The sequence below is a fragment of the Heloderma suspectum genome, chromosome 4 (assembly GCF_057233095.1).
Source record: "Heloderma suspectum isolate Gila_16-S chromosome 4, 16-S_ref, whole genome shotgun sequence".
Classification (NCBI taxonomy): domain Eukaryota; kingdom Metazoa; phylum Chordata; class Lepidosauria; order Squamata; family Helodermatidae; genus Heloderma; species Heloderma suspectum.
Window position 1 is genome coordinate 97335802 of NC_139461.1, and position 144179 is coordinate 97479980.

The following is a 144179-nucleotide window of genomic DNA, read 5'->3' on the forward strand; positions in this document are numbered from 1 at the left end:
AAAATTGAACAGCCAAAAGTGATATAATTAATGAATAAAATATACAACTGGTCACATCTCGGAAGGTGGAATAAAAAAAAATCCAATAGACGAAAAGAATGTCCCTTCTTCTTTTTTAAGAGCACATCTCAGTCAGACAGTCAGTAATCACTGTCTCTAAACCTAAATGGCTCTTTCGCTGCACAGTCACTCTTAATTTTCAGAACAGTCCTTCTGCTATGGCCGGTTGAGCCACTGAGGTGGATTTTCTCCTACAGCACATGGTCTGCTTGCTATCCCAAGCTTTTCTCCTGATATCCTCTGTGACCTTGAACAAATGATTCATTCACTTTGTGTGAAAGCAGATTTGACAGCAGGACCAGCCATGGAAGACAAAATCTACAGACATGACCATGAATGATCAGAGGGTACCATCTTGTGCTCCTGCAGCCAATCAACCCCTGGAAGCTTGAAACAACAAGACTTCAATGCTCCACAAAAAGCTGGCATAATTTCTCCAAATTATCTGAAAGTATCTATTCCTAGGAAGAATGTGATGCTAAATGAAACAGTTGAACAATTGTTCAATAGACAATTGAAGTGTATTATTCTATAAAGCCCTATACAGCTTGGGACCAACCTACCTGAAAGACTGCCTTCTCCCATCCAAGCCTGCCTAGATCTCAAGAACTTTGGCAAAGGCCCTTCTTTTGAGTCTGCCCTCTTCACAGGTGCGTTTAGTGGTGATGAGAAAGAGGGTCTTCTCAGCTGCTGCTCCCAGGCTGTGGAATTTCCTGCCAAGGGAGGCTAGATTGGTTTCCTCTCTGTTGTCGTCTGGTGGCAGGCGAAGACCTTTTTATTCAAGAAGGCCTTTGGTGTGGAAGCTGGTCTGTTGGATTGGATGCTATTGATAATCGATTATTTGAATAAAACGATATGTAGATGATGCAATGCACATGACACAGCACTCCAAAAACGAAACAAATCACCAATGATAGCACATCCAGTTTATACATTTATAGATTTTAAAAAATATAAAATCTATAAATGTTTCACATTTTTTTTAAATGTGAAACATTTCAACATAAAACACTGTAATGTTACTGAGGCTGGCATTTGATGTCAAAATATTTCACATTTTAAAAATCTGTTTATTATATATATATATATATATATATATATATATATATAAATCTATAAATGTATAAACTTGATGTGCTATCATTGTTTGTTTGTTTTGGGTATTCTGTTATTGTTGTGTTTTTAATTGAGTTTTAATGCATTTGTTTTATTATTGTTATAATCATGTTTTATTTGTGATAAAACATGATGGTGCTCCCTTGAGTGCCATTTTCTTGGTAGAAAGGCAACATACAAATCAAATAATAAATAAATAGACACAGTTACGTGGAAGTAAGCCCCTTGTACTCAGTCAGATTTCTGAGTAGATATGCATAGGATTATGCTGTACATTTTTATATTTCTGTTTTGTGCAATTCAGACATACTTAGGCTTATGCGGAAAAAAAAAGCTGGGATTTTTATTGTGTCTTTCATAGTTGTTTGACAAAAAAAAAAGGAGGTGATGTGGTATGGAGTTGCCCGCCAAAATTTATCTCGTTAAATGCTTATTAAAGGCAAAAGGAGAGAGAGAGAGACAGACAGACAGACAGACAGAGAGACAGAGACAGAGAGAAGAGGGGGTTATCAGATTCGTGGATAAAATTATCAATGTCTACTAGTCATGATGGTTATATGCTACCTCCAGAATCATAGGCAGCATGCCTCTGAATACCAGTTGCTGAGGAACAACAGCAAGAGTGGGCTATTTCCCTCATGTTTTGCTTGCGGGCTTCCCAGAAGCATCCAGTTGTCTACAGTGGGAAACAGAATGCTGAACTAGATAGGCCTTTGGTCTGATCCATCAGCGCTGTTCTTAGGGTTCTTCTATTATCAACCTAGGCTAGCTGTAGGAATGCCATGCTAATGATGGATTCATTGATCATAGGGCTGTTAGGTCACAATGTGGGTAATCAGGAATCCCTATTGAACAGCCCTGCAGCCGAGATACCCAACAGAAGGTGGGAATGGATGGTGGGCTGTATCCTGCTTTTGGCTGTGTGGCTCTTGAAGAAACAAGAGAGTCCACCAGCTGGTAATTCTAACTGCAAACAGTGCATTTCCCAAGACTAGAAGCAAAGGGCTTCACTTTTCTTTCAAGGACCTTTAACTTGAATGAAATCAGACATAACAAAACAGTCTTAACATTTAAAAGAGAATCAGGTCCAGTATGTCTAAGAGCTTTCCACGTGCTCAGAGAGAATGAACCATATAAAGCAGAAATTAATACCAAAAGTCATTGGTCAAAAACCAGGAGCTAGGACAAAACCAAGCCTATATTAATAATTCATAACATAATTTTAAATAAATAACATTGATTTCCTCTTTGGTTTTATAATTGTATAGCCTAATTTACAAAGTTCGTAATGAAATCTAGATCCAAATCGCTAAAGATGTCCTTGCCAGATCCACCTGCATACGTCCTCCCAAATTTTTCTAAAATATTTAAACTCCCATTGTTACTATTGATGAACTGTAGAAAGGAACTTTGATTTTGGGCATTTCCTCATTTCTCCAAATTTAAGTTCATTCCATTCCATTTCTGTATAAGTTTGCTTCTTTTTTTTAAGTCCACATGAAAATTCATATATATTTTTCTGTGCATTTCTCAAAATGCATGCATTTTAATGCATTTTCTATGCACTTTTGTATTCATTTTTCAAATTAAACACATTTTGGCTGACAATTTCCCCTATGACAGCATTATTGTGTGCACTTTGCTGTAAAGTATGTGTTTGTGTACACTTTTCTACCCTATACATATTTTTGTAGGCATTTTTTATCGGCAAACTTTGAAAAAGTGTGGATATCAATGTTTAACTGCATTTTGGTTTATGTACAAGTTCAGGTAGTGTGAAGTCTGCATAACAATAAAAATGAATTTCTAAACCATTTCTACTCTAGACAACTTTTGCAGTTCAGTGTGGGAACAGCACCAGCCAAAGACATTTTGCTGCCTGAGCTGAAGAATAAAATGGCATCCCCCTCATACAGAAGTCAACTAGAGAGATAGTTGAATATGACTTCAACACTGGCAATGGGACATGGTCCTCCATCACACCTGTCAACAGCTTGGTAGCTTAGGAAGTGCAGGTCAGGCTGCCTTCCTTCCATCATCTCACTGCTAGTCCCCCAGCATCCATCACTTGAGCCATCTGCCTCATTGTGCCTAATGGTAGGGCCAGCCCTGTATGGGAAATGAAAAGAGAAGAAAACATTTCAGGTACAATTGTCACTGACCTCTCTAAATCCTAATTTGAATGTAGTACTTTTGCAGCTATATATCTCGGTACTGGCGTGTGTGTGTGTGTATTTTAAAGCAGAGATAATAGACCATATTATTTAAAATCAAAATGACAGATATAATAATATATGGCCAATGGCAACACTGCTTGACACAACAGCTTTATGTGTAGGATATATGCTCACACAGTATGTCCTGAATAAACATTTCTTCAAATTATTTACATGCAAGTAAGGGTAAGTTAATGATTTCTGATACATATCATAATTCTTTTGCCCTTTGCCACCTGCTGACTCTTTGTGCAATGTATCTAACGACCAAAATTATTTGGATAGATGTTACAGCCATAAATGAAGAATAACATTATGTATACTGTTGCCATTGTCAAAACGCCAAAATCAAGCAGTGATGTGGGGACTCATAGAATTACCCAGTTTGAGTCTAGGTCCAAACTTCAAGCTTCTGGCTCACCTTTCTTAGGCCTGAGTAAGGGTTCAGTTTGGCTCAAAAGACTATTCCACTAGGGACATTGAAATGGACCACTTCACTGGAATCCTCTTGTCCATCTTTCAATAACTGTCTAGGTAAATACTTTGACAGTTGTTGCCTTCATCTGTGATCCTCAAAGCAATTTACACCCTATGATTAAATCTCACAGACCATGTTACCAAAGTACCAAAGAGGCACTAGGACATATCCTAAGGCAAAGTATGTAGAAAAAATAATTAAAACAGGGATGGGTGTGTGGAAGTTCTTTCTTGCGATCTTCTCCCTTAACTAGTAGCATAAATTAAAAGCCCTGTCAAGGTTTAAACCCATCATATGGATGGCGAATGATAAAATAAGGCAAGAAAAAAAATCTATCTGAATGTAGCTCAGTGGTATTCACAACTGCATGACTACATATGAAAATTAAGGATGTTGCTTGACTTTTCTTTTCCTGCATTTTCTTACAGCTGGAGCTGTGAATACTTCAAAAATAAATTTCTTCCCCATGTCCTGGAACAGTCTTGAAGGCTGCAATCTTATACCCACTTACCTGGGAGTAAGCCCAATTGAACTCAATGGGACTTATGTCTGAGTAGACATGTATAAGATTACACCGTAGGAGGGATTATGAACACTCAGCTAACTGTTACTTTCAATGAGGTAATTACTTTCATGACTAATGTTAGTTGGATTGGCATCAATAGCACTATGTATTCTGTACACAGATAACCTAGGCTAAATCTAGTGCTTTTTATTGGTATTGAAGTTCACTGATAACTGTTGGGGCACATTACGCATTCTGTATACTGCTTTCCTAGCGTTATTTCCCACTTTTTATTCCATATTATCTAAAATACTGCAAGAGATGTCATTCTGTGTGCTACAAGGTATACATGCACAAGGGCGATAGAGCGTCATCATGCTGGGATTGCATCAGTATGACATGGGGTGTAGATCTGGCCTTGTGTCTGCGCATCTTCTAGAACCCTTTTAAGCCATTTCTGTTTGGCCAGTCTTTTTGAAACTGTAAATAAGCCTTTACCAAGTTGGTTCAATTCATTGATACTTTCATTTTGCTGCAACATTGTGGTAGTGGTAGTGGCAGGAGAGTATCCTTAGGTCTGATATGGTTGTTCATTGTTCTCTTTTGCTTATTTTTGAGCCTGCCTTGAGCCTTTCACAACCCTCTCCAGCCACCCTGATAAATGAATGAATGAATGAATAAATAAATAAATAAATGGTGCATTTGAGCCATTGATTGTAGCTGGAAGTGTGTGAGCATGCTCAGTTTTATTCTGAGATGCCTTGTGCCATCTGCTGGCTTTCAAGTGTAATTGGTTGCTGCAGAAGCCTGAATTACTGCCCAGCTTGATTGTGACTTGAGGCGTTTCCTCATACTTATATTGCCAGTCTAAGTATGGGTTCCCTACTGTGTCAAGCAATTGTACTGCACTAGACCCATAATAAAGATTTTTTAAATGTGAAAATTAGTCTTTGGTGAATAGGAATTATTTTCCTAGCTGCTGGAGACACTCAGGTAAAAGGCAGTGACATTCACATGAGTGGGTCATTGTGTTATTGTTAACACTCAGCTATTATTGCTGCCTACCCCGCAGTCAGCACAGATGTTACCCACTTTTTATCATTTAAGAACAAAGAGGTAATTATATTTAACCTTTTTCTCCCCAAGAAGTCTAAACAATAAAATGTCACAATAAAGTGTTCAACAGTTAGCGACATAAATATTTATTTAAGCAGCAGTAATAATTCACTGGATACAAAAAGGGGCCCTAACTAATTCAGAAGCTGACTTGAGCCACCGTTAAACAATCTGATTTGAGAGGCTGTTCACTTTCACAGATTGGGACTGAAGTGAGGCAAGGGGAACGTAAGGACATTCCCTACGCCATAGAGCCTACAGCCTACTTCTCACGCCATTTGGAAAGATATGGATATATTCTGAAAATCACACCAGTATTTGTAGATAAACACAAGTTTAATGCATCCATCTGTCTTGGAGATAAAGTGTAGATAATTCTGAAATTGTTATATCTTCAAGATATCTCTATCTCTATCTATCTATCTATCTATCTATCTATCTATCTATCTATCTATCTATCACTGATCCAATATCATCTTTTCAGGGTGCACTGCAATCCTATGCATGTTTAGACTGAAAAAAAGTCTTACAACTCCCAGCATTCCCCAGCCAGCCATTCATGTAGGGCTTTTTTTTCTGTCTAAATGTGCATGGAATTGTGCCCCGAATATATTTTAAGACATAGATGGGCCTTCTAAGACTACACCTGCTCTTTCAAGATTTATGAAAGGTCCACTCTGACAACCTTTGACAAATATGCACATGCTGGCTCTGTGCCTGCTGAGGCTTTTTGGCACTGATGGCCACAGAATGTCAAGAGTTCTTGCCCCAATGTTCCTCTCCACTTTTCAAGCTGGGGTCACATCCTGAGCTGCCACTTCCTCTATATGGGATACCATTCAGCAAGAATTGTGGTAGGAATGCTAGGCAGAGTGCTCAAGGTCCTCAGTGTTCTGATTTGTGCAATTCAGCACCCACCAGGGAGTCAAAAAGGGAGGTGGGACTAGATGTGAACCTTAAAAATGGAGGTGTGAGAGTGGTGGGGAGTGTGGGAGGTAACAATAGGATGTGCGTGAAACATGGCAATCCCATTGCATAACACTGTTCTAAGTGACTTCCTAAAACTGCCCCACTGAAAAACCAAAGTTGTGGTGTAGCTATATTTGGAAAAGCCATTCTTGGAGGATTAACTTCATGGTTGCACTTGAGGGCTTCTCTCTTCTGTCCATTGCTCCAGTCCTGAAAAACAATTTGACCTTCCATATGAAAAATCTCAATGTCGAGTTTAGGTTATCCATGTCTACCTCCTAAATTCTATCCTAAGATTAAAATGTCTTCACACTATTTACACCCCCACAACACTGCCTCACCCAAGAAAAGAGAAGATTAATGACTAAGACAAATAGTACATACTTAGGGACATCGGAGATGTCTATATACCATATGAGACAATTGGTGCATCTAGCTCAGTATTGTCTAAACTGGAGGTGAGAACTTGTGGCCCTCCAGATATTTTAGCCTGCCACTCCCATCATCCCTCACCACTGGCTATGCTGGCTAGGGCTGATGGGAGTTGTGGCCCTCCAGTTGTTTTGACTTACAAATTGCCCACCCTGGTTTAAACCAACCTTGCCCAACCTGGTGCCCCCCAGATGCTTTACCCAGCATTCCTGACTATTGGCCATTTTGGCAGAGGCTGATGGGAGTTCGTCCAAAACACCTGAAGGGCACCAGGTTGAGGAAGGCTGGTCTAAACTGATGGGTAGAGTATCTCCAGGCTTCCAAGCAGTGGTTGTTCCCAGCCTTACCTGAACATGCTAGGGACCTTTTGCATCCAAAACATGAGCTACTACCCTCCCCATTTGATTCTTTATCAGAGCATTCTTGTTGTTTTAGTACACCGTACACAGGGTACACCATTTTGGGTGAATAGAGATATGAAGATGTGGCACATAATTGAGAGATGGGAGAAAAGGCTAAGTTTTAGGTTTCACTGCCTGGTACCTCCAGTTATTTGAGGTCTTAGAGAGCAGAGCTATTTGGGAATTGGGAGAGGTCCTGCCAGTTAAAACAGATGCCACTGAGCTTGGAATTATTGGTCTGACTAAGGACTAGATGCGACATGTGAGTTCTGTGACTGGAATTCTCCAGTAACTTTTTATTGCCCCTGGAGGGGGATTTTCATTGGGGAGGACATAGTGGTATGACAAGCACTTTTACCCTTTGCCCTGTGCTGGTTCATTGATACAAGCACTCTCCACCCTATCAAAGCTGCTCTTAGCCACATAGGGAGAATACAGACACAATACAGACACAATATGGCTCCCTGAATATTTCCTCTTCTGTAGCTAATAGCTTGGGGCAGGATATATTTGCATTGTAGAATCAGTGCAGGGTCAAAGAATTAAAAGCCTCCTCCACCTCCCTGTGGCAATGATCCAAGCCTTCCATGTGGCTGCTTTTGGTGGGGGGAGGGAGAAAATAAGCCCCCTTCATGCATTATTCATGCAAAGAGGGCTGCATGCATTGAAGGGGTTACAGGGTGGTGCTACTGGCCTTGCTCCCAAAGTCCCATGGCTTCCCCACTCCTGCTGTCCACACATTGAGCATTGGCAGGAAGCTACATCTATAGATGTCTACACATGTAGGCTTCGCAAGACTGGGAATCCCAATTGTGCAGGGTGCCAATTCCTGTTGAAGTCTATACATGTAGAGGTCTATACATGCAAGCATCTTCCTTGAAGATGTTCATTCTCAACATGTCTATGTTGGGGTCAAGGAAACCATGCAACATTGGGGATAAGGTCAGTGCTATGGTCCTGGAACCACTTCAATAGGTGGCACCTCCTTCACATGAGTAACTCGTGAAGCAGGCTAAAGATGTTGCAAGTTCCAGTTATGGAACTCTCGCGTCCCGTCTACTTTGTCCTTCAGTGAAACAAAGCTAAGGAATGTGAAGAACTTTCTAAAATGATCACATCATGGCTATTGTAAAAGGCCATTTACACAAAATATAAGCAATTCGTTCTGGAACATACATACAATATATCTTCAAATAGGTCTTGCAAGTGCTCTGTATATAGTCAACATCTCTGCCTCTGAGGGCACTGTGAGGGCATTGTGACTGAATAATTTTGTAAGCAGCCTGTGGAAAATCTACAAGAGTGCTGTGTTCCACTATGAATGGTGAATCACTATGAATGGCCAATGAGTAGGATATTAAAAGACACCACCACCTCATTCACGGAGGCAAATTTTCATTCATTTTGTTATAATATTGTCCATAAGCTTTGTTCATTAAGACTATATTTTTATATCTTGCAGCATTTTGAACTGCTCAGTGTCCCACTCTTTGTTTCCCAGAAGCCTGTACTTGTACTGAGGGCAAAGAGTTCAATGGAGCTGATACCACCCTTACAGTGATAAGTCTTGCTTAGTGCTGAAATTAAAAAACAAAAAACACCTTTGGGCCCCAGGAGCAGAGCTCTGTTCATCCATGGTGGAGTTGTTGCACCTGCACATATTATCAGGTTGCCACAGGTCACAGTACAATTGAGAAAACAGCCCACATGCAGAGCAGATAACTTAAGAAAGTGAGCCAAGCCACATACACAATTTGAGTAGCGCTCAAGGATTAAGCATATAGGGAATACTTCCCCAGTTTACAGATGGACATCAATGAGGCTGCACTGAATTCATGGTAGAGAACTCAAAACAAATGCAGAGCAGGTAAAACAGTGTCCAAGACACTGTCCAAGACAGTGAACTGAGCCAGTTACTTAGGTTGAATCTCATATATACTTTATGTGAGTCCCTCTCATATGTTATATTCTTGAAGAAGGGGGCTTCACATGACAAAGGAGCTGCATCACCAGGGCTGCACCACCAGCACCAACTCTGATATTGCACATAGGGGAAGCCTATGCACATAGGGATCTATGCATGTAGGCTTCCCTGCTCCATGTCTATCATCATGTGGACTTTGGGAGGATGGGGAGCAATGCAACATCAGGGGCAGGGGCAGCAGTGTGGCCCCTCTGCCCTTTGTATGTGTGGATCCTTCATGTCTATAACGCATGCAAGGGGCTCTAGTCAATGAGTTAAGCATGTAGGTCATAAAACATAAAAAATATTTTTTCTCACACTCAGTCTCTCCTCATGCACATACACCAGCCAGGTAAGATACAAGCCAGATGCCCAGGAGATCCTGCCTATATACTGCCCTTCCTAGCTGCACTTTTCCAGGACCAGTGGTGCTGGTCTTGGCACCATTGTTGAAGTCACCACCACCCAAAGCAGAAGCCAGTCAAGCAGGTCCCCACAGTTGCAACAGAGAGGCCCAAGGAGACAAAGGCCCAAGAGAGTGGCCATTTATATTTCACAAACGCAGACCAGTGCCACAGGCAAACTATCTGTGAGCATCTTTCTGCCCAGTACCAGATGGTGGACAAAATAAATAACATATCTGAAAATTAAGTATTAAAATGATGAACAATTGATAGGAACGGGAAACCTGGGTGGAAATGCAGCCCCAGACCAAGAAGAACCAGCCGGGCCAGTTATTATCTGGTTACTTGGCAACCCTGTTATGATCTTGTTGCATGTCACTGGTTCAACCTCCCTAAAAAGATGATGGTAAGACTGTTCTGGGAGTGTCAGGGCAGCTCTTTGAAATGAACTCTATGATTAGCACAGGAACTCTATGGCTGAATCCATTCTTTTATATGGCAATGCAGGGGTCTCCAAACGTTTTGGGCCTGGCCCTGTGCACATATTTGAGATTTTGAAAAAGTGTCCTGGGCTCCAGCCCAGGAGCAGTAAAACAGCATTTGTCATGGGAGGCGTGGCCATTAAGAAAATGTTGCCACCACCTTCCTTCTCTGTGTGTGTAGGTGTACCTCTGTCCATCCATATGTATGAGAGAGAGAGAGAGAGAGAGCAAGAGCATGATGTATGGGGTGCTCTCAATGTCTCTCTGGCTGCTTTCTCTGTCTTCTCTCGCACTCTCATGCTCTCCAGCTCTAGCTCTCTCTCTGGCTTTTCTTGCTCTCCTTCCCCCGTCTCTCTCTTTCTTGCTCTTTTCTCTGGCTTTTCCCTCTCTCCCTCCCCCATCTCTCTCTTTCTCTCCCACTCTTGCTTTTCTTTCTGATTTTTAATTTTTTTTCCTTTGGTTTTTTCTCTCTCCACCCCCCATGCTGTCTTCCCCAACTCCTGCACTGTCTTCTCCAAACTCTGTACACCTCCCCCAAGCCACTCCACACTGCCTTCCACAACCCTGCTGCCATGATTCTCCTGTGCTGCTTTCCCCAGTCCTCCTGGGATTCCTCCCAGGAAGGCAGCACACTGCCTTCTCCAACGCTGCTGGGATTCCCCAACCTCATGCTGCCTTCCCCAACCACTCATGCTTTCCCTAGTCTCCCCTGCCCACCTGCCTGCCAGGATTACTAAACTTACCAGGTGCTGAGGGCCCATTTTCCTTTCCCTGCTCCTTTCTGGGTGGCTTATCATGCTGCACAGTGAATCGCTGCCTTGCAGCCACCCACCATCTTGTTTTCCTTAGAATACCTCAGGGCTCATAGGGGACCCAGAAGCACAACAGAACATTTTCTTCATACTGTTGATCTCAGGTAGAATATCTGAATTCATTTTATAAAAACCAGGCTTGAGACAGAAGACATCAAAACATATGCCATCATTTACATGTAAAAGATGTACCTTCAGTTCTCGGATTGATTTTTTAAAAAGAAAAAGATGGAGCTAAGGACACAGGGCTGGCTCTACCTTTACACAGAGTTAGACAGCTTCCTCAGGAAGCTGATTCAGTATATCATGAAAGAGCAGGAAATTGTTAGCTACTGTCGGGATGTATGAAAATTTCATTCCTGTTCGCGAATCATTAAGGATGTATGAAACTCACTTACCTTTTTGCGGAATCTTTCATGGTGGGGGGGCATGGGGGGGAGGCAATCTGGTCCTCCCCCCCAGAATCCTCGACGGCCGGCTCCACTCCACGGCCAAGTCATGGAGCAGCCAGCCAGGGCCGTCCGCAGCCAGATTTCCGGCCACGGACGGGCTGCTGCGGACGCAAATGGTGGCCACCATAGCGGCCGCCATTTGCATCCAGCCAGGCAGCCATGATAGGCTACATACAAATTTACGTAGCCTATCACAGCTAACCCCCCCAAAAAACCCAGCATACGCAAATGGCGACGGCTACGGTGGCCGCCATTTGCATTCCCTATTTTTCGCTGATTTATCTTACATAAATATTTACGTAAGATAAAACGGCGAAGAAAAGTGGAATGCAAATAGCGTAGTGGGCACTATTTGCGTTCCTTTATTTTTTGCCGTTTTAGCTAGGGATGTCAGAGAATTCCACCACGGATCTTGGTGAGGCTGAATGCCAGTGCATTCGGCCCCCCGAAATCTGTGGCGGAACGGCCTGCCACCCCCCCGCGGATCCCCCCCGGGACAAGACTTACCTGGGGCGGATGTTCCAGGCGGCGGCGGCTTCGGCTGCGGCGGCAGCTGGTCTTCCGACCAGCTGCCACCGCCGCCAATTGCAGTCTGGTCATTAGGGGTTGTTGTTTTTTTTACATAGATGTGATAGGCTACATAAAGACTTACATAGCCTATCACATCCCGGTTAAAACAAACAAACAATGCATACGCAAATGGTGGCGGCTACGGCAGCTGCCATTTGCATTCCTTATTTTTCGTGCATTTTTCCAATTCAACAAACAAAAAAGACACATTTGGGAACGTGAACAAGGTGAACCAACCTTCAAGGAGGAATTTGGAGAACCTGAATGAGCTTGAACATGCATGTTTGCCTATCCCTAAGTTATTGAGACTGCAATACTAAATACACTAAGAGAGTAAGCCCCATTGAACCCAGTGTAATGTGCTTTTGAGCAAATATGCATAGGGTTGTACTCTTTATTAATTATTATTATTGTATTTTTACTTCCTGCAAGAGTGCTTTTCTGTCTGAAGCACCAAAATGATAGACCTTGGGTACTGTGCAAAATCAAAATAGTGAGCAAAATCAAGTGTGTTTCAGAGAAATTCCCACCTGTATACCTTCATACTGCTGCCACAGAATTAGCTTTGATAACACCCTTATGAGGACCTTTTTAAAGCTACAGTGGGCGTATCTTCTTTTCTAAGCAAAGTACCTTGAAACCCAATCCTAAATATATGTACTCAGAAGTCAGGATGGACATTTCTGTCTATTTCTTTTCCATATCACTTTAGCATGTATTTACCCATAAGTCTGTTCCATCCTGTTTCAGCATTAATCTATGATTTTTAAAAATCCACATAAAATATATATAAAAAGTATCTTCTCTCAAAACAAGCATTTCTAAACTTGGGATGTACAAAAGTCACTTACCTTCTCACGAAATTGATTTGAGGTGGGGGGGAGGCGCTCCGTCCCTCCCCCCCAAATCCTTGCCGGCCGTTTGCGTCCCTGCAGTCAGCCATGATAGGCTATGTAAATGTTTACATAGCCTATCACGGCTGAGTAAAAAAAAAAACCCGCGCGTATGCAAATGGCAGCGCCCATGGTTATGTGTAGTCTACGTAAACATTTACGTAGACTATGGCGAAAATAAGGGGAACGCAAATAGCGTAGACGCTACATTATTTGCGTTCCCCTTATTTTCACCGTAGTCCATGTAAATGTTTACGTAGACTAAAAAGGTAAAGGTGTCCCCAACCAGTCGTGTCCGACTCTAGGGTGCGGTGCTCATCCGCGTTTCTAAGCCGAAGAGCCAGAGCTGTCCGAAGACGCTTCCGTGGTCATGTGGCCGGCATGACTGAACACCGAGGTGCACGGAATGCTGTTACCTTTCCCGCCGAGGCGGTACCTATTTATCTACTTGCAATTTCTTTCTTTCGAACTACTAGGTTGGCAGAAGCTGGGACTGAAGACGGGAGCTCACTCCGTCATGCAGCACTCGGGTCTCGAACTGCTGACCTGCCGACCTTCCGGTCTGCAGTTCAGCGTCTTAACCACTAAGCCACCGCGGCCCCTAACTAGACGTGCCAAAATAAGGAATGCAAATGGCGGCGCCCATAGGTGCCGCCATTTGCGTACGCGCATTTTTTTGTTTTTTGTTTTACTCAGCCTTGATAGGCTACATAAACATTTACGTAGCCTATCACGGTATTTTTTAAAAATCTAGCCATGATAGGCTATGTAAATCTTTACGTAGCCTATCACTTTTTTTTTTTACTGGAAATAGCGGCGGCGGCATGGCCGAACTGCTGCCGAACCGCCGCCGGAGCCGCCGCCGCCAGGAGGATTCACCCAAGGTAAGTCCCATCTCGGGGGGGGGGGCGGGGGGGCAGACCGTTTCGCCACCGATTTCGAGGGGCCGAATGCGCTGGCATTCGGCCTACCTGAGATTCGTGGCGAAATTCTCTGACATCTCTATTCTAAACACATTCTCTCTCCCTGCTCCCTCCCCCACTGCCTACCACCTGCCACCCCCTGGTCAAAATGTATTTCAATCCTGTTTTTGAGCCAAGAATGGTCTCAAAACATTTTAAAAGTGCAGAAGCTGATGGATAACTACATTACCTTTGCACGTTAGTCTGAGAGGTGCAACATCAGGCCAGAATTCTCTATGATTCCTCATACATTCCTACTTAAAAGTAAGTGTGAGGAATTTATGTTGAAATGTGTAAGTATAGGAACATAACCCTATTAATGTTTAGCTGGAAGTTAAGTCTACCAGAAAAGAGTTCATAGAATTACCACCTTAATCAAACATTGTATGATTGGAACCATTTTGACCATTAGAGTTCATCCTCCCATAAACTGGTTCAGTATTAGAAATCTGTAGTGGGAGCAATGAAAAAATGCCTGGGGTTGGAATCTTCCACAAGAGGAAGGGCTTTGCTCATGGAAGGTCCCTCCACCTGATTTTGGCAGGTCCCTCCCTGTCCCCCACAGCACAGCTCACTTCATTTAGCAGGGTCTCCTGGCTCTCTGTGTAGCATTTTCAGGAGACTGATGGGGTTGCTGTGGGAAGGAGGGGAAGGGAAGTCCACTTCTGTCAGTGCAGTCAATCCTGAGTAAATTGGCATCCAAACCCAGATGTTCCAGCCATTTGAGGTGGGGTGATGGCTGTGAATATGGCCATTGTCATCTTAATGTCCACCAAGATGGCTACACCTTCAGGCATTAGATGGCAACCACCTTCTATGAGCATTATTTGGTACAATGTTCTTAATGCATTTTGAACTTTGACTAGTCAAACTTTTCTGAATTAACATGTTCATAAACTTGCTTCATACTGAATAGCTTTTCCCCTGAAGAACAACTCATCTGTGTTCAAAACATAATGGAAATGTTGTACCAAATAAATTGTGTAGACCTGAAGAAGGTGATTGCTATTTGTTAGTCTTTAGTCTCTCTTTTCAGATTCCATGAATGTGAAACATACAGGGCAACAATTAAATGTTTTACTTACTTACTTACTTACTTACTTACTCTATACCACCCAATAGCCAGTATAGAACTACTCTTTGGGCAGTTCACAAAAATTAAAACTAGAAGGTACAGCATAAAACAATATAAAATATAAAAGCTTAAAACTGCATATAAAAGTACAACAAGAATAAAACCCTGCAGCAATGCAGAGATTTAAAACAGAGATTTAAAACAGCAGAGCTAAAAGACTAGAATGCTAAAATGCTGGGAAAATAAAAAGGTTGTCACCTGGCTCTGTAAAGAGTACAACGTAGGTGCCAGGGAACCAATCTAGGAGCTCATTCCGCAGCTGGGGTGCCACAGCAGAAAAGGCCCTCTTCCTGATAGCCACCCACCTCACTTCCTTTGGCAGGGGCTCCCAGACAAGGACCCCTGAAGATGATCTTAGGGTCTGGGCAAGTACATATGGGAGGAGGTGATCCTTCAGGTAACCTGGCCCCAAGCCATTTAGGGCTTTGAATGTTAATACCAGCACTTTGAATCGGGCCCGGACATGGACTGGCAGCCAGTGTAGCTGGAAAAGTACTGGCCTCTTTATAGACTAAAGTCCTCCTTTCAGATAAGGCAGTACAAGTTTCATTAGATAACACCTTCCCATTCCTTGATCCCATTCCCTGTAAGGAACTGGGGGGGGGGTAAAGTTTATGGGCTCTTGTAGTCTCCTGGGTACCTTGCGCTCAAGTGCATTTTACAAAACGAAAGGAGAGCTTGCGTCGCTCCACATATCCGATGGAGTCACTCACAATTCAATGCGAAACTGCTCTTGCCAATCAGACTCCCCCGGGGTTTATCAAAGTGCTTCTGAAGAGCAATACGTTTTTGTCCTTTGCTGGAAACAGAATGACAGCACCAAAGAGTAGTTATTTTGAAAAGATTGCGAAATGCCTGGCCATACGGTACTTCTAATCTTTCATATACATCCCAGTCCCAATTTCCACTCAATATTTTACTACGCTGTCAATAAACACAGCGACATAGGAAGATTATCCAAAAATGCCACCTTACCGACAAGTTGTTTGCCAAGCAATGGAAATGTGAGAAAGCAATATTATTTAAATCAGGGGTGAGTAACGTATAGCCCAAAGGCCATTTTTGTGTCCTCCCCTCCCTCCCACCCACCCCACAACTGCCACTCCTGTATTTGTCGCTGCAGTAGCAGCAGCCCCAAATGTGGTGATTTTGCTTTAGAACAGGATGCACAGAGAGCGCATGCTTGTTCTAAAGCAAAGTCACTCCCCTGAAAGCCTTTTGTTTTAAACCAAAATTGCTGCTTTTTTGCCATGGTGTCACTGAATTTTGGTAGCACGTTCATTGGCGTGGCAGCAGGGGCCAGGGGCTTCAGGGGTTGGGAAACTGACCCCCAGAAGATCCCAGGCCCTCATTAAATAATACATCGAATGACAAGATTCCACAGCATATTTGCTTTGTCTTAGAAAATGTATTTTGTTTGCAGGTGTCAGGAGCACCCTTGCTGCCTTCTGAAATCCTCAAGTAATCAGCACGCAGACGATAGGGCTCTTTTCCAAGGCTTTATTTCCATTCAACCTAATGAGGCTTACAGATGCTAATTGCATGAGCCTAATGAGGGAAACTTAAGAGACTTACCTACTAGGGGTTTGTAGCCTTAGGGAATCAGTTGATCTCTGTTTGGAGGGTAAAGGCGGGAAGCCTCTGAACGTAAGGGCTAGGTGGTGAAAGTCCACCCCTTTCTCGTGGGGCATCGGGGCGCAGCTGTTGACATCATGCCAAGCGGGCTGAGCACCGCCTCTCAGCGCCCTCCATCTCCCACTTGTCCCTGCGCTGTCACCTAGTCTCCCGAAGCTCCAGTTGTCCCTCCCCCTGCCTGCCAGGGTCGCTACCACTCTCAGGAATGTGAGCAGGGAGGGGATCTCCCTCCGGCGGCACCTCTAAACAGCGCACGGGTTTCTCTCCCACAGTTACTATCTCTTTCTCAGAATCAGAACTGCTTTGGGGCTCTATGGGCTCCGATCCAGCCCTGACAGCAGGAACACAGAAAGCTGCCTTGTACCGAGGCAGACCATTGGTCCATTTAGTCCAGTATTGTCAGCACTGACTGGCAGCGCTCTCCAAGGCAGGATTCTTTCATAGCCAAGTCAGGGATTGAACCTGTGACCTTCCGCATGTAAAGCAACTGCTCTACCACTGAGCTACAGACCCTTCCTGACATATTCGGAAGGTATTGGAGTATATATGTATGTAGCTTCCTAATAAAATATGGGGAGGTTATAACTTCTTATCGAGGTGTATTTTAAGTACTTAGTTCTACCAAATGCATTCTTACTAAGGATGTACAGATTGTGTAAAATCTGTTCCGTCTGTGTTTCGTGGGTTGTCAGGCGCCTTTCATTCCATTGTCCACCCATCGACAGAATTGGATTTTTTTTAGTTTCTGAATTTGCACAAATTTGCGTTTGCAAATTCTCCTAAATGCACATTTTCACACTTTAGCCTATGAGGGAAGTGCACATTTTTGGCGGGTATTTTTTAATTTTTGCATATTTTTCTATGCTGAAATTTGCACAAAATTCCTGAAGGTTAGAGAAATGGTCCACAAGTCCTCAGAATCCACCCAACAGGGGAAAAGCTGGTCCACCGCAGAATCCACAGGCTGCATTCAGAAAAATCTGAACTCATTTGCTTCCAGCTCAGGTTAGCTTGAACCTGTGTGCCTATTTTCTTTGCACAGTTACATGTTCTTCCTTAGTGTCACTTAGCACAACAGGTCTGATGATTCAGCAAAGTGTGTTTGGTATACATATTCCCCACATGTTCCATCGTGCCCCCTTCTTCTGGCTTCTGCTCCTCTGACATTCAAATACTCCGGTAAGTTCCTTGGCTTAATTAAGCAAATCAGAATAATCAATTATGCCTTATCAATATTATTTTTTTGGTCTATGACCTCTCGTATATGTGTTGCTGGCTATTAGCTAATGCCACACAATCAATTTCTTCTAGGTATATCCCTCCTAGGCTCAGCAAGATGTCCTAGCTGTGGCTACCCATCTTTTCAATGTAAACCTTCCCACTTTAACATGAAATGATATCACTACAGATCTATTATTTCTCGGAACAAGATATTTCAATTTGCATAAAATATTCTGCATTTGACAGGGTGCCAAGACAGAACACCTAATGACCATTCTTCACAATGATCTTGCTACAGCATTAAGAATATTAGGGACCTTGGTGCTAGGCTTAAGGAGATGCTTTCCACTATCTTTTCTTCATACACCTCAGACCAGCTAATTTACAGCCCTGTGACTCTTTCTGAGCCCTGTCATGGCACTGACCAAGATAATGCAGCAAAGGACATTTCTTACATGATGTAATTTCACTCACATTAAGCAGCATGGTTCATAGGTTGTGATATAAGGTCAACTGCAGATATTATAACCCCTAAAATGTTGAGGGGTGGGAGGAGAAATGATGATTTGAGTCAAAATTTAAATCCGGATTTCTATAAGTCAACCTCAGGGACTAAGGATAGAGCACCCCTTTGATCTAAATGACATGCCGTTATATGTATGGAAGAAAACATATTCTTGTGACTGACTGTTTAATAGGAGGTTAACACACTAGTGCAATTAGCAAATACACAGAACTTCGATTTAATTGTAAAAGAAATGGCCCCATTTCTTTCTTTCTTTTTCTTTCTTTCTTTTTTGGTAAAACAAAAGTGACTATAAAGTTCTTCATCCCATGGGGAAATGGGGAAATGTACATTTTGGACACAGATCAACCCACTACAGAATAACACTAAGAAGAAATTAATTAAGTGAATGGTTTCATGAGCCTGCCATTTGTGATTAATAAAGGTTATGGAAAAAAATGTTGGTAAGGCAAGTTCATTCCCCTGATGTAGTATAACAAACATTTGCAAAGTAAGATATCCAAGGCCCCAGAAACAAGGCCCTCAAAATACTTTTTTTGCCCTGGGGTTAAATTCTGCATTAAAAACCCATGTGAAATCCTCTGTTGGGACATAAATTTTAAGACTTGGATAGCAAAACTGAAAATGAACAAAATCTTTATCAGAGACATCCTGAATAGAGTTGCTCTCCCAGATTTTGCTTCCTCTCATACCAGCCTGCCTGCTCCCTAGACTTGGAGTGCAATACCAAAGGATAACTACATTCCAGTTCACATATGGATTCAGGAAGTATGAATTTAGGTAAGTTCTTGTCAAACTGCAAACTGAATGAAATTCTCCCCTATTGACTGATGTAATAATTCATTTTCATTCGTTTATTATATTTCTTTACCACCCCGTAACTGAAGCTTTCTGAGCGGTTCACAAAAATAAAAAAAATAAAATATATTATTAAAGTATAAAACCATTCACATAATGACATAGAAGAAATAGCACAACAATGACATATATCTAGAACAATTAAAACAATCAGCCAGAGACAATAAAAGAGATGCCGTTATATGCTGCCAACGTCATACGAACTGCAAATCATAGTAACAAAAATATGTGAAAACATTTTATTTCTGAAGACATTTCTTTAAATAAAGTGAAGCAAAGATATTTCCATCCGTCCTATCAAGCTATTAGTGCTGTATCTTATGTAACTTTGTTGAACCTTTATTTTTCCTTTGAATAATATTAATTACTGCTGTGCAGAAAACTTCTCCCACATTTTTTTTCAACCATTCTCATTCAACTTGATAAAAGAGAAATTGCTTTTGAAAAGAAATTCAATGGTAAAGAAATTTCGGGGAATTCTCCTGAGTTGTGTTTGGGTTCCTTGGGCTTACCTTACTTAGGAGGTGGCTGAGGAGTGAGCACAAGTGAACTGTTTTTCATTGTACAATCATCTCTCTGGCCACCTGCAGCCTCCTCAGCTTCCTACACTTCAATTAAAGCCCACTTTAAAGTACCATGAAGTAATTCCTCCCATAGGACTTTTTCAGATCAGGATGCGCAGGCAGATTAGATAAGCTCAAAAACCCTACCAAAACAAAAAACAAACAAAAAAACATCCTGAATGAGGCAGAACAATGGAAGCCCCTTTCGTGGGGGGAGAAAATTTTCATGGGGGGATAAAACAGGAAACTGGAGGACAGATTTTGGCAGAGCACTAACTCCACCTTGTCCCTGGAGTTACACAACACTGCCCTCACTTGCATTGCGGTGGATGCAAACTGGAGGCCAGCCTGGGGGCCAAGACAGTTGAGGCTGTTGCAGCACAAAATTGCCCACAAGTAAGGTGGAGAATTTCAAGAGGCCAGTTCTGCACAGATCTAATATTACTGTCCTTGCAGTGCAATCCTATACGTGTCTACTCAGAAGTAAGCCCCACTGAATTCAATGGGACTTACTCCCATGTAAGTGTGCAGAGGAATGCAGCCTTAATAGCCCACTTTTACCATCACTTTTTACAAACCTCAGAGGTAACTCAAACCAGGTTTTAGCATTGTTTCCCCATTTCTGTGCTTCAGAGAGAACTTGGAAGAGCATCTCCTTGTATTATACAAATATATATGTGAGAGTATGTGTTATGTTTTATTTTTATTGATAGGAATGCCTTGTGGCAGTGAAAATCTGGTTGATATGTCTCTTCTCTCCAAAGTTTCCATCTGAGAAAGTCTTAATGCTAATCACTACTTTTTTTAGCTTTGTATTATTATAGTATTTATAGCATCTTGCTTGCATTCTTTTTCATTAGTGCTAACAAAATGTATTTAACTTGGTTGATTTTAACCAGTGTACAAACACAGTCAAGGTCTACCACACTGCATCTGGAATGTCCATTGTACTGAGATGAGAGTTACATTGTTTCGTTCAAACAGCTTTTAAAAATGCTTTAATTATGGGAGTTTCTAATGGCGTAATCACAAGTCTGTTTGCATCAGAAGATACATATTTAAGATTTAAAATTGCCATTACCCCACCCACCGACCCACACACACATACATCAGTGTGTGTGTGGGGGGGGGGGGAGAGAGAATCTGCACCACCCCTTAGATGAAAAGGAACATAGGTGATTCTATATTGGGGGCAAGTGGGGCAGTGACCCTCTACTTGTCTCCCACCCACTTCTGGCAGAGAGATCCCCCCACAACCAGGTACATATGTAGCTGCCCAATGCAACACATACTCTTCTCCTGTCCTCCTCTGGCAATCTCCATAGAATTAACGTCTGCCCTTTCCTCCACCCTACCAGCCCCAATGGGTACCAGCTGCCACTGAGAAGGCATGGGGTGAGAAGGAGCAGTGCCACACCATGAGTGGTGTGGCTAGCTGACTGTTGGGGTAGGAAGAGTAAAGGCATGTCAAATGGCTGCTCCTGTTTCCATAAGCCTAAGCATAAGGCAAGCCTGCCCACGCACCTGTGGATAGCTTGAGTTTGATGCTGCAGCCTGCAGCTCTCACAGCACCTTGAGAGGGTGCATGTGAGGAGCAGGAACCAGAGAATAGCAGATAGCAGAGTATGACTCAGGGTGGAGTGGCCCAACAGGGGCAATGACAGGAAGTACCCATCGTAGCCACCATAATCTTAAAGCAGGGATGCAAAAATCCAGCCCACCTAGGGTCCCAACCTGGATCTCTGGGGTTCCACAGATGGTCACGCTGCCTTCCCCTGGTCCCACCCCCTTTTCTCCAGGCACTGATCATTTGGTGGCTTCCTGGCTTTTGTGCAGTTTTCCCCCACCCCCATTCTAAAAGGTTGAATTGCCTCTCCTAAGGCTTAGTTACTGGCAGGAAGGGCTCTAAGCTAAAATATGCTGGCATTTGTTTGTTGTTCTTTTGTGTTTTTAGCCCTGTCCCTTTTGCCTTTGGCTTCACCCACCACTGGAATGCAGCCACCGAGAACTATTCCAGAATTAGGGATGGCGGAGAATTTCTCCACGAATCTCGGGGAGGCCGAATGCCAGCGCATTCGGCCCCCCGAAATTGGCGGTGAAATTCTCCGCCACCCCCCGCCACCCCCCAGGATGGGACTTACCTCCTTCGAATGTCCCTCTCGGCGGCGGGTCCCAGCGGCGTTTCGGCGGCATTTCGGCGGGGGCGGGGGCCAGTCTTCCGACCGGCTGCCTCCGCCGCCATTACAAAGTATTTTTTTTTTTAAGTGATAGGCTACATAATGATTTACGTAGCCTATCACGGCTAGATTTTCAAGTCAGCTGTGATAGGCTACGTAAATCTTTACGTAGCCTATCACGGGTGACTTTGGAAAAAAAAAGCGCGTACGCAAATGGCAGTGCCCACGGGCGCTCCCATTTGCGTTCCTTATTTGGGCAGGGGTAGTCTACATAAAGATTTACGTAGACTACCCCTGACCAAATAAGGAGCGCAAATGCGTACGTGCTTTTGCGTACGTGCTTTTTTTTTTTTTCAAAGTCACCCGTGATAGGCTACATAAATCGTTACGTAGCCTATCGCGTCTTTTTTTTTTAATTTACTTTTTTTATTTCACGGCCGGGGAGACGGGGCGCTCCCCCCCGGCCTGAATTTCGGCGGCGAGGGACAGGGTGCCTCCCCCCCACCAAGAACTTCGGGGGGAGAACCGAAGCGCCTCCCCCCCGCCGTGAAGCAAGCTGCGGGACCAGGTAAGGGACTTTCGTCCATCCTTATCCAGAATGGAATTTGGTCCTCAGGCTGAAAGAATATGAACTTGAGCACACTCCGGGAGACAGCGGAGGACAGGATGGCCTGGCGTGCTATGGTCTATGTGGTCATGAAGAGTTGGACACGACTTAACGACTGAACAACAACAACATCTGCACTGGGAGGTAGGGGGTTAGTCTCAGTACAGATAAGTTGAATTAATAAAGTTGTGACTCCGTCTCAGGTCTTCAACTGGATCTGGGGGCAAGTATCATCAAATAGTGCTGTAGGTCAGTTCCAAGATGTTTGATGCCCCCTAAGCTAATGCTGCAACTGGCTCAGTGTTTCTTCGTTTGTTACCATTCCTAAGCTTTCAGTAAAGTACAGCAGAATGTAGACTCTGCATAATAACCACAGGCACCTCTCCTGTTGACTCCTATCAACTCCTCTCTTGTGGGGAGGGTGTTTAGAGGTGCCCAGCACAGGTAGGGGTTGTGTAAGAATGGATGAATCTGTCAGTTTTGATTTATCTTAGTTTCTCATATTTCCAATTTTAGGTTCATTTCATCTGAACTCTCAGAATTTTGTTTAAGTTTACAGGAAAACTCTTAAGCATTTTTGTGCACATTTTTCCTAATATGTGCATTTTGTAGACGTTATTGCCTATTACTAACATTTTTTGTAAGCAATTTTTCTAATTTAACATTTTTAACATTATTTTCCCTAACATACACATTTTTGTATGAAGTTTTGATTGGAAAACTTCATTGCAAAGTTTGTAGAAGTGTGAATTTCAAAGAATAACTGGGTTTCAGTTCACATAGCAGTTTGAAGGTGGCTTTAATGATGGGGTGAAATTAATTTGCTTCCCATTTTAATATGTGTAACCTAATTCACACTTCCTGAACTAATGCCCGAACCAGAATTCAATTACCCTCTTTTTAAAAATTTTGTGTTGCAGTTCTCCAGTTAAAAAATGAGTATAAGAATGAGTTGTATATTAGGGAAAATTGCTTGCAAAAAATGCATAGAAAATGCCTATCAATTTTCATGGTTATGAAAATGTGAAAAAGTCTGCATATGAATTTTCATGTGGACTTAAAAAAAAAGTTGTAAACTGATAGGAAAACAGGACATAACAAATGTGTGCTTGAAAAAGATGTGAATGTTACAGAAAGCAAAATATGCAGATTTGTCGATCCCTGGGCACAGGTAAATGCCAACAATAACTACTAAGCTGAAAACTCTTAAGAAATCCCTAAGTGCCAATTAGCACAAATCTGCCTTTTCACATTATTGTTATTATTAGTAGTATTAGTAGTAGGGATGGAAGAACTCACCCTAGTTCAGGTTCTCCAGGCACTTGCCGAAGCAGCGCCCCTGCTCGCATCCCCCTGATCCTGCACTCGACGAGTTCGCTGAATTCCCCAGTGCTCACCACGAACCCGTTCGGTGAGCATCACCATTCTTGCACCTTGGATTTCTGCATAAAACAAGAAGTTAAAAAAATGCGCATATTCAAATATGCACAGTTTGGAGCTGGGAAAGCTAAATAAGTGCAATATTAGAGGGATTACACCTCTCATATTGTGCATATTTAGCTTTCCCAGCTCCAAACTGCGCATATTTGAATATGTGCATTTTTTTACTTCCTGTTTTACGCAGAAATAAAGGCACAAAAATGGCGGCGCTCACCGAATGGGTTCACGGTGAGCACTGGGGAGCGTGAGCGGGCACGAGAGGGGGATGAACAAGGACAGCATCTCAGTGGGTGTAGTTTAGGCGTCGCAGGCGGGGGTTGCTCGACAAATTCCCAAACCCCGAACTGCACTTGTGACATCCCTAAATAGTAGTAATAAGATTTATATACCACTTCTTTTTGCTAAAATGCCATCAAGGCGGTGCACACAAGCTTAAAAGCATAAAACACAAGGATGGAGAAATCCCCTGGCCACTAGACAGTGTCTAGATGGCCATAGGAATTTTTGGTTTCTGGAAACTGAGCTTGGAGCCAGGGCTTTGAGCTTGGTTCCCAGAAACCTCATTCCCCGCCACCTCCACCTCCCCCTTGTAGGTATTGCAGTTTGGCCCCATCTCTGCACTCATGTGTGCAGCATGGAGTGGGTAAAAAAGGGACATTCCTGGGGGTGGGGAGGGGAGGAGACCGTGGAAGCATCTTTACTATGCTTCTTATGTGCCGCCCAGCCTCCCCCCACCCCACTGCGATGTCCCCAGCTAGACAGCTAAAATAATCTGTCTAGCTGCAAATGCAGGGCAGCCAGAGCATGGAGAAGAGGATCCCCTCCGCACCCAGCCCGCCCTGCATTGGATAGTTGGCCACCTCCGAGTTCAGAGGCAGACGACTATCCCAATAGGATTGTGCCCTTAAACATTAAAATAATTACATAATTTAAAAGGCTAAATCAGAGAGATGTGCCTTCATGCTCTTTCTGAAAGCAAGAGACTTTGGGGCCAATTGTAATTCTTGAAGGAGTGCATTCCACAGTTTGAGGGCAACACAAGAGAAAGTCCTTTCACATGTGCCTGACAAAGGGCCTCTGTGGGTAATGGTGCTGTCAGAGGGGCATCTCCTGTAGATCTTAATAACCAAACAGGTCATAATGAGACAGATTATCCCTTAGGGTATGATTTACATTTTTACTTTCATTTGGGGACAAATGTATTAAGCCTTCTAGAACCTGGCCAGTATTGTCCAACAGTTTTGCAGTACATGCCCACTACAGCTTGCCGTATGAGTTGGGCAGGTTCCTGCAAACTAAAAAAGGAATCTTAGTACCCATCAACATCCCCTCCCCACTTTGCATCTGTAACTTCTTTGTTTTTGTGGACCTTTGGTTTCATGCCAATCTCTTCAACATTGACAGACGATCAGGGGAGACTTTTGATTTGGAAATTGTGTTTGCTAGTTGACATTTGTGGGAGAAATTATAGGAGTTTGATAGGGTGCTCCTACAAAAATAAATGTCTGCTGTTTTCTTTCATCTATGTATTCAACCAAAGGAAAGACAGGAACAAGGAAAGAACATGGAGAGAATGAGAACTTCTAACAGAAGGGAGGGAGGGTCATTGCCTCTAAAAAATCTGGACTGGCTGGTCATAATTGCCAGGCAATACATTGGTATTATCCCATGGACAGGATCACTTCCAATGCTACATCATATCCACTCCTGCTGCCTGCCAGTGTGTTAGCAGTAAAGATGAAGAGCCAGAAATATAAGTGGAGCTTGTCTGTCGACAATGAGGTTTTGGCCTCTATTCTGCAGCAGCAAATGCCCTTCTCACCAAATTAAATTATCTGCTAAATATCTAAAATACTCTGGTGAGAGTAAAGGCTTCCCCTTAATTTTCTAGTGGTAGATGGTTGGAGAATACTTAGGCTTGTTGAGAGAATATAAATAAAGCAGTGGAAAACTCTTGGAAAGAAAATGCATGACTGGCAATGTGCCAGCTTCTCAGCAGAACTTGGTATAAGCCATGACAGTAACTCTGTTTATGCTCCTTTCAGACTCTTATCTCCTTCCCAGGAATGTGGCATTGTCTTATTTCTATGGTCACCAAGGATCTTTTAAGAACAATGCCAAGGAGAGCTGTTTTGTTTTAGAACAAGGGGGGGGGGAGTCCTAATTTCTATGGAACCCAATCACTGGCTTTACTATGGCGAAATTCTCCAGATGTTCAGAGATTACTGTTCAGGAATCTTCAGCACTTACACATTAGTGACACCTAGGAGCAGCCATTCCACCAGGTTGCAGCAGAGGGGGGAGAGATGGGACTGCTCTGCTGAGAGACCAGCTCCATCAGACTCCTCCTTTTCCTCAGCTGTTTCTATTCAAGCTGGTCATTATAAGAACTTTGTAACTTTCAGAACTGTTGGTGCCTGACTTCCCTCTTCTGTCACTATTCCTTTCTTTTGTGGTGTGTCTATTAGATTATAAGTAGGGATGTCATGGGAGTCTGAGGAGGGGGTGGTGTCCAGTGGACTCCCCCCCCTCGGACTCCCGGACCCCTTTGTCAAGCCACCGCCACTTATTGGACCCACTCACCAAGTGCTTGTGCAGTCTGCAAGTGCCTAGTGGCCACCCGTCCCTTTATGGAGCTGCCATTTTGCATAGAAATGGCAGCTCAGGGTTTTCCAGATATGCAAAGTTATGTAAATGGTGGCTGTAGGGGATAATTCATGCCTGTAATGTTGCATAAATGGCCCCTTTATGGCTTCTATTTATGTAACATTACATACCCGGAAAACCCCAAGCTGCCATTTTTACACAAAATGGCAGCTCCCTAAGAGGATGAGCAGCCCCACAGTGCTTGCCAGGGGCTCTTCAAGCACTTCAGTGGCTTGTGCAGTAAGCAAGGGCAGGCAGTGGCAGCTCGGTGAGCGCCCAGCAAAACTGGATGGAGGCAAGTCCACCCATTTCTAATTATAAGCCTGCAGGCAGGGTATCATATGCCCACTGAATTAATCCTTCTCAGAGGAGGAGCTAGAGCTCCCAGAGATGAAGAACACCATAGAACAGCCCACATCAGAAGACCAGGAGGAGCCTGGGCCCTTGGGGCCAGAGGTCCATCCCTGCAAGAGGCAGGGGTCTCCACCTCCGAGGTAGAGGCTGAGTGACCCCATAGCACCTGAGAGCATTGTCATCTCAAGAGGCAAGAGGAGTGCCTGTGAGAAGGAGTGCCTATTTTCAAAGGAGGGTTCTTCATGAGTAAAGGTCCTTGTCACAAGTAGGATTTTGCCAGGGGACCTGTGCTAAACTGCATCTTAACCCCGGGTGGGGCTCTGGGAGTTCAGACTACATATGCCTTTAGTTCTAGTCTAGCCACTGCTGGAACAATGTTGTCCTACCAGTTCCAGTGCCATGTATCCTTGTTTGCCTGGCCTTGCTTCATGACTAATCCTCTGTGCTGCTGAGTTTTGGACCCCTGCTTGACTCTGCTCTTGGGACTGCATTTGTGTTGCACTGCTTACCTGTGCTTTGGTCTTGGCCACGCCTCAGACCCTTCTCTTGGAACTCTCCTTGACTGGTAACACTGTGCCCTTGACCCTTGCCTGTTCATTGACTACTCTTGCTTGAACTGCACTCTTGCTGGACTGATTCAAGTGTGCTTGACTTTTCCCGGTTTACTGCCTTGATATCGAACTCGCCCCTCAGTTTGCCCTAACGCTGAGCCTGATCTAGTCATACCAGGACTGTGGAAAAGGGAGTGCAGAAAAGGAATTTATATATGTTTTTTAATTGCTTTGCAAGATCCTGCCACCTCCCACACCTCATGCAGTGCAGTTGTATCCATGTTTATGACTCCCATGTAAGTCCAATCGAGTTAAATGGGTTGCAATTCTATACACACTTATCTTGGAATAAGGGTCATTGAACTCAATTGGAATTACTTATGAATAGATATAGGGTTGTGCTGTAAGTGTTTTAAATACCTGGTAGGCATGAGGGACTTAAGCACCTGTAAAATACTATTGGCTATGATGGGGAGAGAACCCCACAGAAGCACTGTGCTGTTTTAACTAAACACTTATTCAGCCCTGCCACCTATCCTGGGATTTCTTTACACACAAAGCCTCTGAGACATGGCTTATCGTCCCAGCATTCCAGCTTTAGTTTGTGCTGCTGCTTCGTGATCATGCCAAGCATATTGGACTGACGTTGTCTTAATCCACTAACTCGTTATAAAGGAAATAACATACAGATTGGCACCCGCTTACAATAGCAATCATGCCAGCATAAGGAAACTTTAACTTGTCAGTTATTTTTAATTTGTCAACTTTAACTTGTCATTTTAATCAAAGCTGGAGAAGAATTTTGGGACTTGTAAAGCTCACTTCTCCTTTAAGGTGGGCTTTTATGAGTCTTCAAAATTATTTCATGAGCCTATTCTTCTGGCTTGGGAGAACTTGGCTGGCAAGTTCTCTATTCAGGAGAGGTGCACCATATTTTGGACACTTATTGAAAACCAAAGGATGTATTTTGGCAATATGCAGGAGAAAGGTGCACAAAAAGGATAGGGACAGGTCACTATGGTAAGTTTATATGGTAAGTTTTAACACATCTGACATTTAACCTAAGAAGTATGAGAGCAAGCATTAGACTGATGTTTTCTTTTCTTTTTTCATGCAAGGAAAAAGTTCAACATTAGCATGGTGGCTGAGAACGCATTTCTTTCCTCTCTGTTTTTGGTACTTCTTATATAACAAAGCATTTAAAACTTGACTTTGTTTATACTTATGATGGACTTGATGGAACTTCATAAGTCATAAGTGCTGGAACTCATACCAATTTAATGAATTTTGAGGTTGACTGGTTTACAGTTAGCAAAAGAGCTTCCCTCACCACCTGACATATACTAGTCACTGTGTCTAATGCGTTTTTCTAATGCCTGGGGTTTAAGAGTATGTACTAGCCATATGCCACATCAGATTTTTGTGCTACTTAGGTAAATATGCTGTAGTACTTACGCCAGGTTTCATAAAAACAACCCATGAATGGTATCAAAGGTTTAAGAGGTGCAAATAATAATCCAGGTCACAATTAGCATTTAGAGAAAGGCAAAGCAAATTTCAAGGGAAGGATCAACGAACAGTGATTTAAGTAGCCTTTAAAATGCATTCACTGCCTTTCTCCATGTTATTGGAATTCATATTAGTTATTTCAGTTTTTTTTTAAAAAAAAAGAAAAGAAAGATTTTCAAGGCAAAAAGAGGAACACATTTTTAAAAGCCTAGAAAACATAAAATGGGATTGGCTCCTTCTCCGATTTGTAGAAATATGAAGGCTTAATGTCTGATTTATCTAGTATAGTTATTCAAATATTGTATGGTGTCCATTCAGAATTCACCAAAAACAAAAACTGGTGATTGATGATAAAGATAACATTTTCCAAATTACTTGTGCAGCTTAGGTCAGTGCCATACTTTATGTGGCAATCACTATGTTGATATTACCTGCAGCAAATGTATGAAGTATGAATGAGTGATGTGTTGTTAAACACCAATGTACACATGCCTCGAATGGAAGCCCCAGCTAGATCAAGGCTACAAGGTATGTGTTCATGGATGTTTAGAAGTGCAGATGTGACATCCACACTTTACCTGTTTGCTGCAGATCGTCAAGGAAGTGATGAGGATGGCCTGTAATACAGCTATGTCATCTGTGTAATGTCATGGCTGATATGGTTTCCAATAAACCTGGGATATTAAAGCAGTGCGGCAGGATGTGTCTGTATTGCCAAAGCTAGGAACAACAGCAATTGCTGGATCTAGCATTGGGCAATGGTTTCTTGGTGGGCAGGCAGAGAAAAAAATGGAGGAACGAATAGCTCACCAATGGCTTTTAATTTCTGTGCTGCTTGCTGCATTGTTGCAAATTTTTGTTCTGAATCAGCTCCAACACACACACACACACACACACACACTGTACCCAAAAATCCAAATGACATGATCTAAATTATGCAAGTTAAACATAAAGTGTGTAAGCAATTGCAGCCTAAACTATAAAAGCACCTTTACACCCTAACAGAATTACTTGTTTGAATCCTCCCTCTACCACAAAGTCATGCACTGTCAGTCATTCTACATCAGATGGCAGTTTACCAATATGGACGCATTATTAGACTGTTACGGCAAAATTAGAAAAACTTACATTAGAGTGCCATCCAGTTACATGATCTGAGGTTTTTACAAGCTGTACAACAAGCCACCTTGTCAAGAGTCCAGCAACAAAACAAAACCTTGCAGGACGTTATTGATTACCTGCCCACACTAAAATGAGACCCCATCCTTTATAAGGATGCTTCCTTTTATCAGTAGCTTGGAACCAGTAGAAACTTTGCAACTTTGTTGATTTTTAGAATGCTGTTGTGGGAATTGTATACACCAGGTAGTGCATTCATTGACTAAGAAGGCTAGACATGGATGTTAAAAGGTAGTTCATTGATGGTGTCTTAAATGGTCTAACCTAGAATATTCAGGAATGCCTCAAAATAGAAACATTATCTGTTTCATTGATTATTGAATTTTACTTATACAGCCACCAATGCTCCAATACTTTGGGCTCGAGGTAATAGATGACTAAAGCTGCCATCCTATAACATTTACTTGGGAGTAAATCTCATAGAACTCAATAGGTCTTCTAGTGCATAGGATTCCACTGTTCCACATAAAGTATAGAACACAACTTAGTAGGGGCTTCTTTAGTAGGGACAATCCTAGACATGCTTACTAGAGTGAGAGCCCCACTGAATATAGTGGGACTTACTTCAGAGTAATCATGCATAGGTTTGAACTGTAAGTCATATAGATTTCAATGTGATTTTAAAACACAACTATATTTTGCTGCTTCGTACCACCCAGTGTCTCCAAGTTGACCCTAAATGTTTGCAGTACCCTCTGTAGTCCCTAGATTATTACTTCCAATCAATAGCTGTGGGCTGATAATGTAATGATGGAATGGATTTCTAAATTTGTCTGGAGTCGTTCAAGATTGGTATAGACTCACTAGTGTATTCTCTTGCACTCTTACGCTAGCATAGATTCTCCCATGCTGTGTATAACAGAAACAATGCTTATTCAACAAGAGATTACTATTGGTTGGGACCCTTCCAGGAGCAAACATTTTGCTTTAAAAAATATCTCCTGTTTACTTGCAAAGATAATGAGGTCAGGTATTGTGAGCAACACAGCATTATTCTGTTATCATGATCAGTGCCTTTTGTGACAATAGAAATCACACAAGTAACTATTTCTTGGCAAATTGTTGAGATAAATAATAAGTGTTATCATCTTTGGACTTCACAGACCTTGAAAAGAATAACAATTTTATATGGGGGCTGGATAGCTCAGGGAATTGGTTAGAGAAAAATAGAAATTCACATCAGTTCAAACCTTGCTGAAACTAGCAACAAATGTTTGGAATGTTCATTGCTTCCTCCAAAGAGAAGAGTCTTTCTTCCCAACATTAAAAAAAAAAAATCAAATATTTCAGGAACTTCTTGTGTGTCATTCTTCACTGAATGGTACTTGTTTTTTCCAGAGCTGTCAATATTGATTCTGTCACAGTGAGTTTATTGTGTCGACTCATGTCAATAAACACATATTTGAAGCTTTCTTTTTCTTTATCGTCTCACAGTTCTCTTGGCACTATTTAAATCATCTTTGCATCCAATACCTGCAAAAGGAAAATAAAACTTCAGAATTGTTGCCACTGCTATTGTGATACAGTCAGAAAACCAACACTGTGGTGCATATTTTACAGAAAATAAAATGATACTGTATGTATACAGTAAACATTTCATGGACAATAGGTAAGACACATACTTTGGTATCCTGTAGCCATGCTTTTCTCTTATTTGAGGAGAGGAAACAGGGTGAATGGCACTATTTCCGATGAAATTCAGCTTCTGATTGCAGATTAACATCAAGATATGTATTCAGCACCTCAAAAGTATATAATTTAAGAAGTGATCACAGTTTTCACCTTTCCTATAAGCTCTATAGGGCTTTCTGCTAAACAGGAGGAAAACTAGGGAGCTTTGGGAGAATGTCAGAGATTATTCCAGGAGGGACTGAAGGATAAGGAGATTCTACTGCTTCCCAGGTCTCCTTAAAATAACTGATGTTTAATTTCAATACCCAAAAGACTAGGGCAGTCCAGGTTCTTGCGCCTGATATTTAACTAATTCGCTACTAACAGAGCAATCCTAAGAATTCCCAGATACACTGGTTGGTGGAGCTAGGATGCAATGGAGGTGCTCTTCTGCCAGCAAAGAGTAGCTCCACTGGCAGGGGGGCACTTCCACCCTGGTGACCCCAGTTATGCACCCAGAAAAGTCAGTGGGTGTAAATCTATTGCTGGTCTTCCTGCTGGCAGTAGGGCCCAAAACAGGGTGTTCTGAGGTTGGGGCAGAGGTCCCTCTGTTCCCCTGAGGGCACACAGGATCAGGCCCCTCAACTATGCCAGTCTGGAGTGGCATAATTAATTGCCCCTCTTGGTTTCAGTGGGGTGATATGGAAAGAATATATCCCAGAAAAGCCCCCACACTGGCCAGCATGAGCCAATAAGGCTTTGGACATGCCATACAATCTGCCACTTTGTCTCTCCCTGCCCGCCCCCCAACCTCCACCTTATGATTTCTCTCTAACATTTTAGCCTTTCTCCCCCCTGATTTTTTTGTCATAACTTATTATTTAATAATGTCTAACTCTCCCTCCTTTGCACATCTTCCTTCAAGGGCTCAGTGCACTGCTTATGGTCCCACATCTTTATCCTCAAAAACTCTGAGGTAAGGTATTCTTACAGATGGTGACTGGCTCAAGTGGGGATTCAACCTCCTGGTCTAAGAACAGTATTCTACTACCCAGTACAAAAGACTGAAGGAGCAATCCTCTTCCAATTATTTGTCTAAAGTAGTAAACATAATCTTCATACCCTAAGTATAGTTTACAATTAATTTAAATGACAAAAGTGAAGCCAAGGTAACTAGCTCTGTTTAGTCACATAGGACTTAGGGAGGGCTACTATATTAGAAATTAATAACTCAGAGGTTATTTACATGGACATTTTACTGGAGACTGGCTGGGTAATTTGTACTAAGATACAAACTTGGTTTTTGTGTATGCCTAACAGAGTTTGGTGTTCTATTCTCTTATGAAACCCCAGTGGAAAACAGGCTTTTACTGTGAACGTAATCCAACTAGATATCTTCACAATCTTAACAGGCAAAGTGGATTGACCTCAGTTCATCTTCATGGAGCTTAGAACAAATTGATCAATTTACTTTCTAAATAATTACCATTTGAATGTTGATTTTCCTTTCCCTCAGATTAGCACTTTAAAAAGCTTCTATCTAGGAATTTTAATTCAGTGTAGTTTCACTGCAGACACATGCATGTGTGGGCACACACACACACAGCAAAAGAGAATGCATAGTATTAGACAAGATTCAACTGATTCTGGGTAATGAAGATATATTTAACCTTTTGTTAAAGAATGGGAAAAGAAATAAAAACCTAGAAATAGATATGCCTATATCAGTAGGGGTGAAAGGATTTCATACCTGTTTTCTTAAAATTCAACTGTTCAATAGCCAGATATTAGGTCTCTATAGATGGAATAAAATGAACAGTTTTTTTAAACTCAATCTACTCCAAAGCAAGCTTATGAAATTCAAAGCTAAAGTGAATCAAATGGGAAGGAGAAAATTGAAACCTAAAAAGATCGGTAACCAACATTGGAAGCTTATTTTTGATTGAGTTATATACCAGCATCCAACATATATTGTGTGTGTGGAGGGGTGGGCGTGGGGATGGAGGAGAGAGAGATTGAACATGAACAGCAAATATTTGGTCTCTGCTAAGAATGAACCAAAAGCCCTCTCATTCCTATTATTCCTTAGTGTTGATAGTAAATTCTTGTTCAGGACTGTTCTAATACATTACAGATTGATACAGACCCCAAATAATGACACCAGCTCTGCTACTGTCAACCATTTTAAAAAGTCTTGCCACACTATTCACACACCAATTCCTGCTGTCACCTGTCACCTCTCATGGTGCTTCCTGAAACAGACTCCATGGCTCGAGTAAAGTTACATTTGTTTATGCAGTGCTGCTTTGAGATTATGATCTGGTTCACATGACATGACAATGCGCAGTGGGTTGTTCGCCTTTTTTTGTTTCTGAGTGGCTTGTCATGGTGTCTGAAACCAGCATGGTGGCTTCCATTTGGTTTGTTAACCATACACAAGCCAGCCTAAGAACCCATGGTTTGTTGTTGGGTTGTTTGGAATGGCTTGTTTTTCAGAGTGGCTTGTCATGATGTGTGAACCTGGCATGATGGATTGTGTGTGGCTTGTGCCAAAAGGCTACAAAGTTGCTTGGCAAGAGCGGCAGAAACCCTAACCACTCTGCTTGCTGCCTTGTGCTTTCACTAGCTGTAAGTCAGACTGGCAACACCTGCGTGACCAATTCCCATTTGTGGTTGCGATCAATTTGTGCAATTCTTTCATTCATGCAGAGTGAGCAGAGATTGCAAATGTGAATGGGAATTGGTCATGCAGGTGTTGTCAGTCTGACATATAGCTAGTGAGAGCACGAGGCAGCAAAAGGACCAAACTAAAATGGATCCTTTGCTTTGCTTTACTCAGTGCTTAAATTAAATTACAATTAAATATTGGCCCCAATATTTTGTGATGGGATCCTTAGTTTCTCTTAAAGAAAGCTACAGGGGAAGCATGATTTGGGTAGGGTAAAGTTGGGAGGTGTCAGGAGCTATGCTTTCAGTTTTCACATAGGGCTCTTGTACATTCCTGAAGAACTCGGTCTACTCCCATTTTCCAGGGTTCTTAGAAATCAATAGCTTCATATTATATAGACTAAAGGGAGTTAGAAATTTAAATGCTAATAATTAGAATTTTGGACACATTCATAAGTCAAGATGAATGTGTCCCAAACACTTTTTTTTTTTCTTGAAAACATTTGACCTGCTGGGTTGAGTGGTTTGAATAGGATAACTCTCAGTGTTTAAAGTTTTTGATTCTTTTCCTCTGGTTATTAAGGTTTATGGGATTATTAATTCATATGGGGTTTTGCAGATTTTTTAAATTGTAACACACCCTAACTGTTGCACTGCAAAGGAAAGTTATACATTTTCTAAAGTAATAGATAAAACACCTAAGCAATTAAGCAATTAGGTCCATATGCGATTTGCCTGATGGTTGTGAACAATTTGTAACTTGATCTGTACCCTTCAAAATGATACACATAATACAGGTTATTAGAATTGCTCCACTGAATAGTCAAAATCCAATGTGGCATTTGTTTTCATCTCCCTACTCTTATATTGAACTTTTTAAAGACAGCTTTTCCTAGATGTTATTTTAAAAAGGGTTACAGAACTTTTGACCTTTTCTTGTCCACTGCTATCCTGTGCGGTATATTTCTTTCTGTAAAAAATCTCAAGCATTTATGTAATAGACACATGTCATCAGACATAAATCAAAATATATAATCCAAAATGTAGATCCCGTACAAATAAAGATGACTTGTCGCTCTGAGTATATTATTTTTTGACATGTTGTTCATAGTTGATAGTGTCAGTTCTACATACTGCCTTCAGCTATACTAAGATTCTTTGCTTATGGACAAAAAGAGGTTCACTCATGATATGATATATATACTGCTGTAACCCCATTTCCGTTATGTGTATATCCAGGATATACACAGAAGCACAATTCAAGTGTTTGGGTGAACATATGTTGGCTTAAAGTAAGGAGGGAGGGCATGCATCCAAGTCCCGCCCCAATACCCCATATGTGCTGGTTCTACTTCTGACGATTGCGCATTCAGCTGAACGTGCCTAGAAGCCTCCCCACAACTGTGAACCCTATGGCACCTGTGTCTGTTCCTGTTAGTATCACATCTGGCCATGGTCCTACATGTGTTAGTTACATCTCAACTGGACTACACATAACAAACTCTACAGAGAGCTGCCCCTGAAAACCACTCAGCAACTTCAGTTGATGCAGAATGCTGCTCCTAACACTTGATTGGGCCCAAGTATTGGGATCATGTGACACCTCTGTTGTATCAGCAGCACTGGCTGCCAGTTTGTTTCTGAATACAATTTAGGGTGCTGCTTATTACCTTGAAAGCATTAAACAGCTTGGTACCAACCTATTGGAAGAACCATCTCTGCCCATCCTTTGAGCTGATGTGGCCCTCTTCCATATGCCATTTCCTTCTGAGGCATGGTTGGTGACATTATGGGAGAGAGCTTTTTCTGTGGCAGTACCATATATGTGGAACTCCCTGTACCAAGAGGTTAGATCATCTTCCTCTTTATCTATCTTCTGCCCACATTCGAAGACCTTTCTTTTTTAAACAAGCCTTTGATTCTGTTTCTGTTTAATTTTCTTAATTATTAGCCCTGGCGCTCTGAGTCCACATTTTAATGTTGCTTTTAGTCTTGGATTGTGTTGGCATTCATCTAGCTGTTTTAATGATGGAATTATTGTTAACTTTATTGTTGCCTTTGTTTTTATGCTTTGTTAGCCACTTTGAGCATCTCCTCTGAAGGGGAAAAGTAAGATAGAAATTTTTCTACTAAAAAATAAAAAGAATACTCCAAGACATTACAACATACAAAACTACCCCAAAACCACTTTGGAACAATATCGCCATGGTTCCTACACCCAGCAATGAAAGTTCTTGAATATACAAAATAAATGTAATCTAATGCTGGTCTATCACATCCATTGCAGCCATTTTCATCACACTTCTTGGGACTATTTTCAGCTTCAAGTTAAAATTGCCTTCAGCACTGCACAGTGTCCATTCTGATCCAGTGCTAGTTCCTGAAAGCTATGTGGAACAGTGGTAGAGGAAAACATGTAATTTGGAATGCACAGGTTTTGGAATGGTCCTAGCTCCTACAATTAAGCCACCTCAACGTACAAAGAAGGACTTCTTCACACAGCGCATAGTTAAACTATGTAATTTGCTACCACAGGATGTAGTGATGGCCACCAATTTGGATGGGTTTAAAAGGGGGTTGGACAAATTCCTGGAGGAAAAGACTATCAATGGCTACTAGTCTTGATGGCTATGCTACCTCCAGTACCAGAACCAGAGGCAGTGAGCCTAGGTACACCAGCTGCTGGGGAACATGGGTGGGAGGGTGCTGTTGCACTCATGCCCTGCTTGTGGGTTCCTGGTCGACAGCTGGTTGGCCACTGTGTAAACAGAAGGCTGGACTAGATGGACCCTTGGTCTGATCCAGCAGGGCTCTTCTTATGTTCTTATGTACCCTTGGCTAAAATGTAAAACATTATGGATCCGTTTGTTTTCAAGAAATCAAAGACAGAAAATGTCACAGATAGCACATCAACAAATCTGGGCAATGCAGCAAATATTCAGATACATCTTAAGAAAACAGCTTTCTTCAAGGCTTAGTAGGAGAAATGACTCGAACTAGCGCGAAAGCAACATGGGACAAAAATGTTCCTGCTATGTCAAAGAGGTCAGGGCTCAAAGGTGAAAAGAATTCATAGAGTCGTTATGATTAAGGGTAGGTTTTTAAATGGTTTTGATAAAGGCTTGTAAAACAGCCAAGAGAGATCCTGCAATTTTAATGTTAAGTGGCTTCTGTATTGGAAAAATGCCCAAGGGCCATGTCTAGCACGGTCACTTACAAATGACTGATGGGAGATCAATACAGACAGAGTGGGAATGCAGCTTTGTCACTGGGATATGTAGTTAGTATGTGATTAGCTTTAAGTAGCACTGACTTAGATGTAGATGGGCAGTAAAGTGCTTAGCAGCCAGTCAGCATGATGCCTGCACGTACACAGCAGTTAATGGAGCAAGAGTACTGTATTATCATTTGGCATCCAGGAGGGCACACGGAACCCATTTTGGAATTTTAAGAGCAGGTCAGTGGGAGCTTGTGCTCTTAACTAAATGCATCTGTCGTAGGCAGGAGTTTAGCTTTTTCTCTCTGGGAAGAGCATCTCTAGGATTTGGAAAGATCCAGCACCTATTCAAACTGCATGCGGAATGTTGTTAAAAGAGGAGGAAACACATCTCTCGATCTTTCTCAGAAGAAATAACTCCTCTAAAATAACTGTTGTTTTTTAAAGCCTTATGATTGGAGAAACAGATGTGAAGACACTTTGCTGAGGTTTCAATGGACCAAGGAATTCATAAGAGTAAAGTTTTTAAAGTTGTGGTAGTCAACAGAGATTCCATTTTTTTCCTGTTAAATTTGAAACTTGTTTGGGTTTTTTAAATGACATTTAAAAAAGAAGTTCCTGTTTGTTTTACTGCTTGTTTTAGATGGCATATTTTTGTAGTGTTTATGCTGATTTTGTATTTTATAAAGATATAATGATATAATGATTTATACTTTTTTATTTTATAATGAAACATATAATGATATGTTTATGATTTTATTATAAATATGTTGCGTGTGAGCTACCTTGAGAAGGATATGTGGCTCTTTAAAGAAGAAGATCAATATATAAAATCTAGAAATAAATCAATAAATCAATATCCCACTCTTCATGGACTTTTGCAATATAGCTTACCATGACATCTTTCTTTTCTAAAAGATGATATTCCTTTAAAAAAAAAAAATTAAGAGCTTTAAGATAGAGACTGACATATTTAGTAAAGAAAAAACAGCAACCTAGTTTCTTGCTTCCAGAAAGCTAGCATTTCTACCTTTTGTTTCTTTTGCAAACAAGACCATGTCAAGGGGGAAATTGGAAGTTGCAAGTTGAATTGGGCCTACTGGGATGGGAGAACGCACAGACTTAACAGTTCCATACTATTCACTGTAAGCAAATGTAAAGTGATGAACATTGGGGCAAAAAATCCCAACTTCAGGTATAACCTGATGGGATCTGAGCTAGCAGTGAGTGAGCAAGAAAGAGATCTGGGGGTTGTGGTGGATACCTCAATGAAAATGTCAGCCCAGTGTGCAGCCACTGTAAATAGGCAAACTCCATGTTAGGCATAATTAAGAAGGAACTGAGAATAAAACTGCCAATATCATACTGTCTGCCTTTATAAAAATCTATGGTGCGACCACACTTAGAATACTGTGTACAGTTCTGGTCACTGCACCTAAAAAAAGATAGTGTAGAGCTGGAAAAAGTGCAGAGGAGGACAATTAAAATGATTAAGGGACTGGAGCAACTCCCCTATGAGGAATTGGGATTGTTTAGCTTGGGAAAAAGGCGAGTAAGGGGAGACAAAATAGAAGTGTACAAAATTATGCATGGTGTGGAGAATGTGGATAGGGGGAGACATTTTTCTCCCTCTCTCATAATACTAGAACCCATGAAGCTGATTAGTGGGAGATTCAGGATGGATACAAGGAAGTACGTCTTCACACAGTGCATAGTTAAACTATGGAATTCGCTAGGGATGTATGAAAGTGACTTACCTTTAACGAAATTTGATTCGAGGTGGGGGGGAGGCGCTCCGACCCTCCCCCCCGAAATTCTGGCCGGGGGGGGAGGCGCTCCGTCCCTCCCCCACTGAATCCTGGCCAGCCGGGTGCGCAAATGGCGGCGGCCGTAGCCGCCGCCATTTGCGTCCCTTCAGTCAGCGGTGATAGGCTACGTAAATGTTTACGTAGCCTATCATGGCTGATTTAAAAGAAAACAAAACGTGCGTATGCAAATGGTGGCGCCCATGGGCGCCGCCATTTATGTTCCTTATTTTGACACATCTTAGTCTACGTAAACATTTACGTAGACTACGGTGAAAATAAGGGGAACGCAAATAGCATAGCGCCGCTGAACCACTGTCGGAGCCGCCGCCGCCAGGAGGATTGTCCCGGGACGGGACAAGGTAAGTCCCATCCCGGGGGGGGGGGGGGAGACCATTTCGCCACCAATTTCGGGGGGACGAATGCGCTGGCATTCAGCCTCCCCGAGATTCATGGCGAAATTCTCTGACATCCCTAGAATTCGCTACAAGAATTAATAGTAGTCACAAAATCTGGATGGCTTGAAAAGGGGGTTAGACAAAGTCATGGAGGAGAAGGCTGTCCGTACTACTAGTCCTGATAGCTATGTGCTACTTCCAGTATCAGAGGCAGTATGCTTATGAGCACCAGTTGCTGGAGAACATGGGCGGGAGGGTGCTGATGCACTCATGTCCTGCTTGTGGGTTCCTGGTCAACAGCTGCTTGGCCACTGTGTGAACAGAATGCTGGACTAGATGGAACCTTGGTCTGATCCAGCAGGGCTCATCTTATGTTCTTTATAATTATTTGTTGTTGTTGTTGTTCAGTCGTTCAGTCGTGTCCGACTTTTCGTGACACACACAATATAGAATATATAAGTTGTTGTGTGTTTGTTTGTTTTTAAAAAAATCTTGATAGCTGCTCAAATAAGCTATATTTAATTTTTTAAAATGCTGTGATGCCTGATGTTACGTTAGAGGTGGAGGAAAAACATATTCAAGTGTCTGATTATTTCCTTTTTCTGAAACATGTATGTAGCTTGGCTTACTTGCCTGAGGCTGCAATCTCATACATATTTATTCATTTCATTACATTTTTATACCACCGAATACCCGGAGCTCTCTGGGCAGTTCACCAGAATTAAAACCATAAGATACAACACAATAAAATACAATATAAAGTTTAAATATACAGTACAAAATAAAAGTAACCAAATAAAACCTAGTAGCAGTGCAAAAATGTAAAATGCAGTAACAGATTGAAAACAATGGAAACAGAAAGACTAAAATCCCTGGGAAAATAAGGTAATAACATGGGCTCAGGCAAGTCTTATTTGGGAATAAGCCTCATTGAACCCAATGGAATGGAATTGACATACATATAATTGTGCTGCAAATCATCTAGAATTATCTGCCCTGCTAACACCAGGTTGGCTGCTGTGCTTTCAGCACATGGTGGTTATTGTTATGGGAATTGTTGTAGAGGTTATTCAAAGAATGCTGCTTTGGGCTCCTGGATGAATTCAAGGGATGTATGAGAAATTCATTACAGTTTGGTTTTGATCAGCATTTACCCAGTACGGACCTTTCAGACCAAACACAGACTCAAACACAATCTGCAGTCAAAGTCCGTACATTTCCGAGCTTTTGATGTGATTCATGGACCACAAAAAATGTGCTCAAGAGCATGTGTACAGTTGAAAAATGTGCATGAAAAATATGTACTTTTGAAAAAAGCACACATATGCTTTAATCAATGGGAGAAGAATGTGTACATTACAAAGGTGTGCCCATCTGATATGTACATTTGGAAAAGTCCTCACAAAAATCTGCATGGATTTTCATGTGGAAAGATAAAAACAGAGCTTGCAATCTGTTTTTATCTGAATCAGATAAAAACAGAGCTTGCAGTCTGAATCAGAATCAGCTTCAAGATGGAATTTGGAGAACTTCAGTGACCTTGGGTTTTGCTGATTCTCAAATCCCTAATCTATCCTTGCTGTCCTTGTTATTCTAAAATAGGGATGTCCATTGCTGGAAAATCCATCCCTTTCTGAGCTTACTGGATTTCTGTGGCACCCCTGACTAGTGAGTGCCTGGCGGGGGGGGGGGGTGGAGTCTGATGGACTCCCCACTGCTTGCTCCCCCCCCCAATCTGGCTCACTGAGCTGCCATGGCTTTCGGGATCCCTCCCACAAATGCAGTGGAGTCCGCAAACATCCAGCAGCTGCCCTCTTCCTTCCTGAGCCACCATTTTGTGTAAAAATGGCTGCTCGGATATTTCTGTAAATCTACTGTTGTGGAAATTATGACCATAAAGGGGCCATTTCTGCAACATTACAGGCAGCGGCAGGGCAGGAGGAGGGTGCTGCTTCTCCTCCTCCCATCCTGGCTACCACAGTGGCAATGACGCTGGTGGGACAGGAGGATGAGGGGCTTCCCTCCCATCCTCCTCCTGTCAAGCTTCTGTTGCCATGGTAGCCAGGATGGGAGGAGGAAAAGGGAGCGGCACTCCCTTCTCCTCCTCCCATCCTGGCTACCATGGTGGCAGCAGCATCAGCAGGGTAGGGAGTGGGCAGATGCTGGACTCACTTATCAGCATGCAGGCAGCAGTACATGGTCCTGGCCGAGCACGGCAGCTCAACAAGCGGGTCAGGGGCATGCGAGCAGGGGTGGCGGCTCATCAAGCACCCAGACAACCTGGACGGAGGTGAGTCCATCCATCCCTACCCCTGACTCGGCTTGCATTTGCGAACTCAGATTTCTTCCCGAAATCTGGGAATTTTTTCAGGGATTTTTTTTTTGGTGTAAATAGCAATTTGCACAAGTCGCAGCTGCAATTTGCATGATTTGCATAAAATTTGGCCGTAACGTGTGCAATTTGCACGAATTTCAGCTGCAATTTGTGCATATTGCGGTGAAAATTTATGCAAATTGTGCAAGTGGCTATTTACGCAAAACAACCCAAAAATTTGTAGACTGGCTGGATTTTATGGCGGGGCTGTGCTGATGAAAGCTTGGTGAGCTCCACCCTCGGGTAGATTCCTCCGACATCCCTATTCTAAAATTCTACAACATCTCATTCATTCATGGGTTCCATTTAGTTAAACCACTTTTTACAATCTCCCGATTAAAGCTATCAAATGTTCCATCTTGTTTAGCTTCCACTGGTCTTTTCTTTCAGAAAATGTGTTCTCACATTTCAGTCTTATGGCATATCTACTGATATTATTTTGCTGGTGTGCTAATCATTCCAAGGCCATGCATATGCCAGTAATCTGCACCCGAGGGATATCACTTGCCATTTTAATGGGCCCTTTGTTGTTGTTCAGTTGTTAAATTGTGTCTGACTCTTCATGACCCCATGGACCATAGCACGCCAGGCCTTCCTGTCCTGCGCTCTCTCCTGGAGTGTGCTCAAGTTCATATTCATTGCATCGGTGATGCTATCTAGCCATCTCATCGTCTGCCGTCCCCTTCTCATTGCCTTCAGTCTTTCCCAGCATCAGGGTCTTTTCCAGAGAGTTTTCTCTTCGCATTAGGTGGCCAAAATATTGGAGCTTCAGCTTCAGTATCTGTCCTTCCAATGAGCACTCAGGGTTGATTTCCTTTAGGATTGACTGAGTTGACCTCCTTGCAGTCCAGGGCACTCGTAAGAGTCTTCTCCAGCACCACAGTTCGAAAGCATCAATTCTTTGGCGCTCAGCCTTCCTTAGAGTCCAGCTCTCACAGCCATACATTACTACTGGGAAAACCATAGCTTTGATTATACAGACCTTTGTCAGCAAGGTGATGTCTCTGCTTCTTACTATGCTGTCTAGGTTTGCCATAGCTTTCCTCCCAAGGAGCAAGCGTCTTTTAATTTCATGGCTACAGCATCTGTGGTGATCTTGGAGCCCAAGAAAATAAAATCTGTCACTGCTTCCATTTCGTCCCCTTCTATATGCCAGGAAGTGATGGGGCCAGATGCCATGATCTTCGTTTTTTTAGTGTTGCATTTCAAACCAGCTTTTGCACTCTCCTCTTTCACCCTCAACAACAGGCTCTTTAGATCCTCTTCGCTTTCTGCCAATAGGGTCATATCATCTGCGTATCTGAGGTTGTTGATAATTCTTCCAGCAGTCTTAACTCCCACCTGTGATTCATCCAACCTGGCGTTTCTCATAATGTACTCTGCATATAAGTTAAATAAGCAGGGTGACAATATGCAGCCTTGTTGTACTCCTTTCCCAATTTTGAACCAATCGGTTGTTCCATGTCTGGTTCTTACTGTTGCTTCTTGACCCTCATACAGGTTTCTCAGGAGACAGGTAAGGTGGTCTGGTATTCCCATCTCTTTCAGAATTTGCCACAGTTTGTTGTGATCCGCACAATCAAAGGCGTTAGCGTAGTTAATGAAGCAGAAATAGACATTTTTCTGGAATTCTCTTGCTTTCTCCATGATCCAGCAAATGTTGGCGATTTGATCTCTAGTTCCTCTGCCTCTTCAGAACCCAGCTTGTACTTCCGGTAGTTCTTGGTTCACATACTGCTGAAGCCTAGCTTGTAGGATTTTGAGCATAACCTTGTGGGCATGTGAAATGAGCGCAATTGTATGGTAGTTTGAACACTCTTTGGCATTGCCCTTCTTTGGAATTGGAATGTAAACTGACCTTTTCCAGTCTTGTGGCCATTGTTGAGTGTTCCAAATTTGTTGGCATATTGAGTGCAGCACTTTAACAGCATCATCTTTTAGGATTTTAAATAGCTCAGCTGGAATACTGTCATCTCCGCTAGCTTTGTTGTCAGTAATGCTTCCTAAGGCCCACTTGACTTCACTCTCGAGGATGTCCGGCTCAAGTTCAGTGATCACACTATCATGGCTATCAGGGACATTAAGATCTTTCCTGTATAGTTCTTCTGTGTATTCTTGCCACCTTTTCTTAATCTCATCTGCTTCTGTTAGTTCTCTGCCTTCTTTGTCCTTTATCATGCCCGTCTTTGCACAAAACGTTCCCTTGACATCTCCGATTTTCTTGAAAAGATCTCTAGTCTTTCCCATTCTGTTGTTTTCCTTGATTTCTTTGCATTGTTCATTTAAGAAGGCCTTCTTGTCTCTCCTTGCTATTCTCTGGAACTCTGCATTCAGTTGGGTATATCTTACCCTTTCTCCCTTGCTTTTTGCTTCCCTTCTTTCCTCAGCTACTTGTAAAGCCTCATCAGACAGCCACTTTGCTTTCTTGCATTTCTTTTTCTTTGGGATGGATTTAGTTGCTGCCTCCTGAACAATGTTACGGACCTCCGTCCATAGTTCCTCAGGCACTCTGTCTATCAGGTCTAATCCCTTAAATCTATGCATCACCTCCACTGTATGGAGGGATATGATTTAGGTCATACCTGAATGGTTTAGTTTAAGCCGAAATGTAGCAGCTCATGATCTGAGCCACAGTCAGCTCCAGGTCTTGTTTTTACTGACTGTATGGAGCTTCTCCATCTTTGGCTGCGAAGTACACAATCAATCTGATTTCAGTATTGACCATCTGGTGATGTCCATGTGTAGAGTCGCCTCTTGTGCTCTTGGGAAAGAGTGTTTGCTATGATCAGCATGTTCTCTTGGCAAAACTCTATTAGCCTTTGTCCTGCTTCATTTTGTACACCAAGGCCATGCTTGCCTGTTATCCCGGTTATTTCTGGACTTCCTACTTTGGCATTCCAATCCCCTATGTTGAAAAGGACATCTTATTTCGGTGTGAGTTCTAGAAGGTGTTGTAGGTCTTCATAGAATCAATCATCTTCAATCTCTTCGGTCTCAGTGGTTGGGGCATAGACTTGAATTACTGTGATGTTGAATGGTTTGCCTTGGATTCTTACTGAGATCATTCTATCATTTTTGAGATTGTACCCCAGTACTGCTTTTCCCACCCTTTTATTGACTATGAGTGCTACTCCATTTCTTCTAAGGGATTCTTGCCCACAGTAGTAGATATAATGGTCACCTGAATTAAATTCACCCATGTTTGTCCATTTTAGTTCGCTGATTCCCAAGATGTCGATGTTCAGTCTTGCCACCTCATGTGTGACCACCTCCAGCTTACCTTGATTCATTGATCTTACATACCAGGTTCCTAAACAATATTGTTCTTTACAGCATCAGATTTCCTTTTCACCACCAGACACATCCACAGCTGAGTGTCCTTTTGGCTAGGGATGTCAGAGAATTCTGCCATGGATCTTGGTGAGGCCAAATGCACTGGCATTTGGCCCCCCGAAATCCATGGCGGAACGAAGCTCCCCCCCCCACGAAAGAGGCGTGAAACGGAACACTTACCTGCTGCCGTCCACGCTGACTTGCGAATGGCGGCCACATCTGCGGCCGCCATTCGCTTCCTCATCATAGCCATGATAATTGCAAATTATCATAGCCGTTATAATTGCAAATGGTGTCCCTGTGTTAGCCGTGATAGGCTACGTAAGTATTTACGTAGCCTATCATGGCAAGCAAAAAAACCCTAAACAGCGAACTCAAATGGCAGTGGCTACAGCGGCCGCCAGTTACGTTCCCTTTTTTTCGCCATTTTAGCCTATGTAAATATTTACGTAGGCTATTACGGCGAAAAAAAGGGGGAACGCAAATGGCGTAGTGGACGCTATTTGCATTCCTTTTTTTCCCCTGCTGTAATAGCCTACGTAAATATTTACGTAGGCTAAAACGGAGAAAAAAGGGGAACGTAAATGGTGGCCTCCGTAGCCGCCGCCATTTGCGTACGCTGTTTTTTTTTTTTTTTGGCTTGCTGCAATAGGCTATGTAAATATTTTCGTAGCCTATCACGGGCTACCATAGGGATGCAAATGGTGTCCCCTACTCAGGATGCCATTTGTGTCTGCAGCAGCCCGGCAGCAGATGGAGGCCCCGCTGCGGGTTGGCCCGGCCGGCGGCTCTGCGGCCTGGCCGCGGAGTGGAGCCGGCCTAGCAGGATTCCAGGGGGGAGGAACGGATCTCCTCCTCCCCCGTCGAGGATTTCAGGGGGAGGGACAGAGCACCTCCCCACCACCACAGATGTCCCTGGACGAAACCAGGTAAGTGTTTTGTACATCCCTAATTTCTGCATTGGCCCAGCAGCTTCACTCTTTCTGGTGCTACTTGGAAATACCCTCTGCTCTTCCCCAGTAGTATATTGGACACCTTCCAACCTCAGGGGCTCATCTTCTGGCATCATCTCTTTTAGCCTTGTGATACTTTCCATGGGGTTTTCTTGGCAAGAATACTGGAGTGGGTTGCCATTTCCTTCTCCAGTGGACCACATTTTGTCAGAACTCTCTGCCATGACCTGTCCATCTTGGGTGGCCCTGCACGGCATAGCCTATGGCTTCACTGAGTTACGCAAGCCCCTTCGCCACAGCAAGGCAGTGATCCATGATGGGGAATGGGCCCTTAGAATACAGTTAATTACAAGGAGAAATTTGGGTATCCATTTGTCAACAAAAAGAAAAAGAAAAGCTGATGCACTATGCCACAATGCTTGGCATGTTCCTGCTACAATGATCTCCTTTTCCAAATTCCATAAACTTTAACAGTTCTACATACTTTCCCATTTAAAAAGGAGGTGACCCAGAAAAGCCCAGGGCTTAATGTAGAACATCGTAAGCATAATATTGGAGGGAGATAGTCAGCAATATCCACATAGTCACCATTACCCCCCTCCCCTTATTCAAGTACTATAATGCACATATCATCACCTTATTAAAACTGGATCAAAGCCACTAATGAAACTGTGACGTGGGTCACTGATTCTTAAAACATTTGTCCTAAAGCTAAAGATGCTGCCTGGTCTCCACTACACTCAATTCAGCTATATATTTATCATTACAAGTAGCAGTGTACTTACTCCTGCTACTACTAGTAGTGATTAGAATCTAATCTTAGGTACTTGCTTAGTACATTGGTTTGATATCTTTTGATAGTAATGACATCCTGATCATGTTCACCTGATCCCTTATAAATAATCCTCTCTCTCTTTTTAAACTATTATTTATTTATGCCTATCAAGACACCCAACACCGTCTGAACAGATGTCCTACTTTAAAGATGGGTTCAGTACAGGTGAGCTCTCTCTTCCCCTTTGTACCAGGGTGGCCGCTTATGAATTGCCAAAAAACGAAATGCACCACCAAAACAAAGGACAAAAGAGGGTGCCAATTTGCATAACATGTGCATATGCTAATTTATATGTATAGATGCAAATTTAGTAATAATTATTATAATTTAAATAGAAATGCAGTACATCTCACCATAGTGTGGAACACTGTGGCCAGGTGACCAGTGTGCCTGCCTGTTTAGTCTGCTATTGTGGTGCCAACTGTTGATGGGCAACAGTTCTTATGGTTCTTTATCTTTAAACCAGAACTTGACAGGTCAGCCCTTCAGACAGAAGACACCTTCAAATAAAGGATAGTTTTTCAGCAGCCATTCAAATAGAGGACTGTGCTCTGTTAAAGAAGACAAATGGCCATACTCCTTTCAGGCCTTTTCCCCAAACTCAGTTACTCTGCTAAGAAGACTTCTTGGCTATGGCCTCCCACGGGGTTCTATTTTGTTCCCTATGTAGATGCTATTAATTTAACATCTACATGAAACCACTGAGTGATGTCATCTAGAGGTTTAGCATGAGGTGTCATCAATATGTGGATGACACCCAACTCTAGTGCTCCTTTTCATCAAATTCAGGTGTGGAAGTGCTAAATCTCTAGTCATGGTCTGGATGAAGGCCAGTAAACTGAAACTTAATCTGGAAAAGATGGAGGTACAGTGGGTATGTAGTTCATCTATCCAGGGGACTGGTGTTCTCATCTTGTGATAGACAAGGATACATTTCCCCTGAAGGAACAAATTCACAGCTTGGGGATGTTCATTGATCCATCTCTGTCATTAGTGGCCCAAGCTGCTTCTACGGCATGGACTAGCTTTTACCAACTTAGGCTGGTATGGTGGCTGTGATCTAACTACACTAGCTCCCAGTCCATTTACGGACCAAATTCAAAGTGCTAGTTTTGACCTTTAAAGTCCTTCATGGCTTAGGGCCAGGGTATTTAAAGGACAATCTGACTCCATATATACATGACCGTCTTCAGTGGAGGGCCTCCTGTGGGTCCAGTTCTTACTGCAACGGGGGGGTAAAGTTACAGAATGTCCTGCCATAATTGTACTTTAATGTAAGATTACTCAGTGGGCCAGTTCATATGATCAAACAAGCCACTGTGGTTTAAATAAGCCACAGAGGCTTGTTTTAATCCCTAGCACATGCTGGTGTGACAGGCACCATTTCTCTAATTACCCACCCAGGCACAGCTTGTCACATTGGCTGAAACTGGGCTTATTTGATGGGGGAACAACCTTCAAATAACCGTTCAACAGGCCATGGGTTATTTGAGTGCTGTTCTCCCTTTAAATAAGCCATGCCACCCAGGTTTAGATGACACAACAAGCCATGCCCAGATGAGTAATTAAGGAAATGATGACCGGCATGTGCCACCATGCGTTGGTGATGAAAACAAGCCACCGTGGTTTGTTTTGATCATGCAAACCAGGTCAATATGTAATTATATGCAAATCATGGCAATCCATCTGAAAGCTGGACAGACACTAGTGCTGGGGCTTAATCTGGCCTGGTGTCTGCCACTTGGCAGTCCCTGGTATAGAGCCAAGTAAACTGCTGCCCATCGAAGTGATTGGTACTAATGCAGATAGAGCAATCATGCGGCAGATTTATATTATTTTGAATTCTGGGCTGAACGTTCTGAATGGAACTTTTTCAGCACATTTGCAGGGGCTGGAATGAAAATGGGGGGCAAAGAAGTCCATAACCTTCAGTGGGATGCTGAATTCTTTTGGGGACACGCAATGTACATTTATAACGGCCAGCAGCAGAAACTTCCCTGTTTTCTGTTGAAAATGCATTTTCCCATGGCAACAAGTGGCAGTGGCACTCCTAGGACACTCTGATTCTGCAATGTAGCATCCTTCCAGGGGCATTGTTGGGGGGAAATGGCTGCCCCCAGCTTGGCAGTGGGGGCAGCCATTTTTCCCCACAATGCACCTGGAAGGATGCTACATCATGATGTAATGTCTTTCCGTAGAGATGCATTATGGGATGACATGGCCCTGGAGAGTCCTAGGAGAGCTTCAGCTATGGGGCCAAACAGAAATATAATAAATTAAATGAAACACTGCTGACCATTACAAACATATATTTTCTCACCCCTGAAGCAGCCTATTCACCCCAAACTGTCAAGATTTTGCAGATATGGACATTTGCAGTTTGGCAATGTAGCTGTGAAGGTGAGGGGGTTGGAACTCAAAACACTGTATATTTTACATTATCCAATTTAATTATTATTAAATAGCCATGGTCCTTATCCCAAAAGCAGTTTAGTATGTGCAATCCCACTGAAGCTGATGGATTTAAGCATATATAAATTGGGTGCAGGACTGCCACCAGCATTTTATGAGACATTATTTCTATATTATTTTTGGTGACGACAATGGCAATGATGATATTGGTATATTGTAAAAACTAAGAAGGTGAGAAGAACTTGTTTAACTGGTATATATCATGGGAAACTTCAGGGACATTTGTGCTCCTGGATTATCGCAGGAGTTCTCTAATATTCAAGGCCTTCCTCTCTTGAAAAAGATCTGTCTTTACTTTCCACCAGAATTACCATAGCTGGTGGCCACATGGTGGAAGTGTGTGCCTTTATGAACTGGAAAAAAGGTCTTGTGAACTTACCCCTGGTCACAACATGTCCTGCATGGTGTTTGGGTGATTCTACATGGGATAGTTCTAATCATTTCAGGTCACATCAGCATGGGGAAAAACTCTGGGCTATTATATTGTCCCAAATTCAAAGGACAGCAAAATAAATGTAAATAAAATCCAGTGATTTGTCCCAGTGCATGCAAACTGAACGTCCCCATGACTGCAGTCATAGGGTGGCCATGTGTCCTACTTTACAGAGGACAACTTTCTATTTGATGGGCTGCCCAGCCCAAGGCTGGTTTAACCTTTTAAAGATAAAGAACCAAAAGACATAAGAGCAGGGATCTTGAAGACACTTACTGTATTTCTATTTAAATTACAGGAATTATTCCTAAGTTTGCATCTATACATATAAATTAGCATATGCAAATCTGTGTCCTCTTGTTTGCTGATGCATTTCCATTGGGAGGGGGCAGTTTGTAAGTGGCCACCCTAGCTGCAAATAAATTCCTGTGTGTGCTGGCAGTCATTGACATGACTGAGGGTTTTTTTTTAACTAAGGTTTCCAAATGACCCTGTGGTTTCAACATTTTGGCATAACGAAGCACAAAATTAATTTAGTCTAAATCCAAACATATTTATAACTTCATTATTGAACTCATGTGTGGTGAGGTAGATTTCCCCCCCGGTCTTATTGAGAGCTACTTTGCAAAAAATGCAGCTACAGCTGCCAAGGAGATGATTCTTATGAACAGGGAAGCTAAGCAATGCTTATTATTGATCAGTAGACTTAGACATTAATGGAAATAGCTAAATTGGAAAAGATCCCCTTTATACACTATGGCAAATTGTATTTATTTGATCAGGTAGGGCAACCTTTTATCGAGCGGTGCAGAAGCTTTGCTGTTAAAGTGGCTTATTTTCCTTTCTATTATGATGCAAATAGTTCTAGATATATAGAAGGTTACCTTTTAACTTTCTCTCACCTACTCTTCTTCTCTGTCTGATTCTGGAACAAACATCGGCTCTTTCAATGTATTACGTTAAAAATAATAACAACAACAACAACAACAACAACCACTGCTCTGGCATATCTTAGTGTGTCCCATACATTGCGAGCAGAGATGGGTCAAAGAAGATGCAGACAACAAGCTTGGATTGAAAATTGGGCCACATTTTATTGAAATTTTTGCAAAGGGGTAACTAGGACGGGCATCTAACTGTGTCAGCGGCTAGCTGACACTTCATGGGCGAAAACACACCCAGCCTGAGGGGTGGCGGTGATCTCGCCATCCCTCCGGACTGCTCCTTCTGGGGGAGGTAGACCTTCTGGTGTCACCCCCAACCCGGTGCCGCACAACACCTGGGTGAGTGAGTAGGGTTGGTCTCCCAGGCAACCCTTATCCCCCCGCCGAGCCGCACAACCCGTTTGGGGGGCCCTCAGGCGTCACCTGTCACCATAAGGTGCCTCTGCGTGCACACCATCCCTACTCCCTTTCCAGTTTTGCCCGTCCTAGCCACCACAGGAGTCACAGGCCTATTGCATGTGAAACTCCCCCCACCTGCGCAGAAGAACTTTCCGCAGGCCCCTTTGCAGATTGGCCAAAAATAAATCATTGCCTATGTCTGACAGGTGGACACCATCCTGCCTGTAAAGCTCCCTCCTAGTCCAATTAATTCCTAGGTGGTTGATGCAACCATCACCATGCTCTGGCAACCCACGTGCCAGTTCTCTATTCACCTTGCGCTGGGCCTTTTCCATGGCCGCATTGCTCTGCGCCCTCCACATGATTCTCAGGAGCATTGAAGACCATAATATGGTCACCCCCGGCCAGCGATGTCAGATCGTCTGCAGATCGGCCAACACCTGCTCAATCAAGTCCTTTCCAGGCTTGTAGCCCAGGTCGTTCCCTCCAAGGTGTAACACCAGGACCTGTGGAGGGAAACTGACCAAACCTCGTTGAAAGAGTATGGGGAGCAGACCATCCCATCGCATACCCCGTCGGCCGAGCCACTGTATCGCCACCTGTTGGGGAAATTGCAGCCGTGATCTGAAGGCCGATGTAGAAGCTCTGCGGGCAGCCCAAAAAACCATACTGTGCCCACAAATGAGCACCCATACCGGCGTTGGTCGAATCCCATCTAAATAAAACATTGGGGAAGGCAAGAAAATCATCAAGAAGCATCAAGAAGCATCAGGCAACTTGCGAATGTAAGAGCGGAAGGCCCTGGAACATCATCTCCCTACCGCTTTCACTTGCCTGGATGAAAAACCTATGGCAGCTGTCGTAGAGGCCGCCCCAATACGAAATGAGTGAGTCCCGAAACGGTAATGCCCCAGACCCAGTGTGGTCAAGGCTAACTTAGTGACTGCCCAAAATTGGAACTTTGTCAGTGGTGAACCATCCGCATGGCAAAATAGGGGACCCTCACTTGCCCCGCGGTGCTCAATGAAAGCCCGCAAGGCCCTGACCAGGCATAACTCGTCGGCCTGGGCCTGGTTAAGGGTAACCAATGCTCCTTTGCCTGCCTGATTGGTTTTTGAACGTCGAATATGGAGGTGAATCAGGCTAAGCTGGATCTGGATATCTGAATACCTCAAGGCCCTCCCGGTGGTGTCGGATTTGGAGGCCCAGACCAGTTCTGAAATCCTGAGGGCCCCAAAAAAGGCTGTTAAAGCTGCAGCGTGAAAGAGGGAGGCTTCGTATGGAGAAGAGCAAAGGGAGGGCCACAATGCCTGAAGCCCTGTGAGAATAACTGGCGACAAAGGGTGCCTGGAGTCTGGCGGGGCAGGAAACATCTCCTAATTCGGAAATCTGAGGTGGAGTCCTCTACCCCTTGCACCTTGGCCCAGAAGGCCAATGAGGCGAGCTTCCCCGAAATGGTCCTAGCAGATAGTCCCTTGTTATGCAGATGTACGCAAAATTGTAACAAGTGGTCCACAGGTAAGGGCCACACATCCTGCAACTGAAGCCCGCACCTGAAGGCGCCAAACTCCCTACCTGCTCTCTCATAGGCAGCTCTAGTGCTGGGGGCTATAGAATTCAGGATCGTGTGTTCGACTTGAGAGCACCAATCTCCCACAGTTCGTCTGGTATGGGGTCTGGCTGCGGACGGGCCCACGGAGCCAACACACGGAACCTGTCGATCTGGTTTCGTGACAAAGCATCGGCTACAGGGTTCCCCAGACCCGGCACATGGCGGGCACGGAAACATATGTTGTGGCGTAGGCATTGGAGGGTAAATGCCCTAACTAACTCCATGACCCTTTGGTTTCTAGAGGATAATGTATTAATGACGTGCACTACAGCCAAGTTGTCGCACCAAAAAAGGACGACAGAGTTGGCCATCAAGTCTGCCCAAATATGTACAGCCACGTAAATGGGGAAGAATTCCAGAAAGGTGAGGTCCCAACAGATACCGCTGGCAACCCAGGTCTCCGGCCACTGGCCCAGGCACCACCGGTCTCGCCAAATTAGCCCAAAAATTTGGTCTATAGGAATTCAATCTCCCTCTCCAGGCTTCCTGCTCATTCGAGTGCGGATCTTGAGTGTCTGTACCTTGTGTTGGGTACCCGGGACAGATTAGGGATTCTGTTGGTGTACCGCCCACCCCGCTGCCCATCGGACTCCCTGCCTGAGCTGACGGAGGTGGTCTCGGACTTGGTGTTGAGGACCCCCAGGATGATGGTCCTGGGGGATCTCAACTTCCATGCCGAGGCCGCTGTATCCGGGGCGGCTCAGGACTTCATGGCCGCCATGACAACCATGGGGCTGTCCCAACATGTCATCGGCCCAACGCATATAAAAGGACACACGCTTGATCTGGTTTTCTCGACTGGGCAGGAGGATGGTGATCTGAAAGTAGAGGAATTAACATCTGTCCCTTTGTCATGGTCAGATCACTTCCTGCTGAGGTTTAGACTTCTGGCGGCCTTTCCCCTCTGCAAGGGTGGGGGACCTATTAAAATGGTCCGCCCCCGGAGATTAATGGATTCCGATGGATTCCAGAGGGCTCTGGGGGATTTTCCTGCTGGTATGGCTGGTGCTCCTGTCGAAGCCCAGGTCGCTCTGTGGAATGCAGAGATGACTCGGGCGGTTGACATGATCGCACCCAAGCGCCCTCTCCCTCTGAGCAGAGCCCGGCCAGCTTCTTGGTATACACCTGAGCTGAGGGCAATGAAGCAAGAGGGGAGACAGCTAGAACGCAGGTGGAGGAAAACTTGTGCTGAGTCTGACCGAACACAGGTAAGAGCCCACTATCGAGCCTACTCTGTGGCGGTGAGGGTGGCAAAGAGGCAGTTCTTTTCCACCAGCATTGCATCTTCTCAGTGTCGTCCGGCGGAGCTTTTCCGAGTGGTTCACGGCCTGTTACATTCTGGGCCAGGGAGAGAGACGGTGGAACCCTCGGTAGCACGCTGTGACAAGTTTGCGCGGCACTTTGAGGATAAAGTCGCTCAGATTCGTCATGAATTGGAGACCACCATTAATGCAGTTCCATTGGTAGAGGCGTTCAGAGCACCGTCTGGTCCAGTTTTATTGGATGAGTTTCAGTTACTGAGGCCTGAGGATGCAGACAAGGTGCTTGGCCAAGTCCGATCGACAACTTGTGTGCTTGACCCTTGCCCTTCATGGCTTATTAAATCAAACAAGGAGGGGTTGTCCGGCTGGGTCCAGGAGGTTGTAAATTCCTCCTTGAGAGAGGGAGTGGTGCCTGCTGCTTTAAAAGAGGCAGTAATTAGACCACTCCTGAAAAAGCCTAACCTGGACCCAGAGGATGTTAACAATTATAGGCCAGTGGCCAACATCCCCTTCCTGGGCAAGATGCTTGAGCGGGTGGTTGTAGGACAGCTCCAGGCACTCTTGAATGAAACGGATTATCTAGATCCATTTCAATCGGGCTTCAGGCCTGGTTTTGGAATGGAAACTGCCTTGGTCGCCCTGTGGGATGACCTCTGCCGGGAGAGGGACAGGGGGAGTGCGACCCTGTTGATTCTCCTGGACCTCTCAGCGGCTTTTGATACCATCGACCATGGTATCCTTCTGGATAGGTTGTCTGGGTTGGGAGTTGGAGGCACTGCACTACAGTGGTTCCGCTCCTACTTGGATGGCCGATTCCAGAAGGTGGTGCTGGGGGACTATTGCTCTGTGCCATGGCAATTGTGCCATGGGGTTCCACAGGGCTCTATTCTATCCCCCATGCTGTTTAACATCTACATGAAACCGCTGGGGGAGGTTATCCAGAGGTGTGGGCTGAGGTGCCATCAATATGTGGATGACACCCAGCTCTACCTCTCTTTCTCATCAAAACCAGGTGAGGCAGTGGCTGTTCTGAACCAGTGCCTGGGCACGGTAATGGACTGGATGAGGCCTAATAAACTGAAACTCAATCCAGACAAGACGGAGGTACTGTTAGTGGGTGGTTTGTCTGCCCGGCTAGGTGATATTCAACCTGTTCTGGAGGGGGTTGCACTCCCCCTAAAGGATCAGGTTCGTAGTTTGGGGGTGCTCTTGGATCCAGAACTGTCACTTGAGGCACAGGTGAACTCAGTGGCACGGAGCACTTTTTATCAGCTTAGGCTGGTATACCAACTACGCCCTTATCTGGACAGAGATAGCCTAGCTACAGTTATCCATGCTCTGATAACTTCTCGTCTGGATTACTGCAATGCGTTATATGTGGGGCTGCCTTTGAAAACGGTCCGGAAACTTCAGCTGGTCCAAAATAGGGCAGCAAGATTGTTAACAGGGACTGGCCTGCGAGCTCATATTACGCCAGTACTTTTCCAGCTGCACTGGCTGCCAGTCCATTTCCGGGCCCGATTCAAAGTGCTGGTGTTAACATTCAAAGCCCTTAACGGCTTGGGGCCAGGTTACCTGAAGGATCGCCTCCTCCCATATGTGCCTGCCCGGACCTTAAGATCATCATCAGCGGCCCTTCTCCATGAGCCCCTGCCAAAGGAAGTGAGGCGGGTGGCTACTAGGAGGAGGGCTTTTTCTGTTGTGGCACCCCGGCTGTGGAATGAGCTCCCTAGTGAGGTTCGCCTGGCGCCTACATTGTACTCCTTTCGGCACCAGGTGAAGACCTTTTTATTTTCCCAGGCGTTTTAGCTTTCTAAATTTTTATCTTTGCTGTTTTAAATCTGTATTTTAAACTCCTGTACTGCTGCTAGGTTTTATTGTGGTTGTATTGTTATATTGTGGTTTTAATGTTCTATATATTTTAAATTGTTTTATTGTGTGTTGTTTGGTTTTAGTTTTTGTGAACCGCCCAGAGAGCTTCGGCTATTGGGCGGTATAGAAATGAAATAAAATAAATAAATAAATAAATAAAAACAAAGGTGCCAGCTGCGTCCGAATGGATCTGCATGTCGGCTCGCAGAAGTAATTCACGTCTCCAAAAGGAGGTGCCATTAAAGTCCCTCAGGAATTTAAGCCATACCCGCAGGTCCATGCGCATAGCAGAGGTGACTCTGGTGCGATGATGCGGGAGTTGAATACCCCGCATTGCCCAGCAGAACCGTCGCAGGAATGCGCAGCCAGGGGCAACCACCCTACAAGCGAAGTTCAAATGGCCAACGACTTCCTGTAGTTCTCTAAGGGAGATTTTACGAAGGAGCAAGATGGACTGGAGCTTATTTTTAAGTATCATCAATTTATCGTGAGGGAGACGAGAACACTGCGCGGGTATCAAGCTCGATCCCCAAGAACGTCAAAGTAACAGCAGGGCCCTCTGTCTTCTCGTGTGCCAAAGGGACACCCAAGTCTGAGGAAAGGGATATGAATGCCCTAATCAGGTCAGAGCATTGACTGCCGTCACCGGTAGGGGTGGACGAAAGTCACTTACCTGTCCTCGAAGCTTGTTCGCTGTGGGGGGGAGGCGCTTCGCTGCTCCCCCCGTGAAGTTCAGGCCAGGGGGGGAGGCTTCCCGCCTCGCCCGGCCAAAATTCAGGCCGGGGGGGAGGCTTCCCACCTCGCCCAGCCGAAATTCAGGCCGGGGAGGAGGCGCCTCGCCTCGCCCGGCCGCGAACTCCAAAGTTAAAAAAAAAAAATAAAATGCCCCCGTGATAGGCTACGTGACGATTAACGTAGCCTATCACGGCTAGATCTGCAAAGTCAGCCGTGATAGGCTACGTTAATCATCACGTAGCCTATCACAGGTGACTTAAAAAAAAAAAAAAGCGCGTACGCAAATGGCAGCCCCCATAGGGAGCCGCCATTCACGTTCCTTATTTGGTCGCTGTAGTCTACGTAAAGATTTACGTAGACTATGGCGAAAATAAGGGCAACGCAAATAGCGTTGCCCTTATTTTCGCCATAGTCTACGTAAATCTTTACGTAGACTACAGCGACCAAATAAGGAACACGAATGGCGGCTCCCTATGGGGGCCGCCATTATCCGTACGCACTTTTTTTTTTTTTTTTAAGTGACCCGTGATAGGCTACGTGACGATTTATGTAGCCTATCAAGGCTGACTTTGCAGATCTAGCCGTGATAGGCTACGTTAATCGTCACGTAGCCTATCACGGGGGCGTTTTTTTTTTTCTTTTATTGGAATGGCGGGGGCGGCAGCTGGTTGAAAGACCGGCTGCTGCTCCCGCCCCGGACGAACACCCGCCGAACCGCCGGCTGGACCCGCCGCCGGGAGGGACATTCGCCAAAGGTAAGTCCCGGCCCGGGGGGGGGTGCGGGGGCAGGGGGGTGTGGAGAATTTCTCCCCGAAACTTGTTTGGGGGGCCGAACATGTTGGTGCTCGGCCCCCCGAAGTTTCGGTGAGAAATTCTCCGCCATCCCTAGACCGGGTCCAGCAAACAGGAAGTCATCCAAATAATGGACCACATCGCCGCAGCCCGTCTTGTCCCATATGGCCCATTCCAAAAAGGTACTAAATGTTTCAAACATGGCGCAAGAGATGGAGCATCCCATATGGAGGGTGCGGTCAATGTAAATTTTGTTCTGGAAGGAAAATCCCAGCAAATCAAAATCCAGAGGATTGATAGGCAAAATGCAAAAAGCGGATTTGATATCACACTTGCCAATCAATGCCCCACAGCCCAGAGCTCTTATCATGGCTACCGCAGTGTCAAAGGATGTATAACGCACCGAACATAGGTAATCTGGAATTTCGTCATTAACCGACTGGCCCTTGGGGAAAGAGAGGTCATGAATTAACCTGAATTCACTGGGCGATTTCTTGGGTATAATTCCCAAAGGGGAAATCCTCGGGTTGGGTAGCGGGGGCGAGGAAAAGGGGCCGATGACCTGACCTGACTGAACTTCTTTGTTAATCTTATCTTGCACCAGGCGCCGCATGCTAAGAACAGACCGGTGGTTACCGGACAAATACAGCCTGCGCAGGCCCATAAAGGGGATCCTGAAGCCCAATGTAAAGCCGCGTTCCAAGTAGATCGCTGCCCGCCGATTTGGATAACGACCTAGAAGTTGAAGGAGTGGAACAATCTTAATTGGGCTGGGGCCCTTTGGGAGGGGGAGGATGCCCACCGCCCTGTTTTCTGCCATCCTGGCCATCCTTTGGGGGACCTCTCCAACCTCTGGCTCTCGGGCAAGAGGGGCAGGAGTGTTGACCGCCACAAAGGGAGCACTCGTGCCGGAAGCGGCATGGGTTATGGGAGCAGGAACCTTTGGAGTTGAACTCCCAGCACAGCCAGCAGTGTTGAACCCCTGGACCCGCAATAGTCTTAGTGGCTATTGCAGGCGACAGCTTGGCCAGGATATGGCCACTGTTGGACCTGTCGCTGAAGCCTGGCCTAGAAGGGGTCATGAATTGGAGCCAAAGGTCCTGGTCCTTCAGATCCCAGCGCATGGAGGGGTCGATGGCAGCCCTCCTTCGGAAGGCCTCGTCGTAAGCCAGCCATGCGCTCCCCTCATAATCGGAGTAAGCCCTGAATATTATGTCGAGGTACTTGGTGAGAACCCAAGCCCTCTCAGGGAACCTCTGCTGGAGGATGCCAGCGTAAATTAAAAAGCCTGGCAACCAGTTCGCCCAGGTGCGAGGCACCTTGAGAGCTTTGCTCCGCTCAGGATCTCGGTCACGGGTCCTATCTTTGTCGCTGGGTTCGGGCTCACGAAAGAGTAGGGCAAAGACATCGATAAATTCACCCCGCAATATCTTTTCTGTAGTAGCAATGGTTAAGTGAAAACAAATAGGTGAGGACGTAGCACCAGTGGGCATAGATCCATGACTCAGGTTGGCGCATAGGTCAATCGAGGACAACTGTGGGGCTAGCAGGGAAGGAGGTAGGGAAGCTAGTGGGTCACTAACTGAACCGGTGGGCCCCTGCCAAACACTGACGGAGGCGACGTTAAGCGGATGAGGCTGGACTAATGGCGGGGCAGGCGCAGTGGCGTTTCTTGCCGGTAGTAGTAAGGGGAATGAAGCTCCAGGCCCCAAAGAACTGGGAGGGCTGGCTGATGAAGCAGCTGAACTAGGAGTTGAGGCCAAGGCAACGGGCTGAGGAGTACTAGCTGCGGGGCCTGAAATAACTGAAGGAAGTGGATGAGGGGGGACTGGGCCGCCTTGAAAGGTAACCCACGGCACCCAACCCAAGGGGTTGATTTGCCCCATACCTGGCCAGGCGAATTGAGGTGCCAAAGCGGTCTCACCTGTACCAATCGTGGGCACGCTCTGATCCCCAGCTGGGAAAACCAAGGTTGTTGCTTGTGCACCCAGGGAAGATGAGGCAGCAGAAGGGAGGAGCTCCGCTGAAGGCGGTGAGCCTTCTGGAAGAGCAGATGAAGAGGAGGTGGATGCCTCAATAGCGTCCAAGCTATCTGAAATAGAAAGGAGCAACGAGCGTTGGGTCTGCTGTCGCGTTCGCTTGTGCTGGACCACTGAGGATTTTTTGTGCCTGGCCTGGGGAGGAGGAGGGATCCCTGAGGAACGCTCAGCAGCTTCCAAATGAGAAAGAATTGATGCCAGTACCGGGTCTGCGTCCTCATCAGAGTCAGAATCAGGCCTAGGCAGCTGTCTTTTGGGGAGGGGGGGTGGGGCCCTCCCCTTCCCTTTCTTACCACCCTGGCCCTTCTTAGGAGGCATGATGCAGGAGGTGAATTAAGGTAGCTATCAAAGAGTTAAGAAAGCCGCTGGGCACCCCAGACAATAGGCAGCCACCCCACAGTCTTAAGATCTGCGGGTACGAGTTCCAGACACGACAGAGAGGCCTGGGGATGAAGATGGGAGCGCTGCTAGGGTTGGCAGAGAATTTCTCCCCGAAACTTTGGGGGGCCAAGCGCCAACATGTTCGGCCCCCCGAACAAGTTTTGGGGAGAAATTCTCCGCACCCCCCCGCACCCCGCACCCCCTCCCCGGGACGGGACTTACCTTTGGCGAATGTCCCTCCCGGCGGTGGGTCCGGCCGGTGGTTCGTCGGGTCTTCGTCCGGGGCGGGAGCGGCAGCTGGTCTTCCAACCGGCTGCCGCCGCCGCCATTCCAATAAAAGAAAGAAAAAAAAACGCCCCCGTGATAGGCTACGTGACGATTAACGTAGCCTATCATGGCTAGATTTGCAAAGTCAGCCGTGATAGGCTACGTAAATCATCAAGTAGCCTATCATGGGTGACTTTAAAAAAAAAAAAAGCGCGTATGGATAATGGCGGCCCCCATAGGGAGCCGCCATTCGCGTTCCTTATTTGGTCGCTGTAGTCTATGTAAATCTTTACGTAGACTACGGTGAAAATAAGGGCAACGCTATTTAAATCACGTAAATCATGGCTGACTTTGCAGATCTAGCCATGATAGGCTACGTTAATTGTCACGTAGCCTATCACGGGGGCGTTTTTTTTTTTTTTTAACTGTTTAGTTCGCAGCCGGGCAAGGCGAGGCGCCTCCTCCCCGGCCTGAATTTCGGCCGGGCGAGGCGGGAAGCCTCCCCCCTGGCCTGAATTTTGGCCGGGCGAGGTGGGAAGCCTCCCCCCCTGGCCTGAACTTCGCGGGGGGAGCAGCGAAGCGCCTCCCCCCCACCGCGAAAAGCTTCGAGGACAGGTAAGGGACTTTCGTGCACCCCTAAGCGCTGCACTACCGATTAGATAGAAAATCAGATTTTCAAGAGGTGCAGCCAGGGGCCAAAGGTGATGGAACTGCGTTTGAGCGCGGGCACCCTCAGCCGAGGGCACCCTGTCTTGGGAGGCACCAAACAGGCAGCCGCCGCTGTTACGCAATTTTATTAATTAAATATTTAATAATCGTGATTTGGGGGGGTGGGGGGGACGTCCCAAGCCCCTGGGAGCCAACCAATTGGGGCTGTGATATACACGCCCCGACTCGACACAGCAGCCAGGCGCCCCTCCCAACAGGCAGACTCGGCTGATGAGTGGGGGGGGCAATCAGACCGCCGCTTGGAGCGCTGCTGCCGGCAAACAACGGCACCGCGCTCACCCGCCCGCCGACGCCCCACGCCAGGAGCAACACCTAAGGGAGGCCGGCAAGGCGAGGAGGAAGAGGCCGGCAAGGCTGATGGCCAGGTAGACAGGCCGGCCTGTAGGCGGGCCGTGAGCCGGCCCGGTGGCCGGCGGGCCGGTCATGCAAGCGGGTGAGCGGGCGGGCGAGGCGAGCAAGCGGGCGGGCGGGTTGAGTGAGCGGGCGGGCGAGCGGGCAGGAGAGTGAGTACACTAGGGGACCGAATGGACGGACGGACAGACAGGCGGGCGGGAAAAGGAGCCTGCGAAGAGGGGAGGGAGGCGAAAGATATCACCAATAACTCCAGAGCCCCGGAGGCAGCAAAGTTGGCTCTCCCGACGGCCAGCTGTAAAGCGAAGATTTTGGCGCACAGAAGCACGCTAGGTCCAGGCGGCTGGAACGAGGACGAAGCCGTTCTCCAGCAGGCCAAAGTCCCTCGTCGTGTCTTTAGCTGCGCTGCGCCAAAGAGCTGAGATAAGGAGGGGATCGAGTTTAAGACAACTCGGTCTGCTCCTCCCCGAATGGTGGTGCGACTGGGGTGCACCAATCAGAGGCCCATACATCTTATCACCCCACCCACCCGCAATGGCCCCCCCCTTTCAGCCAGACAAGCTGGCGCCGGGTAGGGCATAGCTCTTCACTGAACTTGGGAAATCTTTTTTCTTCTACCAAAACTGGGAAATACTTATAATCTATTTTTCCCAGAGCTCACCCATAAATCTAAAGGGAAGACTTATTTACTTTTAGCCCATGGTATCTGAGCACTGGGGCTCTTGCTCACAATCATACTGAGATGTCACTTTAGATTTTTGTATTAGTTAAAAATTATATTCATTTTTATGGTCACTTTAATAAAGGTATTTTAAACGACCTAATAAAAAAAGATGCAGGCTAGGCAATTGCTAGTATTCTTCTTGTTAGGAATGTTTGCCAGATCAAAAAAAAAAAAGTATTATTATTTACAATGCTAGTTACATTTTGGGGTGAAAAAATCCCACAAGCAGAAGGGTTGGCTAATGAGTATTTCATTAAAAGCTTTTGAGGCTACAAGATGTCTTTTTACAAAACCGGTTTCCTGCCATTCAAATTCTAAAGTCTTCAAACTCTACCTTAGAACATGGCTGCTTTGCCCGGGGCTGTCACTCCATCAAAGCAATATACCAAAATGAGGCACTATCTTACTTCCCCAGTCTTTCCATGTTCACCATGACATTCAAGCAGGTCATCAGCTTGCTGCTATGGGCCATAAATACCAAGGTGTCAGTTCAGGATTGCTAGCAAGTACAGCTGCAGGGACCCACCAGCCCAGGAGGGAACCAACCAGAGCACACTTCACTGAGCCGGCTGCCCCCTTTGTCACAGATCACATCTGAGTATTCTTCAAGAACACCCATAACTGATTATTAGGAGATACAGGAAAGAGCATGCTTTTACATGCTCTTAAAAGATCCTTTCTGGATATACTCTCCCCAGATTGTACAAAGCACCAATAAGATTTTACACAGACACAGTTACAAGAAGAAGAAAAAAGTTGTTGCTACAGTATGTGTAGCTTAGTCTCCCACCTTTCCTCAACGTATCTCATTCTGCACAAAGATTAGCCCACATCAATTGTGCGCGGGTAGAATATCGCACTTCTGAAGGTGGATTGCTTTAAACATCATCTGACAAGGCCTTAAAACATGTATTTTGTTTCCATCCTGCACTTCCTGAAAAGCTCCACATGCTAAACTTTTTTCTTCCAAACGTCCAAAATAAGAACAAGTTTTGACAAGAAAGCATTTGATTGAAACAGCATCACACTGGCAAATTGCACACTCCACTCCAATTTGGACTTTGCCCATCTACAAGGTACTGATTATGCTACACACACATTGGCCTGTGCGGGTTTTTAAATACATTAAATATTAGAAACATCCTTTTTGGATTCTTGTACTTAGAAAAGAGGGAGGATTTTACTCACTGGGGATAAATGTGAGAAAGAAAAGAACGAGTTCTGTGGAAATCAATCTCTCCTTTATACGCTCCCAAATTATTCTCCTAAAGGAGAGGCCTCCAGCAGCTCTGTCAGTCATGATAAAGCTATCACTCTGAGATATATTACAGGTTTTCTTTTCATGTTTTCAATGGAAAACATCCCACAGGTGTGTTTGCATTACCGGAAATATATGAAGATTAATTACATGTCTGAGGCCTGAAATTTATCGACAGATTTTCTACCATTTCAGCTGACTTAGAATGAATGGCTTTTAGAACATGCAACCTAAAAAGTTTTGAAGGAAATAAAGCATTTTAAGGGAAAGGAAAAAACACACACAACAAGCCACAATCCAATTATTGTAATGAGTGAGTGGAGGAATTCTATTTTTCTATCTACTGCAAAACATAGATGATGAACAATGGAAGTGGAGGAATTCTATTTTTCTATCTACTGCAAAACATAGACAATGAACAATGGGAGAAAAGGGAGACCATCTAATTTTTTAAAATTAGATTGTTCTCTGAAACAAGCTGAACCTGACTGTCAGAAGCCAAATTATAGAATTCTCACATACCAGAATTAAGCTTTGATGACACCAAGTGGATAATGCCTCTTTAACTGTACCACGGAAGTGCCACCAGCCTAGGTTCCACTGTGGTGGAGGCTCCTGCTGCGCCCAGGTGGGCAGTAAGCTGCTGCTGCCACCGGTTCTCTTATCCAGGCCTGGCCCAAGACGTTTTGCTGTTTGAGGCGAAGAACAAGATGGCACCCTCTCCATTTCATATACAAAAGCTGACTAAATTGTTTCTTCAATACTAAGATGGAACACTATCCTCCATTTAACTGAAGGAAGCAGACTAGCTTAGAGGGCATAGGGCACACTGTGAGGCACACGGCTCTTTTCTCCAGCATCTTGCTGCCACCTCCCAGCATCCGCCACCTGAGGCAACTGCTTCACCCTGCCTAATGGTAGGGCTGGCCCTGCTTCTACCAGTGGTAACAGGTGGGAAGCCCAGAAAAAGTGGCATTCTGTGGGCAGGGCAGGAAAGAGATGGGTTTGGATCTGCTGCATCCAGAGATCCTCTGTTCCCACAGATGGTCAGATTATGGCCTGTTATGCCAGTTTTGGGGCTGTAGAGATAATTTCCCACACAGTGTTGTCAATGAGGGGATTGTAAATACATGGATCTGCCAAGCTGAACAGCCTGGTGAAGCCACCATGCAAGCTGGCAGGAATGGGGATAAGGCGGTAGATCTGCCTCGTTGCTCCCTGCTGGTCCCACCCAGGAGTGCTCTGCCTGCTAATTGTTCTTATAAAACAATGGTGTTACATTTTAAGCAATTGTTCTTCAAATCAATGCTATGAAAATAGAATGTACATGAATATTAAAAGACTGAACCCTTTTTTCTCATTTTTTACCCCGAGAAATCCAGGAATCATTTTACTTGAGGTCGTAGTGCAGGAAGGGCTGTACACAGTGCTGGATCCACGTTTTGGGGGTCCCTGGGCAACACACCCACAGTGGGCCCCCTTCCTCAATGAACCTTCGCACTGTCATTGTCACCAGCTGCCATTGTTCGTCCTCCTCTTTCTCATCATTGCTAATGCTACCACTTGCTTGCTTGGCAGCAAAAGAGAAAGCGAGAGAGCAAGTGAGCAAGCAGCGGCATCCGCAGCTTCATCTTCTCACGACCACCGTTGTCTGGGCAAGAGCAAGAGGCAGCTGAACAAGCAGGTTGCAAGGAAGAGGAGGTGCAACTCCAGGGGGTTGTTGTCAGCGGGCCACTGCTGGGGCGAGGTGCCCAACCATGCCTACCCTTACTGCCAGCCCTGGCTGTGTCTTCACCTAAATTGAGTAGATCTATATATGTGGATCTTCTGGACTCCTTCAGGGCTGGGGTGCAGAGAGCTGTCTTTGCTATTAAATGGCAGTGCTGTGATACGATGAAAAAGATGGGCTGATAGGGGAATATAATAATAAATGAATAGAATAGAATAGAATAGAATAGAATAGAATAGAATAGAAATGTGGGGTGGAGGGGTTATATAGCAGACTTTTCTAACAATAAGTCGAAGGCAAGAACTGAGCGCTCTTAATTTTATTTTTCAGTTTTGAAAATGGTACTGCTGATTAAGGGTGCAATCCTATACATATCTTCCCAGAAGTATGTTCGATTGTTTTAATGGGGCTTGCTCCCACGGAAGGGGGTATAGGACTGCAGCTGGAGTATTGTTCCGATGGTGAAGGCAGATTTTTCTCTCTCTCTACAAGCACTACCTGTTGTGAATGCATCCACTGAAGCCTTGAACTTTCAGCACTTGCTTTCCTACAACTGCCCCTTACTGGTTTTAGAAATGCATAGCAGCAATTTAAAGGTCAGCAGGCTGGGGGAAAAAAACTGGTGCATGATTTAAATAACCATCTTGACAAGCAACATCCAAATAATCTACAGTAGTTCAAATGTATTGGTCTTGTTCTGGGAACTGAGGTTAGCCCAAGAAAGGTTTCTGATTTACTGCTTTTCAAGACCTAGACAAACAAATATATAACTGTACTTATTATTTATATACTTCCAATTGATGCTAGGGTAGCACTTAGGCAATGAATTATGGGCTGCAATCTAAACAAGGAAAAGAAACCTCAATACATTATACGTCTTTGTTAATATACAAAAACTGAACACCTACTCAATAGCACTCAAAATAGCCTGGGCTATAATGAGCAAAGTTCATACTTCACACATTTTGGATAGCTGGCATGCTTACCATTCAGATGAAGAGTGGAGAAAAAGACGGTAATGTTTATTGCTTTGTTTGAGATAGTCATATCTTGTCCTCCTGGGAGGGCTATCTTACTAGTGATATGCAAAATTTTCCAGTTCTATAAAAGAGAACAGGAAACACCCCCTAACTCATTGGCAACAAGCCAGGCCTTTAAAAACCATTGAGGGTGCAATCCTACATATGATTAGACAGAAAAAGTCCTGCAATTCCCAGCGTAGCTAGCTGAGAAATGCTGGGAGTTGCAGGACTTTTATCTGTCTAAACAATGCATAGGATTGCACCCTGAGTAGCTTTAATAACGACAGAGCAGTGCTTGACAAAGTAGCCTTAATAAGCACAGGGCAGTGCTTGAACAAAGCCATCTAAACATTCTGCTAGGAAATATCTGTTTCTACTTGCTACAACATTAAAATGTTCCCTCTTAGGTGTCAAGGGCACAAATGGTCTTTGCAAATAGCTAGAGCCAGTAAGGAGAAGCAGCTGTAGTAAATGCATAGTAGCAGCTAGTCCGAGGCAGTAACTGGGCAGTTTGGTACAGTATCATGAAATGGGTTGAGAAACTGGGAAATCAAGGTGTAACAAGGGCTTCTTCTCATATAACCTCAGGAATATTGAAGCTTCTTTCCTGCTGTGAGCTAGCTGCTATAGTAACTGTCTGTATATTGGAATCATGTGGGCAAAACCAATCATGTTTTTCCCACCTTGTGCCTGGGGAGGAATGCAATGACTGGGAAGGAAGACCAATGTGGTTTGCCCAACTGTTATGGTTCAGCAATACACATGGTTACCGCAGTAGTGTGGGATGTTGACCTGGGGTGCTGCTGGCTCCCACGTCACTGCAAGAAAGTAAGAAATGGACCAAATATCCAGCCAAAGAAGTTAAGGGCTCTGATGCAGGGGGCAGTGAATCTGCTCTGGGTTTCCGTCAGAACCAATCAGAACTCTAAATTTTAGAGTTCTGACTAAAACCCAGAGTGGATTCACTGCCCCACTGACATCAGAGCCACCAGCCTCCACTGGTTAAGGGCGCAATCATAGAATCATAGAATAGTAGGGTTGGAAGGGGCCTACAAGACAATCGAGTCCAACCCCCTGCTCAATGCAGGAATCCTAGTCAGAGCATCCCTGACAAATGGCTGTCCAGCCTCATCTTGAATGCCTCCAGTGTGGGAGAGCCCATTACCTCCCTAGGTAATTGGTTCCATTGTTGTATTGCTCTAACAGTCAGGACATTTTCCTGATGTTCAGCTGGAATCTGGCTTCCTGTAACTTGAGCCCATTATTCCGTGTCCTGCACTCTGGGATGATCAAGAAGAGATCCTGGCCTTCCTCTCTGTGACAGCCTTTCAAGTACTTGAAGAGTGCTATCTTATCTCCCCTCAGTCTTCTCTTCTCAAGGCTAAACATGCCCAGTTCTTTCAGTCTCTCTTCATAGGGCTTTGTTTCCAGTCCCCTGATCATCTTTGTTGCCCTCCTCTGAACGCCCTCCAGTTTGTCTGCATCCTTCTTAAAGTGTGGTGCCCAGAACTGGACACAGTACTCCAGATTAAGCCTAACCAGAGCTGAGTAGAGGGGAACTAGTACTTCCCGGGATTTGGAAGCTATACTTCTATTAATGCAGCCCAAAATTGTTGTTGTTCAGTCATTCAGTCGTGTCCGACTCTTCGTGACCCCATGGACCATAGCACGCCAGGCCTTCCTGTCCTGCGCTCTCTCCCAGAGTGTGCTCAAGTCCATATTCATTGCATCGGTGATGCTATCTAGCCATCTCATCCTCTGCTGTCCCCTTCTCCTTTTGCCTTCAATCTTTCCCAGCATCAGGGTCTTTTCCAGTGACTTTTCTATTCGCATTAGGTGGCCAAAATATTTCAGCTTCAGCTTCAGTATCTGTCCTTCCAATGTGCACTCATGGTTGATTTCCTTTAGGATTGACTGATTTGACCTCCTTGCAGTCCAGGGGACTCGTAAGAGTCTTCTCCAGCACCACAGTTCGAAAGCATCGATTCTTCAGTGCACAGGCTTGCTTATAGTCCAGCTGTCACAGCCATATGTTGCTACTGGGAAAACCATAGCTTTGATTATATGAACCTTTGTCGGCAAGGTGATGTCTCTGCTTCTTACTATGCTGTCTAGGTTTGCCATAGCTTTCCTCCCAAGGAGCAAGTGTCTTTTAATTTCATGGCTACAATCACCGTCTGCGGTGATCTTGGAGCCCAAGAAAATAACATCTGTCACTGCTTCCATTTCTTCCCCTTCTATATGCCAGGAAGTGATGGGGCCAGACGCCATGATCTTAGTTTTTTTAATGTTGAGTTTCAAACCAGCTTTTGTACTTTCCACTTTCACCCTCAACAAGAGGCTCTTTAAATCTTCTTCGCTTTCTGCCATTAAGGTGGTATCGTCTGCGTATCTGAGGTTGCTGATAATTCTCCCGGCAATCTTAATTCCGACCTGTGATTCATCCAACCTGGCATTTCTCATGATGTACTCTGCATATAAGTTAAATAAGCAGGGCGACAATATACAGCCTTGTCATACTCCTTTCCCAATTTTGAACCATTGGTTGTTCCATGTCTGGTTCTTACTGTTGCTTCTTGACCCTCGTACAGGTTTCTCAGGAGACAGGTAAGGTGGTCTGGTACTCCCATCTCTTTAAGAATTTGCCACAGTTTGTTGTGATCCACACAATCAAAGGCTTTAGTGTAGTCAATGAAGCAGAAATAGATGTTTTTCTGGAATTCTCTTGCTTTCTCCATGATCCAGCGAATGTTGGCGATTTGATCTGTAGTTCCTCTGCCTCTTCGAAACCCAGCTTGTACTTCCGGTAGTTCTCGGTTCACATACTGCTGAAGCCTAGCTTGTAGGATTTTGAGCATCACCTTGCTGGCATGTGAAATGAGCGCAATTGTATGGTAGTTTGAACACTCTTTGGCATTGCCCTTCTTTGGAATTGGAATGTAAACTGACCTTTTCCAGTCTTGTGGCCATTGTTGAGTGTTCCAAATTTGTTGGCATATTGAGTGCAGCACTTTAACAGCATCATCTTTTAGGATCTTAAATAGCTCAGCTGGAATAATGTCATCTCCGCTAGCTTTGTTGTTAGTAATGCTTCCTAAGGCCCACTTGACTTCACTCTCTAGAATGTAGGGGTGGACGAAAGTCACTTACCTTTTCTCGCAGCTTGTTCGCGGTGGGGGGGAGCGCTTTGCTGCTCCCCCCGCGAAGTTCAGGCTGGGGGGGGGAGGCTTCCCGCCTCGCCCGGCCGAAATTCAGGCCGGGGGGGGAGGCTTCCCGCCTCGCCCGGCCGAAATTCAGGCCGGGGAGGAGGCTTCCCGCCTCGCCCGGCCGCGAACACGAAAGTAAAAAAAAAAACAAAACAACGTCCCTTGATAGGCTACGTGACGATTCACGTAGCCTATCATGGCTAGATCTGGAAAGTCAGCCATTATAGGCTACGTGAATCGTCACGTAGCCTATCACGGGTGACTTTAAAAAAAAGAAAAAAAGCGCGTACGCGAATGGCGGCCCCCATAGGGAGCCGCCATTCGCGTTCCTTATTTAGTTGCTGTAGTCTACATAAATCTTTACGTAGACTATGGCGAAAATAAGGGCAACGCAAATAGCGTTGCCCTTATTTTCGCCATAGTCTACGTAAAGATTTATGTAGACTACAGCAACTAAATAAGGAACGCGAATGGCGGCTCCCTATGGGGGCCGCCATTCGCGTACGCGCTTTTTTTTTTTAAAGTCACCCGTGATAGGCTACGTGACGATTCACGTAGCCTATCATGGCTGACTTTGCAAATCTAGCCGTGATAGGCTACTTGAATCGTCACGTAGCCTATCAGGGGACGTTTTTGTTTTTTTTTCTTTGATTGCAATGGCGGGGGCGGCAGCCGGTCAAAAGACCGGCTGCCGCTCCCGCCCCGCTCGAACACCGGACGAACCGCCAGCCAGACCCGCCGCCGGGAGGGACATTCAGGGAAGGTAAGTCCTGTCCCGGGGTTGGGCGGGGGGCGGGGGGGCGGAGGATTTCTCCCCGAAACTTGTTCGGGGGGCCCAACACGTTGGCGCTTGGCCCCCCGAAGTTTCGGGGAGAAATTCTCCGCCATCCCTACAATGTCCGGCTCAAGTTCAGTGACCGCACTATCGTGGCTATCAGGGACATTAAGATCTTTCCTGTATAGTACTTCTGTGTATTCTTGCCACCTCTTCTTAATCTCATCTGCTTCTGTTAGGTCCCCGCCTTCTTTGTCCTTTATCATGCAAGTCTTTGCACAAAATGTTCCCTTGAGATCTCTGATTTTCTTGAAGAGATCTCTAGTCTTTCCTAGGGATGTCAGAGAATTTCGCCCCGAATCTCGGGGAGGCCGAATGCGCTGGCATTGAAATCAGTGGCAAAACAGTCTGCCACACCGCTGCCATCCCCCGGGACGGGACTTACCTTCGGCGAATCTTCCTGGCAGCGGCAGCTCCGGCGGCGGCTCCAGCAGTGGTGCGGTGGCAGTGGTGCGGTGTCTTCTGACCGGCTGCCTCCACCATTTCCAAGTTTAAAAAAAAAAAAAAGTTATAAGCTACGTAAAGATTTACGTAGCCTATCTGCTAAATTTTAAAAAACACCGTGATAGGCTACGTAAATGTTTACATAGCCTATCACAGCTGAGTAAAAAAAAAAAAGCGCGTACGCAAATGGCGGCGTCCATGGGCGCCGCCATTTGCGTTCCTTATTTTGGCACGTCTTGGTCTATGTAAAAATTTACGTAGACTAAGACAGCGAAAATAAGGAGAACGCAAATAGCGTAGACGCTACGCTATTTGCATTCCCCTTATTTTTGCAGTCTTAGTCTACATAAATGTTGTTTTTTTAAGTCAGCCGTGATAGACTACATAAACATTTACGTAGCCTATCATGGCTGACTTCAGGGACGCAAACGGTGGCAGCTACAGCTGCCACCGTTTGCGTCCCTGCTAGCCAGCGGCCGGATGTCCAGCTGCTGGCAGAGCCAGCCGGCGGCTCCACAGAATCGCTGTGGAGCACAGCCGGCCGGCCAGGATTCCGGGGGGGGAGGAACGGAGTGCCTCCCCCCCATCCAGGATTCCGGGGGGAGGGACAGAGCGCCTCCCCCCCCCCGGAATCCATAATCCATGATTATGGATTCAGCATAATCCGCGAAAGGTAAGTGATTTCCGTACATTCCTAGTTCTCCTGGCAAAACTCTATTAGCCTTTGTCCTTCTTCATTTTGTACACCAAGGTCATGCTTGCCTGTTATCCCAGTTATTTCCTGACTTCTTACTTTAGCATTCCAATCCCCTATGATGAAAAGGACATCTTTTTTTGGTGTTAGTTCTAGAAGGTGTTGTAGGTCTTCATAGAACCGATCAACCTCAGCTTTAGGGATGGACGGAACACTTACCTTCTGTACCGTCCTGTTTCTCCTGGGGGGGAGGTGCTCCATCCCTCCCCCCGGAATCCTCGATGGGGGGAGGCAATCCGGTCCTCCCCCCTGGAATCCTGCCTGGCCAGCTCTGCTCTGCGACCAAGCTGCGGAGCCACCAGCCAGCTCCGGCCACCTGCAGCCAGACATCTAGCCGCTGGGCAGCCCTGCAGGGACGCAAATGGCGGCTGTCGTAGCCGCCACCATTTGTGTCCCTGTATTTAGCTGTGATAGGCTATGTAAATATTTACGTAGCCTATCACAGCAGGGGGAAAAAAGCCAAGTGTACGCAAATGGCGGTAGCCGCCGCCATTTGCATGCGCTGGGTTTTTTCCCCCCTGCCGTGATAGGCTACGTAAATACTTACATAGCCTATCACGGCCTCCACAGGGATGCAACTCGCATCTCTGCATTAGCCGTGATTGGCTACGTAAGTCACGGCTATGAAGAGGAAGCGATTAGCCTATCACGGCTATGAAGAGGAAGCAAATGGCGGTCGCAGGACGGCCGCCATTTGCAAAGCAGCGCAGAAGGGAGCAGGTAAGTGCTCCATTTCATGCACCTTTTGTGGGTTGGGGGCAGAGGGGACTTCGTCCCGTGCGCCTTTCATGGGTTGGGGGTCGGGGGGGTTGTTCCACAATGGATTTCAGGGTGCCGAATGCACTGGCATTCAGCCTCACCAAGATCCGTTGCGGAATTCTCTGACATCTCTACTCAGCTCCTTCAGCATCAGTGGTTGGGGCATAGACTTCAATTACTGTGATGTTGAATGGTTTGCCTTGGATTCATACTGAGATCATCCTATCATTTTTGAGATTGTATCCCAGTACTGCTTTTCCCACCCTTTTGTTGACTATGAGTGTTACTCCATTTCTTCTAAGGGATTCTTGCCCACAGTAGTAGACATATTGGTCACCTGAATTAAATTCACCCATGCTTGTCCATTTTAGCTCGCTGATTCCCAAGATGTCGATGTTCAATCTTGCCATCTCATGTTTGACCACCTCCAGCTTACCTTGATTCATTGATCTTACATTCCAGCTTCCTAAACAATATTGTTCTTTACAGCATCGGACTTTCTTTTCACCACCAGACACATCCACAGCTGAGTGCCCTTTCGGCTCTGGCCCAGCTGCTTCACTCTTTCTGGCGCTACTTGGAAATTCCCTCTGCTCTTCCCCAGTAGTATACTGGACACCTTCCGACCTGAGGGGCTCATCTTCCGGCGTCATCGCTTTTAGCCTTGTGATACGTTCCATGGGGTCTTCTTGGCAAGAATACTGGAGTGGGTTGCCATTTCCTTCTCCAGTGGACAACATTTTATCAGAACTCTCTGCCATGACCTGTCCATCTTGGGTGGCCCTGCATGGCATAGCTTATGGCTTCACTGAGTTATGCAAGCCGCTTCACCACAACAAGGCAGTGATCCATGAAGGGGAGCCCAAAATAGCATTTGCCTTTTTTGGAGCTACATCATATTGTTGGCTCATATTCAGTTTGTAATCTACAACAATTCCACAATCCTTCTCAGTTGTACTATTTTTGAGCCAAGTAATCCCCATCTTGTAACTGTGCATTTGGTTTCTTTTTCCTATGCATAGAACTTGGCATTTATCCCTATTAAATTCCATTCTGTTGTTTCCTGCCCAGCACTCCAGCCTATCAAGATCACTTTGAATTTTGTTTCTGTCTTCCAAGGTATTAGCTATCCCACCCAATTTTGTGTCATCTGCAAATCTGATAAGCATTCCTTGTACCTCCTCATCCAAGTCATTAATAAAAATGTTGAAGAGCACTGGGCCCAGGACTGAGCCCTGCGGTACCCCGCTCGTTACCTCTCCCCAGTTTGAGAAGATCCCATTGATAAGCACTCTTTGAGTCCGATTCTGTAGCCAACTGTGGATCCACCTGATCGTTGTTTCATCTAGCCCACTTTGAGCTAGTTTGCTCATCAGGATATCATGGGGCACTTTGTCGAAAGCTTTGCTGAAGTCAAGGTATATTATATCCACAGCATTCCCACAGTCCACAAGGGAGGTTACCTGATCAAAAACTGAGATCAGATTTGTCTGGCAGGATTTGTTCTTGACAAATCCATGTTGGCTTCGAGTAATCACTGCATTGTTTTCAAGGTGCTTACAGATGGATTGCTTTATCATCTGCTCCAGAATTTTACCAGTGATTGATGTCAGACTGACTGGTCTGTAGTTCCCAAGTTCCTCGTTTTTGCCCTTTTTGAAGATAGGCACAACATTAGCCCTCCTCCAATCATCTAGCTAGGGATGTACGAAAGTTCCGCCTCGGATCTCCGGGAGGCCAAATGACAGCGCATTCGGCCCCCCAAAATCGGTGGCGGAACGGCCCACCACCACCCCGCCCCCCCCGGGACGGGACTTACCTTGGGAAGATCTTCCTGGTGGCGACGGCTCCGGCAGCAGCTCCAGCGGCGGTTCGGCACTGGTGCCTGCGGCGGCCGGTCTTCCAACCGGCTGCCGCCGCCACCATTTCCAGGTAAAAAAACCCAAAAAAACAAAAAAAGTGATAGGCTACGTAAAGATTTAGGTAGCCTATCACGGCTAGATTTTAAAAAAACACCGTGATAGGCTACATAAATGTTTACATAGCCTATCACATTTGATTTAAAAAACACACACATGCGTACGCAAATGGTGGCGGCCATGGCCATAGTAGATGCTACGCTATTTGCTTTCCCCTTATTTTCACCGTCTTAGTCTATGTAAATGTTACGTAGACTAAGATGTGCCAAAATAAGGAACGCAAATGGCGGCGGCCATGGCCATAGTAGACGCTACGCTATTTGCGTTCCCCTTATTTTCACCGTCTTAGTCTATGTAAATGTTTATGTAGACTAAGATGTGCCAAAATAAGGAACGCAAATGGCGGCGGCCATGGCCGCCGCCATTTGCGTACGTGCATGTTTTTTTAATCAGCCGTGATAGGCTACGTAAACATTTACGTAGCCTATCACGGCTGACTGCAGGGACGCAAATGGCGGCGGCTACGGCCGCCGCCATTTGCGTCCCTGCTAGCCAGCGGCTGGATGTCCGGCTGCTGGCGGAGCCGGCCAGTGCCTCCGCAGAATTGCTGCAGAGCACAGCCGGCCGGCCAGGATTCCAGGGGGGGAGGAATGGAGCACCTCCCCCCCCCCCGGCGAGGATTCTGGAGGGAGGGACAGAATGCCTCCCCCCCACCATCAGCATAATCCTTGAAAGGTAAGTGATTTTCATACATCCCTACATCTAGCACTTCCCCTGTCCTCCATGATTTCTCAAAGATAATAGACAGTGGTTCTGAGATTTCTTCTGCCAGTTCCTTTATTACTCTAGGATGCAGTTCATCTGGCCCTGGAGATTTGAACTCATTCAAAGTAATTAGGTGTTCCTTGACCATACACCTATCCATCTCAAGCTGCAATCCTGCCCCTTCAGCCTGTACTTTGCCTTTACCAGCGGGCTCATAGACCCTCTTTTGGGAGAAGACTGAGCCAAAGTAGGAATTGAGCACTTCTGCCTTTTCCTTGTTATCATTTTGCCATCCTTATTTAATAGTTGAACCACCATTTCTTTCCTTTGTCTTTTACTATGCACATAGCTGAAGAAAGCCTTTCTGTTGCTTTTAGCATCCCTCCTAACCTCAGCTCGTTCTCAGCTTTAGCCTTCCTGACGCCATCTCTGCAATTCTGTGCTACCTGCCTGTACTCTTCCTTTGTAGCTTGGCCTTCCTTCCACTTCGTATATGTGTCCTTTTTTGTTCTCAGGTCATCTCTAAGCTTTTTTGTGAAACCACATTCGCTTCTTCTGTTGTCTTCCATCTTTTTTTCTTGTTGGAATTGTTTGTAATTGTGCCTTGAGAATTTCCTTTTTAAAAAACTCCCACCCATCTTGGACTCCTTTTCTCATTAGAGTTGCTTGCTTTGGGACCTTACTGATCATTGTTCTGAGTTTATTAAAATTGGCTTTCCTAAAATCCAGGGTACAGGTTTAGCTACACTTGGCTTTTGCTTCCTTTAGAACCAAGAACTCAAGTGTAACATGGTCACTTTTCCCCAGATTTCCTGTAATTGCTACTTTATCCACCAAGTCATATCTGTTGGTTAGGATCAAGTCAAGGATAGCTGATCCTCTAGTTCCTTTCTTTACTTTCTGTAGGAGGAAATTATCAGCAACACAAGTCAGGAATCTCTTGGAGGGGGCATGTTTTGCAGAATTTGTCTCCCAGCAAATATTGGGGAAATTGAATTCCCCATTACTACTACATCATGTTTCCTTGAAACATTGGCTATTTGCTTTTCAAAACTTTCATCCTCATCTTCTTCTTGATTGGGTGGCCAGTAGTAGACTCTGACCACCATGTTCCTTGTATTCTTTGCTTCATTTATTTTAACCCAGATGCTCTCGATGGGGCTGCCAAGCTCATCCTCCTGTATTTCTGTGCAGAGATATGTATTTTTCACATATAGTGCAACTCCACCTCCCTTTCTGTTCCTCCTGTTCTTTTTGAACAAGTTATATCCTTCAGTTGCTGTATTCCAGTCATGGGAGTCATCCCACCGAGTTTCAGTTACATCTATCAAGTCATAATTTCCCTCCTGTATTAAGAGTTCAAGTTCATTCTGTTTGTTTCCCATGCTCTGGGCATTAGTGTATAGACATCGAAGACCATGTGCTTTATAGTCTGGCTTTCTTCCTACATGTTTCTGAAGACTATTATTGGGCGCTATTAGAGCTGTTCTCTCTGTTGTGGTGCATGAACTTTCATCCATTGTTACCCCAACTTTTTGTCTCACTCCCCTGTAGGATTCAGTTTAAAGCCCTCCTGATGAAGTTCTTCATGCTGTGGCCAAACACATTCTTCCCAGCCTTTGTAAGGTGCAACCCGTCCCTTGCCAACAGTTCATCTTCCAGGAAGTATAGCCCGTGGTCCCAGAATCCAAATCTCTCACGCTGGCACCACCTTCGTAGCCAGTCATTCACCCAGAGTGTTTTTCTTTCCCTTTCTGTCCCTCTTCTAACTAACTTCTAAATCCTATGCAAAGTCACGTGCCGATAGCCTTTTGCCTATGCTATCTGATTTATAAGGGCTGTAACCATATAAGCATTCCTGCGATCCCTAGAGAGCTGGACTCTGTAACCTGATCTGCTAAAATAAAGGGTTTTGCTGTTTTTCATGACCTGTGTCAGCATGCCAGAGTGTGTCAGAAAGTCAGGCCTGACAGTTGGCTGGGACATGCTGGGAGTTGTGGGACTTTTTTTTTCTGTCGACACATGCATAGAGTTCCACCCTAAAACAATTAGCTACACAAATGAGAAATTATCCGTCCAGTCAGATATTGGAGGTGGGAAAAGGAAGGCTGTGATCAGAGCCAGGAAGAAGGCAGGAGAATAAAGAGACAGGGAACATCTGTTTGTTGCAGTGCTTCGTTCCTTGATTTGTGCCTCTGTTGAGAGTAAGTAAACTTTTCGTTTTTAAACAAATTAAATACAGAAACTAAGTGCAATGCCTGCAGCAACCAATCCTTCCAGTTCCAGAGACTGTTTCCAATATCATATCCGCTGCAAAATGTTTGAAACAAACAAATAAAAGATGTCCATCCAGGCATTATTGGGGAAAGTTTTGCAAGGCAAGCTGATAGGCTGACAATAGGTAATTCATAAACCTAAGGGTAGATGTTCCAGCTATTCTAGATTAATTTAAAAATTTCCACTTAACAATTCAAGGAGTAAACCAGAACAAATTTTGACCTTAGCCCTATTCAGGCATGCTAAACCCAATAGGCTAAACATGCGAGGGGACGAAGTGCCCTTTCCCTTGTCACATTTCATTACCTTCTATTCATCCTGGAGGGCAATAGCCTAAAGAGAAGACACTCCTGTATGCATGGAGGCTCTCCATATGAGCCAGAATGCGGACAAATCCATGTTCCAGATTACGTGGAGGGCCCACACAGACAGCGGAAGCTCTCTGCTTCAACCGTTGCCCTCTACAAGCAGAGAGTGACGAAACATGTTGAGGGAGAGGGACAGGGCTGGAGCACTTCCTCCCCTCACATGTTTAGCCTATTTAGGTTAAGCATGCCTGAATAGGGCTCTTACTGAATTCAGATGTAACTCTGGCCCAATCTAAAATTTCGTTCCATTGTTTTGATTGGAGGCTGCTACACATAAGCCAGTGACTTGTGATCTGAAGCCTAGCACTACAATCCTATGCATGTACAATCCTATGCCGGAGCCGCCGCCGGAGCCGCTGCCCCTGCTGGTGCCACTGCCAGGTAGGTCCTTTCCGGGGATTTCAGGGGGGTGGCAGGGGGGTAGTCCATTCTGCCATGGACTCTAGGGGGCCGGATTCTCACTGGAGTCCATGGCGGAATTCTCCAACATCCCTAGTAGTGTTGCATGTGTAATGGCAGGAGGCACCTGTTGTCACAGCACAACTGTTCCAATTTACTCCCAATCCTTTTTCAAGGATCTGGGTCCAAGCAGAGCCACATCTTGGTGAGGCAGTGTTTGTTTTCTTTTAACACAGGTTCCTTGCGGGTGAAAGGAGGTGTGTGTGGGGGGGAATAAAGAGATGAGACACAAGTAGTTGGTATAAACTTTGGGCCACATTTATTGAGATTGATCAGATCTGCGAAGGGAAACCTAAGTAGGCAACTTTTCTAAGCCAGCAACTAACCTGGCATTTTATCAGGTGAGACATTTAATGCCTGTAGAGTGGTGTCTTTGATCATCACCCCTCAGGGCTGCCCAATTTTAGGATGGGAGGCCTTCCCCTGTCACTGCCCCCTGGGCCACAAAACTCTAAATGGGTGATGAGTTGGCCTCTAAGGTAATCTTTTCCTTCCAACTGGGGCTGCAAAACCCTGAGCTGGAAGCCTCAGGCCTTACCAGTCACTATGTGACCAAATCAACCTAAGTATTTAAATAAGACCAAAACCACCTGAAATCAACTCCCAACCCCATTTACAGTGTGAAGTAGGCAAAACAACACATAGCCAAGGGCAATCTGACTATAAGCCAAAAATTCCTTCTCAGCCTCCAAAAGGACAACCAGCATAACCCACACTGCATACAGGATGGGAGGGAGGGAGCTGCGCTTCAAAGAAGTTGAACGCAGGGGCTCCACAGCCTAAAATTACTGGTAACCCGCCCCCCCAGTGGTGCCACTTCTGAACACCAGTGTTGCTCCTCTCATCTCTGCCTCCCCCACAAAAAACATCCTTCCCACAGCAAGGCAAGCCAGACATGGAGGGAAGGTACTTGTGAATGGAATGTTAATTGCTTTACCTCTGCACATTTACATGCTACATGATTTGGGGGCTTTCCTGTAGGGATGTGCGGATCCCCTTACCTGGGGTCTGTGCGGGGGGGGCCGCAGGCAGGGGGAGGTGATCCGGTCCTCCCCCCGGAATCCTCCCCAGTCAGCTCCACTCTGCAAGGAGTCCGTGGAGCCACCGGACGGCTCCGGCCATTGCCGGACTTCCGGCCACTGCTGGTCTTCCGGCCACAGCCAGTCTGCGGACACAAATGGTGTCCAGTGTAGGGGACGCCATTTGCGTCCCTGCCATTGGCCGTGATTGGCTATGTAAATATTTACGTAGCCTATCACAGCCAAAGGCAGGGACGCAAATGGTGTCTGCTACACCGGATGCCATTTTGTTCCACAGCCCAGCAGCGGATGAAGACAGTGACCTGTACCAGCCACTGCCAGGTAGGTTCCATCCTGGGGGGGATTTTGGGGAGTGGGGGGTTGTTATTCCGCCACGGTCTCCGGGGGGCTGGATTCCAAAGAATCTGGCCTCATTGGAGTCTGTGGCGGATTTCTCTGCCATTCCTACTTTCCTGGCTTTTGTGAACTTGAAAATTCTCAGCCCCATTTACTTTGTCAGCTGGACAGGGAAGGTCTGGCCATGGTTGAGCCATGTTCTGGTAACTTCCCAGTTGAATTGCTGTAATGTGTTATGTATGGGACTCCCCTTGAAGATGACCTGGAAGTTTCAAATAGAGCAGAATTTGGCTGCCAGAGTTGTAATGGGTACAGTCAGGTTTGTTGATGTAATTCCAGTATTAAAGGAACGGCACTGCTTGCCTATTGATTTCTGGTCCCAATTTAAGGTGCTGGTACTTCCCTTTAAAGCTCTAAATGGATTCGGATCCAAATACCTGCAGCATCCCCTCTTCCCACACCAGCCTTAGATCATCTGTTGAGGCCTACTCTACTTGCCTTCCATATCAGAAGTGCACTATGCAATCACACAAGAGAAGGTTTGTCGCAGTGACACGGGCATCGGCAGGAAGGGGCGGGGCAGGGTAGTTGCACCCCTGCCTGAATGAGCCATAATCTACAAATTCCCAGCTTTCATTTAAAAAACAAAGCAAATCTCTAGCCCTCATAGAACCTGAGATATGAGGCAAAAGGCACAGCCATTATCCTGCCCACTTGTTTTATAAGCAAAAATAGCCTTTGCCCACCTTTCAGGGTTTTTAGCCAAGTCATGACAATGTTTGACACACTCACCGACTGGAGAAGAAACTTCCTGGTTCACTGTAGAGCCTTTTGGGGGTGTCTTCCCTGGTAGGAAGTAATTACTGCCTCAAAAAATCAACACAGAAATCCAGGATCTTAGTGTAGTGAAGCTTGGACAGTAGTGTGTCTACCCGCAAAGAAAAGACCAGAGCAAAGACAGGAGTTCTTGATATTTCTATCAGGGGGCTTAATTATATTTTTTTCTGTGTTTGTAAACATTAAAAAAATACCTTGGCAATGCATATGGATAAACTTCATTATTATTATATCTACATTACAGGAGTCAGGGCTATGGCTGAAAGTTTGTAGCTTACGTCAGCCCTGCAAAGCAGCCCAGTGTTGTTGTTCCCATTATTCTCATTTTACTGGAGTCTGGGGGTGGGTGGGGAGAGTGTATGACAACTCTGCAGTGCAGTCTAGTGTTGTTATCCAGTCTCCTCGTGTGTTGGTTGTTTTAGGGAGATGCAGGGGTTCTGTGAAGTTGATTATAGTGGAAGTGCAATTTATTAAAGTCTATAGGGGATTGTTGGGATGTATATGCACGTGTTCTTTACAAGAACATGCTAGTTTTAGTTCTTGCAGAAGGCCTTGGTTGGGGGGGGGGGGTTACATACACAAAATGTGCAGCCACTCACAAAATGTGCAGTTCCAGGGGAAAATATCCAATTAGATGGAAAAACATATATCCAAAAGAACATTCCTCCAGTTCAAAACTCAAACCATGCAAACATTTTATTATGTTGATGTAAACAGTGGCTGATAATGTGAAAAGTAAAGCGAATAGTTCAGCTCCTGTAGAAACCTAAACCCTGACTAAGCATACCCATTTCTCCTCCCCCACCAAAGACACTCTCAAGAGACTCCACTGCTAGAGCATTCACCAAAGTTTCCAAGATGACGGAAATCATTTGAGAACAATTTATATAAAGTTGTCAATGTTATGATAAGGACAGTGATGCCATAAAATATCCCATATGACATCTTTAAGACTGCTGTTCTGTGTTCGTGCATCTGTTTTTCCCCTCTTACTCTTACTTTCTTTATACCTCTCATTCCAAATAAAATGTAGTTGGAGCTCATGATGCCTCTTAAGAACATAAGAGGAGCCATGCTAGATCAGACAAAGAGTCCATATTAGCTTTCAGTTTGTCAGTAAGGTCAAGAGAACTTCATCGCTTGTCACCACTATTTGCCTCAGTTCCTCAAACTCCCTTTCTGAAAACATCGGTTCAGACACAGATATCTGCCCTAAGTCTTCTGCAGTAAAGACAGATGAAAAGAATTCATTCAGCTTCTCCACAATCTTTATCCTCCTTTAGTACTCCTTTACTTTCTTTATCATCCAAGGATCCAAGCTGGTTTCCTGCTTCTGATTTATTTAATGAATTTGTTGTTGTTGGCCTTGATGTTGTTAGCGATATGGTCCTCAAAATGTTTTTTTGTATTTCCTATTGTCTGCTGGCATTTCATTTGTGAAAGTTTGTGTTTCCGTTTTCTTCATTTGGACAGGACATCCATTTTTTGAAGGAAGCCTTCTTTTTTCTAATAGCTTCCTTGAAACTGTTCATTTACCGTACTGGTGACCTCTTTTACTTGGTGCCACCTTTCCTAACGTGTGGTATAGATTCTAGGTGATCTTTTACTATTGTGGTTCTGAGTAACCTCCAAGCATTTTGGAGCAATTTAACCCTCTTGACTTCTCCCTTTCACCTTCATTTTTACCAGTCCCCTCATTTTAGAAAAGTTTCCTCTTTTAAAGTCAAATGTAACTGTGTTGGACTATCTGGGCAATTTTCCATTTAAATATAAATTAAATTTGATAACACCATGGTCACAGTTTCCAATTGCTTTGACAACACTCACATCTCACACTGCTTCTGGGTGGCACCACTTAGGATTAAGTCCAGGGTCATCTCTCCTTTGTTCAGTTCCATAAGAAACTGTTCTAGAACACAGCTGTTTAGGGCACTGAGAAATTTAACCTCTTAGTCATCACTAGAACATGCATTTATCCAGCCAATATGGGAGTAACTGAAGTCAGCCATTATTACAACACTTCCTCATTAGGAAACCTCCATTTTCACTTTCCATCTCAAGATCACCTGAGTGTTGTGGCCTGGAGCACAATAGCATGTCCCTAGTACTAAATTACTTTTGGAACCTGGTATAGTCACCCACAGCACTTCTGAGTATGAGTCTGCCCCTTTTAGGGCTTCTAGTCTGCTTGACGCTATGCGCTCTTCAACGTACAGAGTGACACCACCTCCAGTACGCCCTTCCCTGTATTTCCTGTAGAGTTTATATCCAGAGATGACTGGATCCCACTGGTTCTCTCCTTTCCATCAGGTTTCTGTTATGCCCATTATAAGTAGCTTGTCCTTTAAAACCAGGCACTCCAATTGTCCTGTTGATATATGACTCTTGTATGAAGTTTAACTAGAATACCATCAAGTCCAGTCCATTGGACTGAAACCTGTATGCTAGAACCTTTGCCTGCTTCATTCCTTTGTGCTGTTGAATTTCCAGGATTTTCTGCCACTCTTTATAGGCTTCCAAATGTCATGGAACAGTATTCTAAGCAACAACGCATGTGCAGACACACAAGGAAAATGTGTAGGTGTGTTATAGCAACAGACGCTATGCATGTGAGTTGCAATTGCACACCACCATGCAGCTTTTTCCCCACCCCTGGAAAAATTCCTGCAGACGCCCATGCTCAGTGGTGGCGGCACGCCTTCGGAATGCTTTCCCTAAAGAGGTATACCTAATGCCTACTTTACAGGTATGTTAAAAAAAAAATTTTCATTTACTCAGACATTTTCATTTATATTAACCTCAGCCTGTATTTGTATTTGTGGTTTTTATTTATTAAATTCAAAGTCTGCCTTTTACCACTCAATAAAGGTGGCCGGCCATTGTAAAACACAGAAAAAAACCAGAATCTCAGTTAAAACATAAAAACCAACAAACTAAAATACAATTCAAAACACAGCAATAAAAAATGATAATAAACAGCACCCAACCTAATGTGAAGAGAAAAGTCACTGGAAAAGACCCTGATGCTGGGAAAGATCGAAGGCAAAAGGAGAAGGGGATGGCAGAGGATGAGATGGCTAGATAGCATCACTGATGCAATGAATATGGACTTGAGCATGCTCCGGGAGAGAGTGCATGACAGGAAGGCCTGGGCTGGCGTGCTATGGTCCATGGGGTCACAAAGAGTCGGACATGACTTAACGACTGAGCAACAACAACAAACGAGTTAGTTAAACCACCCTGCAGCAAATAAACTAGTTTACATGCCAAAGGCCTGCCTGAAGAAAACAACAACAACTTTGCCTGCTGACAGAAAGACAACAAAGAGGGATGTTTCATTGCATCAAGTTTTAAATAACTGATGATCTACATCGCTGTACACTGCCTGGGACTTTGAGTTGACGAAGGAGAGAATAGAAGTGTTTCAGTTAAATAAATAAAAGAGGGAGCTTCTAGGATTGCAATCCCCACTCCAGGCTTCACAGAGCTGCCCCCTAACCACTCAGCCACAACAGCACAGAGCATCACAGTGGTTGTTGGCCCATGCAAGTGCAAAATCAGCTGATGAATTCCTAATAGTCTTATTTTGCATTCCAAGCACAGTAAGAATTTGAAGACAAGGGAGCAGTTTTGTGTGCAAAGCCTATTATTTCTGAACTTCAGGAACATTCAAAGAACTCTATAGTGTTTGCAGTGGACTTCTTTAAAATCTGAACTAAACACAAGGATTTAACGTGGGTTTTAACATGGTTTGGTGACACCTGCTAGACAAATAAGGTTTTAACATGGTTTGGTGACACCTGCTAGAGCAGCTGAACAGACAATGACAGAGAGGCTTTCCCCAGAGCTTTGAAATGCCATTGGATATGAATAAACTTTAGATGTTTTCTAATAAGAGGGCCCTCACCCAATGGTGCTTCCATATTTGATTGAAAATGAAATAAATTCATTGTGTATTTCAGAATTTATTGGCAGCTTTTCAGTCATGGCAAATGTCAGAACAGAGAAATCTAGGAGTCACAGGATCCCTGTCTCAGCGGCTCCAGCTGCTGTCGCTTGCAGTGTCCCAGTGGATAGATGTGGAATAGTTTGCTTGCCTGGTTTGAGTGTGAAGGAAGTGCAGGTTTCTACATAGCGAGAGGAAGCTCAGTTAGACAGTTGGGCACATGCTTTGCATGCAGAAGGTCTCAGGTTCAATCCCTGGCAACTCTGAGAAAAAGGATAGGAGAAGATGTGGAAGACCTCTGCCAGAGAGCTGCTGCCACTTAGAGAAGAAGGCATCCCTGGCCTAGATAGACAAATCGTCTGGCCAGGTACAAGGCAGCTTCCTAACTTCCTACATTGGCCTCCCCAACCTGGTGCCTTCCAGCTGTGTTGGACTACAATTCCCAGCATGCCCCAGCCAATGGAGGCTGCCCTATATACTGGGGGCTGGGGGAGGCTGCCCTATATCCTTTTGTAAAGAATGGATACCCTTACAAAACAAACAAAAAAGGCATCTGAGAACCCCACTGAGGCCCAACATGGTCATCTTTTGGCACCAGGTTAAGACTGCCCTCTGCTCCCAGGCATTTAATGGCATATGATGGGGCACTTATGTCAGCTGTCTTGAACAGGTCTGTTACTGAAACTGTTTGCTGAAAATTGTTTTTAACTATTTAAATTGTTTTAAATTTTGCACGTTAATTTTTTAGACTTTTTAAATGATGTTGTATTATCTATATGTTGTATAATTTTTATAATGCTGTAGTTTGTATTTTTTTGTGTGTGAATTGTTGTGAACCGCACAGAAAGCCTCAGCTATTGGGCAGTATAGCAATGAAATAAGTACATAAATACTGTAGATACCCTGTGTTGGGCTCGGCATGAGATCTGGCATTGAAAAGATTTGTTGTTATTTTTCATGCTAGCTACTGGAAAACGAAGGGAAAGGACTAGAATTACATCCTTGGTTTTTTCTATTCCCCTCAAAGCAAGTAGAGAATTTTGGAGCAGGATTCGGTAAACAAAGCCAAGCTTTGGGTTCTGAATTTTTGGCTCAGGACATGAGAACTGAATTTGTCTCGGGACTTGAAGCTTGAGATTTTTCACTCTCCTTCCTCATTAAACTGTGGTTGCCAAGTGTGGCACAGCCTTAACAACCACCAGTCATTGTTGTAGGAGTCAAGGGCCAGTGACATGGACAGGGGCTTGTGGGAGTTGGTCTAAGGAGATGAAATAACTTGATCAACTTTGAGAACTACATACTTTGAGTTATGGGGGGAACCAGTTGCTGCTGTGCCTCAGGCAGCAAAATGTCTTGGGCCAGTCCTGGGCATAAGCTTTTCCCCTCTGGTGACCAGGATGGTCTCTTGGAGTTTGAGCAAGCAAAATTCGGGTAGGCACCCCACTTGAGGTGGGCTGTGCTTCCCAACCCGATGCTGCTTACAGAAACTGAGCAGATGTATTCACCTATGTGAGCTCCCCTACTCAGTTTTTCACAACATCCCTAAGTTGTGAGATCTGCAGCTCATACATGGATGCATCACAGTCAGATGGCAATAAAATATCATGGTGGGAAAATCAGGCTAGTAAAATATGACATATGGGGGCTAATTTACACAGTTTTTCAGCCCTATTACACTTTTGTTCATGGTGAACAGTGCTTCAATTTGAGCCAAAATCATAAGCAGGTCCATCATTGCTCTTCAAAATTCTGGAAGGTTTGCAGCGTTATATTCATATATGATCTGGGTTTATGGTGACACTATATCCTTCAATCCTCTTGCCAACTACAATGCCAAGACCAAAAACAGGGTGGGGGAGTTAACCACACTCTCAGCTATGATGTGAATAGGACACTTGTGTTTAAAGAAATGCAGGCATGTGTAAAACCAAATGTGCCAGTTTGCTCCACTTTTATAATTTATTGGGAAAGTAGCCTATACATCTACTAATTGGTATAAAATTGTTACTGTGCAGCAGCCGCAATTTAGAGAGATTCGTTATCCATAAAATGAACTTTTTCTTCCCAATGGAGCAGAAGCTGTTAAATTAAAGAACAGAGAATTTAATATCTTTTGATGTGGGGAGGAAGGAAAGCAGGAAAGAGTAGCAAATGTTGTCATGAACCTGTCTGTACGGGGTGGGGATGGGTAGGGAGAGGCTAGAGGGAAGCAATAACAGATGCAGGCGTAGACTGATTTTGACTTAACAAAAACATTTTTCCTGTAATGAAATGAAATTTCTGCCTCTGATGTGCAACCAAGCTGGTAGCAGAGAGTCTGCTTTGATATAGACCAACAAGTGAAATGACATGCAAGAATGTTGAGGAAACCTGACATGACAGCCTGTTGCCCAGTCTCTCTGTGTACTCCACAGATGTACAACTTCACTAGGGAAGAGAAAGCATCCATCACACATTTCAGCCAGAAGGCAGAAGAGGGACATTTTAGGGGAAAGTTTTCGTAACTCTCAAAAATAATAAAAGCCAAGTTCTTACACAAAGCAACAAAGCCCCAAACAATGCTATCATGGGAGCATTGATGGAAATGTTGTACTGAAAAAAGGATGGTGTGCATGTGTGTGTGTGTGTGTGTGTGTGTGAGAGAGAGAGAGAGAGAGAGAGAGAGAAAGAGAGAGAGAGAACTTCATTAGTGTTGAGGACTACCTTAGAAGCAAGTCATAATGTTGTTAAAATGCAGGAAAAATGAATAGAAGTTTTACATCAAATTAATATTATGGCTTTTTTTCATGGAAACTCTTGATGCCAATCCACAGATACCAAGCCTGTTGCAACACCACCACCACCACCACCACCACCACCACCACAATATCTGGGCAGTAATTATTCCTTTCTGAGAATCCTAGCTTCCATTTTAAAATTCTGTCATTCTCATGTTGTAAAGATAAACTTAGAACAAATTGAAACAAAGACAGGGTACAAATATTATGAATTGATCCATTGGCAGTTCATAGAAGAACAAGAACACATCCTTGAAAGATTTCCACCCCCAACCTTGACAGCGAGTGAAATCTACACATTGAGCTTCATCAGTGGTCGGTACATAATCAAGCAATTAACAATGTGCACCATCCTTGACCCAAAGGATGGAAGATGTTTGGCCACCCAAGTTCAGCCATCTTTGATGCCCTCAGACCAATGATTTGGGTACCACAGCAGCATGAATTTGAGAAGTCACCAACAGCTTAAGTACAAGGGAGAACCAAGCCTACATCCTACAGTGATGTAGTCAAGCGTTTTGACCGATTACACCTGGCATTAGGACTACACAAGGATAAACAACTATTCTGTTCGTCCCTATGCAGAGTTTTAAAACACACACACAAAACCCTGTCAGTAATAGTAGTAATTACCAACCCACCTCCAGTATAAGTATGGCCTCTATGAAAGTGAAGATGTGTAATGCATGCCCTCTATCTGTTCAACCAGTGATCTCAATCCTGACCCAAAGTTGCTAGCCTGTAATTAGCAAGCTTCTAATTGATTTTTAATTTAAAGCAATTACAAATAGGGGCATTATCATGCATCATTTGTACTTATGGTATTGCAAGGCAAGTACAATTAGAGCAAAAGCAGGCTGGGAAATTTTAGTTTGAAGTAGTTTTGAGATTCATAATGAATGCTAGAAATTTCCTAAAAGTCAGTAACGGAAAGAGGAACTATTGTGATGACTCTCAGTATTACCTTAAAAATTATACACTGATCCTTTTCTAAAGGATGTTATAGTACCGTGGCTATCTTGTCATGACTCTGACAAGGCAAATGTCAAACATGAAGAAATCTGCAATAGGATATTTTTTAAAAAAAAAAAGAATGGTAAAGCATTCATTGACAATGCTGAAGATGAAGTTAAGAAGAGACCAAAACCTGGAATGAATATATATGCGCTCTCTCTATCTATATCTATATCTATATCTATATCTATATCTATATCTATATATTGTCCTTGAGAAATGGAAAGTAGTGACAATCTTGACTGTGCCACCAGAATGGACAGTTTAAGTGCTGGGAGGATAATGTGGAAATTGTCAAGGGTCTCAAACAGAGGACTTTGGCCTGAGTATATGGCAGTTTGCAGGCAGAGGGAACTGTTGGCCTGCTCTCAGGTGTGCTGCAGCACTACCACAGAAGATGGCTAGAACCAACAGGAATTAGGTGATGAATGGAGCCAATAGGATCCCATCAGTCCCTATAAAGCTGTTTATTCTGGACTGCCTTTTCAATCTGGGCATCTTGGTGTTCCATTGCCGGCTGAGCTGTTCATAGACTGCTTCCCAGATTGAGTTCCTGCTTCAACCTTTACTGAATCTCTGGCTTGCTTGCCCACCTGCTTGTCTTCAGGTCAGTAGCACTGACATAATGGTGACAACTAACTGAAGATTAGCCTTTCATAGTCTAGTTCTATCTTGTCCAATTTTCTGCGGAAGTCAGCCCTGGAAGCGTTGTTGAAGCTGCCTAATTAAGCACAATCCAGCCATTCAGTGTGCCAGTGGGACAACAGGAGTAAACATTCAGTGGGACATATAGTCACGAAATTGTAGTTATTCAACATGGAGTTGGAAAACACACCATTCATGCCTAATAGTCTTTATAAACTATTATTAGGTTACAGAGCAATCAATGGCCTTAAATTTCTACAGAACATATAAATCCTGTCCGGATGTTGTGCCTAAACAGGGTATTGTGACATGTGTAAGGGGTGCATGTGGCCTACACTGCCCTTGTCCCTAATGTCTCTGCATGTGCCGGCCATGCCCTCTTATTTCCCAGTGTTTCTGCACTGAGTGGGAAAGTCTGAAAGGAGTTTTACATGTAGAAACCTCCAAGCAATTGGCAAACTTAATAGAGCCATGTTCTCAATTATGTGGTTTGCATTCAAGAGAACACACCCAGAAGTCCCCTTCAGACCTTCTCAATCAATGTGGGGCCAGGGCAGTTTAGTACAGGGCAATGACTGGGACATTTCTGTGGTGCACACAGCTCTGTGCCCCTGACATGGAATTGTACCACCCTGTTCAGGAATAGGGGTATCATTTCATCATACGAAAACATGCTTACTACTCTTCTTTGCTGCTTTCAGGAGCTCTGTAGGAACAATGGTTGAGAATTTTGTTTCAGTTCTTTATAAGAATTTACCAAAATTTGCAAAGTTCACATTTGAGAGAGAATGAACTCGAGATTTTTTTAAAAAAAAATCAAATGCAGGAGACAGCATTTGCCCATCCCTACTCTGGTGTTTGTTCCAACCTACAATTCTGCCATCACAAAAATATAGAAAAACTCTGTCCAGGGAAAAATGAACAATCCATTAAAAATATGAATGGGTGGCATATTAAAAATATGAATGGGTGGCAAGCCTAATTGCAGGGATAGCACCAGGATTATATAGATCCTTCATGTTCAGGAAGAAGTTGCCCCTAGTGCAGTGAGTGATAAATGTGATTTCTCTACAGTGCTATCTGAATTGACATCTACACATTGCTACTTGGAGCCCACTACGTTATGTTGAGTGACAGTTCTAACATGTTACCTGAAGCTCAAGTTGATTTTAGAATGGTCTAAGAAAAAGGAATGCTGGGAAACAAGGCACACAACACTAAAGTTCTTCAAAGGAGGACAAGTACCATCTGAAAGTCCTGAGTCTATGCCCCAGGAACAAGAGAAGATGACACTGATTTCAATTTAGAAATGTTATTTCCTAAGATACTCTATAGGTTGCTTTAAAAACATTTTTTTGAATATAATTTTGTTTGAATCCCACTTCAAACATGTCTATGTTTAAAACTAGATATATTACTAGTTTGGTATCAGACAGGCTTGTGCAGGATATATTCTATGTCCATTGGACTGGATCTAAAGTTTGTACAGGCAGACGTAGGGATGCATGGATGCCCAACTGGGTACAGGAGTCTGTAGGGCTCCCCCCTGACCACACCCGCAGAGCATGCCCACTGAGTCCCTGGCCTCGCTCGCCCCCGCTCGTGCCCTCCTGGATGCTCCCTGCACTCACCCGGACCTGTCCGCAAGCGCCCGCCGTTTTGCCAGATTTTTTTTTTTTTTTTTTTTTTTTTTACGAAAAACGGGCGAATTAAAAATGCAATTTTTTAAATTTGCATACATTTGGGCTGGGAAAGCTTGATCTACACAATACTAGAGGCATAATGCCATGGCTGGTACTCACGGACAGGACCCAGGGTGAGTGCGGGTGGCTCACTGAACTTGTGGGGATTCAAATGCGGGTCCAGGGGACCTCGAGCAGGGACAGCGCTTCAGCAGGCACCCATTGATACTGGTGGAGTTGAAAACATCCCTAGGCAGATGACAACTTGTGCAATCAAACTTAGTCCTCATGTCCTTCCACCTTTCACTCCTTGTGGTCCCCAAAAAGTCTCTCAGGAGCGTCAGGGTGACCTTCTGAATAGTGTGAGCTGTGTGGCAGGAAGGTGCATTGAGAGGGAGGGATTGTCCAGAATCTGATGGAGGAAAGTTGTGTAAGATTTTTCCCTCCCACAGCAGCTCTCTCCCATGCCAACACTGTTCTGGCCCTTGGAAGGTGCTTGGGGCAGGAGGGGCATAGGAGCTGCAAGGAGAAGGGGGAAGATGAAAGATTGGTTGCATGAATGTCCTTCTGTTCATTTAATCTTTGAATCTATGAATTGTCTCAAGGAGTAAGTCATAAGAAATTAAGAAGAGACAAGACCTTCTGAATTCTAGGAATCTCCATTCCCTGCAAAATATTTGATTTGATGCTCATCTGTTTGTTTGTTGATCAGTTTCTTATCCTTCCTTTAAGCCTAAAAGGCTTCCAAGGCAGCTCACAATGAAAGTGAAAACAATCAAAATATAAAAGCAATAAAACTATGGCTACAATAAAACAGAAGTAAACTCAGCAACGGAGAGAGAGCGAGAGGGCAGAAAACAGCAATAAAAGCAATAGACAGCAAAACAATAAAAACGTAATCCATACATTGAAAGCTTGGAAGAACAGGGTTGTTCTTATCCCACACCTAAAAGCTAACATGGTACCTAATGAGTATGCCTGGGGAAAGTGTTCCATAACTGGGGCACCACCGCCAGGCTGTAACCTGAACACCAACTCCCTAATCTCCAAAGGCAGGAGCACCAGAGTAGGCCCTCTGATTACATTCTTAGAGAATGGGTAAAAAGCATCCATCATATTTATCCTGGATTGGTCCCAAAATGTATAGAGCTGATAGCTCAAAAGTAGCATTATATTCCTTGGTTAATATTTTTAACATGATTGACACATTTATGTGATGTACTTCTTTAGGTATTAAAACAAATGATTCTTCTCTTATAATTGCTGATCTTCAAGTAGAACTCTGCATTTATTTCTTGATTTGGAATAAATGGAATCCATCGTCCCATTTAGAGGATATTAGCCTTGCTGTTTTAAGTGGTACCTCAGTCTTGCTTTTTGTATGTGTGCCTGGTTTAGCATTGGCAGTGACAGGAAGCTAATCTGATATACAGTTTTGAACTTTTAGCACCAGGAACTCTTAACACTCACCTGGCTCAATAGAAAAGTACCTATCAGTGAGCAAAGCAATCACTGACTTAAAATAAACAAAATTACTGGCTATTTTTCTTTTCTTTTCAAGGCCATCTGTTTCGGATTTTGTTCACCCTGCATGGATTCCTAATTTACACTAATCAGTTCAGGCCATATGATCAACATGATAATTAAAGCTGCAATCCTCTACAAACTTACCTCAGAGTAAGCCTCATGGAAGTCGAGTTTATTTCTGAGTAGACACATCTAGGATTCCACTATTAGTGCATGGCCAAAGTCACGGGAGTGGAGTGCTCTGGCGTTACCCAAAGGTTCTTTGGTGCACTTTTTACCCTTCTAAATTGTGATGGAAGGAGTGGAAGACAGCTTCCCAAGCTGTTAGTTGTTGAAGCCTAAACAGCAGAACAGGGTTTTTTTAAAAAAAGAAACGTAGTACATCCTGCTTGTTTTGCAACTGAAAAATTATTAATTTTTCTTGCTTTTTCTTTTTAAAGGCTGTCACTGGTGAAGTGGTAGCTTTCAAATAAAGCACACACATTTAATCTGAACGTCTTACAATAAGAGATCAAAACGGCAGGGCATATTTGAGACCTATATCACCTAGCAACTGTCATTTGAATAATGAGAAAAGGCAAGGGTCGCATACCCTGGTATTATAACACTTCTGACTGTGTCGTTTGGCTTTCAGTATTTTACTTTCTTTGTCAATGTAATTTGTATTTGTGATTATTTTATTATTAACATTTTAAATATATATATTGTAGGTACAGGATGAAAATCAAATAATATTTATTCCAACAAATAATTCATTCCATGAAGGCTATACTATTTAACAATGTATATGTTAAATGTCAATATTATGCATTTCCCACTGAAATTTGGCAACAAACTGCTGGGGTTTTTGTCAGCATGCCACCATTTTTTGGTGGCTTGGTGATAGCAGCAAGAGTATAGCCCATGGGGATCTGGAGAGATGGAAAGTGGCCCCTGGACCCTTCACTGAACTTGCCCACCCCTGGCTTAGGCCATGCAAACTTTTGCTATGCCTTCCCTTACAGATATTGGATTATAAGCTTACATCAATTCTTTTCCTTAGCAATTTTCAGTGAAATCCTATATAATTCTACTCAAAAGTAAAACTCATTATTTTCAATGGAGCTTACTCCCAGGTAAGTGCAGCCATTGTTTTTCAAAACACCAGCGCGTATTGTGGCAACACATTTATTGTGAAAAGGCAAAGGTAAGTTTCAAAACCTATATTAGGGAAATACAAATTTTTAGGCCAACCAAAATGTCACAAAATAGTGTGCAAGCTTTTGAGTTCTATACAAATGTACTGCAGCATAAACTTTTGAGAGTCAGAGCTCAGTTACCAGATGCTCTGAATGTATCATGCCAGTCCTATCATGCTTACCCTCGCTCCCAGCTCTTTCTTTCTTTTTGTCCCCCAAACTGCTGGCTTTGTCCTATAAACGTGTTCCTGCCTTGGGACCGTGGTACCTAATGGAAGTGGGACACTTCCTTCCCATATGTGCCTACTCATGCCCTAAAGTCATCTATGGAGGTACTTGTTAGAAAGCTCGGTTGGATACCTGAGAAAAGGCCTTCTTTCCAGTGGACCCCCTCTTGTGATTCTCTCTCCCAAAGGAAATTCACCTGGCACCAACATAGTTTTCATTCTGTCACCAGGTTAAGACCTTTTGGTTCTTCCATGCCTTTTTAAACTTTCCAATTTTAATCTACATTTTCTTTCGGTTGGTTTCATATTATTGTGTTCTTAGATTTTCGTTTATATTCTATATTGTTTTATTTTAAAATAATTGCATAGCACCTAGAGCACCTGTTTTTGTAAACATCTTATAAATACGTATAATAAATAACTATAAATAATTATACAGTATATGGTACCACAGGGAGAAGGAGAATTTTGGTTGCAATAAATACATTTTAATTAAAGACTGCTGTACATTGTGCACCACACCATTTAATAAACCAAGAAAAAGAACTTTGGGATTTAAGTACAAAATATAATCAGTCATTCTTTCAATCTCTATTTTAAGTTAATATATCTGAATTAATGGGCATATCTACCATATATAAAGACTGCTATTAAGTGTCACCTCCAACACCTAAATTAACTAGTCTTATAAATCTTATTTATTTTTGTAATGTCAAATGCAATCATACAAAAGCTTACAATCATTCTCTCTTAAAATGATACAGATGCAAATGATGGCAATTTGCATCAAATAGCCTATACGGATATTTGTTTCCATTCAGATTCAACCATACTCTTCTCCAACATTTTATCCCAACTTGTTTTGGAACTTTTACTATATAATCACTCTTTTATTGTAATATACTGATAATATTATGGTAAACTATTGTTAATTTAATGTTTCAAATTTCAAATTCAGTTAATTTTTTAAAAGAAATATTTCCAGTTCTAAGCCCATTGTTAAAAAACTCTCTTAAATTAAAATGTTATTTATTTAATTAATTTACTTCTATATACATCCTGCCCTTCATAGAAATCCCAGGGTGGGTAACAACACTATTAAAAACAACCAAGAATAACATATGCCATTGATTTCATGGGTTGTCTTATTATTATTTATTATATCATCATATTATATTATATTATATGATTATATATCATATTAATGCAAACATTTCTAATTACATCCACATCTTGCCCATGGAAACATCTTATTTGTGATCTTAGATTGTCACTGAAAATAAAACATAACAATAATTATATAAATAGACTAAATTCATATCCAAATCAATCCAATGTCAAAGAATATAAAAGGATTATGATGTTTCATAATTTTAGGTCATATCTTCCAGTGTAAAAGTTCAGTTTAAAAATTTAAAACAAATAGGAATACTAGAAGCTAGAGAACTGGGTTGTCTACTTTTTTATTTTAGGATTTGGGGTTGATGATCCACATATGTGTGTGTGAAAGTTTCCTTTATAAGTAAAGTAGAATCCAAAGGAAATAAACTTAAATTTGGGTTCCAAATGCAGATGTCATATACACATTTACAAATATGCTGGAGTTGAGGAGCTCCTTCTGTACGTACTGTTGGATGAGGTAAAATTCATGAGCAGAAATATTGGTTTCTAAATTCCAATTTGACCTCCACTCCACATTTGCTATATTTTAGAAACAAATTTTTAACCTTTGGAAATCTACTTCAAGATCATTATCATTATCATTATTATATTAGTAGTAGTAGTAATCACTGATCACAATATATATGATTGTCACTGATACAAGGGAGGCCTGCATAATCTCACATATCATATTGCTATTCGTGAGAGTAGCCCATGGGATCTGATTAGACTCATGAAAATACTATATTATAACAAATTTGAGTATATTCTATACCACTGGTACCAGTGGTAAGTTTGAAAATAGAAAGGAAAAGATTTTCAGAGCGGCCCTATTTATATTGTGTTTGCTTGTATTATTGTTTAATTATTGGGAGCCACCTTGAGCATATTTTGTTGCAGAAATGTAGGGTACAAATCCTTATCATAAATAAACAGTCTGCCCACACCAGCAGTAGTTTTATCCAGCCACACCAAAACAACCAATGAAGTCAGCTTTTGCTACCATAATCATGCTCAAATAAAATACATGTGTGTCTACTCAGATGTAAGCCTCATTGAGTTCAATGTGACTTACTCCTAGGTTATTGTTATTGCAGCCTTACCCTCTATTGTGCCTGTGGTTTTTATTTTAGTTTTGTGTAGACTGAGTGATATTTATCTGGGGGTGCGGGGGGGGGGATGCCACAGAAGCAGAACTGAATCAAAACTCATGAGGTGTGGATAGGGGATATTTCTTCTTGTAGAAGGACCACTACAAAAATACACATGGAAATCTACAAGGTGGAACACATAGGACAGTGTATCGCATATGCATGTCATTTATTAACCTCTGCAGCAAAAAGGCTCATGTGGTACTCAAGTTTAAAAGCATGCAGGAGTCACCCCATTTTGCAAAACTAGACCTAAAAATACCTGAACTATACAGAGGGCTAACCCTTGTTGGGCAAATTTCATTCTAAATGAGACGCCATGCTTTACATTCGTGCTCTTTTCCTTTTACTAAGCTGCAACCAAACATATCAACCCCGAACTAGACATAAACAATAATTTAAGTCACTGTAATGTCTTCCCTCCCAAAGATTTACAGGATTCAACTTCATTTTAATAGCCGACCATGAGGAAATTACAATTGTTTCCATTCACAGACATGACTGTAATGGGAAAAGCTTGACAAAGACTGTAGTTAGAAGGAAATGTAACTTTTTGAGAAAAGGCACCAGTGCCCATTCAGATTGGTAATTATATCCTAAAGTTTGAAGGTTTCCAAGAAATTAACTGGACTGAGAAGGAAAATCAAAAGTAAAGCTGGCTAGGTGGAAGAAAGAAAACAATTGTGATGGAAATAAAGGATTACATCATGCATTTCCATAGCAACCAAACTTGTAAAAATAACAATTATGTTAGCAGAAGTTCTTCGAAATAGCTTCCATGATAGTTGAAATACAATTCCAGTGAACACCCAAGACAGATAAATAGAAAGATTTGTTCCTTCTATGGAGATTTGATCCACTGTTTGTCTCTACTCTTGATATTTCTCCACTATATTTTAAATTTCTTTGGAAGAAAGGTACAACCTTTTGTGTCTCTGACAGTATAAAAGGAACGCTTAAACTTCTCCTTCTCTCTCCCACCACTTTGAAATAGCACTGCCATTATTTCTTTTATTCAGGATAAATGTATCACATGGACTGCAAGAAAGGGAACCGAAGAGAATAAAAAACAAAAAATACAGAACATCTTCATGGAGAAAAAAACAACAACAATGAAATATTTTGGAAGTGTTGCAAGATCTTCCTATTTAGGCTGCATTTTGATTGTCAGGCTTAAGTTTTATTGGGTAAGAGGGTTCAGAATACATTTGTGTCTTGCCTAATTGTAGTCAAATAGAGCTTTGTGTTATTGGTACTGCAACCTGGCTTGAGTCCTCAGGACAAAAACCAAAGTATCACTTCCAACAATCACAATCAATACTGATGCAGTATTTCACAAGGTTTTGTCATTTCTGTTTCCGGGTATTGCAACAACCTTCTACACACATTAATGATTCAACTTTGATTCCAAACAATATTATCTTATTCCTACATTCTACTATAATAAAAAGTCAAATTGAACTGTGCAACCCTGATAAAGCATAAACATTCGGTTTGGATCCAGAGGAAATCAGTCATGCCTTATTCCCACTGAAATCAACAGGGCTTCAGCTGATCATGTCTAACAAGTCATGAAATCAATGGGACTAAAGTGTGAGAAACATAAGTTACAATCCTATTCTCACTTAATTGGCAGTAAGACCCATTGAAATAATTGGAGTGTATATGATTGCACTGTGAGTCTGGATCCAACCCATGGTCAGTGCATACCAATATGATCAGTTTGTGTTATCAGTGAAAACTAAGGAATATATGTTCCAGTGGCAGAATTTATTATCTTTAATAGAGAATTCCACATTCCGTATATGAAGGCTTTGAAAATTTGGCTTTTCTGTTGCCCTACACACACCTGGGTGTTTTATTAGTGGCACACTTTCTTCAGTATCCACTTTTCACAAGACTTCAATGGCCTTCCGGTTTGAGATGTGACAGCCATTCCCTATAGTCCAAATAAATATAGAGAGCAACTTTTGAAAATTTTATGGGGGGGAAAGCAAAAAAAAGAAATGTAGCAATAGAGGTGGCTCTGATCATTTGCATGTGCTCTGATCCAGCAGTTCCCTCTGGGAACAGGAGATCTGATGGGCATACAGAGCTCGACATGCCTCAGTGAAGGAGCAGCTCTGCACACACAAAGGGATATGGCCATGGTGCTTGTCCTTCCATTGTAGTGCGAGGCAGCCACACATACAAAGCTCATTCAGTACATCAGAATTGTCACAGAGCCTTGGCTCAGGGCCTTAAGCAAAAGGACGCCCAACTGGGGTTACTAGATGTCAACCTGGAGATCATGCCTGTACCCTTCAAAGTCCCAAAGCAGCGTGAGAAGGTGTAGCCATGGCTTTTTCCCACCTCATCTCTTCTCCCCATCCCTTTTGCTTTGCTTCTCCTCTGACCTTTTTGCAGTAAGCAGGACGTTATTTTTGTGCCACAGTAGGAGGGAGAAGAGGGTCGGTCAGGAGACTGCTTGAGCAGTGTTGCAGGAAGTGCTGCATCCTCTTTCAGTGCCTCAGAGCTTTTAAAGAGGCATACATCATCTCTGGTTGAGCACCTGGCAACCATAAGCCAAACTGTTTATAAAGTGGCCACTTCCAAAGCAAAGTGCTTCACAGCGGGAATAAGAAAAGTGGAACGAACTCTTTAGAGGACTTCCAACACTGACACTCTCCCCAGGAATGGTATCAACTTTGCTTTACAGCCACTTTTTAAAAGCTTCTCCTCTCCCCCTGCCCCCACCCCACCCCCCAAGAAATGTGGAAAACATTAGCTAAAATTGTGTTGGTCTGTACAATTTTATTCAGTTAAAGACAGGTTTTATGATACATTTAGCCTTTTAAATGACACTAATAGTCTCAGGAGATGCATGGGTTTTCCTCCAGCTCAACAATTAAGTCTATTTCAATGTTATTTGGATAAGTTGAAACAATTCAGTTACTGTATGTCTGCTCAGTGGCATGTACTGTAAAACCAATAGAAAAGCACCTTAGAGTAGCCTGAATAATAGCTTTTAAACAAAATTTAGACATAAACCAGCTCTGCCCACCACCCTCATATTTTTACCTCTTCTTTTTTTCTATGAGAAAAATAAATACTTTCACATTTGGGCAGGTCAGAAGTCTGACTAGGTAATGGACACTATTAATCTCAATTGTGTTCCTTTTTTCTCTTTCAAGCCGTAGTTTTGAAATGTGTTTCTCACTAGAGTATAGTAGCAAGGTTTACGTATTTATAAAGACCGAGAAGCATGTGTGCTTATGAATGACCTAAATGTCGGTATGTGTCTTCATGTAATATGCACATTGCATTAATCAATATATCATTGGGCTTATTCCACCTATAGGCTTCTAATTGAGTGTTTATAGAACTGTATGCAGGTTTCAAATTGGACTTATTCCATCTAATCATAATCAAGTTCTTACCTCATGATAAAAAAAGGGAAGCGAGAGGAAGCAATTAAGTGGGCTGTAGTTCTCAAATCTTAGCTGCACTCAAACTCCACAAGTGAATTATAAGTAAATACAGCCATGAAGCTATTGCAGCTGGAAAATATCCATTGAAAGGCCTATGAGCTGGCAATGCTACTAACATCTAGTGGTTGCCCAGGAAACTAACACTCTGCATTATGATGCTTGTTTTGTTAATAAAAGCAAATGTTGCCCAATGGAACACAGTGTTAGTCAATGTCATGAAGTTAAATGGTCCTCTCCATGCTTAAGGACATATTCTGACAAACTTTATCAAAAGTTAAGACTTCTACAATTTATTCCCGCCCAACTCACCCCCCCTCCCAGACTTCTGTTTCTTTGCCCATATTCAAACTGCCTCGTTTCTTAGTTTCTTAACCCCATGTCCAGACTGGGCAGCCCTGCACTTGGATGTGAGCTGACTGTCCACATGTCTGAGATGATACGTTCTTGACAACCTGTAAATGAGCATTCATTATTAATGACCAAATCATGGTAGCTTTGAGTAATGGGCAGCATGGCCCCATTACTGAAACAATCCTAGGTAGGAAAAGAACTTGCGTTCATGTTACAGTAAAGTTCATTTTTTTCCTGATTCTATATCAGGAAATGCTTAGTTGAGCAATGGAGCTATTCATCTTATAAATGTGTGTGATTTCCTAATTTCTTCTGTCAGTTTAAGAGCATCTGTTAGGTATAGTTTAAATCCAGTATGCAAAAATAATTCAACCGACCAAAACACTTTACTAGCCATCCTAGATATGGCTTGACCAATAGGGTCTGGAAAACTAATCACCTGGAATAAGTTATTATATGCCCTGCTTGAGTAGGTTAGTAGTAGGCTAGTAAGGCTGAGATAATTCAAAGACTCTTGCTGTCAGAAATGGATGATAATCATTTCCCTTCCAATATTTTGGGCATCTTTGCATCTGTAATTTATCGCACATCCATGATTGGCCACTCACAGAAGTTTGTGGGTCCATTACATGATGTCATAATCCTCCAGTGATCTTCCTGCCATTTCCCTTGCCTATCCCGTGTTATCCCCAAACAGAAAAAAATGTAGTATTTTTTCAGCCCACGCAACAGGAGCGCCATGACCTCCCCATGAATTTCTCCCATGGTGTGAGGAAACCACTGTGCGTGTGCAGCTGTGGGTGGTTGTTTTGCTTTGTTGGGGGTGTGGTCATGATGACAACAGCAATGACGTCAGGGCGGTGAGCGTGTCAGTATACTGACCTGCTGGCTTGCTGCCATGCCAGCTTGCCACCATGCTAAATGCAATGCACTGACCTTTGCTCCCGACTTCGGCTGCTCACTCCACAACACAGAATGGCCAGCATGCCAGCAGTTTCTCGGGAAGTGGGTGCCTGCGGGGGCAGAGTTTGGCAGTTCAGTGGAGGTTGCTGTCCACCTGCATTGCATGTCAGTCACAACCAAACCACTTGCAAAGGGAGGGAAAGGGGCAGGAAACAGGGAGGAAATTTTGCAGTGCCTCCAAGTGCGTGTAATGGCTTTTTGCAGAAAAGTAGCCACCCCATAAAAAGGTAAGGAATGGAATATAATGAGATAGAAACAACTGCGTAAAGGAGCCCGATCTAATCCCATGATGTTACCGGATGGAGTAAAGCCCTGGACATGCATTTCTGCCCCTGTGTGATGAACACCTTTGAGTACTATGAATGAGCAAACCCATATTGAACCTCTAAACTGGAGTTTTCAGTGGAACTAGGGCTTTTCAGTGGAACTCATGCCACTGAAGTACTGCCAGTTGAAAAGCTCTGCCCAAGACATTGAGATTTCAGTGGATCTCATCACCAAAGGAAAATTACTGAGGGGCTGTTATTTGGCCTGAAATATACAGTCTACTGATCTGCAGGCTGCGAAGGTACATTTTAATTACCACTGTGAAAGTGGATGTAAAATCAATAACCTGTTTTATTTCTCTCACTGATATGTATAAATACATAGTTTAAACCAAGGTTAAACTGAGTGTGCTATCATTAAGTACCAGGATTAATTTGGGCCATTCTAACTGGGTTAGAGCATCAGGGAATAGTGTGACCCTCCAGAATAAAAATGTGCCCCAAAGCTCCTGGAAATGAACATTTGGCACACTGCAATCAAAGCTTCCGTTTTATTGCACAAGCTGTGTCAAGCCCCAGATACAGAACCATGCTACAAGCAAGTGAGAGATCCATCCCAGTGCTTATCAAAATATGCATACACACCTTTAAAATGTTCTGGCTTCACTTGAGAGCATTTCAAAGAAAATGTAAGTGGACTCCTGCTGGAACTGGGTTACAGTGAAATTCTGTACAAGTTTGATTTCCCCTCCAAAGTTGGATTTCTGATGGGTCAGTCCAATGTTCTCTCTTTTTTAACTAACCTTTAGAAACTGCACAATGGATCCTTTAGGACAGGTAGACAACCCGGGGCCCTCCAGAGGATTGGGGTAACAATTCCCATAATCCCTGACCATTAGTCATACATACTGTTGGGGGTGATGGGAGCTGTAGTCCAAAACATCTGGAGGATACCAGGTTGCTTACCCTGCTTTAGGAATTGGATGATTTTGTGAGCAATGGATCTCTTTAGAATTTGCAGGACCCCTTGGTGTTTCTGTGGACACTTTCATCTGCATTCACTTTTGGGGGCAGATTGTTTTTCAGGATTTATGGAGTTCATCTCCAGACCAGAACAATTAAACATGGCTACAATATTAGACTACAGCGTTCCACAAGCAGATGGCAGGAGAAGCGGTATACACCAACAATGGAAGAGCACCTACACTAGGACAAGTTGAGCCATTATTAAGATAAGCCAAGAAGATAAATGCAAAGTGTGATTAATCATTCTACCTGTGCTGAAAAGATATTTAAGGAACACAGAATAGGTAAAATTATGACTAATGAAAACTAACTAAAATAATTTTGCCTTGAATAAACATTCAAATCAAAAACAAATATACACTGCTTCATGAACAATATTAGTTGCTTTTAGTAGTTGCTTTAAGGCAAGAAGTTATTTTACCTGTTTTTGCAAACAAGTCTAAAAAACTAGTTGAAACTTTTGGAATTCATCTTTTTGAGTCTTATTTTCACACCATGAGCCAATTACAGTATTGTCGTAATATCAGTGTTATTCTTCTTTTGCAGACTTACATATAATGAATGTCTTTTTCACAAAACAATAATGGTGCTATGTTGTTGGAATAGTCTTTTGATTCTGTAATTTATAATGCAGTCCTCGGCATGTCTTCTCAGAAGTAAGCCTTGCTGAGTTCAATGGGACTTACTCATGTAGGGATGTCTGGATTTTGGGAAATCCATCCCGTGTGTGTTTCATGGATTGTGTGGAGTCATTTGCTCATTAACAGATGGATTCGAATTCTTTTTTTCCCGTTATGAGGAAAAATATGCAAATACGTCCATAAGAGGGTTCGCAACAATTTACATAATTTACATTACTACGTAACATTTAGCATATTCCATTCCACTAAACTTTTCCTCACATATATTTTCCAGCCTCAGCTGAAATGTGCACATTTTCCTATGAAAACATTAGCGTAAATTCCAGAAAAGCACAAAAAAATCTGAAAGTTCATGGACTCCACACAGCCAGAGGAGGCCAGTCCACAGCATATTCTGCAGGTTGGATTCTTAGAAATCCAAACTCACTTTAGTCCATCTTGAATTTCTCCAGCATCCCTACTCCCAGGTAAGCGTGTATAGAATTGCAGCCCTATAGACAGAAAAAAGTCCTACAACTCCCAGCATTCCCCAGCTAGCATATCCATCTCTCTAAACATGCATAGGTTTGTGCCCTTAGTCATTATTTCCAGAAACTGCTATCTTAACTAAGCTGTGCCTTCAAAATTGGTTAGCTGAATATTACTTTGAGACCCCAAAATACGAGTTTTCAAATTTGCCATTGCTTTTTCAACTTTGTTCTGAAGTGTTCTTAAACAGTCAACTATAGCCCACTTTGGGCAATGGCATTATATACAGGGATATCAGCTCCTGGACTGAAGGAATTACTAGTACCATTAAAACATGCACATGAAAAAGAGATTTCACATTTTCTCCAGTCATTGAAATGCTGTGATAGTAAACAATACCCGACTCCTCTTCTCCCTACCATGCACCTTTTAAAGAGACAATATTCATGTTTACTCCAAAATGCTTTCAATCACAGAGATGCTCTGATGCAGGTTTTTCAGTGCCTCATCATCTCCATTTCTTATTTATACAGATTTAAAATAAAATAAGCATTAGGAGAACAAAAATCCATACAATAGCTACTCATTCTTTATTTGTAAGGACATTCTCTTTAAATTTTACTTGCAACTGGTTTATCACTTACATTTCACAGTGATGGCTCTTTTAAAAATCCATAGCCTGGTAATTTTTCTGCCGTGGTCTGCGGAGGGATGCAAACAGCAAAACATCTGGCGAGTCTGTTAAAAGCGGAGGAGATGAGCATAAGAAGAGTTTGGCAGTGGCAAAATGCCAGCAGTGGATAAATTGGATGGAAAAGACTCCTTCTCTGCATAGATTTCACAAACAAGTGACTCTCACCCTGTAAATGGAAAAACGACAACAATTACATAGGTCTGTAACATTAACTGTGTAAAATCACACACTGATGCTTTTCACAAAGCAACAGAATTGATACTTGGAGTCATTATATGCCAACAAGTTAATCAGGATGACAGTGAATGAATTAATTCTTGGACCAACATTTGAAGAGTTTGATAGGATTATTGCACACAGTCGCTCCACTGTTATTCTCATTTGTTCTAAATATATTGATCATCACATTTGCAATAAATATGGATTGGAAACTGGTAGTGTGAAGAAAATACAAGTGTGTGTATGTAGGGGTGAGAATGGGGGACTTATCTTACCAACAAATATTGGGCTTATCAGAACTCAGTGCAGGTAATTTTATTTTCATAAATCATGAAACTAAGCAAGGCTTTCAGTCCACAACCAACAAGTAGAACTCGAGGGAATAATATCCTTTTAGTGACAAAGTACATTTCTGAAAACATAAGCTGATCTTTTCATAAAAATAAATATTTGTAAGATAGCAGCTATTCACACAAATTTCTTGGTTACATTTTATAGGAGTATCTTCTACATTGACGGATGTGTGTGTGTGTGTGTGTGTATAAGATGGGTTGATAGAGAATCAGCCTTGCTTTCAATTCATAATAGAATTATGAATTCTATTGGTTGTTTCTCTCACAAGGTCCCCCCTTTGAATATTCTATTTAGGAGTTTTTCTTCCTTCAATCCTCACTATCAAATTACTGAAATTGCCATGTCACGAACTTCTTATTGCACAATTTAGAATCAGACTAAAGAGAATAGGGAAGACCCACAGATCAGTTAGATATGAGCTCACTAATATTCCTCATGAATATGCAGTGGAGGTGAAGAATAGATTTAAGGGACTAGATTTAGTAGATAGGGTCCCGGAAGAACTATGGACAGAAGTTCGCAACATTGTTCAGGAGGCAGCAACAAAAAATGTCTCAAAGAAAAAGAAAACCAAGAAGGCAAGATGGCTGTCTGCTGAGATACTGGAAGCAGCCCAAGAAAGAAGGAAAGCAAAAGGCAACAGTGATAGGGGGAGATATGCCCAATTAAATGCAAAATTCCAGAGGTTAGCCAGAAGAGATAAGGAATTATTTTTAAACAAGCAATGTGTGGAAGCGGAAGAAGATAATAGAATAGGAAGGACAAGAGACCTCTTCCAGAAAATTAGAAACATCGGAGGTAAATTCCAGGCAAAAATGGGTATGATCAAAAACAAAGATGGCATGGACCTAACTGAAGCAGAAGAGAGCAAGAAAAGGTGGCAAGAATATACGGAAGATCTGTATAGGAAGGATAATAATATCAGGGATAGATTTGATGGTATGGTCAGTGAGCTAGAGCCAGACATCCTGAAGAGTGAGGTTGAATGGGCCTTAAGAAGCATTGCTAATAACAAGGCAGCAGGAGACAACGGTATCCCAGCTGAGCTGTTTAAAATCTTGCAAGATGATGCTGTCAAGGTGATGCATGCCATATGCCAGCAAATTTGGAAAACACAAGAATGGCCAACAGATTGGAAAACATCAACTTATATCCCCATACCAAAAAAGGGAAGCACCAAGATTGTTCAAACTATCCAACAGTGGCACTTCTTTCACATGCCAGTAAGGTAATGCTCAAGATCTTGCAAGGTAGACTCCAGCAATTCATGGAACGAGAATTGCCAGATATACAAGCTGGGTTTCGAAAAGGCAGAGGAACTAGAGACCAAATAGCCAATATCCGCTGGATAATAGAGAAAGCCAGGGAGTTTCAGAAAAACATCTATTTCTGTTTTATTGACTACTCTAAAGCCTTTGATTGTGTGGATCATAACAAATTGTGGCAAGTTCTTGGTGGTATGGGGATACCAAGTCATCTTGTATGCCTCCTGAGGAATCTGTGTAACGACCAAGTAGCAACGGTAAGAACAGACCACGGAACAATGGACTGGTTTAAAACTGGGAAAGGAGTATGGCCGGGTTGTATACTCTCACCCTACCTATTCAACCTGTATGCAGAACACATCATGCGATGTGCTGGGCTTGATGAAGCCAAGGCTGGAGTTAAAATCGCTGGAAGAAACATTAACAATCTCAGATATGCAGATGATGCCACTTTGATGGCTGAAAGTGAGGAGGAGCTGAGAAACCTTATGACGAAGGTGAAAGAAGAAAGTGCAAAAGCTGGGTTGCAGTTAAACCTCAAAAAAACCAAGATTATGGCAATCAGCTCGATTGATAACTGGCAAATAGAGGGAGAAAACGTGGAGGCAGTGACAGACTTTGTCTTTCTAGGTGCAAAGATTACTGCAGATGCTGACTGGAGCCAGGAAATCAGAAGACGTTTACTTCTTGGGAGGACAGCAATGACAAATCTTGATAAAATAGTGAAGAGCAGAGACATCACACTGACAACAAAGGTCCGCATAGTTAAAGCAATGCTATTCCCCGTAGTGACCTATGGCTGCAAGAGCTGGACCATAAGGAAGGCTGAGTGAAGGAAGATAGATGCTTTTGAACTGTGGTGCTGCCTGGAGGAAAATTCTGAGAGTGCCTTGGACTGCAAGAAGATCAAAGCAGTCCATACTCCAGGAAATCAAGCCAGACTGCTCACTTGAGGGAATGATATGAAAGGCAAAACTGAAGTACTTTGGCCACATAATGAGAAGACAGGATACCCTGGAGAAGATGCTGATGCTAGGGAAAGTGGAAGGCAAAAGAAAGAGGGGCCGACCAAGGGCAAGATGGATGGAAGATAATTCTGGAGGTGACGGACTCGACCTTGGGGGAGCTGGGGGTGGTGATGGCTGACAGGAAGCTCTGGCGTGGGCTGGTCCGTGAAGTCATGAAGAGTCGGAAGCGACTGACCAAATAAACAACAACAATATGGGTATAGTCCAACTGCTTTGGAGGCTCCATACAAATTGGTTGGCAAATCACTTACTACATCCTGCCAAGAAGGAGGAATATGATTGGGTGGGAAAGACCTACATGACTGGCTCTGGCCATGTGGGTTGTGCTACACACACAACCTATAACTACAGATGGGCAGCTCTTCAAAGCTTGACTCAAATCAACTTGGAAATTACCAAGAAATCTCAGATAATTTTTTGAGCCATTCTGAGGAGACTTGGAAAAATTACTTGCTGGTCTCTCTGCTGGATTTCCTGTCCCTAATGCAAACCAGTGGAAATACTCCATTATCATCATGGGGAGGGACCCTGTAGTGGCCAAATCCAAGGATGAGTGAGTGGCATGGCAATGCAGGTAGGGAAAAAAACCCTGTAGGGACCTAATCCATTTGCAGGTGATGGGGGTCTACCCTTCCCACGTGAGGCTAAGCCTCCACTCTCAGACTGGAGCCCTGCAGTCTCTCATGGTTCCTTGATGTAATGCACATGTGTGCAACCCACAGACCACAGCCACTCTCCCTACAGCCCGCCAAAGCCTGGGGAGCCCCACTGCTATTCCCGACAGCCCAGATGATGAGCCCTCATTTGGGAGGCAGGGAAAGGAACAGTTCTGGTGCTGCTATTAGTAGTGCTGGGAGAATATTATCTTGATGGGATTCACTGGAGGAGGGGGTTTGGCCTCACCCCCAGTGATGTTGATGCAGCTGAGACTGCGGTTTCCCCACCACCACTAATAGAACTGAAGTAACAGCAGTCTTAGAAGAGACTGCTGGGGTGGGTGGGAGAGGCTTTAATCTCCCCACCCCAAAATGACACCAGCACTAAGACCAGTGGGATACCAGTGACCCTGATGCTGCCAAGATTGCTGAGCTTTAACCTCCACACCCTGGGCGATCCCATCTGAGTAGGCAGGGAGGAGAGCTTTAAACTTCCCCCTCACCACACGGTGTGTGTGTGGCCTCCTGCTATGAGGCACTGTATGCACCCCTCGGGGCCAAAAAGGTTGTCCATCCCTCCATCACACTGTGTAGGGCAGGCATGGAGGACAGTGCAACTCCAGCCCTCCTAGGGTCCCACGTCGGCCCTCCAGGATTCCCCAGATGGCCATGCTTCCTTCCTATGGCCCCACCCCTTTCTTCCAACCATTGGTCGTTGGGTGGTTTCCTGACTTTTGAGCAGTTTTTCCCCCATTCTGAAATGTTGAAATGCCTATCCTAAGGCTGAGTTACTCACAGGAAGAGCTAAAATATGCTGGTATCCTTTATATTTTTGGCTCTGCCCTTTTTGCCTTTTACCCTGCCCCTTTTGCCTTTGCTCCCTCACTGGAATGCAGCTCCCAAGACCATGTCCGAAACTGAATTCAGCCCTTGGCCTGATAGTTTCTCCACCTATAGGTTCTCCGTATAGTGGAAGGCAGCAATTATTTTTCAGATTACTGAGCAATTATTTTTCACTCGCAACCAAGATGGAGAATAATTTGGTTGTGTGTAACAATCAGCTTTCTTTTGAAGTGGGATTTAATAAACCCCTGAAGTTTCTTCCCCCCAAGTGTGGTTCACTGGTGTCTCTAACTATTGCCGCATGGCTTTTCAGCATGGGATCCAGTTCCCCCATCCAACAGCAGGTATGGATGTGAAGGACTGGAACAACAAGAGAGAGGCACTCCAATCCAAAACAGAAAAACAAGGGACTGAGTGACAAAAATGCCTATTTATTGTGTGCTCGCCAAATGTTTCAGAAAAGAAGTCTCATTCTTGAGGGGCTGCCTGCCCTATCTCTCTCTACTTTGGCTTAATGGTCAGTTGTTGAAATGGCTATAGATACTTGCTTTTATTTATGATTATGAAGGATGCCTTAGCTCAGGCTACTCAAGGGGGGATGGAAGCTGCATCTACTGCTTTCCCAGGAGTATTTGTCAATTTCCCTAGATGATTAGATAGATAGATAGATAGATAGATAGATAGATAGATAGATAGATAGATAGATAGATAGACAGACAGACAGACAGACAGACAGATAGATGATAGATAGATGATAGATTATAATCTACACACTTTCCAACTTCTTTGAATGGAGAAGGCACAGGAAAGTAGAGGGTTATTGCTTTTTGATGTTTACTGTCTGGTTCCATGTTGTGATTTGTGGTTTGACATTTGAAGGAGGACTTCCCAGTTTTGGAAACAGAGGAAAATCTCCATTTTGCTCAGTATCCTTGTTCAGCCCCTCGCTGAAAGCTCAGCCCTCACTGATAATTTCAGTGAATTATCTGGGTAGCATGAAAGTTACAACTGCAGCTTGGAATCAATCCAGCAAGACACCATTCCCTTGGATGTGTCATGAGAGCATAGCTGCATCCACAGACATCTGCCAGGTCTCACAGTTTTTTGACATATGACAAAGAGTTTCAGCAGGGCCAGTCACACTGCAAAATGTTTAAGTTTTTCCCCCATGTCTGTATGGCTCCCTTTACCCTTTTGCCAGCTGCCAAGCTTGCCTGTGTCTGACATCCAACACAGACGAAGCGGGACAGGCTTTCAGCTGTCAGCTCAGTGGTGCAAAAACACCCATGCAGAAGTGGAAGAACAAACTTCTAGTTCAGTTTTAGCTTTAGTGAGGTTTACATTCACCATCTTCCAATGAACCAGGAGGAGCCTTTCTTAAAATCAACAGGGATTGGCATCACAGTAATAAAATTCATAGGCTGCAATCTTATGAACTCTTACCTGGCAGTAAGAATCATTGAACACAATGGGATTTACTTCTGAGTAAACATCCATAGATGGTGCTATTCAGCTCTAAAAAGCTCACACATGTGTATATGCTTCTTAGAGAATATTTTAAGAACATGTATTGTCTTACCCATGACATATTCAGAAAATGTTAGTGACTTTTTCCTCCTCTTTCTCTCTCTCTCTCTCTCTCTCTTTCTTTCTCTCTCTCTCTCTCTTTCTCCCTGTGTTAACCAAGGGAGCGTGATGGCAGCTTCTTGTTGCTTTTTCCTTCTTCATTTTCTTTTTAATGAGTGGAGAGAAGTAGTTTGTGTCTTTCCAGTATGGGAGTATTTCAGGCACAGGTCCAGCAGCAGGCTAGGCTAGCCAAATGTATTTTAGAAGTGTGCCTGGATGTTTCTAAGGTTATGGGTAGTGCAGTGGGAACGACTTTCTCTGTGCAGCGCTTCCCAACCTGGTGCCCTCCGGATGTGTTGGATGTAGAGATTGACGAATATGTCCATTTCAGGTTTGCTCAGTTTCTTAATTACAACAACATGTTAAGTTTCAGACCAGAATGGAACAAGCTTTGTGGTGGAAAAATGAGAAAAGCAAGTTGCTTACCTGTAACTGTAGTTCTTCCAGTGGCCATCTGTGCATTCACAGTGCCTGCACAGAGCCTTGACTGGGAAACTTCTATAGCTGAGGAGTGTTTCAGTGGGGACACTTCCCCACTACCCTAGTGTACTTGTCCGTAGTGGGTTCCCACCTATCCCCTCAGTTCTCTTTCACCTGCCACTGTGGCATCCTCATAGGGAATCCTAGTTGATGCTCCTCACAGGCGCAGGACCCTTATGTGTGAAGCACAGAGACCATAAAGAAAAACCTCAATGTGATCCAACTTGACAGATCCCTATCTTTCATTTCTATTTTTATTGTTTTAGAGCTAAAGGTAAAAGGCTGTCTATTTTACATGGAGAATGGTGGGATAATACTCCTGTTGGCTATATTTGGCGGCATTATAGCTACAAACAAGTACTTATCACTGTTTCTTACCATAATGCTAATGACGTTTCTTCATGCAGTGTATCATTCCTAGTCCTGTGAAGTCCTTTTGTTCATTCTTTTCTGTTACATTTTGTATACATTTTGAATAATAAAATCAAGATTGGTTCAGCAGAGTGCCTTTTGGTGCCCCCCCCCCCCACAAGTTTTCTGGTAGCAGTGGTGGGTGGGCAAGAAGCCAACACTTTAAATTCCCCATAAGGCCCCAGAATACCCAATGCTACTCTGGGGCATTGTGGGAAATCAAAATGGCAGTCCTCAACAATGTCCTGTAGTGATGGGGTCTCTGAGCCATTGTAGTAATTTAAAATGAATACTTCCCATACTGAGCTGCTGAGTGTGGGACACCCAGGGCAACTGTCAGTGCCAGTAGGCCCTGTCAAGACACAGACCCAGACAGCTGCCCAAGGAGCTGGACAAGGGTGTTTTTATTTTCCCAGATGTTTTAATACATTACTATTCCTCCTGAATTTTTAAAAGTTGAGTAAAGCTGCTGTTATGGTTTTCAATGAATTTGTATGGTTTGCTGCCCTGGGATCTCTTTGGAGTTGAAAGTACTGGTTATATAATATATTAAATAAAATAAATTTTAGGGTGCCAGATGCTGGATATGATGATGAGGAGGAGGAGGAGGAGGAGGCACCTAACATTTTCTAGGTGTTGTACAGAGATTAATAAAACAACAGAATCCCAGCCTGCAGACTCACAATTCAATAGACATGATTCAAAAGGAAAAGGGAAGAGGAAAACAAGCAAATTCAGGTAATTATTCTTAAAACTACAGTAAAGTACATAGTTGTTCTGCTGGGGACCAGCTGGAGTGGTTGCTGAAGAGAAAGTTCTGGGAGAGGAGGAGACAAATAGTAGTTGGTGTCAGCCAGGCTGATGGAGTGGGCCTCGATGTCTCACTTCCCCTCTTGGTGCACCCAGGTGCCAGTGGCTGCTGATAGAAATAGATTTATTTATTTACCTACTTACAGTAAAGCAATATGAACGTGATGCAATGTGCATGACACAGCACTCCCAAACAAAACAAATGACCGTCGTAGCACATCCAGTTTATACATTTATATATTTAAAAATATATAAACAGATTTTAATTTTATACATTTATAAACTGGATGCACTACTGGTGGTCATTTGTTTTCTTCACAGTAATTTGCCCTGCTCTTCAGACAAAAAATGCTCCCAGAGCAGCTTACAAAGATTAATAATGAGACAGTCCCTGCCCACAGGTTTACAGTCTAAAAGACATGACATGAAAGGAAAAGGGATTGGGAGGGAGGAAAAAAACCTCAGGCATCAATTCTTAGTTTTTTAGGTTCTGGGATATGCAGAGCCAAATGGCAATTGATCCCAGGCAGGCCATCTCTATTCCTCATCTGCACACACTTTCTCTCTCTCTTACATGCACACACTCAGTCAATAAAACAATTGCAAAGAACCACTTAGCCCAACACTCTGCTTCTGACAGTGGCCATTTAATCAGCAGACAGTAAGCCATGTTAAACAGCTAGCATGGGAATGCACAGTAAAATCATTCATGTGACCATGTAAATAGGATCAGTTCCACCTCTCCGTGGCAAAAACCTGCTACTTTTGATAAAGCTGGCTATAAAATTAAATATGCTAGGAAATATAATTTATTTCTATAGGACAGAAAAACAAAAAACTTTTGAAGGAGTCAAAAAGTAAAAAATAAATGAAAGAGAGACAATGAAATAATGAAAGAAAAGAAAACTATTGAAACCTGTGCAGACAAGTATGAATCAATTATTCTTTTTTAAAAAGATGTAAAATGAAGCTTAAACATATAAGGCACTTCTACATTGTATTAAAATAATGCTGAAATTATAGAGCTGTCATTTGCAGACCTGTCGAGAGTGCCTTTCTTATCACATTGTGATTTAGCATTTCTCTTGGAAGGTTATAGCAATTTTGACATTCCAGTCATTTTGGACAGAAAAGCCATATTGTGCACCTGGGGCACCACCTTTCTTTTAAAATTTGTGGTCTTATAAAATTCTTCAAGAGCCCTCAGGAAAAAGGATGGGGGGGGGGAACTAATCCAGTAGCAAGCAACAGATATGCCAGAAATGTGTGAACACTAGTCCCAAGAGATAAAGTTAGATAACACATGTATCTGAGGCATGAATGTAGTTATAAAGATTTCAGTAATTTGGCAACACTTGGCTTCAACTGACAAGGCAGTAGGCTATAATATACCCAACTGTGAATTGCTACATTTCTCTGGAAGGGAACAATCAAGATGGATTCTTATGTCACATATAATCTATTGGATTCTATTTATGTCTTCTGCCACATCAGATATTAATGGACTTCAGAGCCTGCTTCAGCTGGACAGTCCATCTCTCCCAGCACCACCCACCCACCAACCGAGATCAACTGCCCTGTGGGAAGAATCCTGATAGCTTGTTATGTTTTGATATTGCTTTACTCTGATTTATTAATGAGTTTTGAGTTTCACTTACAAGCCACCTTGGAAGGGTTTGTATGCTGCAAGGCAGCATATAAATAATTAAAAGTAAATAATGAATAAAATAATGTGATTGATTCGATATATGCTTCCAGATGCCAATAACATGACGCTGAAAATACAGAAGAGGGCTGTTTTTCACTGGTATGTGATCAGTGGCCAACCATACGCAATGGGAAGGGATCCAAAGGTATCCGGTCACTAGCACTAATGATGTTGTGCTAGTGTAAACCAATACTTTTGCAACTTAACTAGTGCAATGGGGAAAACTGGCCACTGTGCTAGTTCTATTGCACAGGCATTGGTTTATGCCAGGCCAGCACAATGTTGTTAGAAATGGTGCAGCTAAGCTTGTACTCTTGGGCAAAAATCTTCTTTTGGGGACCTTCTCCCATTTTTATATGACAAGCTTCACTTGCCAAAAAATATCACCCTTTCCCCAACAATTAAACGTGAAAGGATACAGGTGCATCCAGTCACCCCACAAAGGGATAAAGTGTACCAAGGCCCTCTGAATTTGTAACTGTTTCATAAGATCAAAAGACAAAAGTGAGCCAAGAGCCATCAGGTGTCCTTGTTTCAAAATTATTATTTGCAATGTCAGTATCTTGCAGATTACAGTGCTATGTAAGCAACATCTGAAAACAGAATCAACCATATTGCAGCTAGAAAATAAAGGCAGGTGGGGGGAGATATTTTATGCTCTGTGCTGTAAAGATGGCAATTTCTTATTCAGCATGGATTGGTGTTGAACTGAATGATCCAGTTCCATAAATGACGAAGGGGCACAGCCTTTCTCGGAGAAGAATGCCACGCTCCTGTATAGTGCTAGGTGAACTCTTGGATCATCGAAGGCATTGTTGTTTGAGGAAGAGCTGTTTTACGGGTAGAGGTGGTGCTGTCAGAAGTTCTGAATAGCTCAGAGCTAATTGCTGACCCTAACAGGCCCAATTAGCCGTTACAAGCACTGCAAGGCAGCCCATGGGACCAATCCTTTCTTATACACACAGACTGGAACTCTCATCGCACCGGTACCTTGGTTACAAGCTCTGTAGTTACCTTTCAACAAATCAAAAGGGTTTATTAGGAAGAATGACTGCTGCACCCAGTCCAGACATGACCAGACCCATACATGCTAATCACCAAAAAGAGGAGGAGGGAGGGGAGGGGAGACTTCATCTATAACACACTGGGTTTTTTTCAGAAATGTTCAGAGAGCAATATGATGGTGAATGCATTTTCTGCTTGTTATAATTTGATGCACTCATCCTAACTAGTTAGGTTGTGATGAATAATGGCCTAATGGCCACCACTCCTATTGTTGCTTGTAAGAAAAGAGCAAATACCTTACCTGGTTTTTGAAAGTTGGAATTGATGTTTCTTGTGGCATTTGTGGTTTGTTGGTTTGCTTTAATTTCTTCAGTCTGTGATTCAACATCAGCTGCCATCTGGATGAAATCCTGACACCTGCATGAAGAAAAAAGATGCTGATTAGACAGAACAGGCCAGGGCTTTGTCTCAGGAGCAGAATTGGGGGTTGGGATAGTTGCTGAACACAATTGCTTAAAAGGGTTATAAATTATGTGCCTTCAGAGCAGCATATGGCTCACGTGAAATATGGATTGGTAAACTTTTCACTAAACTTGGGGGCTCAGATGGCTGCTTTATAAAGTGCATAATAAATAAATAAACTCCCATGACACAATGAAGAGGAAGCCAATGGCTTTCGCAACATATTTTAAATAAACATAGTTTACACTTGTATAGCACCATATTTGAACTTACTTAGTTCAAGGATTAAAAAAACCAAAATGCTTCCCAAGCCATAAAGCTTTGTTATCTGAAAACCAGCTCACTGGGCATCAGCAAGACAACCTGAAGATAGCGTGGTTTATAAACACCTGGCTGCTATTATTGCACTGCCCAAATACAGTGTTAACAGCAATAGACGCTAGGCAGAAGAGAGGCACTCTGCTGTCCCAAGGAGACAGAAGTGGTTAAACAGACATGAAGGTCTTCATCTCCTACTTTTGAAGTTTTTGAGAAAAGATAGATTTGGCATATTTCAGAGATGCTTATTCTGTTTGAGTTGAGGGTGTTGGATCTGATGACCCATGGAATCTCTTCACCATCCCCTTGGCTGTGTTGTGAGCATCCTCCTTGGATATGCCTCTCTAGGTTTTCCAAGTAGTCTGGCACTTGACATCTACCAGTGATGTCACTCCTTGCCTGCCTGGGTGGGGCTGAAAGAAAAAGGTTGGCAGCTTTGAATCAAACCAGAAAAGAAGCCTGGGGGGCGGGGGGAGAGACCTGGCGATGTAGCCTTGGGGAGTTGCAAGTGTATGCTGTTGCATACCTGTATGATTTTACAATCCATGACAATGTACAGGTACAGTAATCAGAGTCAGGATGTGATTACATTGCAACTAGATGGTTTGGCATTATCTGGAAAGAGCTGCCAATGTTGTATACATTATTGCAACATTAGAAAGGTGTTACATGCCACCAAATTGGGTAAAGGAAAGTTGTGATGGAAGTAGGTGACTGGGAACAATGGTTCAAACCAACATGCTTCATAATGCCTTAGAGCTGCATGGAATGGAACTAGTGTATTACACTGAAGCATGGAGCTGTCTCCTTTGCCTCACCCTGGATGCAGCTATACCAATGTCAGCACGTGTGGCCTTGTTCACTATTGCAACCATGCTTATTTTTAGGACTGGGATGTAACAAAGCATGTGCACAGTATCTTCAATATTTAACTACATACTGCATTAAAATGATATAATAGAAAATATGCAATGTAATAAAACTGAAAATCAGATTAGATGAGATTAATTTTTAAATACGGGATTAACAAAGAATTGTTTTGTTTTGTTTGGGGTAAACCATCACTATTCCTCAAAATATTGTACACATGTCAAAGTGCACACTAAGACATTGGCCAAATGTTAAAGATGGCTTTAAGAGAAATGCTGAACTATATATAAAATGCATAGACAAGCGGAATAGGTTTACACAGTATTAGTATAGATAAATGACATGTACAACATATCTAGCAGCCATTTAATTAGATTAATTAGATCAATATAATTAGTAGTGCTATATTATGCTATCTAGACTTAGTCTTGCAAAGCACATTGCTTAAAATGGTTTACAGCACTAAAATACCATAACTGCGCATGCCATATCAATGCTATCACGCATCAATATAACCACTAACACACCATTAATAATGGAAGTTTGTAGGACACTCAAGGGACACATAAAACACTATCCTTGCGAGGGAAAATTTTGATAACATAGCCTGCAAAATCATTTCACCTGTCAAAAAGAGCTTACTTGAAATTTATACCAAACTGAAAGCTGGTTATGATTATATAGCAAATTAATTTAACAAACAGTTGCAGCAACAGACATAATGAGCAAAACAGAGTACGTTAACATGGTTTGTCAATGAATGAGTCTTCTGAAAAGGTCCACACATGCTTCATTCCCAGAGTAAATCACAGCAGGGTCCTTCACATGCCTCCTGCACTTGAACATAGATTAAATCCATGACCCATGAAACATTTCTGGCTTTAGAAACCTGTGTGTGTTCAACTGGTGAAAATAGAAGTTTGAGACTGCAGTCAGAACCTTAATAATTCAAATGACACAAACAAATACAGAGTGCCAAGTTCATTTAGCCAGAGTTATATTCAATATTGCATCATTCGGGGTACCTGAGATGCTTCCAAGATAGGCCTGAACACCTAGTGACCCACCAGCCAGTTGCTCGATTATCCTACTATTTTTGCAGTCCCAGACAAAAATAGATTTATTAAGCCTGAGATGAGAACTGTATACAGATGTTCGCAAATTGTGTACACGTGTCCTAGAGTTAACTTACAAAAACCTGGAGCCAGCATTTATCTCTGTCTGGACTCTATCTGGACAGCGCTGATCTCTTCTTGCTTGCTTGCTTGCTTTCCTGCTTTCCTGCTTTCTTTCCTGCTTTCTTGCTTTCTTTTCAGTCTGTGGGAAGCAGTCATTTGAGTGTTCTATCATAGATATGAAGAAGGAAAGAGTCAAAGAAAAGGTGGGATTTCTCTATAAAAATCTCATATAGGGCCTAAGGACTGGAGGAGCAGTGCACTGCTGGAAAGATGTTGATGAAGAAGGGAGCTACCGTCCAAGGCTCAGAGATAAAATGAGCACAAGGGCCAAGGCTGCCAGATTTAGACCCTGAGAGGGCCCAGGTACCTCTAGGTCCTACAGTCTAGAAGATCTGAAGACGTAAGAGAGGTTAATTCTGCCAGGTACTGCTTGTGCCTTTACTGCAGTTACAGATGGGAGAGAAATTAAGTTTGCACTTTAATGGGAATTTACTAATTTCACACTTTCTAACCACTATGCGAACTGAAACCCAGTTATCCTTTGAAATGCACACTTCTCCAAATTTTGTAGTGGAGTTCTCCAATCAAAAATGCATACAAAATGCATATATGAGGGGAAATAACAATAAAATGCATTATAGGAGGAAAATTATTTGCAAACATTGTGTATATTAGGCAAAAATGCATACAAAATGCATGTTTTAGGAGAAATGTGCACACAAGTGCATATGAATTTCCATGCAAACTTTTTTAAAAAAAGAAATTAAAGTTGGGGATGAACTGAACTTAAGACTGGAGAAATTCTCAAAGTTTGAGATGAACCAAACTTAAAACTGGAAAAATAAGGGACTGAAATTGACAGATTTGTCCATCCCTGGCTGCACTAATATGACCAACTATGCTATTTCTACCATAAAACTGTGGACAGTAAGAGTATAACAGAAATGTATTTTGTGGATGGGTGCCTAACAGATGCAATTCTTTCTTTGCCATTATGTGAATGGAGGGTTCCATGAAAACCAAAGTTGAGTCCCAACAGTTACATTCAGGATTTTGTCTTTGTTTCCCTATTTGTCTTCCCGTTTGTTTGTAACTCAATTCTTACCTTGCAAATTAAAATAGTTCAGGTAATATTTTAATATTTTAAGCTCTGACTGCACATTCATGACATAAATCTACATTTCAAGTTTCTACCCAGATCCATCTATCTATTGTTATGGAGCCAGGGGAAAGATATAAAATACATCAATTGTACTAATTTTCTTAATGCTTAAAAAAGGTTGCAAACCAAAGCTGCAAATTTAAGAAAATTAAGAATTCAGCTATTATAATCTGAAAGGAGGTATCTTGAACAACATGAATTATTAATACTCCTCCAAGATTCCACAGAAGAAAACATGAATACTCCTGTGTATGTGTGCCAGAGTAGGACAACAATCTGTTAGCTGGCTCAGGTAGATCTAGGTGTGGAGAAAAGACCCTGAAATTGTTCCACATACACGTCTAAAGCGAAATGAGATTCCAGGCAATGATGGTCACAAGCTATAAACTCATCCTTTTATCAGTCTTTAACCACTATGATTATATGTAGAAGAAAGTGGTGAAACATGTAACTATTTAAGATTAATTAATCTAGGATATATAATCTTGAGTATGTACCCCAGTTTCACACTAGCAAGTCTATAGCAGAAAAGATTACACCCTTATCACTCCACAGAAATTATTCTAGTGACCAAAAATTAAATAGCAACCACCCCTAATTTCTATACTCTCCAGATCACCCTATTCATATTTGGGGTCTATACGCAAGATCACAGTGTGGGTTAGTTATCTTCACTGTCAGGATGGTTAAAGAGTGCAGAAATGATGATGAGCAATTGGAAGTACAACTTGGCCAATGAGTTAATCTGTCTTAATTAAGTATAAGAACTCCAGATCCCACTGTATAAATTACTAGGGATAGGGCAAGAATTCAGAGCAAAGGGGCTTGACTACGTGAGCACCACTGCTTAAACACTTGCAAGCAGAATCAAGGCAGGCACAGTCCACCGCAAACAGTTCCCCCAACTCAATTCTGCCTACAATTCTTCTTAGGGATGTCGCAGACACCTGACTGGGTGTGGGAGTCCATCAGCCCCCACCCCATCCACAACCCCCAGACTGCACCCACTGAGCCCTTGCTCTTGCTCCCACTCTCTCATGCCCTCCTGGACTCACCATGATGTGTCCAGCAAGCGCCCACCATTTTGCCGCTTTTTTTATGGAAAAAAGGGAATTTACAAAAATGTGCATATTTAAATATGAACATTTTGGGGCTGGGAAAGCTTAATATGCGCAATATTAGAGGCATTATTCCTCTAATATTGTGCATATTAAGCTTTCCTGTCCCCAAACTGCACATTTTTAAATATGCACATTTTTGTAAACTCCCTTTTCTCCGTAAAAAAAAAAAAAAAGCGGCAAAATGGCAAGCACTCGCCGGATGGGCCTGGGGTGAGTGCGGGTGACTCACCGAGCTTGTTGGGGCTCAAGTGCGGGTCTGGGGGGGGCAAGCGGGGGCGGCACTTCAGCGGGCACCCAGATAACCTGAGCAAGGGTGTGTTCGCACATCCCTAACTCTACTATACTAGGTTGTATCCAATGTTAGTCTAACTTAACCCCCATTCATTTCACTGGGTCTACTCTAAATCAGACTAACATTGGATACAACCTACTGACTCTGTCCCCAAGGGAGAGGAACTTGGGGGAAGGGGGAACCTTGGCAAAGTGGCTGATGCTGCAGGCAGCAAGATTTACCTCTTCAAGGCATGGCCCTTGAAACTGCACAGCTGTTTTCCCAATAAGTTTGTTTTTAGATGTAGCATCTTCAGTTAGTTATAAAAAACACCAAGAATTCATCCTTGTGATTTGTTCTGAGCATTCATTTTCCACTGAATGAGATTTCAGTTCCAGTTTCCCAAACACTACACGAGATGGGCTGCCACTCCCTTAGTAGCATTTTTTCTCTTTTGTTAGCATGGCTTTCCATGAGAGTTTCATTCAACTGGAAAACTTAAACTGTTCTCCACTACTGAAGGTTTGTGACTCAGTGACACAGAACCTCAGCATATTCCATATTCACTGGATATGGAATTCATTCACTGAATATGGACTTCAACACCATAGAAGATATGGGTGAACTCACAGTGCTTTAGCACCAGAGAGGTTCACCTGTCCTCTCCATTAACTCCACAGACTTTCTGATATTACATTTTGTCTTCTCTATAATCATTTTGAAATGGTGTTTTTTGGATATTCTGATATCTTTCATAATTATATGGGTGAAAATGTTATTTAAAATGTAACAGGCACAATCCAGCCCACTGTGCTTAATATACAGTTTCAGCTTAATGTACAGTTTCAATGGGATTAATGGTTGCTTCACTTACTCAGTATTAGGGATGCTGGAGAAAACTGCTGTGGACTCAAATGAGGCCAGATTCCAAAGAATTCTACCTCTGGAGTCCACAGCGGACCGGTCATACTCACCTCTGCATCTGCAAGAGTTCCCATTTCCGCAAGCTGTTTATGGCTGTACTTGCATAAAAGAAAGTGCTTTACGGTCACAAATGGTGTAAAATAAGCCATTTACGGGTCTCGTTTTCCCTCGATGGGCTAATAACAGCTGCCATTAGCCTATCACATCTTTTCGAAAGCTGGAGAGCTGCTCTGTGAACTCCAGCAGATGTGGCAGGCTCCTGAGAAATCCGTAAGGCTGCAAGCAGCCCAGATTTCCCCGCAGCAGACCTCCTCTCCCCAGACCAGATGTCAGGGGGTTTGCCCATCCCTGCTCAGTATATGGATTCAGACAGAGAGTCTCCCCACAATTCAAGCTGACTTTTACATGCACCATTTGGTGGGAATCATACATGAGTTTTGATTATAGAAAGGAACTCTTATTTTTCCTCTCACTTCTACCAACCAACATTTTTTCCTTGTAATTGCTAGATGGAAAGCTTGTTCAGATACATACAGTGGAGTCACCCCAATCCTAGCTGTCAATTTAGGCATACTCAGAGCAGAATATAACATCAGGTAACCACACAGAATCCACATCAGATGCTTTAGTGTTCCTTGGCAGACAACTTAGAAAAGGTCCTTAAAGAGAAAAAGTCTGAAAACACCCTGTAACACTATAAATAAACCAGAGTCCCTTAGCTTCTAGAGTCCCTCCTAGGTAAAGGACTTCAGAGAAAGCTATCTTTAGAGAAAGCAGAGCTCGCTGGATGGGCACAGGGTGAGTGTGGGCGGCTCAGCAAGCAGGGGGGAGCTCAAGCAGGGCAGGGGGCTTGGCAGGCATGGCTCGGGGCAGCAAGAGGGGGGGAGTCCACCAGATTCCCGGACCCAGTCGGGCACCCACACCATCCTTACTTATGTCTATAAGAAATAGAATGACCAGGTGGCAATCCAGGGGAATCCTAAAACGGCAGGGAAGGATTTAGCTACATCACTTTCCCCTTAGTTCTTCCATTGGCCCTTTTGTGTATCCGATCTTGCTATAGGGCAAAATGGGAGTTCTGCTTCCTACAGCAAGTGGAGGAAGAATGTGGGGGTGGGGGGCAGGGAGGTTTTGTAAGGAATAGTACAGAAACAGGGTAGGTACCATATCAGCTACATTTCCCCCAATATTCAGCCAATATTACCAGCTTGCAAATCTCACAGTCAAAAGAAAATACTTTCTTAAACTGTGGCCTAGTTAGCCTCCCTAAATCAAAGGGGACCTCCCCAAATACCAAATTAGACCAAAAACATAGTGTGTGCCTCTTGGAAGTTGGCAGGTCAAAGTAGAATACTGAATGCCTAAATCATGGAAGGACTTATATCTGCAGTGATCCATCCTTTCCCATTCCCACTGGACTTTCCAGATGTCCTCTGCAACCCCAACACCTTAAAACAGTTAATGTATTATTAGGATTTCCCTCCTAATCTATTGTCCCTCTACTGTGGTTGCTTTATAACATTTGATGCCTTCTCAGTTTTCTAAAAGCACCTATGAATGTTTAGCGATTTGCTTCATTTTGTTAGGAGATATCAGTAGATCATCAGATTTTTAAATCTTCCATTCCTTGCTGGGTGTAGAGAATTGTGCTTCAATGCAAGGAGTTAAAATAGATGATTCAGGACTCATCTATCTCTATTAGTCTATGACCATGTTGCACATTTGATTGGCAGCCATATGGAGGCAACTCTGGATAAAAAGCCATTTGTGTGGGGCAGCACCCCATGCAGTTCCAGCCATTTTCACCATGCTACTGATTCCTTCCCTTTCTATTGTATTTTTTCCAGTGGTAAACCTTTCTGGAATTGTATGAAGGAAGCTTATCATAGGGTGTGACCTCTTCCATACAGTTCTGTTTTCACGTGGCCACCACCTTGCCTGTACAGTCAGAAGCCATGTGTGAATGAGGCCAATGAAAAGGAGATAATTCTATGAATATGGTTTTAGATAATGACATATTCAGGGAATTCCACTAATCAGGAATAAGCCTATATTGGACAAATAATAATGATCCAGTAGTTTCCCATGCTAGTCATAAGTGATTCCAAAAAAGTTTGTCTGTCATTGGGATCAACAACACACAATATTGCAGTACAAATTTATTTACACATGCATTTATTTATCAACTGGTGTGTTGCAATTGCTATTATTTCTATAAAATACGTTTTATGGTACTGATTTGCTCTGTGATTTATAATACACACATACATACATACACATATATGTACATAAAGTATAAAGTTATACGTACGTGTATATATATATATATATATATATATACATATGCACGCGCGCACACACACACACACACACACACATACCTACATGGAATTGTTGGGGTATGGGGAGATATTTGTGCCAGTGCCAGTAAGAGGAAATATTTGGAAAATGTGTGATTTTTAAGTAGCAGTTCCTTTCTTGCACTCCCTCAAAAAAGGGAAAAAAACTTAATTATCTATATTCAAATAACAAGGAACAAAGTATAACATTAGGAGTGACTTCTGCACAGATTTTTGGCTACTTTTTTGGGGAACTTTTTTCTAATCTATTGTCTCTCTATTGTGGGTGCTTTATAACACTTGACACCTTCTCAATTTTTTTTAAAGCACCTGTAAATGTTTAGTGAATTGCTTCGTTTTGTTAGGAAATTGCAGTAGATCATTTTGACTTTAACGCTTTTTGTCAGTTTCATGCCTTGCTTATCCTTATGACTGGATTCATACAGCCAGAGGTTTGCAGTGGGTTAGGTGCTGTATATTTTTAAGCGGCCACAAAAGGCTGGCTTCTTTATTACAATGTAAAGACATTAGTACTGATATAGGCGCACCAGAGAGCCTGTTTCGGCTCCTGGACACTGGGCATGCCCACATCAAGATTTCCCACAACATTGAAACGTACCACCTCACCATGACTTAGGAGGCACTACAAGAGGGATGGGCAACTTGTGGCCCTCCAGATGTTTTGGCCTACAACTCCCATCAGCCCTAGCCAGCATAGCCAATGGTGAGGGATCATGGGAGTTGTAGGCCAAAATATCTAAAGGGCCACAAGTTTCCCATCTCAGAACTACAATATTTTAAAATAATTCATTATACTTGCGTTTTGCTCAGGTGATGTCATTGCCACCACTCCCTGTTTCCCATATTCCCTTAGCTGGGCTGGGAGCACCCTTAATTAGTTCTGTGCCAAAACCCCACCTGCCCTGTTGCCACCTCTTTGTTTCCCTGAGAAAGATGCTGTTGTTCTTCTGCCTCTTTTGCAGGGATGTTGAGAATTTTGAAGACTTTTCTCAGGGTGCAGGCTGTCAGTGCTTACCTTACTGTAAGAAAGTGGCTAAGGAGTTTGTATGTGCTCTTGATTTTACCACTTTTATCCCATTCTGTCCTTGCAGCCTTTCCAGCTGCTTGAGCTTTCTGGAAAAAAAAAACACCCCAGAGAACTTCACCAGGACTTCCTCCCTTAGGGCTTTCCAGTGCTTGTCCTCTAGGCTTTTCAGACAAGCTCAAGCAACCAGAGAGCCTTCAAGAATGGGATATAAGTGGTACAATGAAGAGCATACACACCATCTCCACCCTCAGCCACCTCCTTACAATAAGGTAAGCACAAAACCCCTGCACAAGGAGAAATTTCTTTGAAATTCTCATCGCTTCCCACAATTTTCAGGTGCAATTTCTTTTCACTCTTCCCCCCAATGAATGGTCAAGAATAAATAGATTGAAAAATTTGGCACAGTGCTACTCTTGATCTTTATAAATCCAAACAGAGTAAGTAGGGTCAGGGATAAGGCATTGTGGGGAAAAGGGTCTCTAGAACTGTGCCACAGCGTTCACTAAATACTCAGAATGGGGCTTATTTATTCATAGGCCAAGAGATAGGGTTTACAGATGGGAAAATACAGATCGACATACAGAACATATACTCACGTGTGAAAGAAACAAACTTGGTACAGTCTCTGACTACACTAACTCTATGCCTAGGGTCATTTAGAGCAGAAGTGAGCAGATCTCCAGATGGTTTGAACTTTAATTCCTAGAAGCCCATGCTAGCATGACCAATGGTCAGGAATTCTGGAAGTTGAAGTCCCAAACACCTGGAGATCTACCTTCTGCCCACCCTGATTTAGAGGGTACTACAGCTCTATAGCTAGATAGGACAGGCATAGATCATCTCTCTCTCTCTCTCTCTCTCTCTCTCTCTCTCTCTCTCTCTCTGGCTAACTGCTTCCTCCCAAAATAACAGATTGCAACTGTCAGTTGTGGGTGGACAGGGGGGAGAAATGATGAGATGACACAAATAGATTTTGCGATAAAATAGGGCCACATTTATTGATAGATTACAATCTGTGAAGGAAGCACCAGCGGGCACGCAGCAAACAAGAACAACATGACAGGTGTTGAGTGAGACATTCGTCGTCTGGGGCGAGGTGTCCACCATTGCCCCCCCAAACAGACATACGTAATTTGGGGCTGGGAGGCATTCCCCTGTCACCCCACCTTGAGCCACAGAACCTGAGTGGGTGAGGAGGGTTGGCCTCAGAGGTAAGCCATATCTCCCGACTGGGGCCACAAAACCCAGAGCTGGAAGACTCGGGCCTTACCAGTTACCTGAAATGGTGCCTACGAATGCTCACCTGTCCTCTCCCCCAGTGGAGTGCCTTCCCGGAGCCGCCACAGGAGGGCAACAAGCCTCTGCTTACTTGTCCTCCTCCCACCTGCACCTTAAACACTCCCAAATGCCTCCTCGCAGATCGGCCAAAAAGACGTCATTGCCTAGTTCAGTGAGATGAACACCATCAGCTCTGTAGAGCATCCCCCGGGCAGGAGAAATGTCGGGGTGGGTGACGGTCTGGTCGCCCTGTTTGATTAGAAAGTTCCTGACTTCCCTGTTGACCTTCGTACAGGCCCTATCCATGGCACGTGGATCCAAGCCATCCCTCCAAGCCACTCTGGGTAGCAGGTTGGACCAGATAATGGTGATTCCCAGCCAGCGACGCCGAATCAGTCGCAAATCCTCCCAGGCTTGAAGCATCAGGGCCTTGCCTTTCAGCAGGCCTAGATTGTTCCCCCCTAAGTGCAGCACCAGAATCTGTGGGGGAACCTTCACCAGCCCTTGCTGGAATAACGTGGGCAGGAGGTGCTCCCACCGCATCCTGCGTCTGCCCAACCACTGAATGGTGGCGTAGCGGCTGAGCCCTAGCTGGGATCCGCAGCTGGAGGAGGCCCTCTGACCAGCCCAAAAAAACATACTGTGTGCCCACAGATGAGCAGCTTCACTGGTTCACTCGCACTCCCGCCATCTAGAAGAACAAGCAACAAGGAATGAACACAACAGTCCTCACAGCCTTAAAGGCCTGGCAGTGGCCTCACGTAGGCCCGATACACCTTGGAGCACCACCTGCCCATGGACTGCACTTTATCTGATGTGAACCTCACAGATGTGGCAGTGGAGGTGGCCCCAATCCGGAAGGAATGCATGCCGAAACGAAGTGCGTCCAAACCTAACACCTTTAAAGCTCACTGTGTGACTACCCAAAACTGATATTTGGTTAAGGGAGGGGAGTCACTATGGCAAAAAAGGGGCCCAGGCAGATTATCCCGAACCTTGAGAAAATCCCCCAAGGCGGTGACCAGGCAAAGGTCCGACACGGGGGCTGGAAACAGTGACACACGGACACGCCTTCCTGCCTGGTCGGTCTTAGACTTCCTAAGCCAAATAAGGGCCACCTGCTGAGAAAACTATAAGTCACTGAACTGCAAGGCTCGTCCTGACAAGTCACCCTGAGCTGACACCACCAACTCAGAAATCCTGAATGCTCCGAACAATGCAGTGAGTGCCGCGGCATGAAACAAAGTAGCCTCATGTGTCGAGTTGCACAATGAAGGCCACAGGCCCTGTAAACCCAGCAATATATCAGGTGAAAGAGGGCGTCTGGGGTCGGGTGGTGCCGGGGACCCCTTGGACCAACCCTGAAGCACCCGCCAGACCTGGAAGTCTGCAGTGTTGTCCACCACACCCTTCATTTTAGACCAGAAGGCAAGTGCAACAAGCCTTCCACTGATGGTCCAGGCTGCTAGACCCTGCCTGTAGGCGTCAACACAAAACTGAAGCAAGTGATCAACTGGAATTGGCCACCACTGTGGAAGATGTGCCGCCACCTGGAAGGCAAAGAACTGGCACAAGCAGCTCTCGTGCTAGGGGCTAAGGACTGCAGGATAGCCTGTTCAGCCTCTTTCAGCCAACCTCCCATAGGGCAGCCAGCATGATGTCCGGCATGGCACGCGCCCAGAGGGCCAGTTCTTGGAAATGCTGCACCTGGTTACGTGACAATGCATCAGCTAAGGCATTGTCCATGCCGGGAATGTGCTGTGCGCAGAATAAAATATTGCACCGAAGGCACTGCAACGTGAAAGCCCAGATCAAACCCATGACCCTGTCATTGCGAGATGACAAGGAATTAGTGACCTGGACGGTGGCTTGATTGTCGCACCAGAAGTGCACAATGGAATTAGAAAGCTGGGCCACCCACAAATGCGCAGCAACATATATTGGGAAGAGTTCTAAGAAGGTAAGGTCCTTACCCACACCCAGATCTAGCCACTCTGCTGGCCACCGTGCGTGACACCATCTATCCCAAAACACAACCCCAAAGCCCAGGGCCCCCGATGCATCTGAGTGTATCTGCAGTTCAGCTTCTAATAATAACTCATGTTTCCAGAAGGAAACTCCATTGAATGTGTTGAGGAAATGCAGCCAAACAGAGAGATCGTCCTTCATGGTGGACGATACACGAATCCGATGGTGTGGTAAGCGCAGGCCCCTCATGGCATTACAAAGGCGTCTAAGGAAAGCCCTGCCCAGGGCAATTACCTGACAAGCGAAGTTAAGGTGACCGACTACTTCCTGCAGGGCTAGTAGCGTGACCTTCTTAGAATGCAGCATGTGCAGAATCTTATCCTTTAGGGCCTGCAGTTTGTCAGCCGAGAGCCTACAAAGCTGCTTCACCGAGTCCAGTTCAATGCCCAAAAACTTAATAGTGGGGGAAGGGCCCTCAGTCTCTTCCTCCGCTAACGGTACACCCAGTTCATCAGCAAGGGCGGAAAATTCCCGCATTAGCCAAGCGCACTGGGGGGTGCCGGGTGGCCCCGCAAATAGGAAGTCGTCAAGGTAGTCCACAACACTATGGGACCCGGTTTTATCAGTCAAAGCCCATTCCAAGAAGGAACTGAACTTCTCAAACATAGCGCAGGATACCGAGCATCCCATGGGTAGGACCTGATAGACATAAAATTTTCCAAAAAAACTGAATCCCAGAAGGTTAAACTCATTAGGGTGGATTGGCGAGATGCAGAATGCAGATTTAATATCGCATTTCCCCATGAGGGCACCAGGGCCCATTTAAAAAGCTGCTTTATACTGAGTCAGACCATTGGTCCATTGAGCCCAGTACTGTCGATGCTGACTGGCCGCAGCTGTCCAGGGTTTCTGGCAGGAGTTTTTCCAGCCCTTCCTGGAGATGCTGGGGATTGAACCTGGGACCTTCTGCATGCCAAGTAAGGGCTCTGCCACTCAGTGAGGCTGTTCTGTCTCCCACTCCCTTCCCTGATTCTATCATGGAGGAGGAGCCTCCTTCTTGACAGACAGCTCCTCATACCCAGCTACCAAACCTCTCAGATCACTTTGTTCCATATTTATATTCTGCCCCACCAATCTTCAGGCATGACCGTATTGATCAGTATTTGCTAACCCAGAATGTGAGCTCCTGTATATCCATCACAGCTTTTGACTGGGTTGAATGACCAGACCACCATCATGGACTAACATACATACCACTGGAGTTCTTTCATTGTCAGCTATGGGGAAAGTTTGTTCTATTTACACTTTAGGGACTTTGCCATTCCATAGCCAGCAATGGAAACCCGATAGGTGTCTCCTGGGTTGTGATCATGAAGCTCAATAGTACTGCCATCATTTTTGTGTGAGCAAGTCCTCATGAACGCAGAGAGTTTTGTCTTTGTGACTAAATTAGAAACAGGAATCACAGCCTAAATAGCTGAAAAAGATGCAACCATCTTGTCTGAATAACTAGTTCATGTGACGGGCTTCCAGACAAACCTGTGAATGCTGTGTAGCGCACTGGCATACTTATTCAAAATAAGAAATGGTCATGTCTTTTGTGACACGGTAATCATTCTTTGCATCATTTGTCTATAAATATTATGTGGAAAGCAGTTTAGGGATTAATTAGGGGGACAACAGAAATTGCCATCATTAGACTTATGTGGCAACTTCCTCAACAAGGTTTTGTGAATCAGTATCTCATCATACATGTTTGGTTGAACCTAACCTGGTGCACTGCAGTAAATTTACAATGGGAGAAATAAGGTCTTATCTGAATATTTTATCATGTACAGCTTTGTTGTTCAGTGCATTCAAATAGTCATAATAGCGGCAATTTTAAGGATACTTATTCATCTACCTTTCAGTGCTTGCCAGCACAAGAATCTAATGGACGTGCATTGCAGCTGGGCGGTCATTCGATTGCTTCAGCACTTGCACAGATCTCCATTCGATGCATTAATGGAATGCAAGAGAAAAATGTACTCATTCACCACATGCTGAATGGCCAGCTCAGCGAACAGCAAAGCAATCAAGAACTGCATTGTCACATGACCAGCTGCACTGGGTGTCCATTGGGTCTTCTCATGTTGGCTGAATTTACCTTTATGAGAATTCCGTATCTTTGTTTTCACAGGGAAATTGCAGTGAAGAATTCTAATGACAGCTGTTCTGTATGGTATAACAGGCTTGCCAAGACAGCTGTTACATGAGCGCTTCCTCCAAAACCACACTATCATATTGCGTCAACAACAATCATTCAAGAAATAATGTAAAGGACACTTTAAAACTCAAACAATGGGGGAAGAGTGAGAGGCAGGGATATTTGAAGTTGCCAAGTTTGTAAAATGTTCATAGTAGCAAGTACCTATCTAAGTGTTTTTTAACAATCTAAAATTTTAAATATCCCAGAACACAAATTCCTATAGCTGGTATAGCCAGCTAGAATATTATCAGGTATATATTTTTTCCTACATGGCAAAGCTAACTTTCAGAATGGTGTAATGTGACTCTCTGATTGATGGCACTTTCCAGTACATTTGAAAATGATTGTCTTTTAGCTTAGGTTAATGAAAAATATCAATCCTAGCTTTACTATAGTACCTTATACTAATTCAGCACATAGAAAAAGGTAAGCCACCACCAGAGCCAAAGCAACAGAAAAGGAAAGAATACAACTAAAGTTGCATTGAACATCTGTTTATGAATAGCTCTGTTTTTTGCTCTGATTGCATGTTTGAAGTCCACTTTCCATAAATTATCTAATAATTGCATGTATAATATTTGTTTTGCATGCTAAGGGGGGAAAATAAAAGTAAACAAGCTATTTTGTCTAGAGCTAAAGCTAGTAGTCATGGTAATACATAGAACATTCAAGTGGCTTTGAATAACAGAGATTACACCAAAGGATATTATTCCTTAAGCAATACAAATGGACCCAATTCACCTATGCAGAAATATGGTTGTCAAGAAGTTACCCTGGGAAATCTCAGAGATGCTCTCAGGATCTCTCTGTCATTTTGAAGACAGTCCTGCCTGACACTCTCTGCCTGTAATTATCAAAGATGAGAATGAGAAACTAGTCTGTGTCTAACCTAGAGCAGCATCCTTTACATGCAGGAGACAGTGAGTATGTGCTGTCATGAAACAGAGTGCATTTACAGCAAAATCTAATTGCTTAATTAGCATGAATAATTTGAAAATGTGATGTTTTCTCTAAGTGCATTTGTGTGTGTGTGTGTGTATATATATATAAAGATAAAGAAATCTACTGTTTTTGCTATTCATTTCCTCCCTGTTGCCCAAGGAAGACAATTTTCTGGCCAGCTCATATTACATCTGAAAACATATAGCAGCAACGGGTCAGTCAGCTAGCTGGCTGATCATATCCTGGCCTTCCATAAATATTTTCATGGCCCCAGAGTTTAACAGCTGAGACAGTGGGTGGCTCTTCTTACTTCTGCTGACTGGTGTCATATGTAACCATGGCATAGCGATGAATAGATCAGTCTGTTTCCCGTCCAGGTCCATTTCGCAAGTGCTCATTATAAGTCTGTTCCATCCCATTTTTGCTTTTTAAAAATAATAATAACAATTTAAATACATATTTTGGACCTATTTTCTCACAAAATACACTATTCCAAATGTGTTTTATCCTAAAATACGCATTTTTATATGCATCCTGATACCATTTTTAAGCTGAGAACTGTATTGCAAAACTGGAGAAGTGTGAAATCTGAAGGATAACTGTGTTCCTATCCACACATTAGAGTGGGAGGTGTGGATCAAGTCAGTTTGTATTCGAATTCATAAATAACAAATTCTTCAATGCATCCCTTGATGTATTTAGAACATAATCCTATGGCCACTAGGCAGCAGCTAGACAGCCATAGAATTGTTTGGTTTCAGGGAACCGACCTCAGAGCCCATGCTCTGATGCCAATTCCCGGAAAATTGCCTCCCTGCCTCCTCCGTTGCCTCCTTGTTAGCCGCTCAGATCATCCCTGGGCTCTGCACTCAGATGAGCAGCACAGAGCAGGGCAAAAGGGGGCAATCGGGGGGCAGGGAGTGCATGAGTGCTGGTACAACACTTCCTATGCATCATCCAGCATTCCCCCTGCTCCAACGTCCCGCAGCGAGACAGCCGAAATCAGCCATCTAGCTGAGAATGCAGGGCAGCCGGAGCACAGAGGAGAAGATCCCCTCCATGCTCCACCCGCCCTGCATCGGATAGGCGGTCACCTCTGAGTTCAGAGGCGGCCACCTATCCCAAGAGGATTGCTCCCATAATGAATGCTCGGTCAAGTAACCTGGCTGATCTATGAAAGTGAGCACTGAGCCACCTGATGATAAGGAATGGTGTTCCCATCTGCTACAGGATTTAGCACAAGTATGTTAAAGCAGTCTCTTGAAATCCCTCAAAGCCAACTTATATGTCCACTTATATGAGTCTGACACTAGCTAATAGTTCATAAATTTGGTTTATAATTTTATGTAAGTCATCATGGGAGCTGGTTGGTGCTGATGCCAACAATATTGTGAATAGACATTAGATTGTGATAAACTAGATTAAGGTGTCCAAATTTCACTTGTTTATCAAATTTGTAGGGTGATAGTTGCAAATATAATTTCACTAATATACCTAATGCAATGCACTCTTCTTGAAGGCTCTTTTAAATGGAGTATAGGTTGACCATGTTCCCTAATAGCTTCTTTTGCCAATAGGAAATTCTCAACTAAAGTACTGACTATTGTCACTCACTATCAAAAATACCGGACGCTGTCCAGACCCTAACACGTCTTCCTGAGATGTGCTGCACTCATCTGCTACAGATATCTTCAGCGCTTCATGGTGGAGAGGGAGGAGCTGTGTGTAGTGTTGTCTCAGAATCAGCTAATGTATCAATATCTGAGTGCACATTTTCTCTGTCCTCCACCCTTCCCACTAGGATACTTAGAGCCTGTCTATTGAAAGAGGAAAACAAGCACAAGATGGTGACAGTTGGATTATTTATGTTCAAGATAAATCAGGGATACTAAGGGGATGGAGGATGTCCTACATCAGGGATGAGGAACCTCTGGCCCACAGGCCTTTTCAGGCCCACATGGGTTCCCCATCTGGCCCAGCAGCCTCCTCCCCTAGCCCCATACCCTTTGCCATGGAAAGAACATTTCTTATCTCTGGTCAGCAGCTGATCAGAAATGGTTTCCCCTGCTTAGTACTGAAAAGTGCTCCCTTTCTTGGTGTTTAGCAGGGGAAAACACTTATCTCCAATCAGCTGCTGATCTGAGATAAGAACTTTTCCCTACCAGGGCAGGAAGCTCTTGAGTGATTCAGTCCTGCTTCCTTCAAAGCCTTGTCCTACAGAGCCTTGACCTGCTTACTTCTGAGTAGACATACAGAAGCTTGCCCTGCTTACTTGTAGGTAGTTGTTGTTCAGTCGTTCAGTCGTGTCCGACTCTTCGTGATCCCACGGACCATAGCATGGCAGGCCTTTCTGTCCTCTGCTCTCTCCCGGAGTGTGCTCAAGTTCATATTCATTGCATCAGTGATGCTATCTAGCCATCTCATCCTCTGCCACCCCCTTCTCCTTTTGCCTTCAGTCTTTCCCAGCATCAGGGTCTTTTCCAGAGAGTTTTCTCTTCGCAACTTGTAGGTAGACATTATGCATATACTTACTTCTGAGTAGACAGATGCATGTCCTGCTTAATTGTAGGTAGACATTATGCATATACTTACTTCTGAGTAGACAGAGGTATGTCCTGCATACTTGTGAGTAGACATGCTGCTCATGCTTACTTCTAAGTAGCCACGCTTCTGAGTATATGTTACTAACAATGGATTTGGGAGGGGGCTGGATTTTTGGGGGTCTATGCATTTTTGGCTGTGGTAAACATTAAATAAAAGTTATGTCTAGGAATGGTTGAATCTGTCAAGTTCAATTTTGCTCATTTTCTCACTTTTCCAAAGTTAAGTTCATTCCATCTTCTTTTAGCATCAGTTTGTGAATTCTTTTTCAAAGTCAGCACAAAAATTCATATGCATTTTCATGTGACCTTATAAAATTCACACTACCCAAGCCCATATGCATTTCTCAAAATGCACTCATTTTGTAAGCATTTTTGTATACATTTTTCAAATTGTACACATTTTTGCAGGTGATTTTCCTTGCAGGTGATTTTCCTTCCTTAGATGTGTGACAATCATTCTTGTCATACATCTCTGTACTAGCTGCATTTTTGTACACATTCTTTTAATCTGTGAACTTTGATCACAAACTTCAGCAAAGTACAGATATCAACAGTTAATTGCACTCTGGTTGGCATATGGGTTTGGGTAGTGTGAATTTTGTGAGGTCACATAAAAATGTGAACTAAAAAAGTTTTGTCCCCCATCCCCAGTTGTGGCTGAATTGTAATCCAGTATCAGTATCCACTAGAGCTGTGCACAGATGGCCTCTTGAAATTTTCCACCCTATTTGTGGGCAGAGAAATTGAGGGGACAATTTCATGGAATTTCCCCAGGGGGAGGAGAAATTCTCCAACAGTTTTTCACAGGTAAGGCTCATCTAGGGATGTACGAAAAATTCTTTTCAGTTTATTTTTGATCAGGATTTACCCACACCTTCCGGATCAAACATGGACTCAGATGCAATCTGCAGTCAAAGTCTGTACATTTCCAAGCTTGTAAAGTGATTTGAGGACCCCCCAAATTGTGTTCTGCAGCATGTGTACATTTAAAAATGCGCATGAAAAAATGCATACTTTTGAAAAATGCACACAAAGACATTTTAATCAATGGAGAAGAATGCATACATTTTAAAGATGCGCACAATTGATGTGTACATTTGGGAAAATATGCATGAAAATATGCATGGATTTTCATGCAAAAAAAGAGAAAAATGCTCATAATCTGATATGGACTTGAGCAAGAACAAGCTTCAAGATGGAATTTGGAGAACTTCAGTGAGCTCAGGTTTGGCTGATTCACCCATCCCTAGGCTCACCATTGTCGCAGCTTCTTCTCCCCCATTTTTTTTTTTTTTGAGCTTCCACTGCAAATGGCAACAGCATCAACTGTGTTGGCAGCATGGCCCCCATTTTGCATCATCTACAATGACGGTGTGAGGTGTGCAGTGTTGTGTCCAGCTCCAGGGAAGAGGTGGAGCCAGTGTTGTGCCAAAATCTGTCCTCCAGAAAGTTTATTTCCCCCATGGAAGAGGTTTCAATTTTTCTGCCCCATTGTCAGGGCATTTTATAATTTATTTTGAACTTATTTTGTTGGTGATTTTGAGCTTACATCACTGTGAGGTGAACAACAGTGCTGTGTGCACTTTTATTTTTATTTTATTTTATTTCTTTATTATTTTTTCTATACTGCCTCATAGCCAAAGCTCTCTATGAGGTTTACAAAAGTTAAAACATTAATATACAATATACAAAGTTTAAAAAACATTTACATTAAAACATATGGACAATATATTCAAACATATAGCTAAAAATAACTTTGAACTAAAAATCATTTTTAAAGAATCCAACAATAAAACACAGCTTAAAACAACACTGCTTAAAACAGTATACAAAAGTCAGCAGAACGAACAGGAGTTCTAAAAAGGGAAGGCCTTCCAGAATAATAGCGTCTTTAATGCCTGCTAAAAAAACCTTCAACGAGGTCAGCAGGTGCATTTCAACCGGCAGGTCATTCCACAACTGAGGGGCGGCAAAGGGAAAGGTCCTCATGCGTGTGGCTGCCAGTCTCACATTAGGCAGCCGCAGCAGGTAGCCTTCAGAGGACCTTAGGTGGCAGACTGGACGTAGGGGAGAAGGCGCTCCCTGAGGTACCTTGGACGTAGACCATGTAAGGCTTTAAAGGTAAGAACCAGCACTTTATATTTTGCTCGGAAACAAATTGGCAGCCAGTGTAAAGATTTTAAAACCGGTGTTATATGGTCTCCACAGGATGTCCCAGAGACCTACATGGCTGCCATATTTTGTACCAGTTGAAGTTTCCGAACTAAATATAAGCAGCCCCAAGTACAGCACATTGCAGAAATCAAGTCTAGAAGTTATCAGTGCGTGCATCACTGTTATCAGGTCCACATGTTCCAGGAATGGGCATAACTGGCATATCAGCTGAAGGTGATAACAGGCACTTCTCACCATTGCCTCCACGTTAGGTGCCAGGAGTAGGGATGGGTCAAGAAGCACCCCCAAACTACAAACTTGCTCCTTCAGGGGGAATGCAACCCCACCCAGAACTGCTTGACATATCTCAATACCTGAATTAGGACCCTTCACGATGAGCACCTCTGTCTTGCCTGGATTCAATTTCAGCTTGTTCTCCCTCATCCAGCCCATTACTGACTTCAGGCAGTCATTCAGAGGCGACAAAACTTCCTTGGATATAGATGTTAAGGAAAAATAGATTTGGGTGTCATCAGCATACTGATAACACTCAGCCCCAAATCTCCTGATGATCTCTCCCAGCAGTTTCATGTAGATATTGAACAGCATCGGGGATCAAATAGAGCCCTGAGGGACTCCACATAATAGTTCCTTTCTTGAGGAACAACTATCCCCAAGCTACATCATCTGGAACTGTCCTGAGAGAAAGGAGTGGAACCACTGCAGAGCAGTGCCCCCAACCGCCAACTCCTTCAGGCAATCCAGAAGGATACTATGGTCGATGGTATTGAATGCCACTGAGAGATCCAAAAGAATCAACAGGGATGCACTCCTCCTATCAATTCCCAGGCGAAGATCATCCACCAAGGTGACCATGGCAGTCTCAACTCTGTATCCCACTCTGAAGCCCGTTTGAAATGGATCCAGATAATCAGTTTCATCCAAGACTGCTTGGAGTTGAATGGACACAGCCTTCTCGATTACCTTGCCCCAAAATGGTAGATTACTTACTGGTCTATAATTATTGAAGTCTAGGAGGTCAAGGGAAGGCTTCTTCAGAAGCAGTCTAACAATTTCTTCTTTTAGACATGATGGAAAATTACCTTCCCTTAGGGAGGCATTAATAATATTCAGCAAAAATTGCTTTATCATCTCCCCTCCCTGGACTACAAGCCAGGATGGGCAGGGATCGAGAGGGCAAGTTGTCTTTTTGATCAAACCAAGCAGATTGTCCACATCGTCAGGAGTCACAAGCTGAAAATGATCCAGTTCGATCATGCAAGCAGAGTTGCTGGACACCCCACTGTTGTTTTCTGTCCCTACAACAGTGTCCAAGTTGGCTTGTATCCAAGAGATTTTCTCTGTAAAAACTCATTAAAGGCATCACAATGAGCTACCAAAGGCTCTAAGATCAGATTCAGTGTGGTGTGGGGGCCTGACTCAGCTCCCTAACCACCCTGAACAGCTCAGCTGGGCATGAGTTTGCAGACACGGTATGCGTAGAGTAGAAAGCTCTCTTCGCTGCACGTATCGCCACCTCATAGGTGTTCAAATGATCCCTATGACATGTCTTATCAGATTCAAGTCAAGTTTTCCACCATCGGTGCTCTAGTCGTCGTCCTTGCTGCTTCAGCTCCCTCAGTTCTTCTGTAAACCATGGAGCTTGTTTGGAAGTGGGCAGGAGAAGACATCTAGGAGTGACTGTGTCAATAATCCTGGTCAGATCTTCATTCCACACAGAGACCGGGGACTCAACAGGGTCGGCGGCAACACCAGCCAAGAAACCCCCCAAGGCACTTTGGAATCACAATGGATCCATCAGCCTTTGGGGGTGGACCATCTTAATTGGTCCTCCACCCCTGCGGAGGCCGGTAGTAGCTATGATACCATCCCTGACCAGACAGTGATCCGTCCATGACAACGTGGGGACAGATAGAACCTCCACCCATGGATTGTTCTCCTGATTGGAGCAGAAGATCAAATCGAGCATGTGACCAGCTTCATGTGTTGGCCCCCTGACCACCTGGGACAGGCCCATGGTTGTTATGGTCACCATGAACTCCTGAGCTACACTTGGCAAGCTGGACCCGAGGGGGATGTTGAAGTCCCCCAAGATAAAAGCCTGGGTGATTCCAACACCAGCTCCGAGACCAGCTCTGTGAGCTCACTTAGGGACTCTGTTAGGCAGTGGGTGTCCGGTACCCTAGCAGAATCCTGAATCTGTCCCTAGTCCCGAAGTATACATACTCGATGTGAGCCAGTTCCTTCACAGTGAGTCTGGTCAGGGGAATGTTATCTTTGTGCACCACTGCTACGCTGTCTCCCTGTCCGCTTCTCCTTACCTGCTCTACCATGGAGTACCCAACGGGGAGAAGCTGCGTCCATACAGGCCCACGTATCTCCCCCAGCCAAGTCTCCATAATGCATCCCAGGTCAGCCTTTTCATCCAAGGTTAAATCATGGATGGTTGTGATCTTATTCTAGACTGAATATGGTTGCAATGCTTATTCTGGCATTGCAAAGGAACAGGCAAGGATTCTGCAGGGGGCCTGGCCCACTCCCCAAGGTACCTGGGCTGACAGGGCAACCAGAAAGTTGGATAGGTGTAAAGTACCTGCCCTCCCCTCTCCTATGAATTTTTGCTCTGCCAGCACCGTATCTCCTGATGCCCCCCACCACAGTTATTGCCTCCCTTACACACATAATGCTGACTTTGTCTCAGAAAATACATCAAACTCAGCAACATTCAGCAGAATAAAACAGTCAAGCTCAACATCCCATCTCTCACCTGGAATGTACACCTAACACTCCCCTCCCATCTCTCACCCTGGGGGTGGGGGGCACAATTCAAACCAGCAGGCTCTCATCTTGTGGTATAAAATCACTTCCCTCTCACCCATAAAATAATGAAGAGCCTAACTGGAAAACAAACAAACACATTCAAAGGCCACCCACCCCCAAACAACCCCAGAAATCCCCACTCACTCCCCACAAGGGGAAGAGAAAGAAAAGAAACATAGAGAGAGGAGAGAAAACCAAGAGATATGGCCCTCATCCTCGCTGCCCCCCAAAGCAGCTCTCCCAAAGGGGCATCCCCTTTTGGTGTTGCCCCCTTTGGAGGTGCCACTGCCCACGTCGGTTTCCCTTAAGTCTGGCTCCCTAGAGGAACAGCCAATGGCTGGATGCCAAACACTCCCCAGGTAACCAGGTCTTCAGATGATCCAGGAGCTGAAAATAATGAGCCCTTCCCAAGTCCAGAGAGGCTGCTGTAGCAGCGGTGAAGGAGCAGGGAGTTGACACTGGCCAGAGGAAAATGACTCCCACCTGCTCCTCAGATGAAATCTCCTGCTGCCACTGTTTTTGCTCTACTGGCTGCTGCTGACTTTTCTATCTCCATTGTTCAGCACCCTCCCAGACTGCCTGCACTTCCTGATCTGAAAAAGCCCTGTAGGAGGAATTACCATGTAGTGACTTCCTGTGTGCTTCCAAGGAAGTGTGAGAAGCTGAGGAGGCTACAGAGAGATAATTGAACAATGAAAAACTAGACACTCACACATACTTCTCAGCCACCTCATAAGTAAGGTAAGCACAAGAACTCCGAAATCAACTCATGAGAATTTCTCTGAAATTCTCTTCTTCTTTGAACTTTTTTTTCGAAAGCAATTGCTTTTCTGTCAAAATGAACAAGAATGGTTGAGAAAAATGTGGAAGAAATTTTTGGCACTACACCTCTTTCTTGCAGAATGCAAAGGGACAACAGTTAAAAGGAATAAAATATGTATGAAACATAGAAGCACAATTTCAGGACCAAGGGCGCTTATATACGAGAGCTGGGTGGACAGCCAAACTGACAATGTTCACTATAGCCAATAAGGCTTGATTAACCATCCATATTATTCTACCTGTCAAAACTAAATTCTGTAATTCCAGATTACTTATTACTACCTGTGGAGAGCACAAACTGTTCCGAATCCAAGTATCCTTTTCAAATGAACAAATGTGAATCAAGATTTCTCCTCTTTTCAAGCAGACATGCCTAGGAAGAGTTCAGTGATTCAGAAGTAAGCTCTACGGAGTCAGTCATTGGCTAGCCCTGGAATGTGAAGAACAGTCCTTGGGAACAGATGGCTTAATATATGACAATAAATCTCATATCAGAGCTGCAACATTGTACTTCACATAAACATATTTTTAAGTTACAAGCTGTGAACAACATTTTCTCCTCTAATGCATACAAGCAAGAAGTTTCAGATTCCAAGAAATCTTTGTCTGCTGAGCCAAGGATGAAATCCTTTTTATTTTATTTGTTAAATACACTAACTGGAATTTTTTTTCTACATGTAGAAAACTGTTTGAGACCATAATTCAACAAACATAATGTATGTCCGAAGCTACACAAGCATAAATACGTTGTTATAAAACAGTTGTCATCACTCTTTAGGGCACATTATTTCAATTTATACCATTATGAATGAGTTGAGAACCGTTACTAAGCCACCGTTAGAATTTCATTTATTTCGTTTTGACCTCATCGTTATGTGCTCTAATGTGGGTTTTCTTACCGTTGTCATTCCCCATTATTCCCTCCCCCCCCCCTTGCATTTCAGTGCATATCCAATAGCAGCAGAGTGGGCATGATTTTTCCTTTTTCGGTGGGTTCTGTTTCTCCTACGGTTGGTCGCCTGGTCCTCGCCATTTTTGAGCCTGCTACTCAGCGGCCAGTGGAAGGGGTGCTCCATGCCTCCTCTTGTTCCTGTCTCATCGGCTGTCAAAGGCAGCCGCCTGGGCAGCAGTGGGAGGCACGGGGCATACAAGCTGCTAGTCGCCTCTTGCTGGTGAGAAGGAGACGGCCAGTGGAAGGGGCACCTTGCACCTCCTTTTGCTCCTGCCTCATTGGCTGTCAAAGGCAGCCACCCAAGCAGCAGCTGGAGGTGCAGGGAACACAAGCCACTAGCTGTCTCTTGCTCATGAGTAGGGATGGTGCGGGCACCCATTTCGAGTCCCACTGGTGCCCCTGACCTGTGCCCCCAAGCCCTCTGCCCTGCTTGCCAGTCCCCAGGCTGCCCCCAGACACCCTCCCACGCTCGGCCACTGGCTCGCTACTTACCCTGACCCATCCACCTCCGTGCCGATCACCATTTAAAAAACATGGCGATCGGCAGTATGTGCCCATAAACTTATACACAAAATAGCGGTGTGAATCTTGCCTATAAGTCTAGGTGACCATAGTTCGTTCCAGTCTCCCCCTCCCATTCCAGGCCAGCTACATGGGGGCAGGATATAGACAAGACAAGGAAGGCAAGAGGTGCTTCCCTCTCACCTTCCTTGTCCTGTCAAGCTGCTGCCTCCGTGTAGCTGGCCTGGGATGGGAGGGGGAGAGTGGAATGATCCACTCTACTCCTCTCATCCCAGCTATGCAAAGGCAGTGGCTGGACAGGAGAAGGAAGGCAAGAGGGAAGCTCTTCTCACCTTCCTCATCCTGTCAAGCCGCTCACTCAGGATGAGAGAGGGAGACAGGGGCGATCCTTCCCCCACCCCACCCCAGCACAAATAAAGAGCTCCTTTTACACACCATGGAACTCTATATTTTTGTGGATTTAATGTTGTGCAAAATGTGTATGGAAAGGGCCAGTTCTACCACATTAGAAGCCTCTTAATTTGTGGGAATGACCCTTTCCGGCCAGCATCCTGCGCAACAATAAATCTATGAAAATAGAGCCCCATCTTGCGTAAAAGATGTCAAAAGATGGTGGCTAATTTAGAGGAGCGGGCAGCTGCGGCAGGCTCCTGGGCAGCTTGCCGAGCTCTCCAGAGGCTCGCGCAGCCTGGCTCGAGTGGGCAGGCAGCAGCTGCAGCTGCTCGAGTGCCCTCCGGGCTCGGACTGCAATGAGTTTGTCCATCCCCACTTGTGAGCAGGAGACGAACTGCGGAAGGGGCGCCCCGCACCCTTGCGCCTGCCTCGTAGGTTGGGTTCGAAAGAGCGCACATGCACAGAAAAGTGAAACGAGAAAAAAAGGGGTGGTGCCTTGTCTATGATCCCAGTACAGGAGCAACCAATGGCGGTGCTCTCGGAAGCCCGGAGGCTGCGTTTTGATTACTAACTCTATAGCGGTGTGCCTTTAAAGATCGGTACAACACAGAAACAGTAGCGTTAAGAGGATGGGCAGTGTGTGCCATAACATCAAAATCCGTTAAGGGATTGAGCGGTACAGTGCAGTATTCGAAATGTTATTAATGAAGGTGTAGCTTCGGCCTATGTGTTAATTTAATAACAAGAAAACCTTCAGCTCTACAGCCCTCAATAGTGGCAATCATTTCCTACAATAAGTCCAGGATAGGGTTGTTGGACTCCATAAGCACTAAAGAGTGAAGGATAACAATGAGGACAGTTGGAATAGTTATGTGGGCAATTTGCATCCCTGCAGGGCTGCCCAGCGGCTGGATGTCTGGCTGCGGGTGGCCGGAGCCAGCTGGCAGCTCCACGGCTTGGCCGTGGAGCGGAGCCGGCCAGGCAGGATTCCGGGGGGAGGGACGGAGAGCCTCCCCCCCCCCACGGATTGCCCGGCACGGAGCCAGGTAGGTGTTTTGTACATCCCTAGGGCTACAAAGATTTCATCACAGCTATCAACCAAAATATCTTCCTTTAAGAACAATATTAAAATTAAAGCTCAAATAGAATATGCCTACCAAAGGGATGTCTTACCAATGTGATTAATTAAGAAAAGGATATCATTTTTTCAGAATCAAATTTTAAGAAATTTAAGGAGAAATGTTGCATGAGCTAATCCCTTTTGTATAGCTGAGGATTATTTTTACAATTACAGTACATACCGAGAGTTTCTTTTTGTGTCCAGTATTAATAAATTCAACAAGAGGTTTTCAATGCATTCCATAATATATTTCATTCAGGGGCAAGAGGGCACTTATTTCTCTCTAGCAGAAGTAATGTCAATTGTTGAGGTTATTTCTTGACTGTCTACCAAGACTAGCTATTTCCCACAAAACAACAATTAGACAAAGGCTCTGATGGATCAAGTATAAGGATAGTTTTGGACATGCGTCATATGGGAAACGGCCATTTTTTGGTAGGCATGTTGCCAATACTTGATATAAATCAATTACCATCTAAAACTCCTGGTGAAAGCAAACTGTTTGTTTTCCCCTTACACAAATGATTCAGAACTGAGGGACAATCTTTGTAATGGTAGAATAAATAATAACAGAGTTTTGTATCTGGGCATCAGACTCTTGAATTAATGTATCAAGCTACAAAAAGAGAATGAGGAAGTAAGCTAGCATAGGCCAAACTACACACTGTGCCTCAACCTCTTGTTTTCATGACCCGGATATTGTGTTTCAATCACAAATTAGGACTGGTCTGGCACAATTTGCATCAGAGCAGTGGCAGGTGGAAGAAGAACATACGATACTGCCTCATCTTGCTGGCTTCCCCACAACTCCCCTGCCAGTTGCTTTCTTCCCCAGTCCAGGTTTCATAGCCCTGTTTGTGATGGAAACACAAGTCTGGAACCAGGGCTGCCTCTGTCTGGAACCCAAACTTGTAATAAAAAATTAAAAAAGGCTGTGAAGGGATTGTAAAGGGAGGAACTGACAGATGGGAGAGAAGTTAGCCAGGAGTTGTTGTGAACCTCCCGCAGATCTTTGGCTACTGGGTGGTATAGAAATGTGAATACTTAATTAATTAATTAATTGAACCACTGCCTCCCACCTGCTGCTAGCAGTCCTAATTTACAGAATAGAAGCAATGCCCAAGATCTGAAGACTTAAGGTTGAAGGTGTCATCATACCCGTAAAGATGCAGAGGGAAAGAGAGACTGAGAAGAAGAAATTGGGCCCTATAATCAAGAGAGAAAAAAGAGACAGAAGGTTCAATAAGAATATTCTGATAAAGAGTGTATACCTGGTTGATTTCAGATAATGCTTTCATTGTGCCATCACCCTTCCTCATTCACAGAATTTTACTAGGGTTCCAGACATTGTCATTGTCCACTCATAACCCTCTCATGTTTTCCCACTGCTTCTTCCCTCTTTTCTGTTACTGCAGAAAATCCATTAAGGAGAAAAAGATGAAATAGCTGCACAATTCCTTCTAAACCTCTGTCTGAAAGCACCCCCAGGCACCCAGGAAACAATTGTCAGAACCCCCATATTAAACTCAAACTGATCTGTTCTTTATACTTTTATATTCATATAGAGCAATATTGAGCAAACCAATCCCTAACTCTCTATGAACATCCCATTTTCCAATATTCTGCAACAGAAAGGTGAAATTTTAAAATGTGTAGCCCTTCAACACTGAAAAAGTAACAAAAATAAAACTAATCATACAATAATTCCCTTTTTTTAATGACAAGAGCAGATGAGTGGTATACTGGTAAGTCAGCAGCCCTAAAGAAACCATTTTAATACTGCTTCTGCTATTGTGCTGTATGTTTTTCTGACGTGAAAGAAGCCACCTGGCTAACAGAATATATTCAAGCCTAGGAGGAATAAATCTTGATAAATAATAAGTAGATGTCTCAGGCAGGCTTGTTATATAAACTCTGGATTTAGAGTGGTATTCAAAATTGCTTTCCCATGAGTTGCTAAATCATTATGAGTGGGAAATAGCTCTGAGAAAATAAACTCTGAATTCGCAGTAAAGCAAGCTAAATACAGTGAAAATTCAGATCAGAACCTTTAGTCAACTCAGATCCTATGGACGCCAACAATTTATGTAGGCTGGTGTTGATTTTAGCATCTGTAAGGTGTACCTGTCTCATCTACACCATAACCCATGGCTGCTGTGCATCGTCTCTCCTGACAATATACCTGAGTCAGCATTCGTGCAATGTTCACCAAACACTCCAGGCCAATCCCCCACTGCGCTTATCACGCTCCTGTGTGAGAGAGATACATGGAAATCCTGCCAATTCGACAACAACACCATCTTCCATTTCCTCTCCCTTGGTACAAAAGGGAACCCCTTTCCTGTAGGAAAAAGATTATCTTTTTCTTCATTGTACATGATGTAATGTTGTAGATTCGCCCCAAATCGTTAACAGCCAAATAGAACAAAATACAAAAGAAGCTATTTGGATTATGGCTAGAATGCATAACTACATTGCATAGCTTCCATCCTTCCAAAATCTCATCAAAGACGAACATGAGGATGAAAGGAGGGAGCAAGGAGGATGTGAGAAAGATGAAGCCACAACTAGGCATCTTCAGGGGCAGCATGCACTGGATGTGATGC

The 144179-nt window shown here is 43.7% G+C and overlaps 1 protein-coding gene and 1 long non-coding RNA gene across 23 annotated transcripts; one reads left to right on the forward strand and one right to left on the reverse strand.

Moving 5' to 3' along the window:
- Positions 1-28654: 28654 nt before the first annotated feature.
- Positions 28655-104020, reverse strand: LOC146347177 (uncharacterized). 22 transcript variants are annotated; one of them, XR_014790178.1, is made up of 8 exons: positions 103583-103678; positions 100511-100587; positions 97603-97692; positions 80401-80536; positions 64218-64384; positions 59871-60038; positions 52245-52388; positions 29857-31705 (listed from the first exon to the last, which is right to left on the reverse strand). XR_014790178.1 is itself a non-coding variant. In XM_084850011.1 (6 exons), the coding sequence occupies exons 1-5, from the start codon at positions 103665-103667 to the stop codon at positions 33631-33633; spliced, it is 438 nt and encodes a 145-aa protein (XP_084706137.1). In that variant the 5' UTR covers positions 103668-103675; the 3' UTR covers positions 29857-31705; positions 33594-33630. The 22 variants fall into 22 exon arrangements, 6 of the variants coding, with proteins under 6 accessions (XP_084706138.1, XP_084706135.1, XP_084706137.1 ...); XR_014790188.1 differs by lacking the exons at positions 52245-52388; positions 59871-60038; positions 97603-97692 and adding an exon at positions 70873-70957 and having other exon boundaries at positions 28804-31705; XR_014790184.1 differs by lacking the exons at positions 59871-60038; positions 64218-64384; positions 80401-80536; positions 97603-97692 and adding exons at positions 33594-33638; positions 38622-38654 and having other exon boundaries at positions 51988-52272.
- A 5798-nt stretch (positions 104021-109818) lies between these two features.
- LOC146347178 (uncharacterized) lies at positions 109819-113068 on the forward strand. Its single transcript, XR_014789856.1, has 3 exons — positions 109819-109954; positions 111084-111252; positions 112819-113068. It is a non-coding gene; the product is annotated as an uncharacterized LOC146347178 (long non-coding RNA).
- Positions 113069-144179: the final 31111 nt, after the last annotated feature.

Coding starts and splice junctions, on each gene's coding strand:
- LOC146347177 (XM_084850006.1), bottom strand. CDS start 103,667: ATGTTTTGCTGTTTGCATCCCTCCGCAGACCACGGCAGAAAAATTACC. Junction 100,588..103,582: donor AAGAGCCATCACTGTGAAAT/GTAAGTGATAAA, acceptor CTGCCCCCGCAG/GCACCCACTTCCCGAGAAAC. Junction 70,958..100,510: donor AGCCGAAGTCGGGAGCAAAG/GTCAGTGCATTG, acceptor TGGTGGAGGCAG/CCGGTCAGAAGACACCGCAC.